At 44.2% G+C, this 126,276-nt stretch overlaps 2 protein-coding genes across 3 annotated transcripts; both read right to left on the bottom strand.

Moving 5' to 3' along the window:
* Positions 1–6,391: 6,391 nt before the first annotated feature.
* On the bottom strand, positions 6,392–80,599 carry LRRK1 (leucine rich repeat kinase 1; the record flags this gene model as incomplete). The annotated part of the gene is made up of 33 exons (XM_080351413.1): positions 6,392–6,569; positions 7,889–7,990; positions 8,485–9,320; positions 14,325–14,441; positions 15,803–15,920; positions 17,487–17,638; positions 18,470–18,664; positions 19,352–19,629; positions 20,293–20,490; positions 21,506–21,672; positions 23,117–23,366; positions 24,647–24,786; positions 26,016–26,179; positions 27,631–27,802; positions 30,832–31,108; positions 31,753–31,912; positions 32,164–32,284; positions 34,065–34,237; positions 36,260–36,424; positions 38,461–38,675; positions 39,538–39,650; positions 40,186–40,315; positions 43,621–43,697; positions 44,821–44,933; positions 48,651–48,788; positions 50,085–50,248; positions 50,502–50,629; positions 51,151–51,377; positions 58,138–58,286; positions 58,908–59,087; positions 61,440–61,611; positions 62,446–62,609; positions 80,533–80,599. The coding sequence occupies 33 exons, from the start codon at positions 80,597–80,599 to the stop codon at positions 6,392–6,394; spliced, it is 6,000 nt and encodes a 1,999-aa protein (XP_080207539.1).
* Positions 80,600–88,276: 7,677 nt separating this feature from the next.
* On the bottom strand, positions 88,277–120,400 carry ALDH1A3 (aldehyde dehydrogenase 1 family member A3; the record flags this gene model as incomplete). 2 transcript variants are annotated; one of them, XM_080351549.1, is made up of 13 exons in its annotated part: positions 88,277–88,349; positions 89,702–89,776; positions 90,973–91,130; positions 93,361–93,525; positions 98,832–99,016; positions 99,687–99,789; positions 102,815–102,928; positions 105,368–105,496; positions 108,185–108,246; positions 109,195–109,324; positions 111,636–111,776; positions 116,740–116,844; positions 120,305–120,400. In XM_080351549.1, the coding sequence occupies 13 exons, from the start codon at positions 120,398–120,400 to the stop codon at positions 88,277–88,279; spliced, it is 1,536 nt and encodes a 511-aa protein (XP_080207675.1). The 2 variants fall into 2 exon arrangements, with proteins under 2 accessions (XP_080207675.1, XP_080207676.1); XM_080351550.1 differs by lacking the exons at positions 105,368–105,496; positions 108,185–108,246; positions 109,195–109,324.
* Between the last annotated feature and the right edge of the window lie 5,876 nt (positions 120,401–126,276).

The following is a 126,276-nucleotide window of genomic DNA, read 5'->3' as shown; positions in this document are numbered from 1 at the left end:
GGCAGGAGGGCTGCTCTTTGGGTTTGTTTCTTTATGTTTTGTTTTTGCAAATGGCTGATGGTTTCAGTTTAAAGCCACGCTTCCCTGAGCACGGCCAGGGGACCCCGAGGGAGGGAGGAGAGTAAAGCACAACCCGCTGTCCCACTAGTCCTGCTAGAAATTATTGTCTTTTATATTTGGTCCATATATGGACGTAATATTTTAAGAATCCGTGGTGGGTTCTGTGTATTATCCTCACCCGCTGCCCTGTCTAGAGCCGGGACGACGTGATCCAGAAACACCGAAGCGCGAGGAGGGAGGGGACGGGAAACGCGAATTTTGCAGCAAAGCGACGGTTCGAACAATTAGAGCCCCCTGATGAGAACTCTGATGAATCTTCTGTGCCGAGTGTTGTCACCTGATGGCATCGCTTTCCTTCAGTCAGTTACCTGATGTTAATGGGAACAATTATTACATTTGATTACTAGTTTTGTTTTGGGATTACTTTTTTTTTTTCCGTATCTGATAGACCGTTAATTTATTTAATATCCATTGGTTTAGGTTCTTGACCTTTCCTTGAATATCTGTTAGTCATTTTAATATTTTATATATATATATATATATATGTGTGTGTGTAAATATATATATATAAGGAATGTATTGCATCTTCTCACTGATAAGGTAGTGTACATCATACTTGTAGTAAATGATCTCCAAAGATTACTTTCTAAAATATTTTTTCATGGATCTTTTCCCCCAAACTTCTTGGACATTTTTGGAATGACTTCAGTAAAGCTTAGGAATTTTTTTTGGTATCCTGAGAGGAACTGGGGCTGGGGAGGCCGAACACAAGGAACGTGTGATCCCTGCAAATTAACACCTAGCAAGGTAAGAGAAAACATACAAAATAAAGTGCCTTAAAGCCAGAAAGGGAACCCTCTACACCGAGACTTAGACAGTGGACGTTGTCATCGATGCAGATCATCTGTTGGGACCGACCTACCTGTAAATATCCCGCTCAGCAGAAACAAAAAAGAAGACAAACCAGCGAACAATCTATTTTTCTATCGTATCCTCCAGCACCATTTCGTCTCGTTGCTCTCAGCTCCTCTTCGCCTGCTCTTTGGGAAGCGGCAACAGGTGAAGGAACAGAGAACTAACCCGATGCTGAGGTTGTTGCCATGTTTGAAGGGATCTTATGGAGTAATTGCTATTCCAGTAGAAGAAATAACCATGTTTACACGTGTACGGAATATGAACTGCAACTAGCGTAGTTATAATGTTCATCGTTTTTTGGTGACAGTCCCAAGGATGTAGGTACTTGGATGGATTCAGTGCATGGAAAATCTTTTCTTTTCTTTTATTTTCTTTTTTTTTTTTTTTTAATTTTCTTTTATTTCTTTTTTTTTTTTTTTAAGACTTGCTTCTAAGATGCAATAAAGAAGTTTTTATTTGCAATGGGAGCTCCTGGTGTGGTCTGCGTCAGTCCGGCCCTTTCCCTCCAGCGCAGGCACAGCCGACAAAGGACAATTGGGGGGGGCAAGTCCAGGTAAAAGCTGCAGAAAAGATCTTGAAGAATATGAACCCTGAAAAACTGCACCATAAAATGGGGGGGGAAAGCCCTGTACTTATTCTATATTTATTAACAATGATTATTATATAGGATTTTTTTAGCCCACAACAGCCGGTAAAAGCAGAATCACCTGGAGCTGAGGCTGCGCTTGGCTCTTTGTTCATGAACATTCATCAGCCGCCGGAGTTAAATTGCACATGAAGCTTCAGGGAGAGGCACCAGGACGGGGGAAACTGCATTTATTGCCCCTGTTTTCTGCATTTCCCTCCCAGTGGCGCGTTTGCTCAGGGGTCAGCAACCGTAAAAGGGAGCAAAGGGCTGAGGAAAGTGCGGGTCTTTCGGTGACCGTTGTGCTCAGTGCAGCTACTTACAGGTTAAAGATTTATATGTCAGTTTGCAGAGTCACAGTCCATGGAAGGATTTCAAGTTTTGGTCCTTTAGGCTCAGTGGCGTTTTATTGCCCTGAAAAAACAAGGCTCCGCGCAGCTTCCCAGCCCGGGCTGGACGGCCCCTTCCAGCAACAGCAGCAACAAAGTCTCGCTGCCCCCAAAGCCGCTTAGGCTGAGGTCTTGTTCGTCTTAACTTTACATTGCAAATTATTAGCCCAAGTTGTTTCGCATGAATACTTGCTAAAAATACTCCGCTTGCACAAGCAAGCTCGTTTCAGGGGGTTTTTTGGAAAGAAAAGCTTTTGGCGGCACTAAAAACAGGGAGCAGTTGGTGCCTCGCTGGGGCAGATGCCTCCATGTCCCCCCACGTTCCTCCTCTGCTTTGGGACGAGCTGGTTCCTGGGCTGGTGGGATGTTGCTCACGTTAGGGCCGATTTTAAACAAACAGGTTTGTACCCTGGTCCGCACTCTCTCAACATGAGTTATTGCACTGACTGGAGCAAATTCAGGAGTTTCTGGTGCCAACTGGAGCTCCAAACCGTCTGGTCTGTGGGGCACCGGCAAGGCTTGGAGACTTACGCACCTCCCCAGCCAAGGCACATGGAGCTGCCGTGCAGCCGCATCCCGCGGGGTTTCCTTCCCCGACCCTTTTACGGGATTTCACCTGGTGGCTGCTGCCAGAAGCACTTTTATTCCTCACGTCCAAACCGCTGCCGGTGCTTTCCCAGGTGCAAAAAATGCGTCCGTCTCCTTTCCAAGCTCCAAAACCCATCTCCCAGCTCTGCTCCTGCCCAGGAATCTCTACCACCTTTTAAATCACGTTTATGAACAGAGTGAAAAAAATTGAATTAACATCAAAAAAATAACAGACCGAATACTGAGCTGGCTGTATTTACTTTCACACTTGAATTCAATAAAAAAACTTTAATTGACCTGAATCGGCTCCAACATTTTCACTGGGCTCGAGTGTCTCGGACATCGGGGTCCCCCCGTGGGGCTGGGAGGGTTTGCCTGGGTCCTGCTGCGCCTCTTGCCAACCGTTTTATGGAAGGAAGACAAAACCCCACCAAACACCTTTAGTGCTTTATTGACTTTCAACAAGAGGGCTCATGCAAAGGGCACAGTTTAAAGTAATTGGGCCATAAAACAAACTTCCAAAGCAAACGCACTGCGATACGGGGCCGATAAGGGTTGTTTGCTTTTGAAGCAGCCGCCTCCACCTGCCCACGGTAAACCAGAGCCCAGGCCACGGTGCCGCTAAAGCCCCCAACAGGCCCCAGGGTGAGCAAGGACAGACGGACAGCCTCAAATAGCAACAATATTTCCTGTCCTTTTAAAGTTGGCTTAAAGAAAATTAATTTCCTCTGTCCAGTCAGTAGCAGAATATAAAGCAGCCAGCACTGCCTCTTTCCCCATGTCCCTTAAGAAAACACATATCTCTCTCTCTATATATATATACACACATATATATATATATACACCTCACCTTATTTTTTCCTTACCCTGAAGCCAAGAGCCGTCATGTAGCAGGGGATGGAGGAGCATCCAGCTCATGTGTAAATAAATGCCCACTTACCCTCATACTCATCACTGGGGCACAAGAGGTGGGTTTTGTTCTGATGTATTAAATTATGATCTTTTTCTTCTGCGTGTTGAAAAGGGGGGAAAAAAAGTGAGGTATCCAGCTTTTGGAAAAATAAAGCTGAAAATGGCATTTTTAAGCCCCCAAAGCCACCAGAGGTGCAGCATAAGGCTCCCTGCCCACAGGAGGGGACAAGATAGGGGGTTTGGGCTCTGACCCAGATGGCTCAATTAATCCCGGTGGCAAGTAATTAATGGCCCCAGCACCCACCTCCATCCTGCTGCGGGTTTGGGAGGGTTAATCTCATCTCGGAGCATCCGCTTCCCTCCCAGCACCGAACCCTTTCCATGCGCTCCTGCTGCTCTGAGACAGGCTGGCGAAACCTGATGTTGACAAAATAAAACGAAGCTGTTTTCTGCAGGAATAACCCCCTTCCAGGCCCCTGCTCAGGCTTATTTTTAGAAGCCGAAATGAAACAGTGAGGACTGCGATAGGCGCAGCCATCCTGGGCCAAGCGCCATAACGGGGACCTGAAGCAGCAGCGCCTGGGGCTCAGGCAGAACAGGTGCTGCTGATGGGAGAACCAGCATTAAATTCTCACTTAAACTAATTGAACTGGTGGGTTCTTCGGGATTTTGGTTTTAGTTTCTTTCTATTTTTGGCCCTGGGGGACTGAATCCCGAGACATGTGCGGCTTACCTGTGCTGACGACGTCTGGGGTTTGCCAAAGGGAGGGATTTTGTCCTGATTCCAGAGTAGCGCCTTCAGGATCTCCGTTGCTTTTGGGAACCGACCCCCTGTTCCCAGGAGGCTTTGGGACACAATCCCCACCCCTGCAGCAGGGACCTCTCAGGCCACCACGCGGTGACATTTGCTTCTCCCCCATCCCTCTTCCCCAAACACCCCGAGGTGGCTGGCGAGGGTGAAAAGGAACGGCCGTGGCATTTCCAGAGAGCGTTTCCTCAGAGAAAACCTGCAGAGCTGGATGGGCAGACGAGCCGGTTTACAGCCCCTGTTGGGGCTTTGAGGATGGGTCACAAAAGAGAACATGCGTGTAAAAGGGGTCTGGCACCCTGAGAAGGTGACTGAGGTGGCTGGACCCCAGCTCAGCTGACGGGGTGTGCAGGTGGGTGACGGGGCAGGGAGATGAAATGCAGTTAATTGGCCCTGACATGGATGCAGCAATTTCACAGCTGAGCTCGAGTCAGAAGGTGAGCCCAGGAAAGCTGCTTGTAAACCCCGTTCCAGCTATGCTCATCACAAGGAGACACATTTTAAATCAGACGCCACAAACCCCAAACACCCTGGAGCTGACGCAGGTTATGGGCCACCCATAAAAAGTGCCACCCAGGCAGTGTCGTTGTGGGGAGGAAATATGTTTATTTTAAGATACATTCTATTTCTGCAGAAGGGTATTTTAGCAGCCTGCAACAGAAATGTGAACCAGAGGGGTAACCTGCCCGTTCGGCCTTGGCCAGCCTTGCCGATGCTCACACAAGCTTCTTGGGGAAAAAAAGGTCCAAAATGCAACCTGTTCAAACTGTACACCATTTACAGGGTGCTTCGCCAGGCTCACTTTTTACACTGCTGTACATGCTTGGGATAACTAAGTGCAATCGTATTCAGAGCCAATACATCATCCCAGGCTACTAATGAAGATAAAATAAAAGCTGTGGTGAGTGGAAGCTGCACAGATAACACAGGCAAATTAAGCTTATTGTGTTCCCGATACTACGGAGTGTATTTACCAAGAGGAGAGGAGCAAAGACAGCTCGTGAGCCTTCCTGGTCACAGGGCTCCTTTCTCTTACACCAGGACATATCTGTCAAACCCAGTAGTTTTGCTTTGTATCATCAGCTCCATTTACAATTGACTTTGCAAGAGCACAATTAAACAGCTCACTCTCTGCCCCAGACGGTGCAGGATCACTGGCAGGTTATTTTGGGCTCTCTCACAGTAACACCCTCCCGTGAAAGCTATAGGAACCAGAAACGCAGTGGCCAGCCAAAGCTTATTGCTGGTTCTCACACCTGGATGTCTCTACGCAGCAGTTACAACAGGGGCTACACCTGAAGTAGCCTCTAACAAGCTTGTAGGGCTGTGCAGAGCAGCCCCAGCAGATGCGTTTTGGGGGTGAATTACCCCCCAGTGACACCTGCCACCCGCCAGCAGACAGTGGGGACCGTCACCTGCTCAGGCATGAGCTGACCAGAGCTCTCCTGGCTAACAAGATGCACTACAGAAGCAGCAGCAGCAGCCAGAACATGCTGATGGTGAGGAAGAAATTTAAAATGGGGAAGAAGAAACTGGAAGTCACAGAATTGTAGAATATTTTGGGTTGGAGGGACCTTCCCAGCTCCCCCAGTGCCACCCCTGCCATGAGCAGGGACATCTTCTCCAGCTCAGGTTGCTCAGAGCCCCGTCCAGCCTGGCCTGGGGTGTCTCCAGGCATGGGGCATCCGCCACCTCTGGCCAACCTGGGTCTCACCACCTTCATTACAAAAATGTCTTCCTTTCCTCTTGTCTGAAATAGAGGCACGAGCAGAACTGCAGCCACCTGCACCTCCTGCTCTCAACTCCTGCAGGGGAGCGCGTGGCAGGGCAGGAGAGCAGCGGGGTGGCCCGGCTCCCCACCTCCTCCTGCAGCTCCCGAGCTCGTCCCTGCTCTGCTCACACCCATCTCTTCAGTACCCAAAAGGCTCCAGCCCCAGGAACCCGCAGGGCTCATTAGCAGCAAACCAGACACAGGTTCTGCCCACGCTCCCCTCATCCCTTCCCTCTCCAGGGCCACTGTCTCCAAGTCCAGCCATGCTCAGAACAAGACACATCCATCTTTTGGTCCAGCCGCAGTTCCCAGCACCACAAGCACTACCTTCTTTTGCGCATGCAGGTTTCAAGCCTTCCCAGCTCTTCATAGGCCTGGTAGAAAACATCAAAGTCTCTGGCGCTCCAGCCCCTCCAGACAGCCAGGCACCACTCTGTGTCTTCGTTCTGAAAGCAGCACACAACCGTGTCCTTCGCTATGAGAGCAGCATCCACCAGCGTCCTGGGGAAGGGAGAAAGAGCAGAGACGGGCATTACGGCGGAGAGCAGCTCTGCTAACGCCGCACGTCGCTGCTCACCCGGCGCACAGCGGCTCACAAGCTTTCCTTTCCAGCTACTGAAGCTCTTTTTATAAGCCGCAAATCCTCGAGGAAGGAGAACATAACAAAGAGAGGGATCAAAAATGATGTCACTGCAAAAGCAAGCGGCTCAGTGACATGTGAGACGATTTTTAAAGGGATTCAGGTGTATAAACATGCAGGTGGGGGCTTAACTCCGCCGTGACATTTTGAGGTTGCTGTTAAGCTCCCGATTTGCTAAATCCACAGACTCTTTTGCCTGCCGCTGACCAGCTGCTCTTTATCCTGCTGCTAAAACAGGGCAGGTGAAAGTCCATTGTGCCTGGACCAGCCAGGCAGCAAAGCAGGGCAAGTCCAAGGTGGTCACGTCGCCTTGCCTTAATGCCACACTTAATCTGGGTAAAGCAAAATTCAACCTAAGAGTACCCGTGTGCAATACAGAGAACACTGCACTCCCAGCTAAGTGATAAAGACACGCAGTTAGCAAGTAGAGGCCACGGCAGGAGCACTTTGATCTCCCGTTGCGTTTGCCCAGTGGTAATAAATGATCATTTATAATCCTTAGTGTTGCTTAACCTCCATTTGTTCTGACATAAATAGTACAATCCCAGACTGGTATTTAAGTGATCAGCAGCAACGCTCCCATCTCTCTAGCAGCTATTTATTCACTTGGACTCTGGTTCACTGTATGAAACATTTTAAATTAATGTATATAACTGCTCTCCCCTGTGCTCCAGGAGCCTTCCCCCGGCCCGTCGCTGCCGGGAGCACAAAGGTGTCATTTAGAGCCAGAACGTCAACCTGACGGACGTGAATGCAGCCACAGACAAGCACCGTGCTGCATAAATACAGCTCTTGTTCTGAACGCGGGGCCCGAGCCTGCCAAGCTCCATCGACCCTCTGCCAGGTGCCCTCAGAGCAGCGGGAAGCAGCACCAGGCAGAATCACACTGATGTTTATCACATTGTGCAGGACGGTTCTGTCTGTCTCGTTACAGGGGTCTCTCTGGCTTTTGGAGGCTGGACCGTGGTGGTGGTGCCTTCCCTTCACCATTTCTCATGCTACAAGAACATGCACGTGGCTTAATGCACAACCAGCAACATGTCTCCCCAAGCTGGGAGCTTCTCAGATGCTGCTGGATGCTGAGGGGAAGCTCCCCAGAGCCCCCAGACCCACCCTCTGCACCCCCGTCCCCTTGTGTCCCCCCAGACTGGTGTGACAGGCGCTGCCCAGTCAGCCTCACCCGTAGGGAGCCAGCTCCCTGGCCTTGAGCACCGCGATCACCCTGCCCCGCTGCGTGCCCGATTCCTTCTCCAGGCCGATCACGATGATGTCCCCTCCTCTCCTGGAAGAGAAACGAGGGAGATGTCACATGTACTCAGGTGCTACATGACCTTCTGCAGGGACGGGGGCACTGCCATGCCACCACGGGACATTCTACGTTCCCTGTGACAGGCAAAATCAGATTGCCAGTGGTTTCCACCAGCTCAAGAGGAGACAATGGGATTTGCCAGGGTTGTGTCTGAGCAAGGACGCTGCCCGTTGTTCTTTGTTCCCTCAGCAGCTTGGGAAACAGCTTCGAGTCTTCCCACCCACATTTCTCTTTCTGTCCTGCAAGACCTGAGATGTGGCCATTCTGCCCAACACTAGATATTGTTAAAAACGAGTAGAAAAATTGACATAGCCTTGTACTGGGAACAGAATTTCTTAATGACAACTTGACTTTCTGGGCAGGTGAATCATACTGAGTCATCCTGAATGCCAAGCTCCTGAGTGAGCCTGAGCTGATCTCGCAAGAGAGAGTTTTGACACAGTTGTTTTGATAAGTTACCCACTCACCTGGGGATCCATATGAGGTCTTTCACCGGAAGAATCTTGACAGCTTGGAGATGCTGCACATTGTCGCCTTCAGGCACAGCGTCGTGATCCACGGAAGGCTTCAGCTCATGAAATTTGTCAGACTCCTCAAAATCCGTGGAAAGCAGTGCGCTGGAAGAGCTCGTGGGCGAGCTGGGTAGGCTGGAGGGGCAGCGGGTTATCCTGTTAGGAGGCGAGGAGGAGCAGGAAGACACAGAGCAATAATCTGTGAGCGAGTCCTGGTGGTTTAGTATCTGGGTGCCGACCTCCGGGCTGTACATGATGCTCATGTCCGCCAGCGGGTTACTCTCCATCGCCTTGTGCTTTATAGGTGCCGTGGCCGGGATGGCGGCCGAAGGCGGCTGGATCGTAAACATGTCTCGGAGGGGGCTGCAGTCCCCGCAGAAGTAGCGGGCGCAGAGCTGGTAGGTGGTAACGTGATACATCACCAAGAAGTTGCTCTTATCGTCCAGACACCACACCACCTCCTCCCCGTGGCACCCGGAGTTGCAGGCGATGGATGTGATCACCGAGGGGGGGCTGAAGGGCTCCAGCCTCCTGCTGATCTCCATGCTGGCGCAGTCGATGATGAGGATGCCAGGGCCGTTGCTGTACCAGACCTCCGCGCCGCTGTTGGTGATCTCCATGGCCTTCACTGGGTAGGGGTTCTGCCGGGGATCGTCGTCAGAAATGTTGAATTTGGACCTGTTTGCCGTGTGGGAGCACAGGTAGGAGCAGCTGTCCCCTGGGATACCCTGGGACACCGAAAACACTGCTACAAGTCCATCTGACAAGCCAGCCAGCACCACATACGAGTTCTGCAAAATAAGACAGCAGATTTGCTATCCAGATTTTTTACTTCTCTGTAGTACAAGACCTTTCAATCCCAAAGGCTCTGGCTGCCTCTCACAATCCTGCAAATATGCGAGTAACTTACCCCAAATGGCTCAGTGATAACAGCAATATAAAAATAAGTCATTACAGAGAAGCTGCTGCAGGGCCATGCTCCTCTCACCCAGCATTACCTCTCTCTTCATTGGCAAAGGAGGACAGACGGACCTGGCAGCCTGCCCCAAAGGTTAACAAATTCAAGCTGGAGTACGTTCTGAGACAGCCATCGTGTTCCTAGGAATCCAGCTGTAGAAACACGGCTCATTTCCAAAAAGGAGTAAAAGCTATTGCTATCGGCATAGGTAGGGGAGGAGTGGAAGAAATGCAGTAAAAACTGAAAGAGAGGGAGACAATCCCTTTGCAAAACTAGAGCACAAAGTGATCACTCTGCATCTGAGATCTGCTGCTTTGACTGCACCGCTCCTCCCAGGGCCATTCTCTGGGTCTGGGGTCCCCGGCAGCTCAGAGATGTCCCAGCAAGGGCACAGAAGCAGCAGCAGTTCAGCAAAGCAGCTGCCAAGTGCCAAGAAGAATTCTGCAGGTAGTTAAAAGTCAACCCCAAATGCACAGATGTGTCGGCTGCAGCAGCCACAGCCAGACCGAGCTCTGGTGCTGCGCTCTGCGACACTGATGCGACGGACACGGTCACGTCCCATGGACGGGAGCTGGTGAGGCAACAGCTCGCTGGTTCTCCAGCCCCTCCAGCTCATCACAGCGATGCAAAATGCTGTTCAACAGACTGGGAAATGGATCTCTGGGGAACAAAACTCCCTGTGACCTTGGGTCCGTACCAGAAACTCCCTCATCTGTAAAGCAGATAAAACAATACCTACCTCAAAGGCCTTTCTATTTCCTCCCCATGGAGCAATAAATTCTAAAAAAAAAAGACCCTTTGCCCAGGGCATTTTTGCTGTTGTTACAGTCTGGCCGGACTAAAGCAAAGCAAAGTGAACAAAACCAGACAGCTGAGCCGACTCGGGATGCCAGCGACGCTGCCACCTCTGTGAGATGGGACGGGGGCTCAGCGTCACCCCTTGCTGCTCACAAATTAGGGAAAAGCCCGAGCCCTTCCAGGGATCTTGGTTGTGCCAGCCCTCAAAGCAGGTCCCAGGATGCATAGACCTGTAGAGGCTAAAATTAGCATCTTCAATTGTTCACAGGTCTCAAGGAGCAGATATCGCAGGGGTATTACTTTAATTGATAGCACTGTTAGCAAGGTTCATTAAGAGTCTTGGACAAAAAGACACTCTCTGTATACAAAGTATGAGTAAAACCATGAGTGTGCTGAGCCCGTATGACTAATCCAAATCATGGCAGAATTTTACTGTAATGGGAAAAACCAGGGAAGCAAGTGGAAAGTTGTGAAATGGGATTTGGACTTTGACTCAGTCCAGTCCCAATTCTCTAAGCACTTAATTAAAAGAAACCCAAATGGCCCGCAGCGTTCGGTGCCATGTCCCCGCTGCCATGTGGATCTGGTGCAGGGGCTCCTGGATCTGGATTTGCCAGGGAGTTGCATCAATAGGTTGGAACACGGCATAATGCTTTGCACAAGCTGGGCTTTGGGTTGCTTTTCCTTTGGAAAGGAGTACAGTTATTTAAAACAGAACAAAACGAAGCAGAACAGCCCACATTTCGCTGGTGAAAATGATCCAACTTTTGCAGTCCAAAGGACCCTGCAATGGTATTTCTTACTAAAAATGGAAAACCGTAAATTGAAATGGAAACATGTGAAATTAAGCATAATGTGGGTATGTTAACCTGAACTGCTCCTAGCATGACACAGGACACTACTAAAATCTTCAGAGGTCGCTATAATTTTGTCTCATTTAATTTGAAAATGCTGAATGATCCAAGCATAGTCTTCATACAAAGAATATTTTCATTTCTTTGATTAGTGTCAGCTACTGCAGAACAAAATCCAGATTCCCTTTGGGGTTCCACAGGCCAAATTTCCTTGGCACTGGGCAATCAGCACCATAACAGGTCAGAACTGTGTCCATGATCCCCACCCAGCTTTACTGGTAATACCAAATTCTAGCCTCTCTGGAACAGCACAACGGTGGAAGCAAATCTGGAAGTTATTTTATGCTTTGGGGCACTTATTACTCACCGCCTTGGCTATTGAGACCTGTTTCTGTCCAGCCACTGTTATCTCTCTGTTTAAGAAACAAGGAGTGGGAACTCAAACGTTGAGAAATGTCCTCAACCTGCCTGACTGAAACAAGGCAGTGACCCATTTCACACAAGCACAAGGCAAAAGCCACCCACCCCAGGTGCCACCGCCTCACCAGACGTTATTCAGTGCCACTGCAGTGAGGCAAAAGTCTCCGAAAATCAGGGTATTACAACGGTGACCAAAAGGCAGGCAGGGCAGTAGCCTCCAGAAACCTTAAGTAACTTTCTCAGAATTCATTTTTCAACATTTGGGCTCCACGAAGAGCCAACAAAAACACCAGAGCAACAGAACTGCATTTGAAGTGTCCGTCCTGCCAGAAGCCCCGCTGTGCCAGGGAGGAAGGGCTCGGAGCGGGGCCGCGAGGGCGTGCGATGTGCAGGGATGAGCTGGCTCCAGACGTCCCGTCCTCGCAGCTCAGGACAGCGCGAGGTTCGGCCGCCGGGAGCAGGTTAAAACAAAACAAATATAACTTAAAAATCCATCCCCCGACACCACAGCCTGGGTCACCTCCTCCTCTCTCCCCGCAGGGTCTGGCACCGCTGGCAGCGGCAGGCTGCAGCCTTTAAATGCAGCTTTTGTTTGCGCGGGTTCCAGGTTTCTGCGAGAGGCCAGAGGGCTCGCACCCATTCAGATTTCTGTCTCCCTCAGCTTATCTGTGTAAGAATGCTGCAAACCAATTCAGAAAGCATCTTGTTTTGCTCTTTTTAACTTGTTTGCTTATTTGTGTGTGGGTTTGTTTTTTTTTTCTTTTTCTCAAAGGAAATTTACTTAAAATTTTACTGTTTGCCAAAAACAATGACTGGTGACACAAAGCATGCAACAAAAAAGCTTAAATTGTACAAGACTTTTCCATGGCGGGTGAATTTTAGATTCTGGGCCCCTCTCCGCTGCTTCTAAATTTCCATGATGCTTCCTTTGGATGAGAAACTGAGTTTTGGAAACTATTTCTTTTGGATCAGTCTTCCCAAGGCAGTTGTAAAGAATTCCCCTTCCCAGCACCGTCCCTCGGCAGTTCTCTGACTGCGAGTTACCTCACATCTCATCAGCTAAAAGCTTTCTTCCCAGGGAAATGCGAGCAATTCTCTCCTCCACCGGACAATAACGACTGTGTGATAACTCTGATGCGCCGTACAGTGCGTTTGACAGTGTAAGCTTTCCACTTAGCTTTGTTGGAGGAGCTGGCTGTTTCGAAAAATGGTTTAGTTTCTTGCCAACCTGGTCTGCACATCCCTCCGGCTGCTGCTCTGGCTATTTCACTGCCAAACTCATTCATAGAAAGGAGAGAGGAAAAAGTTAAGCCCAATAAACTAAGGAGCGCGCCGAAGGGATGTGGATTTCTGGAAGGTTGGGTAGGGTCGGGGGAGGAAGGGAGGTGTCTAGACTCAATATTACTATTGTAGGGCCTGGCATTATTTATGACATTTTCTAGGCAAGCCACAAACTGAAAATAGAAACCAGGAGACATAAAGCCACTCGTAACCCCTGAGGAATGGCTTTGCAAGCTGTAGGACAGTGGAAAAGCTGAAAGTGAAAGACTCGTTCGACTGTCCTGGATAAAACCTCAGGCAGCATGAAAAAGAAATTTGCCCTACACATCAGAAATGAAACTGCACGGTGGAGAAATGCTGCAGGTCTGGGAGCCAAAGCAAGACAACGGATGCAGCCTCCCAGCGGGTGAAATTCATTCCTGTGCCAACTTTAGATCTCTGCCCTACTTTAGTCCTGCTTAGACCATGTTTGGAAGTGAAGCAGTGCACCTTACACTAACCATCTGCCTCGGATTCGGTTTGCAGCGATGCCGTGGTCCCAGCAAATGAGCCAGAAATGGACAATAAGGCAGAATGTGGCATCAAACAGCTCCCCTGTTGCTCTGAGAGCTGCTCCATATTGAGCTTTTAGACACATGTCAGTCTGCTGGCGTTTGCAAAACCGACACAGCTACCAATAATGTTGGAACATAATTATATGTTTTTACTTGAGGTGGCTGTAAGCAAACCGGAGGTAATTTAGTCCAAAAACAGTTTTTATACATCTCCCAATACTTGCCCGCAACAGGCAGTCATGTCAAGATTTCTCTTGCCAGGAATTGCATGTTAGCAATTCCAGACCTAGACCAATAGTATATGACTTTTGTTGTTACCCACTAGAGGCACTACTTGGACTGCCTGCATTATTTGAATGTTCTCATTCACAACGTTCTCACTTAATGGTTGGACTTGATGATCTTCAGGGTCTCTTCCAACCAAAATGATTCTATGATTCTAAATCCAAAGAGAAGTGTGGCTCAGCATAGATAATATTTAAAGCTGATTGTGCACACTGCATGCTCGCACACCAGGAAAAAAGTGGGTACCAGAGTTAGGATATGCCCGAGTCCTGTGTTAGTGGTTAACAAATCTCTGTTCTAATTATTGTTTCATGTCCCCTCTACTTTGCTTGATCAGCCTAAACCCCTGTCTTCCAGTGATGTGGAAACACAGCTGGAAAACTTCCGCGCAGAGGAATTCGATCCATTTTGACTATTTTCCCAGCAGGTTTGGAAGTGCCACTTTTGTTCCCCTGACTCAGGCTCTTGCCCACACCTCTGTCTCCTGGCAGAGGCACAAAAACCTGGAAACCTTCTCCTCCTGCTGCCAAAATGTTCCTGGGCATTGCAAAGTCCTTCAACACCAACTAGTGACAAGCTGCACAAACTTGGGCAGCAGGTGGCTCAGTCTCAGTAATGTCCCTTTTCCCTGAGGTTCCTCCTCACCTTTTTGACTACAGGCATCACCAGAAAGCAGCTCACAGTAGCTGGAGTGTCCAAACCCTTCTGCGGAGTCTTGAGAGGACACATGCCCTGCAACCCGTACACAGAAATCTTCTGGTCCTATGAAAGAACACATAAAATTCTGTAAGTTTTAATCATCTTCCACGCTTTTTCTATTTTCATACCTGAACACGATCAAATTGGGTCTAAAACCTGTTTTTATTTGTATTTTTCAATATCCAAACCCTGGATTTCTCTTTGTTTTCCCTGCAGAACATCTGCTTTGTCTGCGGGTACCGAGCAGGTTCTGCCTTCCCCAGAACGAGCTGTGGGCACTATCCAAAAGACACCAAAATCACCACTATAGGTGTTTTATCACCACATCTAAAAGCAGCATCTGACAATCCTGACTCTGTTTAAAAAGAAAAAAAAATTCTTCCAAAAAATCAAACAAACCTCAAGTGTGTCAGGACAATTGAAACATGTTTTATGTTATTTTGCATTAATTTGTCAATTCAAGAAAAGCCAGCATTACATTTTATGTGGAATTACACCTGCTCTACAACCCGTAAATCTACTGAACTGACATAGAACGCTCGGTTTGGAGAACAGCAACACACTTCATTTTGGCCAAGAAGATGGGATGTAAAATGCTTTAAGATTTCTGTATTGTAATTTTTCTGTATTTCTTGTTATGAAAAAATAAGAATATTTGAACTTTACCTCAATTTGGGAACAGAAGTAGTCAAAGTACCTTATTTTCCTACAGGGGAAAAAATATCTATACTCTCAGGTCCAGCATCCCCACTAGGGCAGAATGAAATAACCAACACAAATTATTTATTCAGCAAGTGTGGTCTTTCTTTTCCTCTCTGAAACACTGAAATTCAGGAATATTTCCATTGGTTTCAGATATTTTTTTGTTTGTTTTGTGTCAAATGATTGTGTCAGAACTGGCTGACGCTTAACACAGCCCTTTTGGATGAGCAGACAGGGCTCTGAGGGATAAATCACCCACGATCTCTCTTTATCGTTTTAGCTGCAGTTTTCCACAGTGAACACAAAACTTGGGCACCCATTTCCCACCAGCTTTCAAATCCCTCAGGCCTCTTGCAAAATCCCACCCTTAACCACATGGTTTCTTTCACTGCTTCCCTTTATCGCTTACAGATAAGGACATTTCCCAGATGAAATCCTGGGTACAGATATGCTAAAACCTGGAGAATTTTGCCTCGGAAAGTCGAGGTTCCCACGATCGTTTTGAAGGCCAGGACACAGCATTTTGATCCAGGTATCAGCCGAGTTACAGGCAGAAACAAAACACCCGGAGACGGCAGATACAAAGTCATGCTGCTCATCTGAGACGCCCATTGTCTCAAACACTCTTGGCTTAACTAATTTAAGATGCTCTTTCCATTCATTTGTGTCTTTCCTAACAAGGTCCCCCTTGAGCAGGACACTGAGGCTCAGGTGACACTCACCTCGGTCGCAGCCCAGAGGGCATTCTGAAATTTTAGTTGGCAGCACAGCTTCATTCCTGGGCAGCTCATCCTCTCCACTTCTATGACTCCTTTCTCTGGATTCACCACCGTGTAGTTTCTGAAAGGAGCAAATAACAATTCCCTATAGCCAACATTCAGCTACAAGATGGTACTCAGCACTTTTGGCCAAGCGTAACATGACTGTCCAGATCCGGATGATGCTATGAGGATCTAACCCCCTCCAAACAGTCATTGGAAAGGAAGAGAAAGACAGATGTGCCACGGCTCTTCCTCAGAGGACAGATATGCAACTGCTTCTGCAGAGATTTAAACTTTGCGTGGAAATGGATTAGGAGAACTTATGTGGTCTGTTACTACAATTCAGCTGTGAGACAAAGAGCTCCAGCTGAACAGCAGTAATTAATAGCTGGGAGGTCTGAGCCCATCTTGCCCATTAGGTTCTCAAGAGAACACGTGCTGGCTCTCCAAGTTCACTGCCGTGGTGTTATCTGGCTTCATTACTTATTGTAGTACATAAACAGAAGAGCACGATTCTTCCAAATAAGAGCGAAGATGTGTAGCCCCATAAAATAATTTATAATTATGACTAATTAATTTTTTTGTCACTAAAAGGATTTTGTTTGTTTGGGGTTAGGGGAAGTTTATTGGGTTTGGGTGTTTGAACAATAAGTGGATATTCATGATCACATCTGTGAGCCCCAGATGTTTCACCAACTGTGGTACAAGCAATTACGCAACCCGAAATCCGTCACATATAAGTAATTTGTTATTCAGCAGTCTCCAGCAAGTGGATTGTCCAGTCAGGAAGCAGATTCACTGAGATATATTGCTGTGAATATTTGGACAACATCCATGTATTCAAAATACATCTGTGAGTCCCATGTGTTTCACCAGTTTTAGCGGGAATAGTTACACTGTCTGCACTGAACGACTGACCAGGCACCACAAATAGCAAAGCAAATAGCTCATGAACAAATCATGTATCTTTCCCATTAGGTTAATGCTTGCAAATAAGGAACACATTAATATAAATTTCAGATCAGTTTGTGAATGCTTCCAAATAAGATCAGGGCTATAAAAGTCAGTAACATCCATAAAAATAAACCTAACTAGCCCTGGGTCACATGTGGCTGAGGAAAATACCATCATCTCAGTCACAATTTAATAACATTTAAAGCACATGCCTATTCAGTATAGCGCACATTTTACTGGCTGTACACACTTGGATGCACACACAGCTTCAGGCATGTGGTTAACTCCCAATGATTTCAATAGGATTTAAGCATGTGCTTAATTGCTTTGCTGAACAGAGGTGGAACTACAATCTCAATTAGGAAAGGTTTAGTGTTAAATGGCCTCATTAGGAAAGGCAGAACACGTCTGTTCTCATGTGCAAATGCTTCATCCTGTGTGTGTGAATCATTACACTGCCCTAATCTTCTCCTCATATTAACTGAAGCAGAGTTAAGCTCATTAAATATCCTTTATAAAGCAACCACTGTTCCCAATTAAAAGAGTTTGGGAAAACAGTGTTCACCGTCTCCTTGGCATTCACCCAAATTCACTTTCACCTTCTTTACCTCCCTCCCAGAGGCATAAGTGAAGATGCTGAAGGATTTTCACTTAAAATGAAAAAAGAAGTTACTAATATGAGCTGTCTCACCTTGTCTCTTCCTTCCCATCCCAGAACACCACGGTGTACTCCTGTCCTTGGGAGCAGAAGAAGGAAGACTGCTTCCCACAGGACAGCAGGTACATAAATGTTGCAAAGGTGGGGTCTTTCATCTGTCCTACTACAGAAATAGCCAGTGGACGCTGTGGGGAAAGAAGAAGAGAAAGACATATGCCGCACAAGACAGCTGGAGGTCCAGATGAAATAAAATAATCATAATAATCACCATTTCTTAAAGCTAGAGACCCAAGAAGTAGGTCGTCTTTAATAAACGCTTCAGCTGCTTTCTCCAATCCGCACCTAATTCTCCTTGTACATCCCTCCTCACTGGTTCTTGGCATCCTCTGTATCCCAGACACTGAAGCCAAACCTCTTCTGGACTTCCACGGTTTGGCCTGTGATTCTCTTACACATTTTATTGACTGATTTCTTCAGGTTTATGAATTTTAAAAGCTGATCCACTGCCATAACAGTGTCTAGCTGTTTTTGAGTCAAGCTGACCTTTGTTTGAAGGACATAAGCTCTGAAACACCAACTTGCAATTAATGAGAAAATGTAATGCCGCATAATCCTTTTCTTGTACTTTGAACCCTTTTTTCCCCCCTCATACTGCCTTATATAATCTCAGAGTGTTTGAAGACTTTGTAGTTACACTCACAGCATGATACTGAAGCTGTTTCTAGAAATTATGGGTAATGTCTTGCCCTGGTGAAGTCAATAGCCTAACTGCCATTGACATTGAGGGACCTTCATGTCACCACAGCTGTCTAAGGCCACCAATCTGCCATCATTTCATTCATAAAACTCTCATTTAAGTCAACAGAAGCTCTGGGCCAAATCAGCAGGAGGGGTAAACGGGTAACTGAGCTGTTCTGCTGTACTGAGAGCAAGCTCAGCTCTTCTGCATGAAGAGGGCTGCCAGATATCTGTAGCTACAAGACCAGAAAATGCTGCTCATAAGGGCTTTTTCATACCTTTTCTGGCTTAGTGTCCCAACACTCCATCATGAGTGCCTGCATGCGATACAGCTGCACCTCTTCTGGCTGCCCAAGGACAGGACGGATCCCTTTGGACAGTTTCTTCGCAATCTGGAGCTGGTGTTGTCCCAGCACGGGCCGTTGACCGGACAGCAGCTCATACAGGACCATCCCATACGAGAACATGTCAACCTAGAGCCAGCAATGGAGAGAGAAAAACAAGGGAAAACCTCCCTTGGTGGGTGGAGAGGAGAGCAAGGAAGGCCACGGTGGGAAAGCTGGTGCGTGTCACCATGCGTGTCAAGGGGAATTCAGCCCTTGTCAGGCCACACCTCAAATGCTGTGCTCAGTTTTGGTCCCTGCTATACAAAAACAATGTGGACAGGCTGGAGAGTGTCCAGAGAAGGGCCACAAAGACGATCCATGGGAAGCCACCATATGAGGAAAGGCTGAGAGAACAGGGCTGGTTCAGTCATGAGAAAAGCAGGTTTAAAGACCTCATCACCATGTTCCAGTTTTTAAAGGGTGGCTACAAAGAAGATGAGTCTCCCTTTCTACAAGGAGTCACGTGATAAAAAATGAGGGCTAATAGGTACAATTTACTCCTGGGAGATTCCTATTAGACACAAGAGATATTTGTCATGATGAGAACAACCATCCACTGGAATAATCTCCCCAAGGAAGCGGTGGATTCCCCAACACTGGACACATTTAAGATTCAGCTGGACAGGGTGCTAGGCCGGCTTGTCTAGACCATGCTCTTGCAGGTTGGACGAGATGATCTTTGTGGTCCCTTCCAACCTGCTATTCCATGGTTCTGTGAACCAGCCACCCACCACAGTCACCCAGGGGTTGTCCCCATGGATACACCACAGTTACCTTCTCATCGTAGACTATGCGAGGCCTGATCTCGGGAGCTTGGTAGCCTGGTGTGCCTTCTACGCCAAGCGCGCCTTCGTGGAACGACTGCCGGGAGATCCCGTAGTCGGAGAGTTTGATATTGATGTGCTCTTTGACATCCAGGGACCACACCAAAATATTGTCTGACTTCAGGTCACAGAAGATGATGTTCTTCTTATGCAGGTAGGCAAGGCCCGTTACAATCTGATACGCTATTTTGTGTGTCAGCATGTGCCCCAGCGGCACAAAGGAAGACCCTGGCACAAAGGAACAACCTCTCTTCAGTTCTTGTTATTGCAATAACCAATTTTTTCCACCTTTCTATTTTAAACTCCAGAGCAATAACAAACAATCTTTTAAAACATCACTCAGTCCCACGATCTGAAATGACACTGTTCGTATTACTATAAACCTCTGACAGTTCTATTAGAATATTTTTTTTAAAATCCTTTCACTTCTAGATCCCTATATCTTTTGGTGAAAATTAGTGTTTGACTGAAAGTTGACACAAAGCCAAGGTACCAAGAGGGTCAGATGGCCTCAACTTATTTTGGAATCAGTGTCATTCATTTGACACTGACAGAAATACAGATAATTATGAGAGAATTTATCGACTGCCAGACACTCATCTGCAAGGGGAAGAGCACAGCACTACTCATGAAGCACTGAAGTGAGATGCACTTATTAATTTGCAAAGAAATTTAATATCCAGATCTCCAAAGCAGTTTTGAAAATCCTGAGCATCAGTTTTTACTAGGTTCCCAAAGGCACAGTTGAAGAGCAGTTCCATCTCTCCCACTTCCCCTAGTCTGGAAAAAAATCCCCTTCAGTAAATCAAGCAATAATTTAAATGTTGTTGGCCATTTGTCACTATCACAACTCGGAGAGTGAGCTCTCCCATGCGGAGCCCTCGCATTTACCTTTGGAGTTTTCAGACAACACGGTGGTGAGGCTGCCCAGAGGAGCCAGCTCCAGGGCGAAGCAGAGCGGGTGGATGCTGATGCCAATGAGGGAGACGATGCAGGGGTGTTGCAGCGAGTGGAGCATGCTGGCCTCCTGGCGAAACTCCGAGAAGTTCTTCATGGCATCCATGGCTCTCAGGTGTTTCAGCATGGTATCTGCCAAGACACACAGACCCCTTTTCATGACCCACCTGAGAAATCTAGTTAGAAATTCTTTGGAAGGTGCTAACCACGGAGAATCACAGCAGCTTATGGAGACACGGCAACAACAGGGCTTTAAGTTGCATCCTTACGTGGATGCATGAGCCACTTACTGGCACTGGCTATAAGCAGGTTATATACATCTGCCTGAGGAAGCAAGTGCTCCTCTGGTCCTTCAATACCACCCTCAAGTTGTGTCTGGCACACATTGTTCTCATGTATCACCTGGATGATTTTGGAAAACCCACATTCTGCTTTTTAAAGCTGTGGGTGTGGATGTCATATTGCAGACCCTTTGGTGGAAGGAGCCTTCCTATCCTTTTTCAGCTGCTCTGCCAGAAGGAGGACCCTTCACAGTAATTGTCCTTCTGCCATGGGACACCACAGGCTGCTCAAGCAGGTCTGGTCTTTCCAAAGGTGATTTGTCACTGAGACAGCAGCTGGCCTCCTCCACAGCTCAGGGGTTCACTGCATCCTTCTCTGACAAAAATGAGGAAAATGAAACACTTTTCCCTTTCTTTTGTCCATGGATTGAGGCTCTGCTGGAAACCTGTGCAGGATGAGAACCTGTCCCTGCCTGCAGGAGCTGTCAGGCTGAGAAGGGTTTCCAATTTGCTGCTGGCACAGAGTAAAAGACTTATCGAAAGGCAGAGACCCACAAGTCCTCAGTGCAAACTCATGCAAATCCGCACTTCCCATTGCCAGATAGCTTGGGAAGAGGAGATGAAATCTTGTCTCCCACTTGAGTCAAGGGCTCTGCCTTGGCACCCTGTGTCAACAACCTACATCGGACTCTTCAAGATGCATCCTCCTCCTCCATGGAAACACATCAATTTTGCTAAATATATATATTTCAACACTGTATTTAAACAGGTGCTGCCAGCACTGCAGAGAGCGAAGGCTCTTGGGTCTTAGCTTGGGGTCGCAGGCTGCAAGAAATGATTCCCGACACCGATCCCAGGTACTATACCTGCAGCTGAAGTGGGAGAACCTTTGTATTTTTTAATCTGAAACCTCTTCACAGCCACCGGTTTTCCTTGGTATCGTGCCCGATATATAACGGTCCCACTTCCACCCTGGCCAAGAACATTGTTTTCATTTTCACTGCATTCCAGTTTGCTATTTTCCAGGAACAGTCTGCCAAAAAGAGATTGAAACTTTTATTTTAATTAAAAAGCCCCAAAGACACTGTAAATTGATGTCTTTAATGAGATTTCCATTTTCACAAATCCCTAACAGGTTCTTGTCTTATCTACCGACAGGACTGGATCACCTAAACTACCTTGGTTATCTTAACGTACTCTATGCTGGCTCATGTACAACAGATTTCTTGCAGAAAAAAAATAAATTGGGCAAACAAGCAAAAAGGCTTTTTACTGTGGAAATTTATCCCGCAAGAATGAAATAGGTCTGGAAAGCACATAAGCTTCTTTTCCAAGCAGATGACACAGGTACAGATATTCGTACCATTTATCCGTATTAATGATTTTTTTTTTTTTGCTTCATTTACCTCCTGTTCCTCATTTCTCCACCGAGGCAGGACAGGATGTTTATGAACAGCCCCACACTCTGAAACCTGATTATTCAAATCAGCTTACTGTTCCCAGGCTGCAATTCATCATCTCCTCACTCTTCCAGAGACTACTTTTACAGCTGTTCACACTTCAAACATCTCCACTCGCCTCGCACCAGTCAAATAAATCTCTAGGAGATAGCACTGCGGGGAGGAACGTTGTGACGAGCCGATGGGGTGTTTGTTTGCCCAGTAAAATGACCCAAAGGAAGGAACAGGGGCCAGTGGGAGCTCAGAAAGCTCTGACAGCAGCCGACAGGACACAGTTTGGTTTAGAGGTCTCACAACTCTGCATCAGGCACAGAAAGGTCTGAAAGGGCGTGAACCAAAAGAGACATTGGTCTCCTGTCCTGTCAGCTGTCAAGAGGTCTCCTGCTCTACACACTAAGTAATAAAGGGTATAAGACTGAATCCATCTGGGAATGCAGTTAAGCAGCTTAAAGATTTGGCAGTGCTGCTATGGGGAGGGAAGAGCCGTTTCAGCTGTTCAGGGCTGCCACACTACTACAACACGGTGAACAGCCCTCAGCCGAGCAGGAGCCTCAACTCCAAGTGAATTCTCCTGTGACATCTATATAAATTCACTCACCTATGGGCTCTTCAAAACTAAAGGTGATTTCAGTGCCAATCTTGTGATGCAGCAGCACTTCCTTTTGGTTTTGCCACATTTAAATCTTCTTTCTGGGATGCCAGAAAGACTCCAACTGCAGAAAGCTCTGGACAGAGTACTGTGCAATACAGGATAGTTGTGGCTTTTAAAAGGGACTTTAACATTGTACCACGGTGATCTCAAAGCAATGACTTGGGCCAGCACACAGCGATTGTCTAAGCAAGTGTGCTGACCACCAGGAGTGCAGTTTAGGATGAATTGTCAGAGTAGGGATTGGGAGAGGATGATTTTTTTCCTTGTGGTCAGTATGTTCCTCTAGCAGAGATGACTTAGGAAAAAATCCAACCGAATTACATAGATACAATGCAACTTAACCAAGGGCTATCAAATAACATTACCTGGCAGGAAAATCGGTCATGAAAAGCTCTGGGACCAGCTCTTGGAGAGAAACGGGGATGTCAGGGTGGTTAGGACACGTGATGTAGTCCAGCTCAATGGCAGTCAGCACACAGTCCTCCATGTTGAAGTACTGCACGTCCTCTGCCTTCTCACCACACTCATTCTCCTCTGGCTTGGAAGCTGCACAGATGTGGCAGGGCACGTACTGCTCCATCAGCAACGTGCCATCGCTCTCAGTGGCTGTGAGTGCTTCAAAGCAAGCAAGCGAAAGAAAACATAACACACATAAACTGCGAAGGAACATGCCCTGGTCTCTGAGCAACCTGAGCTGGGTGAACATGTCCCTGCTCATGGCAGGGGTTGGACTGGATGAGCTTTGAAGGTCCTTCCAACCCAAACTATTCTGTGATTCTAGCATATTCAAATGTCTGCAGTCACTACCTGGTCCACTAGCTGAAAATGGTCACAGTCATGAAAGCAGCAGTTTATTCCAGTGTACTGACTGGAATAAGAAAATATGTTTTTGCAAAGTATACAAAAATAGCAGGGACAGTACTGAGGAGACAGGACTGGTGACATAACAGGTACTCTGCTTTGGTCACAGGGAACATACAGCCTTGTGAGTAAAATATATTCAGGACCAGCAGAAATTAGAAGTATGTGAATAAAGCATTGGAGAGAACTTCTTACTTGCTGGGTATCTGTGTGAGCTGCGTATAGGGATCACCGCGTATGCTAAAGGGCATGACTGTGTAGTAGAATAGCAGCTACGAGGCTGCCCAGCAGCTCCAGTAATTAACATTATTTTAATCCAAAGACAAATAAAATTTTCTTTTATCTTCATAACAGCCAGGACACAAATATGTGAAGATGCACAGAGAGCCTCCAATTAAGAGATTTTGGCACTGTTTTCTACACCAGTGTGGGACTACAAAAAACACTTCAGATTTTGTTTTGGTTTTAAACAAAGTGTATTGGAGCTGCAAATAGCCCGCTGGGTAACAGCAGGATCTGTGCTGATCAGCGGAAAAACAACTGCAGGACTCAAGGAAGTTACCTTGGCACAGAGTCCTTGGTATCACATTCACTCATGCCTCCCACATCATAATTTTATAAATTATAGGGTGTTAGAAATGGTGGGCAAATGCTGATCCCAGCTGATGCCAAAGTGAGTTTTGCCATCAAGGGACAGTGCCAAGTAGTTTGGGCCAAATCCTGTCCCTGCTATGAGCACTGGAAGAATCTCTTGAACTCATGGGGAAGCAGGTCCTGTTTGAACTGCCATGTTTCACCTGCGCTTGCTGTGACTGACAGACTGAAAGACACAATGTCTAGACCAAGGTGTGCTGACAAAGAACCTTGATCTGTTTGCAAGTTACCAGCTTTTCTCAAACTTCACTGGCTTGAGACTGTCAGAGCCTGAGGGCTCTTCAATTAACACACAATATCGTGCACCTGGAGAGCTCTGTCAAAGAACCTTCTGTTAAAAAGACATAATACTGCACAGAAAATTACAGTAGTTCTCTTACCAGGAAACCACTGGTCTATCAAAGAGTTAACATGATCCGTGATGAATGCCATTGCTGAAAAGTCTCTGACTTCTGACTGGCAAATGATTTTAATTCCACCACTTTTTTTCTTTTTCCAGTTCACATCAGAAGACTCAACACTGTGAGAAAGCCAGAAGACAGCCGCATGAAGCTTTTGTGAAGTATCAGTGTCAAACAACTTACTTTCTCGCAGGAAACCTGAGTTACGTAATAAGACATAGTTCATAAGTAACCAAAATAAAAAGCAATCTAGTTTTGAGGCTGGTTTTCAATTCAGTCTGTTCTACAAATGACTTTCATAAGAGAGTTCTTGCACAGAAGTGCCAGTTGCTCACAACTGGTAAATGCTACAGAAGGTCAGACCCAAAGAAAACTCTGGCCTTGAAGGACAGGGAACAATGGAGAGTTTTGACAAAAATGCTCTGTCCAGATTGATGAAGGGTTAGGAGTTTTAAAAATCAGTAATAGAACTTCAGTGGCACAATAATAGTACTATTAATAATAATAAACAAATAACTTCTATAAAGTGCTTGTAAAACTTCATGAACATAACAATTTTTGTGCAATTCCCACCAAAAAACCCCATAAAATAGAAGCTTTAATACATAGAGCTGCGTTCTGTAACTCTCCAAAGTACATGAGGAGATACAATATGACCATCACCAGGGTCAAGAATTAAGGATTCCAGCCTGTGATTTGCGATGTCTGGGTCCATGGCTCTGCTCATCCACAGACTGTCTAAACGAACTCAGGAAAGTCACTGGTCTCCAACCACGCAACAGCACCAGTGGTTCCTCCCTGTCCTGCCAGGGACTGGTTTAAGTGGCCACCTGCTCTCTGCATTTGTGAAGGAACATGGACAGCTGGTTTTCTCCAGGCAGACACTCTGCCTTGGTCAGCTTAAACCAGTTGTCCATAGCCCCTGTTGCCCACAGTCTGAAGCACAGAAGCACCTCCATTGATCTAAGCTGCTGCCACGCAGTGGTGAAGTTTTAGGATTCAGTGGATAACTCAATGACGTAAGGAAACCTTTGCATGTGAACATGCATGATTTTGCCCTGGCAAAGAGTTCTGCTCTGAATATTGCTTTCTGGTTTCAGGTCTCTTTAAATCTGTGGCTGCAATAACACATAAGGTCGATATATTCAGAACTGCCAATCAATCAGTTATTCATCATGGTTGTCACCAGTTGTTACCAGATGAGTTATGAATATCAGAAGAGCCTCCTCTTCTACTGATGAGTGAGCATATAGCATGAGTCAGGCCCATTCATCTCCATTCATATGATGTGTTTCATACACTCTTATGAGTCCCCTGTCATGCACGCTGCATTACGAACACAAATTACCTAAGATAGCCTCCATCAAAGGTAACGAACAGACCTTCCTGCCAGTAAACAGTGTGAGTCCTTTTGACTCGGAACGTGCTGCAGCGGTTCCTTTGAGTGCCTGTGAAGCTGTAGATGGTGACCTTTTTGTTTCTTGTCTTTGTGTTCTTCTTGTTTTCAAAAAGCTGAAACAAGCAGAAAAGCATGAAAATCATTAAATCATTGAAATTTCTCATAAGAATGCTTTTTTAATTAAGCAATAAGGCAACTTGTTTTTTTGGACTTCACAGATGCTATCGCACCTCTTCCATTAAAGAGCAACTTGTTCTCATAAAAAAATTTGTGATGGAATGAAAATACACACACTAAAAGTTGGTTTTGTAGCAATGGAAATATTTTCCATGCCACCCAAAAAGGAACAATTTCATATCAGTGAACAAAACTAATCTTATAACTGTGCCATTTGTTATATGAATTCTGCATTTGCAAAAGTCTAAAGAAGCCTAAAGAAGAACTAAATGCTCTACTGAATGATTAACAGTGCCCTCAATGTAGAGAGTTAACTTCTCCACCTGTTTCAGTGGGAGGAAGATGGCTTTTCTCCAAGGCACTTCAAACCAGCACTTAAAGCAAAATGTATTTTTGTTTTAAAACCGAAGACTTCATCTGCAGAACTCCACTGTACTCACTGCCCTTACGTTTATTTGTCTGCAGACTGGTCTGGCGTCTGGGATTCTTTCCGTTCACCTCAGCAAGGACTGGAGGAGATCCCCAGGAAAGGTGCTCTGGGGTTATGTAGTGCCCATGAGGATGTAAGGAAGGGGTTGCCAAGACAGCCCATTAAAACAGGTAAAGTTATTACATGGTTCAAGAAACCTGGCACACAGAGGACCTTCCAAAAACAGGTATCATGTTTTCCATGTTTTGTACATCAGTGAGAGAACACAGTTTAAATGGACAGCTGTTAAGAAGATATCAGAGTACTACTAAAAATATTTTGCAGGTATTTATCACAGTTTCCACTAGGGCTATGTTTTCAGATATAAGCTGCTGCTGCAGCAAAAAAGCACGTCTGTAACAACATCAAAATTCACTTAGCTTTCAGAACCTTACAAGCACTACTTTAACGATATGCATACCACTTGCGCTAATAGGGTGCCTGCTTGCACTCATTATCCCATTAAGGCAATGGTTCTGTAATTTTCTTCTCATTTAAACCCATATAGCTTCAGAGAGCTGACTTTGGTGGAGCTATTCCAGATCTCCACTGGCAAACACAAGAGCAGAGTCTGGCCCAGTGCAACAGTCATGGACAAGAGCCGCAGGCAGAACTCCAATTACTTGTAATTGGAAGACGCTGGAGGTACTGAGACCTTCCAGGGGATTGTGTTATAAAGAGGCTGTGGAGAATGCAGGCTTTCTACCTCAGTGCCAATATGTTGTTCTAAATGACACCTACTGCGACAACAGAATCAGAATTTGATGGCAGAGTCTCATCTCTCCCTATTTACTCAAAAAATGTTACTGAAATCTGTGACCGAAGCAAGCTGAGTGTGAAAAGACACCTGCTTACACTTAGACTGAACAACAACCTTTGCTGTCTTCTTTTGCTTGCAGAGAGATAATAGTAACCTACCTGGAGGTCCATCTCTGCCAGGCTAATTAACATTCGGGCTATGAATCTTTGCCAAAAGCCAACCGGGACAAAACTCATCTTGAAGACCCTCTGGACTGTGTTTGTGGTGTGGTGGCAGAGCCCATGGATATCTAACGCTGGCTTGGTAGGAAGCAGATGAGGGAGGAGGTAGCTGAAACACATCAAATTCAACAGCTCAAATTTTAGCTACAGCTTGTAACAGTGAGTGCATTGTTAGCGGATAATAAGGCGATTCAGTCTCCAAAGAGATTTTTAATGGCACAGCCTACTGCATATAAAAAAGCTTTTAGACTAAAGGCACTGCAGCAATACATGGAGAAATTCATTTACACTATGGAAGCAAGCAGAGGCAAAACAGACATTACATAATTCAGCCAGGGCTATTGGACGGGGCTAAAGTTGATGTAATGAGCAGGACGTTTGTGTAATCACAAATTAAATGCATTAAAATATAAGAGTCTTTAGAACAGCTGTGATGTTGGGACTCATTTTTTGCTATCTTTACTGCTCTGCCCTGGTAGTAAGCAGAGAATTACAGCTGTGCTTCTACGTGGAACAGAAGATAAATGCAAAACCAACTTACAATAGCTCAGTTTCAGTAAGCCCAGAAGGTGGGGAGAGGTGGCAATGAGGCAATTGCGGGCTGCAGGGACTGGGATGCTCTGCCTGTTAGAACCAGAGCATCTTTTGGGATAGCATGACGGGGTTTCCAGCTGCTCTGTACCGCAGCTGACAGACTCCCTGCCACAGCCCTGACAAACTCCAAGGGCAAAAGCTCATTTGGCAAACTGATGCCAGCAGAGATCTCGCTTGCCATCTCAGACACCTCCTGCAATGAAGTTACTAGGTTCTTTGCCCAAGCATGGAGCAGACTCAGTGCTGTCCGAGTCTGACTGGTCAGAAGTAACATGGCCATGCTGGTGAAGAGGACCACAAAGTTTCAAATTATTTTCAGATTTCCCAGTAAACCCAGATTACTAATTTGTCCCGATCTTTAGTATTTGGAAAGCTAAAACCTTTTGGAAGACTACAACTGCTTTGAAAACTGTGAGCTTATGGCTTTCAATACCTGCCAATAAATCTCTTGATAGTGACATTCTTCTGTACCAAAACCAATCCAAGATGCCTATACGATAAAAAAATCTTATTTGCTTACATAAGCAGAAACACTGCTGTTTTATGAGCACTGAGCCTGAGAAAATGTGTCAGCATCTGGGGCTCATCACTGACGGGCATGATGACAGCAATGAGGCAAATGGCCAAGGGACTTGACCAAAGTAACAGTGGCAGGGACCAGACACACAGCTAGAACTAATGCTGGGTCCAAATCCAACGCTTTAAGCCTATCACGTTTTCTCTCTAGCAGCTGCAGTATTCTGTAAAACCTGAAATATCAGCTCAGAAAACCCAGCCATCGCTAGACAACAGCTCTCTCCATATGTCACAGTCCGTAACATCTGATGACATCTTAAATGATCAAATTATCTGTTCCATGAAACATCTTTGGAATCTAAAACTGACAAATTTTTTTTTCTTTGCTTGTAAATTAAAATAAGAATGGTCATACTACTTCAACAAGTGGAACAAAGTTAAATTACATGCACCTTAAGCAGAAAAGTGGAGTGCATCAAACTGAAAGGTCTTGCTCTATAAAGGCAGTGAACGCATCGTATGACAGCTAATAAATTTTCCTCAGCACATCCAAGAAAGGGTCTAGGAGTATAAGAAGGCCAGTGAGGCCCTTCTGCACCGCAACTATATAGTGGATTATAATACAGATGGCGATTCGATGTGAGGCCCTTCTGCACCGCAACTATATAGTGGATTATAATACAGATGGCGATTCGATGCTCTTGAACAACAGCCAATGCAAATTTTGAAAATACGTGAAACATGCCCCCATCCACCCTTTCAGAGCAGAAACTGGCAGCTGCTTTCTCTACTGACTGCACAGAAACCCTATCTGGCAATCTAGACAATAACAGCAGAAGCGCAGTAACAAATAACTGCTCTGTGTCTGGCTAGTACATTAAATTAATCCAACCTGCTGTAGCTACAGTCCATCAGTGGGAAGAATATTCTGCTAATGTGGCTTGGATCGCTCTAAAAAAGATTGGGCAGGCCATGAAAAAGTAGTTTCCTTGTTCCCGAGGCACAGACAATGCAATTGCCTTGGAGAAAAACGGCAGATAGCGACAAGGAGTCCAAAAGGCATTTTGGACTAAGCAGAAACATTGCTGCTTTATCTGTGTTAAGCCTGAGAAAATTTGTTGGCATCCGGGACTGGATAAGTGACAGGCATAATGACAGCACAGAGAATGCTGCACTTGTGCTGGCATTCAGAGCTCCCGAGAGGCTCAGGGCGATGCAGCCGCGCTGGCCTGGAAGGGCAAGGAAGCGAAATGCAAATGCCATGGCGAAAGTGCAATACAACTATGGTTTCACCGGTAAGGCAACAACGGGCTGTCGCCAAGCAGATGGGAGAGAGAAAAATAGCAGGGAACTCTGCCCAGAGGAAAAGAGATCAGGGAGCAGAGGGGAGGAGGACTCATTAACATTTAAAGAGAAGGAGGCTTCCTGGACCATTTCTAGAAAAACATCGATCAACACCTATTGATGCTAAAAATCATGAAACCCACATTGCTACTGAAGCCGCACTTTCCTGATTTCAGTAGAAATACAATACTGCTGCTTGCAGGGCTGACATAATTATTGATTACCCAAAGTTTTCTGCCATACTCAGGAGCGAGGATCTTTCACTGTGAACAGATGACTCTGGCCCACCTATATCTCAGGCCCAGCAGCAGGAACCTCACACCTTCTTTCAAGCGCAGCTGTGCCGGCTGAGCATGTCCAGCTTCCACCTGCTCCTGGCCACATCCCCGGCGGTGTCACTGTCCCTCCATGCCGGCGGCTGAGCCTGTCACCAGCCTCAGAGCAACAAAGACCTGCTTTGGAAAGTTTTCAACCTAGTTTGTTGGGACCAAAGGACGCTTGTGCCAGGAAATCCAGTCCAAATGGATGGGTGCCTGCCATTACACTGTTTAACGCACTCAAATATTTTCTCATAGCGAGATCCTTGTCAAGACAACTACTCATAGTGACAAAGCCTGGTAATATCCACCAATCAAAAGGTCGTTTTTCTCCAGCCTGGCTAAGCCTCCCTAATTATGAACATACCTGTTATTGGCCACAGGCAGTGCAATTTCAAACTTGGCCAAGAACTGGAAGTACTGCTCTTCGGTTTGCTGAGTAAAGCCCGTCCCAACCAGCAGCATCCTGAGATCCTCTGCTCTGATAACTCCATTCTTAGCTACAGACTTGGAGCTCTTGATGTTGAAAATCCTCTGTAGACACTCCGAGAGCCAGACGGGATCAAGGAAATAGAGGTTTCTCAGGCCATGGCTTGTGTCTGGGAAATGCAGTAGTGTACCCGTTTCTATGAGAAAATTAATCGCTGCACAAAATAAAGAATTGTAGATTAGCAATAGACCAGCAGCAGGAAACCACAGTGCAGATGAATCAGATTATGAGGCAGTCTGTGCGGTTTTATGCATTCCAGATATAGCCAGCGCGCAGCCAAGCCAAGAGAATAACATTTATCTGAGGAGAGCTGCTATCCGGCACTCCACTTGTAAAACCCACATCTCACCGCTTTACAGTCAGGGTTTCTGTCCCCATCACACCTCCCCTTTACCCTCCTCCTGCCATCCTCGCAGGGAAGGGCTCTCAGCTCCCGCAGAGCAAGGCCTCCATAAAGACCACAGGACTGGGGCCCTACAGAGAAGACAGCCTTGAAACTATGGCAACTCTCACTCTTCCCAGAGCAGAAATGAAATCAGAAAAAGCTTGTAAAAAAAAAAATGCAGTAGCCTCAGACCATCCTAGAAACTTCCCAGCCCTGTCCCCAAAGCTCCACTACTAATTTTATATCTCACCAGTTTCCAAAGTGAATTCTACACAGGTGAAGAGCACTCTGTAACTCGTTTTTTTGCACAGTAATTATCTGGTGGGCTTTTTTTTAACCCGCATTTTGTTATTCATAGAACATTTCAATCGGTCATACATACTGATTTCCAATAAATTACCGCTCTGACCTACCCGTCTGTAAGTCTTCGTAGTCTTTGATATCATTTCCAGGTGTTTGCTCAATCATCAGTTCTATTTGTCTGTCTGTTAAATACTGCACATCATCATTCTGACTTCTTCTACGCTGTTCTGCAAGGACGGCTTCTTGAAGACTAAGGTAACTTCTTGGTATCTGCAAGCCACACAAGAAAAACAGCAGGATCAGTATCAGAGTGGTCACTCTGCTGGAGATGAACTGGCTAAGTCATCTCCTCTTTACAGGGATCTTATAGTGCTGTGTTTTCCCAAAGCCAGATAGTATCTTATAGACTTCCCATGCCTCCTGCATCAACAACAGCTCCTTAAGTTCACTTTCCAACCCAAAACCAAGACCAAAAAAAGCCCCCCTTTAGTAAGGATCACCACTAAAACCAGAGTTCTCACCAATCTCCCCGCAAGTTTCTGTGAGCAAATTGAGCTGCCGATGTCCTTCATGTTGCAAGTGACATGAAAAATCAGCTGTCTGAGTCCATCGAGGCCTTCCAGAGTCTTACATGAGAGCTCACTGCAAAAGTCATGCAAAGGTGAGGATTATCAAACCTTATCAGCACACTGGCTTCCTTTCCAGGCTCACTTTCTCTTATCAGTGACTTTAAATTTCCTGTGTCAGATGAATGGGAGGAAGGCTGTCAGTGAGCATTTTTAGCTTCGGAGAAAAACGCAGAGAAGTCTGGAAAAGATATATTAGGCCAACCTCAGCTCTGCCTGCTTCATTCGCTGTGCCCTGCTCTTTTGTCCCCTGTGCACTGTGATCTTTGGGGACTTCCCTGGCAGACTGACCAAAGTCATCATCCTCTTTCCCTTTGGTGCCGCACATACCCTGGAAGGGACTGCCGAAAGGAGGAGAACACTGTGCTCTGGCAATCGCTGAACACGAGTCCAGTTCTCCCTGCCTCAGATCAAAGAGGCACGATGATGACTACCAGACACCTTTTCCCACCCTCATTCCAGCCCTTTCTCAGCTGGATCCTGTGATCTGGAAATTGATGCTTAGATCCTAAAGGCTGGCCTTCCTCATCTCTTTAAAAGCTGAAAACCTGCTCTCTCCAGCTCCTACTATTTTTGGTCTTTTTGTGGGCTGGATAAGAACAGTTCTCCTCCACTTTCCCCAACAAAGGGTCTTTCTAACTGATCCTACACATGTTCCTGTGGCAGACAGAAAATCCTTTTCTAAAGTAATATGTTTGATCTTAAACCTCAGCCATCAGTGGCACTGGGAAGCGTTTACTCACTGGGATGCCGGGGAATGTAGGAAATCACGCGTGACTCTGACTGGAAGGAAAAGCAAGGGGAAAGGAAGGAGAAGGGGAACATGGGGCAGGGTGAAAGCAAGTCCCCTTGCGAAAGATCATGTCAGGATGCTCTGTGGTGATAGGAAAAGAGGCTTGAGAAGACGAAAGCACAAAGCTTTCTCTTTCTCATGGTGAGTCTCTGCCTCACATAGGGTCCCTGGTACCCCTGCTAGCGGGAAGGAGCCAGCTGGGATGCCCAACGCAGCGCTTGTGTCTGCAGAAGAGAGCGTGGGAGGTCTGCTGATGACTTTGCCAGGCAGCAGATGCAAAGTGTTGGGGACATTGCAGGGCCCTTCTTTACTTGCCAGCTGCCACCTGCTCTTGCCCCAGGCGTTGGTGATGCCACACTGCCTGGTGGCAGGTTGCTGCATGCACGCTCCCCCCATGCTGTGCGCTCCCTTGGCTGACAAACGCTTCTTTCCCTGCCAAGGAAACCTCCTTTCCCCAACAGCATTCTGGTGTCAGACCCCGTGGCCTGACTGACACCGACTTCCCCAGCAGCACCACTTTTATCATCCCTGGAGCGCTCGAGGGCACAGGTTGGGGCTTCCAGGGTCTCGGGGGCTGGTCCCTCCCTCATCCTGCCACCACTGCCACGTGAGCTGCGTTCCCACGCAGCCTCCCCATAACAAACCCCACAGCACCCACCCTATAACAGGCATGCTTCGCAGCATTAATTAGTCAATCTGTACCTTCTCTCTGTGTGACTAATACACTGTATCTGATTGTAACGGTGAGAAACCTGAGTGGAGCAGTAACATTAAAACAGGCTGGCCAAGGTCACGACTTTGGAGCTCCCAGCTCTCAGATTCATGATCAGATCCCCGAGCAACACTGAATTTCTGATTATGCTACATTATCTCAGTCAAAAATAGACAAAATGCAATGCTGACACATCTTTAAATCAGTTCCGTTGCCAAGGAGATTATTACAAAAATGTTTAAAGTGACATAAAATAGAGTAACTGAGCTTCATAAAGGCACAAGTACTTACTGGAGGTGCTTGAATGTGATGTCTGGGAAGCCGGTTGCTCTGGATCCAGAGGGGGATCGACAGAGAGCCAAGACATACGCCCGCAGCGTTGCTATCCGCTCAACGCGGAACTTAGTTTCGATTAAATCAAGGTGTGTTCCTACCACTAACACCGCTGAGTTTGGAGCTTTGGCCTGTGAGAGAAAACACCGACAATGATCTCATCCAGATTATATCATGGTAAATTTGGAGGTGACACGTGAAAAAGGATAACATTTAAGAGGGAATAGTAACATAGATTAATAAAATTGAATTTATACATAAAATAGAGGCAACCTGTTGTGACATCCTGACAACAGTAGCAAGCCATCTGGGTATTACCGAAGTTCTCCTGCAGAATATGGCTTAATCATCTGCAGCTACTGCAGAGCAGGAAACTGTCAGTTTGGGTTTAATACATCAAGGCTTAACATAAGGGGACTTGCCATGTGGTATTAAGTTGCTACGAGTCCGCTCAGACAACAGAAAAGAATTTAGCTTAACCTATAGCTAGAAGATCTAACTTGTATATCCAGAAAAAGGCCAGTTACACTCCGGAATGGACACCTGGGAAAGTTACATAAACTTTTTCCCTGGAGGTATACGAAGAGGTGAGATAAACTGCTAGAAATGTCTGAATCTACTTAATCCTGAATCAGTGCAAAGGAATGGATTAGATGACCTCGTGGTTTCTTCCAGCCCTTCCATGATTCTATTACAGGACTGGAACATATCCGTATTTCAGGGAACACGCTGCCAAACACACTAGGATTGCAGAGACTTAAGCAGGGATCAGCCTGCGAATCCAAATAACTTTGACCACAGAAGAAAATTCAGATGCAGACATATATGTTCATTTGCAGTCAGTCCATTTCTCTCTTGCGATGCTCACTGAAATCTCAAACCTGAGTGACACCAAACTGGAACCCAGCGCAGACACAGGAGTGACAGCTGTACCAGCTCAGACCAAAGAGCCCACCTGGCCCAATATTCTGCTTGGAGACTAATAAAGAGTATAGGTACAGGGTAGCAGGTATTTTCTCCCAGTATCCAGCTCACCGACCTCCTGAGCATGAGACAGTATCTTTGAATCAATAGCGCTTGATGGATTTTATTTCCACCAGTCTGTTTTTTCAACTTCTGACACCCGCAGCACACTGTAGCTCCAATAAATGCCACAGGTTAGCAATCTGTTGTGTTTTGGATCCTTCCTATTGTTTGTTTCAAAGATACCATCTCATTATTTCATCTGATCTCTCCTGATTCTTCTATTGTAAAAGATCATGAACAAAGGCTCCCTTGTGGTTTTCTCCTTACCCCTGGCAAGTCTACGTGCAGCTCTCCTCATCTGCCTCTTTCCCAACATGAAGAGGCCTAATTGCTGTGCACTCAGAAACTTTTCCATACTTTTAACCATCATATTTGTCTTTCTCTGTATCTTTTCTGATGCTACTGCGTGCTTGCTGGGATGTATTAAGGACACAGGCACATCATACATTTTTGAAATATCATAATTATGCTTTTGGTTTTCTTACCTAGTTTGGGGTTTAACTGCTAACTATTAAGCTGATATTTTGGTAACATCAAGTTGTTTCCTTTTTGAGAGGCACTAGCTTAGAGCCTGTTTCTGTCTGTGTAATGTTAAGGTAGATATAAAATAATAAATATTTACCAAAACAATTATGAACATGGTATTATCGAAATCAACCAACTCCAATGAATTCTCTGCAGCTCTGACAGCTCTCCCAGCTGAGAGCTGCCTGAGAGGATACTCTTTAGCTTATTTGAATCTAAAGTGTTAAAAATATAACCTCCAGACTAATGTGCGTCTAAGCCACACAAGAAAGAAAATGCTTCAACCCCCCCTGGAGCACAGTGTGGTCAAACACTAATTCCAAAATAAGTATGTTCAGCCTTACTTAGCAAGGGTTTATAAATCAGCTTTTGTTACATTCTCTGATGTGTGTGAAGGAGAACAAAGCAAATGATAAATTTAAACCATTAAATATAGCAATACGCCTACAGTGTAACGGAAAATTAATTCCAAAAGCTATGCAAAATTCATAGCTTGAGGAGATTTTAAAAGCAGACCAAATAGAATCTGTAATATCATATATCTGTGTGCTGAGCTACAGTTTGATAAATGGGTACCCCAGGGTCCACCAGTGACTTCTTACCTCAATGTTCAGCAACCAGAACTGTAAGTTTGCCACAGCTTCTTCCCCCAGTGCCAAGTTCCAGACTACTATGTACAATGCTTTGTCTGTGAAGAAACACTGATTGACTGTAGACATGCTTGCTGGGCCTCCGATATCCCAGACATTGAACTCCACTGAATCAACCTACTTAGACAAAGAGAAGTGTTCAAATCAAACGGTTGCAGTAAATCACAGTGAGATAATAGCTGAAGTATAAACCTACGCCTGCATAATGTATGACACAAGAAGGGTTTCAATGTCCTAATTGTGCCTCCAGGAAAGAAAAAAATCAACAAGCAATTGTTAAGCATGGCTACCACTTCCCCACAGGAAATCAAGACTAATTACTTGCTGCTAAAACGATAGAGGTGCCCTTGATGCTGGTAAATCTCCAGTTAATGCTGTGGATTCTCCAGTACAAACAAGGGTCTCATTCTGAGCCCTGTATTTCACTGCATCTTGAATAGAAACTGTTTCATCCCCGTCTGCACCATGGTCGGCAGGACCGTTGAAGCTACTTATCTGCCGCTGCCATGGGGAACAGGAAACCCCCTGCTGAAATCACTTCCACTGAGCTCAGCCCTAACTAAGCCAAGCAGAATATAGATGCTCAGGAGATGGGAAACTTCTCAGGCCTTTCATAAACAGCTCCTGCACATTGCTCAGAGGCTTCTGATGTGTGTGTCACAGTAGAGATGGGCCAGAATTACAGCCACAGTCAGACTCAACAATTTTTGGGGGAACAAGTAAACGGATGCCTGTCTAGTTCTGACTCTCTTCCAAGCACCTCAGCATCCATTCCTCCCTGTGCCCCACCACAGCACTAAGAGGGGGAGCATGGATCTCTGCTTAAATGGCATCCAGGCTCCCAGTTGCAGTCAGGAGCACCTATATTCCTTGAGAGTCTGTGCCTTAATCACTTGGCCCTGCCTGTGACTGATGAGAAACCAAACTCTGCGCCAGCTCAGAGCATCATGTAACACCGCGTGGGCTCTGCTTACTGGGCCAGGCCAAGTACTGACTGGTCCCAGACGGCACGTTACCCTACGAGATTTCAGCAAGGAGCTAAATATTTCAGTTGGGCTCTGATCTCCCAGCATAGTTCCAGTCTGAAGTCTCCCAGAAACAGCTGGAAGAACTTCCATATTGTTTAAACCAAGCCCTAACCAGCAGCAGGCCTGCTTTGCTCATCCAAAAGTCCTTCAGCTGTGGGTGCTTGTATGGAGAGACAGAGACTCAGAGGTAGGGACAAAAGCCTGTTTAACATCTTGATCCCACTCCACATCTGCAATTCTGTCTAGGTTTTTATTTTATTCAATTGTGCTTCAACACATAACCCACAAATCCCTTTTTCCACCAAAGCTTTCTCTTTAAAGAGTCAGGCCATGCTTGCTCCTTTTCATTCTCTCTCTGGCCTGGCACTCTTTGCTGCAGAATAGCTGAACTCAGCAGGCTCCTCCATCCCTTCCAAACTAGCCTGGTGGTCAAAGCTCTTGTCTAGCAAGGGAGAGCCACGTGCTTGTGCACGCTCAGCTCTGACAAGACCTCAGGACCAACTCTTCATTCTCTAATCCCTGCGTTACTAGGCAGACAGTGGACAGGGCCACCCACAAATCCCTTGAATGCTTGAATGAATTCAGTGCTGTCCAAATGAGTTCAGTATGAGTTGACACACTCCCTGAATGAGCCATCTGAGATTTGGGTGTTTAAGGCATGACTTACACCCCTGGATCATAGCAGAGGTCAGGCATCCTACCTTCCACCCACCTTCCTCACCTAGGACAATTGTGATATCAAGGGAGTCCAGCTTTAGGTACTGATGTCCCTTTTTCTGGCACAAATTGAAAGGAAAATCTGCTGAAGAAAAGCTGATTTAAAACATTCTCTCAGAATCAGTGTCCAAAAACCATGTGAGCTGGGAGAGCCAGAATTTAGGCAGTCTACACATGGCTCTCTATTTAGGATACAAAGTTGAGTGCTCAGGAAACCAGAACTGTCCTCTAGAAACAACTGGAGATGAAACAGTGGAACTGTGATAGCTAAAGACATGTCACTTGCAAGGTCTGGCTCACAGGTAATGGAAAATGTTCTTTATAAAAGGGCAGGCGATTTCAACCCAAAAGGGACACTGTGAGGCCCAAACAACCCACTGGGGCTAAGAATCTACACTTGTTTTTCACCTTTGCCTTGTGTCCCACTGGCTTGGGGAGCTCCCATTTTGTCGTACGTATGGTGGCATCACTGTGCATCATCTGAGGGACCTTTCCTGTCTGTAGGATCTCAACCAGCGTTGACTTTCCCTGTCGTGGAGGACCGATGACGATCATCTTCATCAGCTTACACTTTTCTGCTTTACGGAGCTGCGCTCGTAAGTATGCCAGCACTGTTTTAGGGCCTGCGGGGTGGGAAGTGAACAGGTTTTATCTGTGGTTAGCAGTTACAAATGTACATATGTAGAGCACAACTGCACAAAACCTACTGCTGCAGACACATCAGCTGAATTAATATTTTCCCTGCAGTTTCACTGTGAGCTGAGAGAATCCAGAGAATAAATAAAGAAACCTCCAGTGGACAAACCTGAGACAGAGACCCCAGAAAAAGGTCACTGCTCCGAGCCTCTACAATGGAGCACTGTAAGAAGAAACAAATGCTGTGGCTCGTATGCTTCAGAAGCTCAAAGGAAACATAAAATACTAATTTAGTATTGGAAAATACTCAGTTTTTCCTTCTACTTTTATGTTTCCAGTTAAAATTAGATTTAGGCTTCAACAGTGTGCTGGAGAAGGAATAATTCCTAATAACTTTGTTCCCACAGGATTTTCTTATTAAAACATACACAAAAAAAGACAGTATTGTCCAAAAACTTTGCAGCTTACAATAAAGTCACTTCAATGTGACTGTAACTGCTGATCTTAAACACTTGAGTCTTTAGAAAGGCCGTCTACATACACTAAAATATACACATTCAGGAAGCAAGCCATGGAATTTACCTGGCATGCATACTGCAAATGAAATATTGCATTTATGAATCATCAATTTAACACAGGATCTATCTTAAATTGATCATATAACCAGAGCTTAGCATCGATCATCAAACTTGCAAATATGTGCAGGAGGTTTCCCTACACAATCCCAGTTAACCTCAACAAGGACTTGGGTGTACACTGTCTGTTCCTCCTGTTCAGGACCACTAAAAGGAAGTGATTTTTATTATATGTTCAGTTAATTTAATAAAGAACATAGAGGATCAGCCTTACCCTCTTTTCTGATCTCTGCAGGAACGTTACTGATATTTAGTTCCTCGATATCCAGCTGCCAGAGATTAGCCAGTTGTCCAAGTTCTGGAGGAAGCTCTCGGATACCAGGGTTACTGTACAAAAACAAATAAATCTACCAACAACCAGGCTTTGTGTCTAAGTAGCTGCTCTCACAGACTCTCAGATTACACTATTCTCTCCTTGCAAAAATCTTCCATTAACATTTTAATAAGACTACTCAGCACTTTAATAGTAATTTCCATCCTAAAAGTGATGTATAACCTCAATTTATCCTCTGAGGCAGACAAGTGTAATCATCTTTACTGGATAGTTGAAGAAATAAAGGCAAAAATGATGAGTTATTTGACTCTAATACTATAGAAGCTGACAGCAAAAAGCCAGAATGAACTAGAAGCACATTATCTTCCCAGGCCCTTGTTCAAAGCATTAGATCATCTTCCCTAATTCAAAAGGCCAGCTTCCTCCTTATCTAAAGCAAATGATGGGCACAGTTCTAACAAGGGGGTTACTATATCCAGCTTTTTGACTTCAAAAGCACTGGACATTTGGGGTGGGGCTCCACAGAAGACTGGTCACTAAAACAACATGGAAATAATATCATATAACTTTTCCAGGACACAGACTTACTTTCCTAAATAAAGCTCTGTTAAACCTTTCAGAAGGCAAACGGATTGCGGGATAGAGTCCAGCTGATTGTCGTTCAGATAAAGGACTTCCAGCGAATCACTCAGAAATGCTGGGAACTCCAAAAAAGGACCTGGAACAAGATAGGAAACGAATTGCACCTTTAAAACATAACAGGCACCAAGGCTTTGGACCAAGAGCCTTCACCTTAACTTTGCGGGCAGGACATGAGGTCATGTTTCTTGGCAAGAACCACCACAAAGCAACAGCAGAAAAGCAAACGACCTTCACCAGTGATCAAACACCAATGCTGACATCTCAATTTTTAAGATCATGGTGATGCACATGTTGGAAGGTGACAATCTCCAGGACCGCTGGAGTGCTGAGGGAAGAACTCCAGGCCTTCCAAGATGACTATACATCAGAGGACAAGTGGCACTGTATTTCTTGCTGTTGAACAGCTGGTAATTCCAGGCTAACAGCTGGCAATGAAAGGGCACACTGAGGGCACAAGTGGTTCCCAATATTTTTTGTTTCCCATGTTGCCTGAGGAAAGCCAGAACCGGCTCAGAATTTATGTTCAGGCCCCCACCACGTTGCATCCTGGAGCAATTTACAGTGAATCCATGTCAATAATGACAGAGAAGAAAAACCAAACTGTATCTGCCAGACTGCTCAGCTACGTTGCCTCTAAAGCACCGCTTGCATTTACCTCGCTGTTCTGTTTTAGACTGCAAGGTCTTGGGGCACTTCAGATTTCTTACACGTTTGAGCAGAAGCAAGTGGATTTTGGGAGCAACCCAAGCAATAACAGCAATAACTGCAAGGTTGAGTTGCTGCTGCTTGAAAGTCTTAAACAAAGGGAAATTCAGCTGGTTCCAAAGAGCATCATTTCGCTCCACAAATTACTCCTGGGATAGTGACATGAAAAGCTACCATGAATTGTGTTGCTGTCTTAAGAGTGTCAGATGTATCTACCAGGAAGCAACCTGAAGTCAAGGAAAATGAGGCCACACAGGGACAAGCATATTCTGAGTCTCTAATTAGGAAAGTACAACCAGCACCATCCGCTGCTTCCATGGTCAATAGAAGCAGCTCCCTGAGATGTGAGACAAACGCGTCCTCAAGGACAGGGCATTTGCACTTCCACCATGATCTTCTTCCCTTACAGAGATGACTTGAGGAACTGTAACTAGACTTAGCCAAAAAAAGAAAAAAAGAAGAGGAAATGGAAGAGGTTTTCTCAGGAGAATATTCCCCAGTTCTAATATTAAAAATTCCCCTGTTCTAATATTAACAGCATTTCAAGCCTGAGCTATGATCAGAAAAGGAGTGAGATAGAGTCTCACTGTCTGCAGGGTGTTTCACATACGTGACAGGACTGCCTGGTGTGAGCAGGGTGTCACAGTCCGCCTTTGAGTTTTCAAATAAAAAACCATCTTTGGGATTATTTTAGAACAGCAGGCTTATTCATGGACTCAATTCACTTCCTTTCTGGCTCATCACTGGACTTAAACTTTTCATTGTTACTCTTCAGTACACACCTCGGCACAGACAGATTTAGTCCCTCTTAGGCACGTAGGAGCAAACACCTAAAATACTCTCAATTCACCAAAGAGTTCCAGGCAGAAAGGAGTGTACTATACTGGAAGCAAGCTCAAAGTGTTTATGAATTGTAATTATTTATTCATGAGTTATTTATGATTTCTCTGGCTTGAGATAAATTTTTCTTTTAAAGAACGGTAGAAAAATTAAAACAAATCCCATCTAGAAAATATACTTTTGGATGAGTAGACGCCACCAACACCACGTGTGTGTGCAAGAAGTTATTCTGAGATTTCTCAATCAAGTATATTGAGCATCTATAAATTATTCTCTTTAAATAATCTAGACTTGAGCAAACAGCTTTGTTGGTGAAATCATGTGAAAACCTCCCCCCCACCTCACTAGAAGACTTCTGTGAGCATCTGACGTACTCCAGCTTCTGTTTTCTCTTCATGTTCTCTACATTCTTGGCCACATCCTCTAGTATCACCAAGCTATATTTGGCATAGGAACAGAGAGAAAAAGATGAGCTGGCTTTGCTCTGTCTCTGTGGCTATTCAACCACGGCACCAGCCAGGTGGGCTCCTCTGCACCCTCCTGCAACCTGAGGCAGCTGCAAGTTGCACTGGGGTGTTACGTGTCAAGGCTTTTCAAATGGTACTAATGCGGAGTCTACCCTCTCCTCTTTTACGCAGAGGGGTCATGGGGGGTTTGCAGCACGTAGAAATTTCCTCTAGGACAGCAACTCCCTTTTATAGATGCTTCTAGCTGCCTTTCTCCTGCCCTTCTCTCCCCATTGGGAAATGCTGCTGTAGCACGTCATGGAGAAGCTCTGAGAATATGTCAGACTCCACAGATTCACCAGACTCAGACTCCTTTTCCAATTATTCTGTGTTCAGGATCTCACCAACGTCACAGCATTTCTATTTCCATTTCCTACTTGCAAAATGAAGCAAACCAACCCTTTCTCCTCAGGGTGCACATGCAGGAATCACTGCGCAGCAGCCTCTTCTTCCACAGACAGAAAAATTAGGTGGGATTAAGCCTTGCCTGGAGGTCCAGGCAGAACCTCTGCCTCTTAGATGAGCAGATCAGAGGTTAGGACCTTCACTCCTAAACTACAGCTATGGTGTGTTTCCCAGTTTTATCTATTCACATTGACCTGAGATCGTGCGGAATTTTTTGGGGAACTGAGGAAAGCGTTTGCTGCAGGAGTCTCTCCCTCCCACGAGCAGCTGAGAGCTGCTCAGATGTGTGCCATGAAGGCGCCAGCTCTATTTGACTCCACGATTTGCAAAGACTGCTGTAGATCAAGCCATTCTTCAGGCAGCCGAGAATGATAAAGCTCTCCAAACGATTTAAAATACAACAAACAAACAAAAAGAAATGCAGATGAACCCCCTAGAGAGCAGGAAGCAGTGCAAATATCTTCAGATGTGCCTTGGTTCTCTCTGGGATTTCATGTGCACTAATACAGAACATTTCTGCCCTGCCCCAAACTGCAGGTGCAAATTGCAGAGACAGAGGAAAACACACAGTTTACAAATTCAGCAAGAGAAACAATCCTATGTGTAATAAGACTAATTATGGGCTATTTTCCCTTCAACATAACAGTTAGTACTCTGGCTAAAAAGAACTTCGTGAAAACAATAAAAGCTCAGTGAAAGAAATGAGTTTCATTCATTCTTCATCTTTCTGTATCAATGGTACCAACCGGCTGTGCCATTTCTTTAGAAACACTTTATCTAAATGCATTTTATCTTTAATTTAAATGCTGTTGCACTTAAAATTGCAGATTAATTTACACAGATTCCCTCCAGTCAAGCCCCACGGATTCCTGCTGCTACACAGCTCACCTGGCACTCTCAGCACTTGCACCGCTGTGCACCTTACCTGCCTCGGGGCCACCGCGCACCCTGTTCTTCATGGTGAAAAAGGGAATCCGCTTGGTTTTAAATCCCTCATCACTCCTGCAGGTAAAACAAAACGTGGAAAAAAGAGCTTGGATGGGGCATTTCAGAACAGTGCTGGAGCTGTGTCGTGGTGCAGGGTTTGGCCCCACTCAAGGTGGTGGGATCCACAGCAGAGCTTTTAGAGGTTCCTGTCTGCTCTCAAGGGATGGGATTGAAACCTGCTGTGTAATCACAGAGCTAGATTCCATCAATGCTTGTCCAGGCCCAATGGTTTTCTTCTGGCAAAGGAATAGAGCTCTGCAAGGCAGCGCTTTTGGCTCCCAGGGCAAGAGCACTTGACCCCCGGCTTTATGGGTGTCAAGGTTAAGTGGGCTGTCAAACAGCAAATTGAACAAGCTTCAAAAGAAGCTCTGGAGAACCAACCTGCGGCCATTCCCTGCTCTCACCAGAGCATCTCAGACAAGATGACCCAACAACACAACTCAAGAAATGCACTGAGACATTAAAAAAACCCCAGTAATTTGTATTTAGCAACTGACTCAGCAACTTGTAAGGACTCCAGAAAATTTGCTGGACAGGTAGCCAAATAGGAAAACAGGAGTATGACACAATTCTGTGCAGTTCTGAAGAAGATAAGGGACCTTTAACTCTCCACATTAAACAGCCCTATTGTAATTTTTAAATAGAAGAACATCACTCTTTTATTGGATGACCTTATTAACATCAGTCTTCTCTACAAACTTGCAGCTGGTTGCACTTCCATTTAAAAACCAAAGATGCTTCATTTTTTCCAAAACAATACTCCCACACTAACTACAAACTGCAGTCCAGTCAGATGGTTTATGGTTAAGATACACTCTCCACAAACTAGTATTTGTAGTGATGAACCACACACTGGGTTAAAGAAATTTGTACATGCTCTGAAATTAGACTGCCATTATCAGTAATCTACCCATTTAATAAATTATATAGTGTGCTAAATGCCCAAAGAATCAGTAAAGGATAATTCATCACTGTCACAGACACACAATATACTTAGGAACACAGTATGTGGATATCAATGCCTTCTATGCAGGTAATTAATTCACTACTGACACACTTTGTATTACACGAGGGATTGGGTTTGCTATTATATCTTCAACTTTTGTTTTCTCAGACAAAATTTGAAAGAAACACTTACTTCCCAAGTTGGTTTTTTGAAAGATCCAGTGATTTAAGTTGTTTGCAATTCCACTTATCTTGTGAAGGCAACGTAACTAACTGATTTCCCAGCAGCTTCAGGGACACCAAAGCCTACAAGAGGAATAGCCTAGAGTTAGAAGACAGTCCATCAAACACTCAGAAAGAGGGTTTTTAGCATGTCTATTAAATAACAGAAACATTAAGAAAGTACATGTTATTCATCAGAACATCCTGTCCGTGCTGCCTAGCATACAAACATTTACTTCTCGTCTCCAGCAAGAATATTTTCTGCACGAAGCAACAACCACTATTAGTTCTGGGAGATAATTAGTCTACTTGCTGACAGATTCAATTGGAAACAACTCATTTAAGAGGACATTTTACTTTCAGTGAGGAAACCTTTCCAAATGGAAAAGAACAGTATGATTTACCTACACAGTATGCCACGTACGGATGAGAAGTTTTTTTTTACATATATGTATATATATATAGATGCAAGCTTGTGTCAGATGCTTACACCTACTGTATATGCATAAGATCAACAGGCAAAATGTGACCTATTTCACAACAATTTGTAATTGTTGTGTTATTACATGTCTATTAAATTAGAAAGGATTTATATTAAATTTCCAAGACTCATACAAGTTCCCTATTTTTTTTTTCCTCAGACCAGTGACAGGAATTTTAAAAACAAGAAGTGCAGCTGATTGGTGCAGTTGACACTATATAGAGATAGGACTCAGATGCAAATACCATTAACAACATTAAATACACACGCTCTCCTTTAAATGTAACTGAAACATTAAAGAAAAAAATGGCAGTTCCTATTCAGATTTGTAAAGTTTATTCTCTTCCATCTGCCCTTAAAAATAATGTGGAGGCTCAAATGATCATTTTCATTTGATTGAAAATCCAATTTGTCACTGAAAAGCAGTTTCCTATGTAGAGTTTACAAGCAAGTTTATTCTGCAAGTCCCCTCCATGAAAACTCCATAAGCAGAACGTGAGCTGAATTACCTCGTGCCACGAGTACAGCGGCATTCATGAAATATACCCCATGGAAATCATATTTTTACCAGCAGAGACTTCAGCTTCAAGTGTGTTAAATGTTTTATGTGCTCCACATAATATAAAAAGTTTATGCCTCTTTTCATCAAGCAGGATTAACAACGTCCCAGGAAGCCAGTTTGTTGGCCTTCCTCCCTTTTTCTCGGACTGGAAAAATATGAAGTATCCACGAGACACAAGCGACTGACAACCAGCAGTTGCTGGAATGGCAATTATCACGCAAAATGCTCCCTCTAGTGATACGGGAGAAGCAGCACTGGGCCTTGGTGGGACTTAGGGAAGGCAAAATGTCAAACTCCAGATATACAGAGTGAACCACTCAAGGAAAACGCTGGAAAAGCCTGTGAACTAAAAAACCCTCCCTGCCACTCACGCCTTAGACAGCCAATGCTTTTATCATCATTAATCTTCCACTGGCTTGAACCTCCCACTGGAAGGAAGACCCCGTCCTGCCTCGGCGCCTGCTCTCGAGTTCTCTCCAAGTATCAGCAGGGGCCTGTTCCATGACAATGCTTCAGACTTCTACCCCGAAATATCCCTGAGCAGGGGGTGGGAGGAAAGGGAGGCTACACATTCCAGAATTAGCACTGACTTTGTTCTGTGTGGTCTAGCCGAGGTGCTTCATTTTCAGTCAACCATACCCATGTTACGTGTCCCCCACAAACGCTGACAAAGGCCACTCTCCAGGAGAGCTGAGAGCCTGGCAAGATCATACGCGACACTTCTGTGCCTGCTCCGTAGGGGGACAATTAGTGACTTTCAACTGGTTGTGGCTCTTCAGGACTGTAATTCTGGAGATCGCTAGTCCTTGTTTTGCAATTGCCTTTTCTGTCTCATATCTAATTTCTCCATATTTGCTGCCTTTCAGGAAGACAGCGGGTGCTTCCAGAAGTGAGACAGTGGCGGCACCAGACAACTTCCTTCAAACCTATGGCCGCAGCACACAAAAAGGGCTCCGGTGCTTTAGATTAGAAGAAACCACAGCATCCAGATTAGGCTGCCTGGGTCAGCTCATGATGTGGAAAAGCTGACCAGTCTTACCTGAATACTTCCACCTAGAGAAGGTCAGGTCTCCTCAAGAGAACCAAACTAGTCTAGAGTACTAAGACATAGCTTGGAGCATGAACAGTTGGTTCCTTTAGAAGGCAACAGACAGGAAAGGTGAGAAAACCTCTGCCTCCCTTGGCACCACATTCCTAGTTTCTATATCACACCAGTGACTGTGAGGTGGTCCTGGTCTTAAGACCCCTCCACAAACCAAGCAAAGGCCAGTGACAAACTATAGGACCCACCAGCCTAGGTCAGAGATGTTTTCAAGCCACAGTGCTCTCCCGCTTTCAGCTCTTCCCAGGGAGAAGACACTTCGCTGCTGCTCAGCGATTATGGACACAAAGACACTAATTCTCATTTCTTCTCCTTCCACTTCTACTCGTGGAGAGGGCTGGAGTGTGGCTGCAGCCACCAACCCTGACACAAACTCCACAACAAAGGAGCAGCCCAAGCCAGGCCTGATCTAGGCATGGGCTTTCACCTTCTAGTTGCTCACCACACTCTAGCCCTCAGGCAGCTGAAAATGCTTGCTATTTTTTTATTTTATGAAGGTAAGGCTGAAAAGATACAGATAAGAACTGGCATTATTTAAGGCAGCCAAAGCTCACTGACTTTGAAGACAGATCATCACCTATGCTGAGGTCTTCTCTGATGCTTTCACATCCCTTTGCAGCCTCTGAACAGCAGCACCCAATAAAACATGCCCCTGAAGCACCATCTGGTGTGTAATATCTGTCATGGTAGCTCCCACCCACTGGGCTTATTTTTAATGTGTTCAGGAAAAACAAAAAAGTTTTGGAGACAATAGTCCATAGGATTCATTTTGTTTCAGAAGAAATGCCAATTGAAAACAAATGGCTACGAGGAAGCAAAGTGAAATCTGCAGGGATTGTTAAAAACAACTGAGGGAGCAAACAACCCTCAGCAATCCTCTTCCAGGCAGGATGCAAGAGGCACCTTTGCAGCAGACCTGCAAGGTCCAAACTGGACGTGGATGTGAACCATCTCTTCAGCATCCTTCCCAGAGAGGCCAGCATGAAAATGGTGAAACTTCTGCACAAAGATTTACCTCTGTTTCTATCTCCATGACCTTGACTTTCACAATCTGGAAGGGAAGCTTGGAGGAAACCCCCAAGTTCTGCTTCATTTCATGTTGAAACCATCTGAAGCCACAAATTCTGAAGAATTTTGAAGTAAAATTGTGGATCTCTGACGTCCACTGGCAAGAATTATTTAATCTGCACAAGTTTAAAGATAAGAATGATGCCAACTAGCATTGTTTAGGGCATTCAAACACGCTATTTTCAGCACAGAAACCCTCATCCTTAATAACACAACACTGGTGTGCCAGATTAAGAAAAAACACAACTATTTGTGAGCATACTTGAGTACATCTATATTTCAATGGCTGGAGCTTGCAGCTACAATGCACTGGTTGTCTTCCAAACAGCATTCACAAAAATCTGAAAACCACAGACATCCAAAGAGCTCTCAGAAGACCTGTGTCAAAAACTAGACACCGTATCACACCGGGTGAAGGCAAAATGTAGTTACTCAGGGGGTTATGGGCTGCTCGGGGGCTCTGTGCAATTGCTGTGTTCACTGGCTCTAAGCAGGTCTCCTGCCTTAACCAGGCAGCCACTGCTGTGGCTTGGAGATCTGAGTAGGTACTAAGGGAAGTACTGTGAAGGAAGAAGAAATGACACTTACTTCAAGCTGGAATAGTCCTGGTGGAACTTCTTTTAGTGAGTTCTCAGAAAAATCCACTTCTTTGAGGTGATTTTTCCAGAAAATAGTTAATGCATCAGGTAGGAATTCCAGTTTGTTCCTAGATGCTTTGCAACATTTCTGGAGAACAAAAGAACAACAAAAAACCCCACACGGAGAGTAGTAATCATCTCTCTAAATAATGAGGTAGATCAGCTGTCACATGTTCAAACAATTAATACATTTATTCCAGGTGATCTCTTTATATATTTTGATCTAGATTAATTATTGTGCATGCTGAGGAAGATTTGCCAAGGAGACACACTTGATAGGCAAATTCTTTGGTGGGCAAAATGTATTTCAAAAGTTATTTTGAAAATCATCCCCATTTGCTTTTAAACCATTAAAACAAACACTTCACTAAACTACACTGTTCTGCTACCCTTGTTATAATGAGGAATAAAGCGACAGTGACAGGTGATATAAATGGCCTAGTTAGCCAGGGGGTTGGGCAAAGTTAACTTTGAATGAAGGCTGAGTGTTCTGTAAAATGATCCCAACAATACTTCTGCGCTCATATGAACTATCAAGAAAATTAATAGAATCATGGAATGGCTCCAGTTGGAAGGGACCTTAACGATCATCTAGGTCCAACCCTCTGCCATGGGCAGAGACACCTTTCACTAGACCAGGTTGCTCAAAGCTCTGTCCAACCCGGCCTTGAACGCTTCCAAGGATGAGGCATCCACAGCTTCTCCAGGACCTCACCACCCTTGTGGTGAAAAATGTCTTCCTAATATCTAATCCAAACCTACCCTCTTTCAGTTTAGAACTTTACCCCTCATCCTACCACTACACTTCCTGATAAAGAGCCCATCCCCATGTTTCCTGTAGGTCCCCTTTAGGTATTGGATGCTGCTATAAGGTCTCTCTGGAACCTTCTCTAGAGTGAAAAACCCCAATTCTCTCAGGCTGTCCTCATATAAGAGGTGCTCCAGCCCTCTGCTCACCCTTACAGCGCTCCTCCAGACCCACTCAAGCAGGTCCACATCCTTTTTATGCTGGTGGCCCCAGAGCTGGACGGAGCACTGCAGGTGGGGTCTCACCAGAGCAGAGCAGAGGGGCAGAATCACCTCCCTGACCTGCTGATCATGCTGCTTTTGATGCAGCCCAGGATGCAATGGGCTTTGATGGAATACCTTCATGAAACATATGTTTCTAGAAGTTTTCCACCAACGCCATCAACACAACAAGGCAGAATCTCAAAAAGACTTGATCTGAGACTCATAAACCAAACTAGGCAGCGGCACTTCTACAGAAACAGAACAGCCTTTTAACCTAAAACATCTGACAGCTTCCTAAGCATCACAGTAATTTTTTTTTCATTGTTTCAACAGCTTTTTCAGCCTTTGACTCTGTCAGAGCAGTTTGACTTACCAAGGGGCAGGCCCAGGGATCTGGAAACACTTTCAGCTGATTTCTGGAAACATTCAGTATGTTTAGGGACTTGAAGCAGTATAGAAAAACCGTTGGAAGTTCCACCAACCTGTTGTCAGAGACGTCAAACTCCTGCAGTTTCCTTAAGCCAATCCAATTAGTTGCTAGAAAACACAAAACATTGTGGACTTGGTGTAAGCATGACAGCAGTCTGATCCAGCAAGATGCTGAATACTTGCTAGATAAGGGCCAAAGGATTTCATGAGTGATAAAACAAATAATCTGGCCTTTTCAGGTACTTTGGACAAAGGATTGAGCGATACCAAGTGTCCGTAGATAATAACAATTTTAAGTCATTTGGGTTCTCCCTTACAAATCAGGCCCTGAAATGCAAGTGTAACACTGGACTGTACGTACTGTTTTCCTCGTCAAATAACTTCTCCATATAATTTTTAGCAGCAGAGAGTTTTTTAAGGTTTTTAAGATGTAGGAATCCAGAAGGGAGAGTAGAGAGCCTGTTGCTTGACACGTCAACCTCGAGTAACCTGTGGGTACAGAAAATACTCAGTCAGGCATGAATAAATGGCTAGCAAAGGCTCCTGTTGCCATAGACAACTATTTTACCAGGACAGCTTTAGGTCTGAATGAAATCAGCTGAAAAGTGCTATCACAAGGCAAAGCGAAAAACCCTATTTAGAAAATCAACCCTTCCCGGGAGCAGACAGAAGTGGTCTGGATGGACAGCAGTTCAGATAATCTATATGAGACAACAAATGTCAATCTGAGGTAGCTCAGGGCTTAGACTTAGAGGAGTGAGGCTCACCAGAACTGTAGCAAAGCAGAAGCAACATGAGACAATACACGAATAAAAGTCCCTACAACTGCCCTGAAAACTAACTTGGAAATACTGAGAATGCAAAAGAGCAAATCCTGCAGCAGAGAGAAAATAAATCAAGACACTCCTGCATGTGCTCTTCATTTACGCGGTTTTACACGAGCACAACTGACTCATTTGCACCTGCTCTCCGTATGGGTTCAGTTTGCCGTAGGCATCCAGTGCACACACCTTGTACATATGATTTCATCGGATGACTGTACGCTGGGTAATTCTGTCAGCTGATTGTCAGCCAGGCTGAGCTTCCTGAGGTTGATCAGGCCCCATGGAATCACGGATGGAAGGGACACCAGGCAGTTGGCAGAGAGATCAAGCTCAGTTATCTGACAGGAGATATCGATCAGCCAGTCCAGATCCACCCAGGGCAGTTTGAGGTTTGACCAGTTCACACACAGAGCCTGCATATGTCAAAGAAAGAAGAGAAAACTACGTTAGTAAAATCCCAATTGCTCTTGGCCTGTGTTACACCACTGGGAATCTGGCAGATCAGAGCACAGACCATAAACATTTTGCTCACTTTCCAATCTGCTTCTAGGAATAAAACTGACTCAGAAATTAAATCGCGTCTGGATATCAGCAGTCCCCATCATATAACTGCTCCATGATCTCACTCCAAGGACCACAAGCGAGCACAAGCAGGGGACTTGGACTTCCTTGCCCGGCCATCCACCAGCTCCATCGTGCCACATGACAGGCGAGTTGCCCTTGCCTGGAACCAGCATCTTCAGCCGAGAGCTGGACCGACTCACGGTTTGTTCATCCAACAACGTGCAGTGAGTTTCCCTGGATCACGGAAAACCATCTTAAATCCTGATTCTGCGGCCCAAACCCCATCTCTGTCTCTTGGACACGGCCAGCATCACTACTCGGATTTCCAAGGGACTCTGAACACCACCAGAGGCCGGGGGTACAGAGGAAGCCTTGTGAAACACTCGAGGATCATTGCTTGTGCATCTCTAGAGAGGACAGGGACAGGTCTGCTGAGTCTAGTAATGAATTCATATGAGGAGGCCTATTACTGGAATAATCATTACAATGTATGCCCAGGAACTGCTCTTCCATCTTAAATTTTCCAACCACAAGGAGCCAAAGCATTCCAGGGAGATTTTAGCTTTTGCAAAGGAATATCTGGGAAAGGCAAGGAAAGGCAAACACTGTCTGGTAAAGCATTTCTAAACAACAGAAATTCACTCAGTATAATTTAGGAAGATATTTTAGCATCTGAGAGACGTGATTTTGGCAGTTCCCTTCTTTCTAGATAATATTCTGCTGCTTTTTACAGTAAGACAGGGAAGTCACTCTATCCTCTTTTGGACAAAAAGCAGAATTTGTTGTGAAAGGCATAACTAGTTATTTCAGGCTTCAGCTTACACAGAAGAAAACATGAACACATAATGGTCATCAATGCAAATAAACAACCCAAACCTTAATTTTCAAGATCACTTCATTGCCAATGAGGTTCCAAGGAGATTTATGTTCCAAAATACAGATTTTTAAAATGTTAGTCCCAAAATGTTTTCATAAGCTCAGTGTTTTTGACATAACTCATCCCTAAGACAGCCTCAATTAAGTGACTGTTAATTCTCCACCAGGAGGCAGCAAGGACCCAACAGCAAATTTAATTTGCTTTCCAGTTCCCAGTATTTAGCACTTCTGATTTTGAATCCCAAATTTAAAATTTAAAGGAATATATTTTGAGAAGGGAGAAAAAGAAACGGGAAACAAAGGTCTATCTCAAATGCCTGTTTGAGACTCAGAAATCCAAGGAATGAAGATCACTCAGTTCAGATCTCTAGGAGAATAAAGAATAAGCAAGAACAGCTGCACTTTTTAGAAACTGAAAGTAGTTGTTCTTAGTGTAGACATATTCCTTTTCAACGTTCACTAGCGAAGCCTCAGGACATCCCTACAAATATGAATGGAAATATTATGCCCATTGTATCACCAGGGAAACCAAAGCAGGGAGCACAAGCTGTCTGTCTAAAGCTACATCCACCATCATGCCACAAGGCATCCATATAAAACACAGCAAGCCAGTAGCAACAAGAAATCAAATGAAGCAGAGTATCCACTGCTACTGCAAAATATACAGTACCTGATGGGAGTTACACTGCAAAGCTTTTACACTGTCACTAAAGATATTCTGCTTTACTGTTAGATTTTCTGTACATTTAACAGGTTCCTGCTTACAAACTCTTGTTTTAAATTCTGTATGTTGTTCTCCGTAATTTTCTCTTCACCTGTAACAGCTCAAGACTGAGCCTGTTTACATCACTGGACAACAAGCCGTTTTGATTTATGGTAATAAAGAGTACAAACACATAGGCTTTTTCTAAAACATCTTTTAGCATTTAATCTAAAGTGGGATGCTCCATAGCACCTCTCCTAAGATACGCATCTATGACCAGAGTATCTGACTCCTTGAACTATTCATATATTTTACCTAAACAAACAGAAGAAAGAAAATGGGGAATTATAGCAAAAAATCTGGGCAAATATTCCATGCAAAAGGCTATCAACAGGTCCTACAGTCATGGAGAGAATAACCACATAACAACACAGGGCTTTGAAATTCTGGCAGTGATGGGAACGAGGGCCTGGAGAGCTGCCTTGCTCGTTTGGTTTCCACCTCACAGGAAGAAGCAGGTGCTTGTGGTTCAGATCCTGAATTCAGACTCCCGAGCTCCAGATCCGCCGTGTGATAGCCGTCACTGTTTCAGGCTACATAGACTCTGTTTGCCAGTCTGTATAATGGGACAGCAACACTTCCCCTTCTTCCTGGGGAGCCGGGAGTAAAAATGCACTACAGACTCCAATTCCCTCTCTTCTCTTCCTGCTTAAACAAACTGCTCCCAACAAAGCTGCAAAAAAAACCAACAACAAACCCAAACAAAACAGAAAAAGAACTGATGGTGTTTATCCCCTCCCTCAGTTCCTGTTCTGTTTCAAGATGATGCTCAAACACCGGGCCCAGGCTCTTATTCCAGTACAAAAAGTACTTGAGTACACTGACCAACGCAGTAATATTAAGATCTACGGCTTGCTTTTAGTGGGTGCAAGCAGCACCTCTCTGCTCCTTCCCATTTCAGGCCAATACTCATCTCTATTTTGCATTTAGATTGCTGTGTATCATTTACTTCAAAAATGCAGAGCCATGGCCTCGGGGATTTAGTGTGATAGAAAGATACCTGCAGAATTCAGATAGCAATTTCTAAAACCAGATCGTGGAATCCAAAATCTGCTATGAATGATGGGCAGGAGTCCTCATCTGCTAAGCAGCTTTTTGAATCTCCTGGCACTCAATCCTCCTCCTCACCCAGAGCCTGGGACTGACAGTGTCTTTTATCATAGAATCATTAAAGTTGGAAAGGATCTTTAAGATCATTGAGTCCAACCATAAACCTCACACTGCCAAGTCCACCTCTAAACCATGACTCTAATTGCCACAACTAAATGTCTTTTAAATACCTCCAGGGATGAAGTCTTCTGCCCGACTGCTAAAACTGAAGGATCAACCAACCCCCTTGGTCTGACGTAGGGACAGTGGAGCAAATTCACCTTGGTGTTCATGACCTCTGTGGAGTTACCTTAGGGATTTACTTGACTCAACAATCTGCAGTGAAAACGTAATTAAGCAAAAGAAAACCTGACAGCAATGCCACGAAGAGAGGGGATTTCCTCCCCAACTCATCCTTAATCATCTCCACTATGTTCCCAGAAAAGCCCGTTTCTTTAATGCCAAAAGTCTGCGATGCTGAACCCGCAGAGCCCAGCGATCAGCTTGAGGGTGGTGAGCTCTATGCTCAGACGAGAGTGGGACGGTGTTCAGAGCCTGGCAGCTCCTGGGCACAGCCCGACTCCATGCAGCTTATTGCTCTTCAGAAGGGCACGGAAAACCTCTGCACACTGCTCTCTCCTGCCAAGGAAAGAATTTCTCAATACAAGTCCTGAAAACTAAATGGAAATCTTCTACTGCCGTGATGTCAGGAGATGCACTGAGGCAGGCAAGGGACTGGAAATTGTGCAGAAGCAAGAAACCCTGCTGTTCTTGGGTGAATGATGAACTACAAATACAAAACATATTGACTTAGATTTGAGTCCTTCTCGTAAGGTGATTAAAAAAGGCTGCTGTACATTCCTCCTAACTGACGTGACATGACCCAACAGAACCTTGCTCTTGCCGTAGACAGAATATTCTGAGGCCAATAATCTAATTCCTCCATCAATAATGCTGCTGTGAATCTTGAGTGGAAATGCTGCAGATTTCTTTACTGATGATGATGTAACTAAGATTTGCAAGGCAGTGGATAAAGAAATCAGAAGAGGATCACATACATATACATTTGCATGCTCATATATAAAACTATTGTCAAAACATTTCCTAGGGAAAATGCAGCAGATAGAGCTCTTTTCTGGTCTGTAATGGGAAAAAAAATACATATCTCACACTGCACATACTGGAAAGTAACATTTACCTCTGTGCTGACTACACCTATCGAAGTCTGAAATTTGTGCCCAGCCACTTTACTGGGGTTTTTTTCACATTTGTTACCTGTTCCTGTAAAAACGGAGCACTTCCTCTCTTTAGCAAGACAGTGGTTTGCTGTGGAGATGTATTTATGCCAGAGACAAACAAAAAAGGAAAAAGAGATTTTAGAAAAGTGAGATGTAACTCCTGTTGTCTCAGAAAGGGTAGCACAATGCACAGGGCGATCAATGCTGGAAGGTGTGGCAGCTATACCTGGCTCTCCAACCACATTTTGGCCACAGCTGGTAGCATTTCCTACTGGGAAATCAGTTCTGCAGTGTTTTCACACAGAGATACCACAGATGGGACAAACCCTTTTGAAGTTCTGGGCTCATTCTGAAATGATCGGTGCTTGATCTCTTCTGGCCAAGAGCAGAGACTTTCCAACATGCAGCTGGTTGCCATGCACATCACAGGCTCCACACAATCCTTTTTTTGCTTCCTTCCAGTGCAAAATGCATCGCAGCACTTACACAAGCAGGCTTAGATTCATGTACCTTACAAAACATGAGGAAAGCAGTCAGGCAGCTCGTCTGCAGCTGCTGTGAGATTGCATTTAAAATATTATCAGGATGTGTGACTATCACTTCTGAGGGACCTGAGCTCTGCAGACAAACTGGGACAAGTCTTCCTGAATTTGGCCCAGCCTGCCAAAATGAATTCAAAGGGAAAGCATTAAATAAGCAACCATGTTAAAAATAAACAGCAACTGGAAGAATCAAGGTCGAGATTTTGGGTCTGTTTTTTGGGATATTTTTTCCTTTTCTTTTAAACCAGACCCTTCTGGCAATGAGCTGATGTTTAAAGACTGCTCTCGTCTTCACTCAGGGTGTGACAACAACGCTGAGTCAGTTTTACAGCAGCGAAGTTAAATATTGCCAGCAAGTTCACATGGAAAACAGACCTCTTCCCTGTGATTCAAGCATTTATTCCGAGTTTATTCAAGCTGAATTATCCAGTTATTTGGATTTCTTTTCTTCCAAGAGGCATGTAGTTTTATCAGCTCTTATCCAGAAACATTTAAGATTTAGCTTCCTTTTGTATACCTGTCAATTAAACTAAGAATCTCACTGGGAGGGCTCTAACTCTGCTCATTGAACCTAACGAAGTTAAGCAGACATACATGGACTGTGGGCCCTGACATTCACAGTATCGTTGAGAATCCGGCGAGACAGGGTTTTGGCAGGAAAACAGAGAATGGAGAAGTTCGTAACACTACAAAAACCTCTCTGCTTCTTTTTACTTAACACGAAAGCAAAATCAACACCCTGCAATGTTACAAGCTGAGCAAACAGATACTCAACTGGCAATGGGATTCACACAGACACAGCCTTGACCAAAATGCTTCCCTCACAATTTTTCACTGCACAATTTCTATGACCTGATGAAAATGGTAACTATTGAAACCTTGGGGCTCTCATGCTCCTCTTCAACATTTGTTAATGTACATATTGAGGGGAAAAACAAAAATGTCTGATAACTAACTTGCTAGATAACAGTAGAAATAGTAGGAAATACTATGTGCTTCCCTATAAAGCAGTAACAGAGGGTGCTATGAGACATTTTTCAGTTCTGAATAAAAGAGACTTGGATAACAGAGATTAAGAGAATGAAGAATATAGCCTAGTTATGCAAAGATAAGGGATAATAATGAAATGTAATAATACTCTGCATGAAAACGATGCCATTCATCTGTGGATCTCAAAGCATCATCATCTTGTATTAAGCCTTCCAACAGCTGTGAGATGTGACGAGTTTAAATCTCTCTGTTTTACAGCAGAAGAAATAGAGATGCAAATGAACTACCAGAACTGTCCAAAGGCTGTCAGTGGCTAAGTAGTGAAGAGAGTTCTTGCCAACCTAAAAAAGGCTCCAATTTTTTTTTTGTTGGACTCTGTGTCCATCAAAAGCCACTTCTGTGGGACAAGTGCAGTTAAACTAACACAATCTGATCACACACAATACTCTTCATGGTGCTCCAGGGAGGCAGATCTGTCCTGAGCGAGTGACCGTAAGGTTGCCAGCCACCTTTAACTAACGAGGATCTGAAGCAGGGAAGATACTTAGAGCAGATAGAAGGTTGCTCTACTCATGCTCTATGTTAAAAAGCCACACGAGCCTCTTTGTACGTGCTCTATCTGAGCTATCAGAGGAAAGGGAAGAGAAGGGTTTACACACTCAGCTCCGTGCCATGCAAACCCTCCAGCACAGCCCAGAGCTTGTGGCGTTACCTTCAACCAGAACACGCTATGGAAACCTAAATGAAGCGATTATCCCAGGGTCACAGAGGAAGCCTGTGGTAGCGCTTATTTCTCTGGAAGACTTTGAGCACAAAGTCAATGTTTCCATTCCGCAGCGTACGCCTGTTTCTCACGCTGATGTTAAAATTGCCAAGTGGAAGCTGCTGCACGCAGCGTCTTGCACAATGATGCCTCATGTTTTACACCTTGCAATTCAGCGCTGGCACAAAAGCCACTTTCACAGCTTGTTCTCTAAATGGGTAGCAAACCACAAGGCTCTTAGTTGAGAAGAAGAATCATCAGCCACACAGTACGCAAAGACAAATATCAATTATTAACAGGATGCTCCTTTAAAATAAGGTCTCTTCAGACAGATAAATGGCTACTTACTGTTTTTGCTGGAGCACTACTTGGTAGCGGGCTCATCTCAATGAAATACTTCCTCAGAAGGTGTTTGCTGGATTCAGGACTGTCCATCAGGATGTAGGAACAAAAGAAAGCTCCATTTCGCAATAAAAACACAGCTACATCTTCATTCCCTTCAGAGAAAAGACAGATTGTCGGCTCTTTTCTCCTCATGTAAATGAAACAACAATGAGCTGAACAGAAATCCTGGGAAATAACCACTTCTGACGACCATGGGGGTGTGCAAAAAGGGAACCGAACTGTATAAAGGCTGTTTCCTCCAGTGGCAGGATATAGTTTGGTCAGAGTGAAACAGCAAAGACACTATGTAAAGGCACTGGCCCAGGGTCTTGCTTTTTCCTCTTTTTTCCCATCTTATTAAACTATACACACAGCTGTGCTTTGAAGTGTAAATTAATCAGCCTAAATCAAGCATGTGCGCCAGAGTGTTCATAACAATAATGCTTTTACTTGCAAGATTTCTATTTTTGAAGGGTCGTTTCCCTAGGACTTTGAAGAGGAAAGTTCAGCCTCTTGACATTTACAGTAATCTCACTTAGAAAGGCCCTGACTTAAATTTGGTGAAGTCACAAGATTCAGAGCCGATTTTATTTGGAAATAATTGTTCTGGAAATCCAGAACAATTCCAGGCAAGCCAGTCCACAGTGATACCTTCGCAGATGGGAATAACTCAACCCAATCTTTAAAAACCGTTGCAGAAAAAGGAAGCAGTTTCGAAGCATGCAAATACATACCTGCCTTTATAGCAGCATATAGGGGCAACCGTATAAGAACTGGAAACTCATTCTTCCTGACTGCGCAGCTCTCTGGGTCAGCGCTGTACGCACGAATCAGGAGTTTTACTATGTCCAGATGTCCCTGCTGGCAGGCTATGGCCAGCATCCAGTTCAGGAGTTGTTGATAAGTAGTGGGAGCTACTGAAAAGATATGGAATTGAATTGATGTCACCGGGCTGTGATGTGCAAGAGGCATCCACAAATAATGGGCAAGCAAAGGGCACAGGGTGAAGCCCCTGTGGACAAAGGAGCTGACTGCACTGTAAGAGTGTGTTATGGAAGAGCCCTAACATGCTCAGGCACAAACTTTTCAGCTTTAACTGTTCTTCATTACCTACCTAGTTCATGGGCAAACTTTTTTTGAGTGTCGCTGATCGAATCATGCATAAGCTGGCAACAGTGGGAGGTTTCAAAAATGCCTGCGAGGCTGCCAGCGGAAAAATGAACCATCTAAATCACAAGCAGAGGTGACAAGGGGTGACTGGGACCGTCTCTGCATCCACAGACTGATCCAACAGACTGTAGATCCAAACATCCAAAATAGGCCACTTCTTTAAGTTCATGAGGGGGAATACAAAGAATGGGGAAAACCAGTCAATTTTTCATGCTACTTGATGAATTAAACAAAAATAAATGTACCAGACAACATAAAAAAATTGTTTTAGTTTGTTTTCACTGCAAGCTAAAGTCTCCCACAAAATATTTCATTTCCCCTTGGAACTGTTTCATTTTGGGTGAAGTTTTACTATCAGATGCCATTTAAGGCTAAAAACTAAAATACCATGTTCTGGCTTCTGCATTAATTTGCTAATGTTTTAGTCACCCCCAAACTGGTATTTTTTTGCTGAATTAATGTTTTGCCTGTAGAACACTGCTTTCATCTAGGTCTGCATAATTCTGTGCATGTAACTAAGTGCCCATGACAGGATTATTTCCACAACCAGTAAGCAGCCCTCAAATTTTCCCTGACTCACAGCATCTCCTCCATTTACTTTACAAATTCACTTCCCCTTTGAAATACTTACAGAAATGTCCACAAGCCCATGTTTACCTGTCAACCTTTTTTTTTTTCCAGTTCCTCCATGTAGAAATTATGTCTCTCTTTGCATTTTTAACAACTTGACTAAAAACACTGACCCCCATGCTGCAAAAAACAGGCTCCACTTCGGCTGTAAGCCACAAGAAGTTCCCACAGAGTCAGAGAGAATCACTGCAGTGCATTAGCCAAATTGCAAATTCATGCAATTTATTCCTAAGCTCTGTGATTGGTTTCTGTGTAACTTCCAGGGAAATACATGGAAAATCCTGCATAAAAACTTCTGAAAGCTGCTGTTTGTACGAGCACCTGTCTTGAATTCCTGAAGAAGGAGTTTAAGGGAATTTGGTCAGTTCAAAACTGAGCTGTTTCCAGAAACTATTTAAGTCACTTTTCATTACTGAGAGTATTATATCAATATAATTTAATTTTTGCTGCTAGGTTACAAAGCCACCATTGTCAGCCTCCTTTCTGTCTGAAAGAAATATTACATTTAATTGCACCCCCCAAACCGGAACGTTTCTTTTGCTTAGTAGTGCTCTAACAGTTTAAGACCATCAAATAAGCAGGTTTCCCAACAGGTTATTCCCGTTCTCACTGAGGTCACTGGCAAGAATATATCTCCAGTGAGGAGTTAGGGCTGTATTCAGGTCAAATATTGCAAGGGCCCAGCTTAGCTGTTGTGGTTACTGTAGTGTCTGAGGTCAAGACAGTGATCCTCCCTGGCTGCTGTGCTGCACCACTGGACCCAGAGTCCATGGAAGGTCCTGGTGAGAAGAGTCACCATGCCCATGGTACATTAAGAGAGTGACAGGGGATCCAAACGCAGATCCTGGTCCTGACTCAGAGCGATGCTCTTTTTCAACCCCCCACAGCTGCCTTAAGAATTGTGTCTGGGTCTAAAAATATCTCTGTTCTGCTACAAAATATTTTTTTTTTTTTAAATAAAATGTAAATAAAATATAATTATAATTCTAAATAAGGAATTCCTCTGAAAGTCAAATCAAACTGCCAACAAGAGAGCACAGGGCTTGCTGCCAGCTGAGCACCCGAACTATTACTCGCCAGACAGTCCCGCTGCACTCTCACTCTCAGCACCGCTGTGTCTGCTGGATCAGCAGAGTGGGATGACGCTGTTTCCTGACAATCCCTTATTGTCTCTGTGGGGTCTGGGATATTACCCAGCTGTGAGGGCTGATGGGAATGAATTGTCCAAATGGCATCTTCCTCCACTTCCAATCTGCAAACATGGAATATTTTTATGCATGTGTTTTTCCCCCATGGGGAAAGTTTTCTTCAAGCACAGCGGAAGAGATCAGATCTCTCCAAGCACTTTCCCTTGACCAAGTCCATCTTCTTTCAAGGGATGTGAAAAAAATAAATGTCTGCTTGAAGCTATAGCAAACAGCTACCAAAAAGCTTGAGGAAAGGCACAGGCAATGCAACAGGCTTACCATGCAGGGAATCCAGCAGCTCTTTCACAATGTCCTTATGTCCAAAATATGCAGCCACCACAGCTGCATTGTCATCGTTAGGTTCTGTTGGTAACACCACTAAAGCTTCCTTCAGTAAATACCTCACCGCCTGCAGATCTCCATATGCTGCTGCAATACCTAAAAGCTGACACTGGTAAAGAAAACACGGCAAAATAAACTCTCTGTAAAGGGAGGAGGCAGAGAAAGAGAGCAATTATAGAGCTACATATTTTTATTTGTGCCCATGCAAATGCATACCCACCGTCACTGTGGTTATCTGAGAATGTCATAAACACTAGTAGACATTATGATCATTGCTGTTGATATATATATTATATTAATTTGCTGGGGTTTACTTTATAGTTTTTTGCATGGTTCTACCACAAAGGTGCCCAAGGCATGGAATGGTGAATGAAAACCGTTTTTCATGGATCAAATGGAAAATTATTTGTACAGCTCTGCTACAAGGTGCAGTATTTTCAGTTTGGAGAAGGCCAAAAGGCCTGGACTTGGCACATAGGTACTTTCCCAAAACACTAAGCTGGTGCAGAGGATATAGGTCCAAACACAAGAAGCAAAATCTTCCCAGGGGGCCATTAACCATCTTTGTACTGATGGGGGAAGTTTGGGTTTTTTGCTACATCTATAAAATGCTTCCTTTTCACAGGGAAAAAACCATATTTCCTTGTTTTAGTGACCACAGCACCAACAGCCCTGCTTGCACAGCCTCCTGCTCCTTACATACGCTGCTCCTGTGGTCTGTCTCTTCTTTCTGATCAGTGCTTTCAAGGGCAAATACTGTCCCTGCGCAAATGTTCCTGAAGTGCCCCACACAACCAGCCATGTCTGGGACCCTGCAGCACTGGCACAACATACATAACCGAATGGATTTTTTGCATGAGAAACATGACAAGACAAGACAGCAGCTTGGCATTTTGGTTTCTTTCCCAATAAAGTCTGAGAAAGAGTAGTAACCTAATCCCACCTTTTCCACTTGCAGTGCAGTCTCCTCACATGACAACTTTATCAACTCTTGGGCCTTACTGGTGTCTCCAGCTTTGTAAGCATCCTGGATGCTTTCTGTCACAGGTGTCTGAATTATGGAGACTTCGCCAACTGTGGACTGTTTGCCACCCATGTCCACAATTCCTGCAATAAAAACAGAAAAGAGAGGTCAGGAAGAATTGCTTGTCTATTACGCACACACAGTGGCAGCGTCAATGCATCCTGGCCACAAAAAAAGGGGGTGAATTATTTTCAGTGGAATATTTACTGCCCACAATTTACAAAAAGAAGAAAAAAACCTCAACACTCAGCCATCTGATACAAGAAAGTGATAACATGTTACAGTACTTTCCAACAGGGACATGAAACTAAAAGGGACGGCAAGTTCCCCAATTGCTCCCAGAGGTGGTTTCCAAAGGACGGTATGAAGCTCCCGCACGCACGGACACGGATGCTCCGCAGCCGCGCTCGACCTCCTGCGGTAGAACCAGGGACGGGAAGGGTTCACACAAGTTCAGCACCTTCAAGGTGTCTGCAGCACCTGCAAGGATGTTCTGGTGTAATCTGCCTTGCTCCAGTCGCACTTCACCTCCTGATGACAGCCTAATTAAACCCCCCCATTCTTCTCCAGAACTTTCAACCAGAGCTTAATCCACCTCAACAAATGTACAAGTAAAAAAAATAAAAAGAAGAATATTTTTATTCTGGAGAAAAAGAGTAAAAGGAGATTATGGAAGATGCCCAATGTCACCCTGATCAATCTTGGAGAGTCTCCTAGGCTAGACTTTTTTTTTTTAACGCTTTTAGGAGCCAGAAGAGGTTTTACATGTCAAAGATTAAAAGCTGCAAACCATTAGAGAAGATGCTTGTGGTGGGTGGTTAACGAACAGGCAGCCATGAAGTCTCACACCCCCTCAACTTCCCAACTACTGGGACAGGGAAAACTGCAGGAAAGCCACTGAATTAGGGTAAGATGTTCAGGTCCACTCCCGAACAACATGCAAGCCGGAGAAAAGAAGCACTTTTCACTTGAAAAGAGACTGTTTCATACTCACTTTTTCCTGCTAAAACATTATTAATTATTATTGCTTATGTGCAACAATTAAATAGAGTCCTTAAACCCACAGATTTTCACTTAGGTTAACAAGACTGTTGTTTTGTTTTGTTTTTCAAATAGACACATATGTCATGCAGGGCTTAGTCTAATGCAGCCTGGAAAAAAGAAATACATTTGGACCAATCTATAACTGTCAGTAAATATCTTTGAATAATGCAGCCTGAATCACCGATAGATTCTCACTAACAGTTCTCATCAATTATTGAAATGAAGCTCAAATCACTCAGACATCGGAGACGGCTCCAGAGATTCGTGCCATTAAAAATGTGCCCACATCAATAACCTTTCTCAGATGATGCTGAACACGAGAAGGACAAGCAGCAGAAATCAACACAGATGAATGTGGTGTTAAATTACAGCATAATAAATAGCACCTCAGAGTTCATGTTAATAGATGCTGTGCCTTCATAATTCTGTAGTTTTAGGGGGTACCTGGGAAAAGAAATTCATCCAGCATTTGGTTCAGTCTTTCAGAGCAGACTCCCCCACCTGCAAGGGATCTCTAAGAATATTGCACGTGATTTAATCTTTTTAATGGACACCAAGGTAGGAAATGCAAGCAATTCTTAAGCGAGTAACTTTAAAGGCTGATAGAAGAGAGAATTTTAAAGTAAAATAGTTCTCCAGTCTAAACAACTCAGACTGGACTCAGTAAAATCCAGCAGTATGGATTGCAGCAAACTCTGCAGTTACTGGAACATGCAGCCTCCCCTGTGATGAAATCCTGAACCTGGAGAGAAGCGCTGGAATTTCCCTAGGAGGAAAAAATGCCTCACATCAGAGACACAGAACAGCTGGAAAGCTGAGCAGGAAGCTCTGCAAATCGGGGCTGACAGAGCACAGCAACTTTAATCTGCTTACAAAAAAAATGCTGAAAGGAAAGACAAATTTTACTTCCTTCCAGCTTCAATCCCTATTTTGGGGACTATCACTCCAGACCCACATCTGCAGCCATTCCAAAGGTGGAGGCGCATCCTTTCTGTCAAAGAACTGAGTAGGGCCATATTTCTTTCTCTATAAATCATGGCCAGGGAAGGTGGAGGTACGAGTATCTCATGGTCAGAGACTCATTTGGGATCCGGAAGATCCTGGTGTCACCTCCTCATCTATTACAGATGTCTCCAGCACAAGGACACAATGTTGTTACTGAGAGAAGGAGGAACTCCACAAGCTAGACCCTAATCCCAAGACAGCTTCTATGTTTTACCAAATGACAACTTCATGAAACTACTTGGCTAATGTGTCATGCTTCCTCTTACAGTTTTGGGCCCCCTCAAAATTTCTTCAGTCCTTCACAGTGTCACGGATTAGTTACAACCACTGCTACCACTGCCACTGTTTGGAGAACGTGGGCTGGCCATCAACCATCGTGGTCTGCTCACGTACATTACGTGGAGACTTCGGGGCGCTCCAGGAACGGGAACGACATAAATGGTTGGCTTAATAAAGTTCACTTGCTCCCAGAGTTAGCCGGCAGTTTAATCAGTCTTTGGGATATTAATTTTAGTCCCTAAACTCAATTTTAGTCTTGTCTTAGGCAAATAAGAACTTTTATTTATCTAACCAAAACTGCCCGGCTTTGAACATTTGAACATCCATCAAGTAGAAATCAATAAAAGCTTCACTGAATGTAAGAAATCTGGGCAATTTTGCTGTTCAAAACCAATACATTTATGTTCAAATATTCTTGGCAGAAAGATAATGCTACTCAACATTCAAGTTTCTTTTGTAACTGTCATGAAAATTTCCTTCTATGATTGCATTCTGTAGAGTAAATTGACCACCTGCCTAATACCTGAGTTAAAAAGCTGCCGAGGGTCTTCGGCAAAAAAACATCTTGTAATTGAACCAATTACAAGCCCCTAAAGAGCAAAACTGGTGAGATACAGCATGATAAAACACCTTGTCCTGAGCCAACCGCTGTACTCACATGATTGTGTCAAAGTTAACTTGAGCTGTCAAAGGTTAAATGAGAGAAGGTGGGTCCATCCATTCCCAAAAAACACAGAACCATCCATTGCAAAGCAAAGTACCTCACCAGCCAAATTACCCAGTTCACAGACTTCCTGATGACTTAAGAAATGATACATTGACTTCTGAAATATAAATGGAAAAAAAGAAGTAGCATGTTTTATGAGCTTAATTTATACTCACCGGTAGGGAAAAAAAAAAAAAAAAGGAGGAAAATTACATTCTAGTGACTAAAGACTGTTTTATTTCTACAAGATGCATGACTGAACTATCATCAGTACTGGCGTTCATGTAGGCTGGGAATAAAGTTTTGCCAATACATGCATCAGCCATTTTTAGAAAAAATCTAGGCCAACATCCAAAGAAACTCTGCCTGTGATTTTAACCCTACAAACCTCATGCTCTTTGCTTGAGCTCTTTGTGGCTTTCAAAATAGGGTCCCCTCCCGCAATACTGAAGTTAAATAATACTAAACATCTATTTTTGGACTTGATCATGCAACATGCTGAGCATCTAAGCCTGGATGCTTTTAATTCTTAGATTGTACAGATTTAGGAACCGACTTCTGCACTTTGCACAATAGGGTCTACATTACTGTTTGACAGTGCAGCACAGCAGGTTATATTAATCCATCAGAACTCTTGGATATTCCTGTAATAAAAGGCTACTAGAAACTCCAGAAGCTCCTACACCACCTGTTCTGATTTCCTTTAGTTTCTGCTTTATTGCATAGAGATCTGGGACGGAGTTCCTGTGTTGGCACAGGCTCCTCTGAAACCACTGCCCCAAATCAGCACTCCTCTTCTGAGCTTAAAGCAGGAAAGCAGATAAGAATGACATTAAAAATGCATCCTTTATCTATTTCTCACACAACTTAACAGCCTGTATCAAAGCAACTAACTTCAGAAATATTTCCCACTCCTGATTTCAATGTTATGCTTTGGAAGTAGCCTCCAAGCGTGGCTTTAGTGTAACAGCCCTTTACAAAAGCTAAGGGCAAGACTAAGTTTCTCTTTAAAAATATTCCAATGAAAATAGCAGTAATCAATAACAAAAACAGTATTACTTTATTGCCATTAAAGGTTACAAGAATATAAATTTTCAAGTGCAACTGACTGCTATCCCAGCTCAGAGAAGCAAAAATAAGTCTTATGAATAATAAAGGTTATCATGAGAATTTCAGAGATATATACATAGTTACACCCTGCCTCAGGCCCTGTTATTATAGTAGGTGACAAAAAAAAAATTAAAAATTTCTAAACTGACAGTGTGGCATTATTAGGAAAAAGGTCAATGCTGTGAATCAACAAACAGCTGCATAACAAAAGAGCACAACTGTATAGATGGTTGTCATCTTCGCATCCCAAATCACCGCATCCCTGCCTCTGACACACAGCCTCACAGAGTTTGTCACTGCTACGTTAGTCCCTTTGATAAAGCAGGAGTTCTTCAGCAACTAACTGGGATATTTTTATTTAGCAGAGAAAGACATCAAAGAGATGCTTAATACAGGACAAAAGATAAAATAGGGCAGGAAGCTAACTCTGACTCCAAAACAGAATTATAATGATCATAAAACTTTAGAACTGCTACTGACCTTGTCATAATGTGTGCAGGTATTTCCAGAGACGGGAGCAAATCAAGGCGATGACTCTAACACAGCATCCCATTCACCGATGCCCAATTAAGCTGTTAATTCCTTGGACTGTTAACCACCCACCTCTGCTTCGGCACCAGCAGCTCTTGCAGCGGTCACTTTCAGCTTGCTAGCTGCTCCTTTGTCTGAATTAACTACTACACTTTAGCCTTGACAGCTATTTTCATCTCCATGTCCCATTAGGGCGAAATCCAAGCCTCTGGTTCAGAGAGGATCTGGGGATGGGGGTGGGCAGGGAGGCTGAGCTCAGACATTAATTCCTCAACAGCACCAGATGGCTACAGCTCTAACCTTTACCAGCTTAATCTTTTGCCATTTTGACTTTTGAGCGGTGCCACAGAGCAAACAAAAAAATGGGACAGAGATGAGGTTTAAAATGTGCTGAATATTGAAAGCCAACGCCTCCAAATGCTTAAAAACTCACAAGCGTCGCTGAATAATTTTCAATACTACGCTGCGGAAGCTTTGGCAGGCTGGTTTGCAAAATTAACCAAAAGCCATGTTATTTCTGAGTCTCTGTAAGAGATTCACATATCTTCTGTTGCTTTGAAACACTTTAGATTAATAAACTGAACAACAACCGATGGGAAGCCTCCAGTGATTTCAAAGGCTGATGGATCTGTCCTACACTGCGCTTACTGCTTGGATGGGTAAGAAAAAACTTTCAATCTGATAGAAATCTTTGAGATACGGAAAAATAATTCCCATCCCAATCCAGGAAGAAAAAACAAAACCCTAGGTTCTTCCATCAAAAAAAATTTAAATCAGCCCAAGTTGTTCAAAATGCTTCATGAAACAAAGATACGTTTTGTGTTCCTTCTCTAATTAGCTGACACTTCAAAACAGGGTTGCATTTGTTGTTTAAAAAATATTTCATTCATTTCATTCAGTTCTTAAAAGATACAGTCACAGACCAAGGCCTGTCCCCAGGAGGGAAGTTGTTTTCCCCTCCTGCCCACATAAGCTTGGTCCCCATGGCCTCTTAGCCTGGACCTGGCCCAGAACCACACCAAGGAGGGTCCTGCAGCAAGAACCCCAAGAGCTATTTCACTTTTTTCCCAGATTTAGGCAAAATACATACAGTTCAAGCAAGTTCACTATAAAATGTCCCCACCAGGGTTAAAAAAAAGGTGAGAACCACTTATAAAACCCCCTGTGAGAAGAAAAGGAGAGAATGTTCTGGTAAATCCAACCAAGAGATGATGGGATGGTTTATCTGGGAAATTCAGCATCCCCACTGGAGGGACCACGCCTGAACTGGGCCATGTCCCTCTGACCCTGATTAATATCTCTTCACTACGAGACATGCCAGCTTCTCCAGACACAGGGAAACCTCCACACACTTTTTCTGCCTATTTTTTGTGGTTCCATTCCACCCAAACATCCATTATTTCAGCTAATTAAAGGAGTGGCTCTGCACTAAGATCTGCCTGCCAAGGCGCTGGGAAAGATGATGTGTTGAGCACAAAAGAAACCGGCACCTACAACACAGTTCACAATTGATGCTCACAGCCCCAAAAGGAAACTTGTAACCCTACAAAAGACCAGATCTGAAACACAGAAGAATGCTTCAAAGAAAAAAAATCCAGTACTGAAGGGATCTTTTGCATTGTCACTGCATAATCTGGAATTATTTTTAAATTGTTTACATGCCAGTACCACGCATGCCAAGTGTTGATCTGCATTAAACATTTTCCAGCAAGCATACAGCATCTTGCAAAGGGCATGCTGACAATTTTAGGTACAGCAATGCAAAGTGACCAATTATCACCAGGGCCATTAGAAATGTTCTATTTAGAAACACTCTTAGCCTGCAAGGAAAAAAAGAATATTTGCTAATGCAAACCTAATAGGAAAATATTAAGTCCTGGATTGAAAAATGCTCTGGGCTCTTGCCTTTTTAAGGAGCTCCAGAACTGAATTACAAAAAACAGACGCCTCCAAAAGCTTTAGCTCTACACTTACACAATCATTTCTCCATCATCTAGGAAAATGGGCAGAGAGGGAACAGAAAAGCCTTAAATACTCAAATAAATACTCAAATAGTGAGACTTGCAGTCTTTAGAGGGCAGAATCACAGATGCCTGAATGGTTGTGTGAATCTGTCTGTCAGAGCCAACACTAAACTGGAGCTGAAAAGCTTTACCAGATCTGACTGGGCTTCTGCATTTGTGAGTGCACCTTCCAGATCCTCAGGACTCTGGAAATTACTTTCACTGTCCAAGTAAATTCAAATGAAACCGAGCTGGTTATTCCCATTTTGCTGATGTACAAAAGAGGCTACACAAAGCTATTACAAGGCAATGAGCTTAGAGAGAGCACGAAGAAACACACGCTGGAATATGAGCATCAGAGCAAACCCCTCATGTCAGTGTACAAATCCCACTGGAATGCACAAGGTCACTTTAGCATCACCACCGATACCTGCAGCCATCCATGGAAAAGGAACAGGGGCTACTGCATATGATGGTCCTGGATGTGCCAGCATGACAAACTGGGCTGTTGTCGATGACAGGGATGGTTTTACCCTCTACCCTGAGATCCTGAAGCCTACGCAGCTTCATGTGAACATGTTCATCCCTTTTGAACTGTAGGAGTGCTCAGAGCATCAGTGGCCACAACAGCTGTTTTTGTGAAGGCACCATCATCCCTGGTAGACACTGTCCTCATCTTTGGGCAGGGACGGAACGGGACAGGGCTGACCTCTGCCAAGAACAAGACAAAGGCCCCACAACCCCCCTACACTGTCCTCTTCAGGGTGCAAAGGATCAGCAAAGACCACAGAGAATAATGACAGTGCTAATTTCCATCCCCAAGGGAAAGAGAATGAAGGAACCAGAAAGCTCCTAATGGCCAGAGAGCCCATTGCCATATTTAAAATACAAATGACTCAGCGTTAAGTTAAAGTTTCTATTTTTGTTATTTGGCCTCAGTGATTCGGTTCCAATCCTACAGCTCGAATCATTCAGAAATATGGTTTTGCATGCAGGGCCAGCCACGCCACTCTCGCTTTCCAAATTTTAAATTGGAAGATATACATCGAGCGCACAGAAGTATGACTATGCTTTTGGATTTTCTTCGTGTTCATCCAGGCATGGCTGGAAAGAGAAGATTATTAAACGATGAAAGGTTTCTCTAGTGAGACCATTCCTGTCCAACTGAATCAAATATTATAGCCATGAAACCAAACCAAGACTGGATTTCATTTGAAACTTTGTAAAATAAAACGTCATGGCTAACTTTGGTTTCTTTTGAAACTTTTCCTTTTTCCTAATGTTCAAGGCTTTCATAAGAAGGGCAAAACTTCCATATATCACTGTTTCTTTTTTTCAAAGAAATAATTTGCTCAACATTCTTCTAAAAAAAGGCTATTAATTATTCACAATGGGGAAGCACCAGGTTATGACCAGCCCCCTCTTGCTACGTCCTCTTTAGGCACATATTTAAAGCTAGCTTAGAAGGAAGCAACTGCTTTTAGCCCCAGCTACGTCTGGAAGAGTTCAGGGAGAGACCTTCCATGTGCGTGCAAGGGGAGGACAGGCCCAAGGTCTCTGCCCAGGTCCATTCTGAGTCTTGAGTCCTCTACTGACTCCACCAAAGACACATCCAGTGATTCCACAGCTTGCCTGAGTTGACAAGAGCAACTCCTAGGTTTAAGTTTCCCTTTAATAACACATGTAAACACCTTCCTAAATGGAAAACCCATTTAGGACTCTCCAACCCAACTGGCTGGTCAAAAAGCAAAGCATGGAAGCAGCCAACATCTGTTTGTCCAGCCCCTGGAGCAAGCTGATGAAAGAGGCAGGATGAAGTTCAGAGCTGCTCCATCAGGTCCCTTTGGGCCACAGCAGAAAGCCCACATCTCCATCCCTCCATCACACAGCAGGGGCCCTGGGCATCTTCCGCCATCTGCATGGCAACCAGTGTCCCTCCTTCCTTCCCTACGGAGCACAGATGTCTCGTCCAGAACCCGTATGTATGAAGATTTCAGAATGGCTGGCCAGAGAGGAGGAAAAAAGGGAAAAAAAAATTAAAAAATAAAAGGGCAAAATACTTTGCATTACTCCAGTTTATCATGTTCAATGAAGATAAGAAGAATCTGTAAGAGGTGGAAAAGACAAGTCAAATAAAGGGACAGTCTAATACAAGACTACACATGAAAAGAGCTTGGCTTGTTGAGCCTGGAAAAGCAAAGGCTGGATGGGGATGGGAGTACTGTCTAGAAATACATCTGGAGGGACACACCAGGGAAGGCAAACAGCTATTTATGTACAGAGTATGAACACATTTTGGCTGCCAATTACAAGAAAGTTCAAAATGTTGGAGAAATGAGGCTTTGGAACAGTGTTCTAGAAAAAGCAGAAGCAACGGACACCCCAACTCACTTAAAACAGGCCTTCCATATGGTTTAGGAGTGTGAGACCAGGACACTGCCCCACACATTCCTTCCAGTCCTACAGCCTCTGTTCCCATTTTACACACATGTAAAAGTTAACCCAGCTACCAGGCACCAACAGCCATAACGCACGAGATGATAATGGCTTCACAGGTTACTTTGAGGGACATTCGTAGAAACAGAGAGTCTCTTTTATTGAACAAACTGATAGATCTAGGAAAAAGCAGACATTAACGGCAAGAAGCCTTTCAAGAGACGTGAGGGGAAAAACACCCCACGCAGCAAAATCCAAGCTTAGTACACATTAGACACAGTTCAGTGTGTTTCTTTAACTGTGTCTGGTAGTCTAATAAAATACCGTACTCTTTGCTATCCTCACTTCTCATTTATCATCAAGACAACAACTCTAGATTAGCTTAAGTAAAGGTGTTGCATGCAGAAGAAAAGAAAATGCAATCAAGGTATTGGATATGGTTAGCATCAAGAGACTTGAATGGGCAATTTGGCAACAGCAGAGCCAAGGGAAGTGCAGAGCTGGGAAGAGCATCAGAGGAAAGAGATGAATGAGATAGTCTGCAAAAGGAAAAAGCCCACAAAACAGTGGAGAATGTGAGGCTCCGCTCCAGCTTCTGCTGAACTCAATGTGAGCACTTCCACCAGCTTCCATGCAAGCAGAAGCAGATCCTCCGAGATGCCGGTTTCCAGGACAGAATATCTCAGTGGGAAGATTACCTCAACAGCTGTGTCTGGAGCAGGAGAGAAAACCTGATGAAAAGACCTCTGCTGTTGGCCAAGACGGTGCTGGTCCTGGATCAGGATGTGTAGTGATGTGCTGCCAAAGCTTTAATGGTGGCTACCCAAAAAAATTAAACCTTCCCTGACAAAACCTACAAGTGGCAGAAGTGCCTGAATTTGCAGAGAGGGGGAATGGGGAGGTAATTCCTTTTTGTCTTCCTGATATCTGGGAATATCAGCATTCATTTCAGTGGAGGGAGGACAAGCAATCTGTTGTGTTCTAATGAAGGTATATGCTGTGAACTCACTGAGCCCACAGCACTTTTAGAGGGTGCCTCCACAGTAGACAGAAAAATTAAGCAAGGCACATTTCATCCTCTTTTCACTGACCTCAATGAACTCTGATCCACTGCATCTGAGAACCTGATCCAACCCATGCAAATGACTTTGATGGCTTTTATTCCTGCCATCCTGTGAAAGGTCTGAGGTGCAAAACATCGGAGAATTGTGACCATGATTACAAGCCTGGTTGAGGAGCTAGACTATTTTTGTTACTCAAGTTACATCTGAGATCTGAAAAGGCATCTTGTCCATTAGTGTTCTGATAAAAAATAAATAAATAAATAAAAATTAAAAAAAAAGAGTTCCTGTTTGATGCAAAAATAAAAGCATTTTCAAAGGCTCTTTGATGTGCAAGACAGAAAGACATGCAGGCAGATTCTGGAGGAGGCCTGAGTTTCAGCAATTACCAGCACTCTTTGAATCTTACTCCCCAGACAGAATTTTTATGTGAAGCAGATAATCACACTGCGGAGTGTATCAGCTCTGAACCTTGTGGCTTTACTATTAAGTAGCAATAACCTCTAGTTAAAACACTCCTTAACCAAGATGGGAATAAAACAAATAACCCCCATAACAACTAACTGCAGGTAAAGCAATTCCAAAGACATACATGTTTTTAAAAGATTTTGTTTTGAGCTCTTCTTGGGTAGCCATGCCAGTTTTCCGAGCGATATTCTGATCATTAAAACAAGTGGTGATGTAATTTCCACAGCGACCACAAACATACCAAGAATATTTGAGCTAAATTTATCCAGTCTTCTTGTTTGAATCACTGCTTTGGTTCGTTATTTTTCCACGATTTTCAACTATGCACAGAAAAGGAGTTGTGGACAGCCCAGGACTGAGCTTTTCCCAGCAGTATACGAAATGCCAACCTTTATGCTTGGGAGGCACATATTGACTATTAGAAATGAAATTCAACTGTCCCTCCAGCTCCCAACCCCAGGGCCCTGCTCTTTTCACCCTTTGCCTTCCTCCCACCCTTCCTGCAGCAGACTGACCCTTTCCCTCACCCTCAGATGACACAACATGGGGCTTGTCTTTGCGACTGAGAACTTCCTGAAGCTCACCACAGATCTGCTGCCCCCCCAGAACGGAGAGGGAGAGCCAAAAAACTGAGGACTTGCACCAGATTTCCCACTGTTCCATGCAGCTCTGTGGCAGAGCCCAAGTCCTACCAGTCTGGAGCAACACATCCCACCTACACAAGTACCCATGTTGGGAGAGCTCAGGTGAAGGAAGACTGTCTAGTGCCTTCACCAGCAGGTCTGTATGTCTCTCCAAAAAACATATCATCTACAAAGACATCACTGCGTTTCTCCCTCTCTTCCAATGTGCACATGGTGGCCAATCATCACAGCAGCACAGAATCATTTTGGTTGGAAAAGACCTTTAAGGTCATCAAGTCCAACCGTTCGCCCACCCCTGGCACTACCCCATGTCCCTGAGAACCTCATCTCCGTCTGTTCAATCCTTCCAGGGATGGTGACTCCACCACTGCCCTGGGCAGCCTGTTCCAATGCCCGACAGCCCTTTGGGGAAGAAATTGTTCCCAAGACCCAACCTCAACCTCCCCTGGTGCAACTTGAGGTCATTTTCCCTTGTCTTATCACTTGTTACTTGGGAGAAGAGACCAACATCCTCCATGCTACAAGGGGTTGGGTATTTGCAAAACCTGCAGCATAACACCCAAGATTCTGCTACATCAATTTGCTATTATTCAATGAGAATCTTTTTAAACTGTCATATTTTAACACGGTCTGAATACGTCCTTGCTGACTCCATTTCAGATTCAGGATCAGACTCACTGAGTTTGCCTGCATGTAGCTGCACATGATTTAAGGGCAGCTCGTTATTCCTCAAAACACACTTTTTTTCTTTTTAAACCAGAAATTGCTGACCCGCAGAGCCCCCCTGACTGCAGGAGGGCTTTTTGAATGTTGAGGGCCTTCCCTAATTCTTTCAAACTTCTAAAGTCAGTCCTCCCTTTAAGTGAGAGCAAGGCACAAATTCAAAGCATGGACATACTCCTGTTGTGAAACTATCAGCACTTTACATAAAAGGGCTGCTGCTGTGGTGATATATAACGCAAATAAGCAATGGCTGACCCACTAATGAACACACAGACTTGGATTAAGGAAAGGAATTAAATATCAGCCTAATGATGTAAAATCTGAAATGGAACCTATTAAGGGACAGGCTTCACCTATACGGCAGACTGGGAGCTAAATGGTACAAAATCTATCCCACACACCCTCATCTGCAATGCAAACATTTCCCCCCAGTTAGCTGCCTTCTGCCAAGCAGAGCCCTGGCAGCCCCTGTATCGATCAGAGAAATGAAAAACAAACAAGCCACAGACTTAATGCTGTCAGGATCCCTGAAGATTTGATTCCGAGCCTGTTAAGCCAGCGTAGAGACTTTAATGGGTTTTGGATGAGGCCCCCATAGGCTTTGGAAAAGATTAAAAAAAATAAACTCATAGCACTTTCTCTAATGCAAGTATAAAATCTCCTACAACATCACTGACAAAACAATAAATCAATTACAGGCCTGGTAAAGACTGAGTTGGTGTGAGCACTATCAATTGCTTTTTCCCACTGAAACGGAGGACAACAATTCTGATTAATGACCACAGCATCAATCCACACCTGAGAGCTACCTTATAATTACACATTAGTAACATCGTTAAGGAGTCCCTGTGTACAGGTTATATGGGCCAAGAACTTTTGTTATTATCTTATAACCTTATCTTTGTTTTTCTCTAGGCTTCTTGACAGAGCTGTCACACATTACATTTTAATGTATTAACCTACCAATATGTTTAAAATGGAAGGTAGAAAAATAAAGCTGTATAGCAGCAGATAACGCCAGATATAGCACAGATAAAGAGCAATGTTTTATTACTGTCCGTAAATCAAACTGCCCCACAGGTTGGACTCTGCTCAATTAGCTTCCCAAGCTCTGCACCACACCGCTGGCACTCCCAGCAGCTCTGCCCTCCTTGTTCCAGAGTACGCTGGCTCCGATGGTATTATCAGGAAAAAAACTGGTCCTGCCACTACTAAGACATAAATGCTCCTTCATATTCCCTTAACTCTCGAGTGGCACAGCAAGCCAAATTACCACTTTACACATGCACTAGAACACATTTTCAAAGAGAAATGGTTCTTCCAGATGCCTCTGTTTCAAAATACACAGGACATTTCCTAAGGGTGTGTCTGAGGAATATTGCTTAGTATCCAGACTCTGAAAATCAGTTCAGAGTGTCTGAAATTAGGCACCTAACTTTAAATGCCCCAGCATACATTGTCCTTTTTGGAAATCCAGGCTCAGTTCAGTGCGATGGTTCAACACGCAGCTGTGCTACAGTCTGCCCAGGAGAGCCGGCTTAACCACATGTATTTCTCTGCAGACCAGCCTTCCGCGTTAGCTTTTGGCCCCATGTGAGATTGCACCACTTCTGTATGAAGTGTGTATTTAAATATGTTTAAAAATACAAGCCTATTACCGCTTTACTAGTGGTACTTCCTATTCCTGCCTTGCATTTTCTACTTCTCCTTCTGCAGGGCATTATGCGGTAAGACTAACTCACGGCAGACACCTGTTTTCTTTTTTGCCCCCTTTTTTTTTTCCTTGTAGGAATACTTTCAATTCACTGTTTGGACTCAAATTAACTCACAGCTTAACAAGCAGGAAGAAAAACAGAAAATCTTCAAGGCTCATTTAGTCTCAATTATACAGAAGTTCAAGCAACCAACACACTTTGCAGGTCTCTGGTGCTCTGTGCGCTCGGATCACCTCCCAGATGGCCTCCTTGTCACAGCAGGCTCAGGGTAACATTACTGCACGGTAACAGGTGGATGGAAAAAGCAGGACAGAGGGTGCAAGTACTTTTTCCCTGTTACACAGACGGGGCTAAGTCAACTCAGCTGTTGGCCCTGGTCCCGTGTGCACAGCTGATGTAAAGATTTTAAGGTTTAAATGGTGATTTCATGAGGAACAAAGTGATATCAGTGGTGCCGCCAATGCCGATTTTCCCCTCCTCCTTTATTCAGCAGGAAAGATTTATAAGCAAAGATATTCACACAACCAAATGCAAGTTCCTGCCCTTCACATTTAAGGCAACAAAATCAACTGGGCAGAACTATGAGGAAACAACAGCAAAGATCTTATCTGGAGGCCACATACACACACACTCCGGAGCAGGTGAACTCTGCCTGCTTTTACTGCTGGAAAGTCAGGCTCTTCCTGTAGACTTTTATTTTTTAAGTGGATTTCACACAGCCAGACTGACAGCCCAGTAAGGTTACCCAGTAAGTACAAAACAGAGAGAAATGCCAAAGTTTCCATCCCTCCATCCCATCACCTCCTCAAATCGCTGTCCTACAACAAAGGCCTTGGTCACATTTGCAGATGTCCCATCCTCAAGCAAACACTGGACGCACAAAGCAATGCCCCAGGAGAATAAGCCGTTTCATTTGCTATTAGCTAACCCCAAGCTGTCACCACACAGCCCATTGTGAAACTTTCCATATAAAATTACACTATCTCCTGAGCAGTCTCTCTTGTTAAAATGACTCTTTAACTCTTCCAGTTAAATGTTTTGAACTTGCGCTGGAGGCTTTTCTGCAGTTCAGGAAGCGGCGGTGCAGGCTGCAGCTTTCCCTCTGAGTCAGTATTGAGCTGGGCCACGGCCCCGGGAGGGTTGTGAAGGTCATTACCACCATGGGGAACCTCTTTCCGATCAAACACAAAGCCTTGCGAGCTGCAGGGCCACCGCAGCACTTCTGAAGCACAGCTTTAAGCCCCTGGTCCACTGCAAATGCCAACTTGGGTCATTATATTCTTATTACTTGTTTGCTGCCCCATTTTAATATTTAAATCCCTTTTCCAGGCACATTGCATGTGTCTATCTGCGTGTGCCTGGACAGTGGAAAGTCACCAGCTTACAACAGATTTGCCTAAAAAACAGTTGTGAAGGTTCACTTAGTTAATAACTGTAAAGCTACTATAAAATTTCAAACAACTATCTCTGGCATCATTGTCCTTAATTATGTAATGTTATATACATTACAACATAACACCCCTTTTCAATGCTCATTTCTAGATTTAGCAGGAGAGAAGAGACACCCTCTGGTGTGTTTGAAGGATAATCCAATTCCACCTCCAAGACACACACAAGTGGTATATGAACGCTCTGCGACTTTGAATAAAAATCTCAATAAGAGAGCAATAAGCTCCTTAACAGAAGTACCCTTACATTTCAGAAGACAATGCTTACTTCCTTACATCTTTGCTGAACTGCCTCCTAGGAACTCATATGAGAATTAAATCCTAGCTGTAAAATTTCATAAGATTCAAAGAAATCAAGCAGCCCATGGAAAGGAGATGAATCTCTATTCTCTTCTACACATCTATACAGTGATATCTTTGGGCTTCCACTGTATTTCCTATGAGATTAATATTATGTCACTTCTGTATTATGTAGAGCTTTTTAACTAAATCAAAAAAAACCCCAAACCCATGCTTCATGAGAGACTGCAGCCGCCCCCATATCTCTCCTTGCTTGCTTTTAATTAGGACAAGATAAACGCAATCTAGGAGAGGGGAAGCAGGGCTTGAGGAAGCAAGGGAGGTGCTGACTGCACCCGAAACGGAGCGTTACTCTGCACTCCAGTGACAAATTCTCTCTGTGGACCAGTGGGTGGTCACCAGCATCATGAAGCCAAGCCCAGCACCGTCCCTGGAGGGCAGATAAGGTCCAGTTCTGAAACACAGCTTGGCTGCTCAAAGGGTCACTGGGCATCCTGCTGGGATCCGGGCAAGATCTCTGCCGCAGCCAAGAGGAACAGCAGACACGAACAGTAAGGTGAGCCCTTCCATCACGTTACATTTGCTATCTAGAGTCACTGATGCTGCAAACCTAGTCTCCGCATGAAGACCTGGAAAAATGTACAGCTGTCAGGAAAAAGCCCTGAAAATCTTAAGATTTAAAGACTGCGAGCTTTGTGAGCACTAATGAGGTTGCCGGCATTAAAGAAATTATCTGTGATCTCACTCCACTTCCCAGTGGTTCCCGTTGAACGGAAGCAGGAGGCTACATCTACATTGTTAATAAATGCGTGTAAACAATAGGTTCAGATGTGGAGGCTGAATGAGTCACCGCGTTCCTGTGCTCAAGATGTGTAATAGGATTCAAATGCAGAACAAGGACCGGCTAACTTAGGGAGTGGACCAGCTAGCTAATGACACTTACTCTTGACAGGACTCAAACAATCCCAAAATAAAAATGAGTTTAAACATGTACAATATGCTTATAAAAAGCAAATCCACCAGGGCAGTACTGGATCTGAAGCTCTCCTAGGATGCCTTTGCCAGTCTTCCAACACTGCCTATCAAATAAAATAACCCAGGCATGTAAGTATAGAAGAGATATACCAGTGAGATTTGTATGCTTCCAGTTAACCAGTCTAACTGAATATATTTACATAAAGTTCTCAGAAGAAAAACTGAACTCACAATGTAGAAAACATACCTTTTTTATTTTTCTCTTCATTATTCACTCATAAACTAATTTATTTACTGCATCTTTAAACAATGATAAAAACTTGTCAAATCACTATTGCAGAACAAAAATTTAACAATTCTTAACACTTGCAAATCATTAGTGCAGATTAAAATTCTTCTCATGGTTTATAGCTTAGTATTCAAGTGGAGATAATTTCTTCCAGAGAGAAACTCAGAGGACAGAATGTAAGAATTCAAAGAATATTCAATAACCAAATGCTCCTCATTATTCTAGAAAAATACAAAGCCAATTAATAAAAGCAAAAACAAACAGAAAAATCAGTACTACAGAAAAAGCAGAATACGTACGGAGAAAGGAAAGAGTCCCCAGAGCTCCCTGTGATGCTGGTGAGAAATGTCTTCAAACAAGATAAGGCGGCCTCTGAATAAACTACCAGGTTTTGCTTCATAGTTGCTGATAAAATCCAAAATAAGGCTGCAAACACATTAGCTTCTACTGAAGCCTGCTTACTCACTACAAAGCGTCAAACACACCTTCATCCCACACTTAAAACGCAGATGCTGCCTCTTAATGAACTGCGTGTTGCAAGGGGGGAATACCGTTATACAATAACCAGAGAGCTATTTCTTGATGCAGAAACATAACTGGGGGTTGACTCAGAGAAATGTAGCAGCGCCTAGAAGCTGAGGGTTTCAGCGTTAAAATTCATCCAAAAATAATTCGGCTGTTCAGAAAAAAATTTAACAGGAAGCAACCTGAAGTATACATCCCTTCTAAAAGGGAAATTTCCACTTATGGATTTATTGCATTACATAAACACAGACCTCCTAATCCAGCCCAACAATAAATCACTGCAAGCCACTGAATCAAAGCTGACAGTAAAACTAGGGCAAGTTAATATCTGATCAGCCTGAGAAACGATGCTCTGATTGTAGCAGCTTTCATACCCTGAATACACACTGTATGAGTGGCTGGGAACACATTTGCATCCACATACTGAAACAGCACAGGTCTTGAAAAACATATTTAGGAACTAGTGAGATGTGATACATATATTGACTAATTCCGTGGGCTTTTGGAGAAAATTGGTCTTCAGAGAAATGCTATTCTTATCACCTGAGTAGTTCAACATCATTTTCCTTGGAAGCAAAATTACTTGTTCTATACTGTAGATTTTCAAAGATTAGGGCTCAAATCACTGAAAGTTCTTTAATATATTTAAATATCATTGAAACTCAGCAATAGCTGGCCACTGAGTTCTCTTAAAACCTTTTGCTCCCAATCTGAACAGGAAAGAAAATAAATCATCCTATTTACCATTTTGTGGATCCATGTTGCTCTCTCTGCAAACAGTGGATTCCTCAGTTCCCACACACCAGTACATTCTGGGTCACGGTTGTGAAGATCCAAAGGACAAACTTTCTGCAGCACTGAAAATTGAATAGCGTTGTCAAAGCTGAATGATCTCCGTCAAGCAAACACAGGAGCTGAGTGACTGCTGGTAAGCACCATCCTGAAGAAACATCTTTTACCCTGTTTAAAAATAAACAGTAAACCAAATTAATCATTCTAGTATAGAAACTGAAAGATGCTTATTGCTCTGCACTCTAACACAACTGTCAAATATTATTTTGCAGAAAGCCACTCACCATCCTATGCAAATATAAATACAATTATTTTCATAATATCTTTGTTAAGAGCATAACGTGAATTAGCAGAGAAGACTAATAATGTCTCCACTATAGAAAATATAATGTTCCCAGTTTTTCTCCACCAAAGCTGCTGAGTCTTTGGGGAGGGGTGGGGGGGTGGGGGGTGGGCAGGGGTCACAGCTGCAGTTTCAGGTTCTCCACAAGCCAATGTAAAGGCAGAGCATTGAAACCATGCAGTCCAGTTGGAAAAATCCTAAATGCAACCACAAAACCTTTCCCATCCACAAAGATGACTGTGACTCTTGCAAGACTCCACTGTGAGAAACTGAAAAATACTGACACGGTTACCGAGACAATCCTCTGTAGGAAAGAAAAGAGGGCTACAAGAAACACAGCAGCCCCTGTCCCCTTTCCCCAGCCCTTTTACAGAACTCTGCCACCCAAGAGGCATCAGGCTTCTTCAAACACATTCAGGGAGGCAAATCAGGCCCTTAGGAGCTCTTAAAGGTTGGCTTGTTCTGAGCTGCCTTGCGTAACAGCCAGCAGAAAACTGCACAGCTCAGTCTCCCAGGGCATTTCCAACTCCTTACCTCTTCAAAGCTGCGCACCTGTAATCTCTCTTTCAATGTATCTTCCACAGAGGTTAAAACTAGGGGTGAATTTGCAGCATGTGCCCAACCAGCACTCCTTCATTTTCTGCTTTCAGTTTCAGTCAGTGAATGCCTCTGAGATGTAACATGGTACGCCTCACCTTTGACTCTTTATTAATAAAGTTTTCTCATGTCTGGTGCACGATGCTGAAGTTGTGATTGCAGCCTCTAGTTCAGCAAAGCATGGAACCCACCTCCCACTTCTACCAGCAAGACCCAAGAATATCCCTAACTCTCCCCAAGCAGATTTCACTTCCTGAGTTGGGAATCAAAGGCCAAGGAGAGTATAAAAATATACTGATCCATCTCTACTCTCCAGCAAGCTTTGACCTCCTCCCTCATTATGTAGGGATTTAATCACCAACTGACAGTGTTAAAAATCACTGCATGCTACATCACTTGTTTCTAGGCAAATATTTGAGTTTTAGGTGCACTTACAGCAAAACTCAGTTTCTGATGACCCCTCATTTGCAGTGCCTGGTAGCAGGAACCAAAACTCACACCCCAAGCGTTGCGCACACCCCTGCACCCTGCAATCTGGGTGCTGGGTGCTGCCACAGACTGTGGTTTGGTTCTTCAGTGTTTTCAGGGGTGGGAAAAATAATTTGGGTGCCATATGGCAAATAATGACACAGACTGAGTGACCTGGGCCAGGGCACATGCAAGCATGTCCACACACACCCCACAGCCAGACACCTCCTTTGCCACAGGATGGCTCCAGATGGATGCAGATGCCTGAGCTGCCGAGCATCAATTCCTCCCTCATCTCCCGGGTCAGGCTCTGGCAGCTCTCGCATCCCAACGCAGCACCAGTCAGGGACATGGAAGAGGTTGAATTGGGCAGTTTTCACCCACACAAGGAGGGGAAGCCATGGGCTGCTGCAGGAGGCTGAGATGGAGAGGTGGTACCTAAGCCTAGATCTGTCCCATGAACCAGTGAACTGGGCCATGCTGGTGTAGGACCGAATTCTGCCCTGGAACATGCTGAGTTCCCACCAGAGTGAGCTTGGCTCCTGGACTGAGCCTCCCTTTGCCACACTGGCAGGCACGGGATCCCGCATCTCCACCACTTCGCAGGTACAGTACCCCAGGTAGAGGTGTTGGGGAGGCTCTCACGCCTCCCAAAAATCGTACAGGTTGTTAACTCTGAACATGGAGTGGATGTGATGCTTCAGCAGCTGCCTCCCCAGCACCCTCGCTATAAACGCACTGAGCAGCTACAGTAAGAATAAATACTTCCCCATGCATAGACCAAGAGATGAGCCCTTTTTAGCAGATGCCAGTTTCTGAAGCATTTCCTTGCTGTATGCCAGGGACACACCACCTGTGCTGCCATCGACTGTGCAAGAAACACTGCACGGGGGTCAGTGTGGACCACAGAGGCTTGAAAACCAACTCATTCCTGATTTTCAGGTTTCTACTCAGCTTATTCCCCAGGCTGAAACTTCCCTCATATATAGTGACAGGAAGAAAATTTTCAGGAAAAATAGTAGTGTGGTTTTGATAACCAGTTCCCTTTAACTGCAAGTAGGATAGTAAATGTTGTAGCCATGTACATTACTGCCACACAGCACCCATGTTAGCAGTATTTCCATACTTCAGGACTTTATGTATATACTAAAAACTGCCCCTACAGTGCTTCTACCTTAAGCAAGATACACTCAAATGTAACACATGCAAATATCACGCTTTAAGTTGATTTAGGGAGAGAGATCTGAAGAAACTCATTCAGAAGGAGGAGGCCAGGCAGAACACACCTGAATGCTCATTTACATCGTGTTTCACACATTCCCAGTTTCTGTCCCGAGACCTGCCGCTGACAACCCTCACACAGCATCCCGACCACATCCCCTCCGCTTCCCATCCGGACTCACCTCGTGCATCACACCTAAATGTAGCAAGGCATCCACAAACAGCACGGTTTGCCCCAGATCGCTTCTCGAGAAATCTGCCAAAACTTCAGTTCTTTGCTCAAACCACCTGCTGTTTCTGAGAAGCTCATCTGGGCCAGACTCTGTGATAGGTGTCACCACGGATCTAGAGAGGCCCACGACCCCGTGGGGATGGAAATAGCTGCGGGCTCACCCGCTTGACATGGCACAAGGGGGGTGAAGCCAAACCTGGACCCGACACGGGGACACACATCCTTCGTCCCTTGCGAGCTCCACACAGACAGCGGCAAACCAGCCCTTCTCCCCACACCACAGCTGCTGGCTGAGAAGAAATAAGCCATCACACCCCGACTCGGGGTGTCTCATAAGCCTTTGTAGTCACTTTTCGGGTGTTGCCTGCTTGTCAGCTCAGCCAGGGGCTGAGGCCGCGCTGGGCCCCCCGGGGCCGGGCGGGGAACCCGGAGGGAACCGCTGCCAGCCGAGCCCGCGGCCCCGCTTACATAAACCCGACCTTTCTTTAGGGCGAGTCTCTAGTGTTCCCCTGCTCGCCGGCCCGGGGAGGGCAGCGCCCGCCGCCGCCCGCTGCCCCGCAAAGTTCCTTCCGAACTTTCTTTTTAAACAAAAAAGCTTTTCCCTCTCCTCTCTCCACATGAAAAGCCCCGACGTGCCCCAGCAGCCACCACCCCGCCGCCTCCCCTCACGGCGGGGCAGGTGCCCGCGGGGCGGCCAGGCCGAAGCGGCAGCGAAGTCACGGTACCTCCGGCGTCCCGGGGCTGGCGGGGTCCCTGCATCCGCGCCGCCTCCTCCGCCTCCTCCGGCGCCAGCCGCCTGCCGCCCGCCCGCCTCGCTCTGCGGCGCGGGAGGCGGAGGGAGGGCGGGAGGAAGGAAAGGAGCGGGGCAGCCGCGCGGCGCCTCCTCCGCCAGCCGGGCCGCTCAGGGCCCGCCCGGCTCCGCGTCCGGCGGGGACGGCTGAGGGCGAGCTCGGCCCCTCGTCCTCATCCCCAGGGCAGAGCTGTCCCGCCACCAGGCCCTGGGCACAGCGCACTGCTGAGGAGGGCACATGGCAGCCCCGCCCTCACCCATCAGCAACTGGTGTGTCTGCCTGCTCCTACACTGGCTTTAGTGCTTCGGGTTTTCTTGAGGAAAAAAAGGCTGTGGGAGTGGCAGGGGCTGTAGTGGCTTTTCTCGTTGGCTTCACCCTCACAAGCACCTGCCATGTAGCTCCCCAGGTGAAGGCATCAACCTGGCTCTGACCTACATGGCACTGTGACCCATCTCCCCTTCTCCACAGGGGCCTGACCTTACCTGCAACAGTTGTTTCCAGATTTCTTTCTTTTAAAGTTGCTTCTACCTCAGATCATGGAGTGAGTTTGCTGCTGTTTGGAAAGGCAAAGCAAGGTTGCCGCCTTCCTTCTGCGGGTGTCAGCCATGCTGTGCTCTGGCTGGCGGATCACTGCTGCCTGCAGCTTTTCCCCATCACAAACCAGCCATGTCCAGGTACCAGGAACCTCTAACAAGCCTGGTGCTTGGTCTACTAAGAGAACATAATTTCTACACACCTTTTGTTATTCACGATGATTTAATGAATTATATACACTTTTTTTTTTTTTACTTTTCTTTCCCAGCCCCTACCAAGAAATGAATCTCCAAGGATTGCTTGACGAAGGAAGAAGCCAAATCCAATCACCAAATGGCTGCTGCAGCCTGAGATCTGCCAAGGGGGTTTCTTTGGTGTGACGCTGGAGACGTAGAAAGGATGGGTCTTCACTGGTGCTTTTACCTGTGTTCGAGTCCCCATTAATCTGCTTTTAGCTGCAGCCACAGTAGTGTTACCTGCTTTTGGCACCTTTTCCACCTGCTGTCTTTCACACCTCCCAGCTTGGCTCTTGCCCAGACCTTTTTACAGGTTGTTTTTTTTAGCGCAATTGCTTGAAAACCCAATAAAATAACCTTTTTCTCTTGTTTTAGTAGAGACTTCCTCTAGCAAGAATTTCGCCATGCATTCAAGCTATTTTTTTTTCTTCTTTTTCCCCCAAAAAATCTCATCCTGCTCTTCCTGGCTTATGTCTCTCACAGTAATTCCTTTCTATCTCCAGCCTTCCACCTTCTAAATTCTCAAACCTTATAAGTGACACTGATAGCAAGTAGAAAATTCAAGGAGTTTGGCTTGGCCTGTGTAAGGAGGTGACAGGCAACAGAGTGGATGGATTTATCTTTAGACACTAATTAGTGTAAATAAAAAAGTATTCAAGTTACTCCTCTGTTAAAATGAGTAAAGTCTATAGAAGTCTCCTGCTCCCCCACTTTCCTTTCTCAGCAATATCAATATGTGACATTTAGAAACCATGTCGCAAAGTTAAACATTTATTAGGAAAAAGAACTATTACAAAAAGATACCCATAGTCTAAATATATACATGAGGTTTAAACATAGTGTTTTCATGTACCTTTAGCTATAAAAATACATTAGATTAACTGTATCCTAATTTATAAATATAGTTCTTTATTTTTAAAAAAAGTAGTATAATATTTCATATGAAAGCCTTACTGTGCAACAGAAGAATATATACCCTCTACAGGGTTATTTTAAAGTTAGTGTCTAATGTTATATAACTTAGAAAATTCAGTGTGTAGAGTCAAACCCTGATTTATACAATATGAGATACATTGACCTTTTTAAAAACATGGTAAGGGAAAAAGAGTTGAAATATATATAATGCATATAAAGCCAGAATAGTAGGATTTGAAGAATTTCAGATTATTTCAGTTTCAACCACTGTTTATAAAAAATTAATACAGAGATACATCAAGATAGCCTGCTTTTTACTGTTTGCCTTTCTTCCCTACTGTCTGACTGCAGCCCTAGAAAACCATCGAGTAGGCAAAAGTAAAATGTTTGAGAAGATGTTTGCACTCTAAGTGTTGTACAAAAATATAAACTTATTTACAATGTTCCCGTTTGGCCTTTCATGGGGAAAGGAGGACACTACCTTCACTGGCTGGGGAGGTTTACCTGTCTCACACGCCCATGGGAGGACAGTTACACGCGACTGTTGGAGGTATGTCATTTAAGAAGTTAAGCTGTGTTGAAGTGCAATTTCAACATTCGCTAATAAGGACATTTAGGCTCATGCAAACTTTGACCTTACTTATCACCACTCACCTTCTTTTCCCCTCAAAAAAAAAAAAAGGTGGAGTCACGCAACAGAACTTGTTACTGACAGGGTGTGTCTCTGAGGAAAGGAAGGTACCAGTTAAATCCTTGTTGGCATTAGAGAATAGAGGTTGCATTTCTGCTTCAAGCACTGACATCCGGAAAACTCCAGACAGCAATCTTTACCAGTGCTCCATGGAAATGTCTTGATATGCCAGAAGGGACCTCTAGCAATTTGCTGTCAGAGGACAATCCCAGCAAGATCAGCTGAACTACCTAACACAGGGACACCATTAACTCCCACACACTTACAGCTCCTGTGAACACAGAGCTTCCCATACATTTGCCAGCGTTTCTCCAGCACAGAATCAGGAGTAGGAGGAGGGAAAGTAGCGGACACAAGAAATGAAGACAGCATATGGCTTGTAATTAAGCTCACAGTAATGTTTGGGCGTGCAAAGTTACTGCAGGAGATTCTAAGGCACAAATTTGATGTGACAGCTGTGGATGCTATTCAGGTAACATGAGGATAATTACTGTGAAGCTGCTGAGACATTTAAGTCCAGCTGTACCTTATTCCATGGCAACTTGTTTGTACACCCACATCTTCAGCACTTGGTGTGTGCTTGGGAGCACCTGCCTTTTCATACTGTACTTCCAGAAGATTATTTGAAGCTACATGCATACAGGTTGAAGAAGCAGTGAGAAGAGCTTGTAAGTTTGACTCTCATAATAACAGCTCTGGCTCAAAAAATGAAGACACATTCACACAGAGAAAGAGAGAGCAGGACAGCTGCTTGCAGCTCTTCTGCTTCCCCCTCCAGAACAGAAGGACCAGTGTGGGATGTTTTCTGTGGCCTATCTACCATACTACATGCTTAGCATTCAACTCTGTGTCATCACGTTAGGCACAGTTTATGCAAAAGCCTCTTGCAAAAAGTGCTGTAGTGAAGGTTTGAGATAAAATTGTGACTCATTCATAACCAGAAGCGTTAGCAAGTCAGTAAGTTGCATTTGCAGCACCTGTAATGTGTGCACACTAAAACATCAGGTTCAAAGGACACTTTAACATCCAGCTCTGTTGGGTGAAATACCGGCCCCAAAGGAATCCTCTAGGAAACTTCCATAAATCTAATTCAGGGCTAGAATCTCACCAATACGGAGAACACGTGTGTCTTTAGAGAGACAAAGATAGCTCTTACAAAGAGAATTTCTTTACAGATTCTTCCATGAAAGCTTGCCCTCCCTTCCCAAACACCAGCTGCAGTCTCCACACAAACTCCAACTTCAGCCAAGTTGTATCAGCCCTTCCACTCAAGCCCATTTCTGCCAAGTGAAACCCATCGGTCTCTGAAGAGGTGTTTAACAGTCCATGCTAATGGTACCAGAAGTCTCTCTAACATGCCATCAATATCCATGTCCTTCAGGGGCACAGTTTGAAAGCAGATGTCCTGCAACCACTGTGACCAGCCAGCATTTTAGTCACAGGTGGAAGACAGATGGACTTGTACAGTGCCAGTGTGTGCCACTCCAGGAGGGTCCGTTAAATCAGTTTTTGAAGAGCCAGTTGACAAAATGGAGTCCAGTAGATTCAGTGTTTCCATAGGAATGAAGTCAGGTGTTTCCATTTTCCTGCCTACCCCTCCCCTCCCCTTTGCTCTGAACACGTCCCCCATGTGTCACATTCAGTGTCAGCATTTTAGGCCTTCTGTTTTCATGAACTCTTCTGGGAAAGTTTAATGGTGACTGTTTTCACTTCAGTATATTCTGCCAAAGCATATTCACCACTGGAAAAGAAGAGAGAAGAGGGAAAGGGACAAACAGTTGTAGCATGTGAATGTGTACTTCCCTAAGATAAAGGATCTCTATACAACAGTATTTTAGCTGCTGTAGATGACATCAGGCCATTAAAAACAGACCTGAACTAGCTTACACCAGCTATCAATTTGGCCCACCACTTCAAATACTCACTAAGTACATGCGCATAAGTACACACAACTACACCCTGTTGTAAAAGAAACATGGAATGGTTTTGGTCACAGTAACCCACAAGATGATGCCTTGTGACTCTCTGACTAGTGAAAACTGAGAACCCCTTGAAGAAACATCAACATTAATGAGTGTCTAAGCACTGATAACTCTGTTTAACTTATTTTTCAAAGAAAGTAACCCTCTGTCTACAAGATACCATATAATCAAGTGGGCACAGTTGCTCTAGAAACACATAGTGATGACAGACCCCACCACTGTGTTATGTCTTGGTTGGTGGAAACTGGCTCCATTCCTATGCCTCATCCAAAGGATAAACCCCTTTAATTAGCCAGGCAGTCAGGCAGAGTGAACCATAAGGTCCCAATACATGTGTCCCGTTTGAGGATTCATTCGTTTACTGTGCTTAGCAAGTGAGGTATTTGAATGTCTCAGAGCAGCAGATGCACCAGAATAGCTACTAGAAATGGTTCCTGGAAATAAATCTGTCTTTTGAAAGAAAAGGTGCATTAAATTCCTCTGAAAGGTCTTCTAAATGGTGTAGTAAAACCCACCTCTCTCCTATACATGAAGAAAATTAAGGTTTAAGTCAATTTCTCAGCTCTACGTCTAAATTACAGAGCAATCTTGATATAAAAATTTCTGCATTAGTAACTAATGAGAGCTGGAATGTCTGGTAACCATGTGCAAAAGGTCAGGCTGGGGAAAAAGGACAGAGGGTCTTGCCATCACTTAGTAGGAAGCTTGGAACATGGGAGGTAGAATGATCTTGAAGACCATTCTTTGTTCTAGTTCCAACATCAGAAAGTCAGAGGTGGGAAGAGGTCCAACCAGCAGCAATGATACAGCAGTCAAGGGAGGCCCAGATACCACCATATAAAGGTGGAGGATGTTTGGAGTGGATAGCAGTGTCCTCAGTCAAGGTTCCATAATTCTCCCTTGATCTAAAAATCTACATTGGTGAGGAAAAATGCTTGCAAGTGGAATTGACTAGAGTTAAGATCTTATAAAACAGATTAAGGCACTCCTGAAGACACTCGCTTACGTTCTCACATCTGACAGTTTGAAAGCAAATTCAACAATATTTTCACAGAGTCACAATTGTTGCATTCACCAACTACGTATAAACAAGATATTGAGCAAAACTTACAGTTCTCTGCCATTGCCTGACATTTTAAAGCCACCAAAAGGAGCCTGTGCATAGAGGGCATTGTAACAGTTGATCCTACAATAAAAACATCAATTGTAAAAGGACAATTCAATACCAAGGAGAAGCAAGATGATGACAACAACAATACAAAAAAGACTGAAGTCTCTCAGTTTTCTCTTTCTACAGCTTATTGGCTTGAAAAACCAGATTTTAGCAATAAAATCTTATTTTGCTACAGAAACAGAAAACATTTGGCTGGTACTCATTCTGACCCACATCTCACTTCATAGTCTCTAGTGGCTAAGACATTCACGCTTGAGCTGCAATTTATGCCATAATCAGAGCTGTGCTTAAAATAAACAGTCCAGCCTATTCCCTAGCTTAACGAAGCACATTCTGAAGTGAACGCATTTACTCAGCAAGCTGTCTAAGCATCCACACGCAGGCCCCACCATCCACTTCCATCTATAGAAAAAAGTTGGGCTGCATTAGACAACTGTGTCGCAGTAAATCGAAAGCACTAGCCCCGTTTCTGTGACCACTAGGTAGGAAAAGCTAATGCAGATAATTCCTCAGCATCTCATTAAGATCAAATGACTGAAGAGAGTCTGGTACATGTTGGTGCTGAAGGACTGACCCTTCACATATGTACAGGACATGGATCCTTCAAAGCCCACATCCCATTTTTATCTAAAGATTACTCAGAGGCAGACTCTTCTGGCACCAGCTCTTGAAATCAGTCCTGTGTATGCATCCAAATCAGACACCAGATCACATTCCTATCTTTAGTAGGAAAAAAAAAAAAATCAGGATTCCATCTTTAAAATGTTTCTAGTATAAGACAAGGTATTAAAATTGTGTAAGCAAAAATAGCTACTGGTCTTTCCAACAGTGGTGTGATGCCATCTACTGTCCATACTGATGTGTGCATTTAAGATTCCATCTGATGCTACCTAGAGATCATAAGAATGACTTTTTTCTACATACAGGATTTTGTCTGGTGGAACTTACTACAGCTACTACATTTTCAGAGTTTTCCAGACGAAGGACTACATCGACTGAATGAACAAGCAGCCCATTTCCCACCAGACTGTCTGAGTCTCACCACCTTATTTTGAAGAATGGATGTTGCTTCTGAAGAGAATATCAAGAACTAAGCAGACTACTAATACATCTTACCTCCAGCACTTACACATGATTCCAAATCATACATCCCCCTCCCCTCCCAGGAAACAAAACCCCAGCCCATGCTCTGGTCCCACTCTGCTTACCAGACAGTTCCCGATTGCAAAGCAGAAGCCAGTGTTAATGCTCTGTCCAAATTCTTGGTGAACACTGCAGCTGTAAGTCCATACTCAGTACTGTTGGCTCTTTTTATGACCTCTTCTATACTCTTGAACTTCATAATTGGCTGAACTGGCCCAAAAATCTGCATGTATCAGTTAAACATTAGTACAAGAAAGCCTTTGCTAATCATGGTAATTTTGAAGTAATCAGAATCAGATGCTTTTTGGATACTTTATTTAAAATGTCACATCTTAACCTTCCAGATGTCACTGACAGAGTTAAACTGACTTCAAAGGAAGTACAGTAATGTGCTATAATATACGCTAAGATCCGACAGCTAACAGATCATCTGTACCAATCAAAATAAGCAGAGTTGGATCTGGACAAGTTTCAAATGATTCATCCTCACTCCATTTACCACTCTCCATTTGGACTCAACGAGTATACTCAAGAAGTAATTAATATATTTCAAGTATTGCAAGTTGTCTTCCTTGGTTTTCACTTCAATTGCATCATTGCACGCAGTTTATTTGTGTGCAGTACCTTTACCAGATGTATGTTTGACCACAAGCTTGGCTTCCCAGGTTGCCAGTGTAAGGTAGCAGGCATACACAATATTATACACCCCAATTTCTGGGAAGGGGTCTCTCATCAAGCACAGAATCAAAGGTGGGGGCCTTTTTCTGGCCTGGTCTTACAGTACAATAACCCCCCCTTGAAGGTGAGATACAGTCTCACTTGTGCCACCCTGATGGCCAGATGAAGCAGTTTGCCTGGCCTTGAGGCTCATTAAAGTGTTTCTAAATTTCTTCATTTTGGAAGATCCAGGTATTTAACTGGAGCTTTGATCCCAGGCAAAGGATGAATGTGCGTTTGCAACAAAACTGTAAATGAATGAAACAGGATAAGCTTCAGGAATCATGACTTGGGATTTGGAGTCAGTTCATTAAAAAAAGGCCTGTCATGGGATTTTCAGCTCTTATTCCCTCTATTTTTAGAGTGTAACTCATGCCCAGTCTGACTGATATCTTTCCCAGGTCCCTTAGAGATTCTGTGGCAGATCTGACACATCTCAATGTTTTGCCAGGAGTGAACAGTAAGAAGCCCCATAAAAAGTGTTAGATTAAACTGTAAGATACAGTGCCAGTTAGACTTTGGCAACTACTTATTTTCCATTGGGGAACATGACAAAAAGTAGATTAACTTGTATTTCAAAGGAATATCACAGTATCTAATCACATGCAGCTTGTTCAATTTTTCTGCATATGAATAATGAAAGCCAGGGTGTTAGATCTGTGCTTTGCTGGCTCTGACCATGTTTTCATATAGGAAAAAAAATGGTCAGCCTCAGGAGATTTCACCATGAGAACAGAATTTAGGATTATTTCAGAGGTTAAGGCTACTTGAAAAAAGTTCTTCAGCAGCAGCATAGCAGGGCTATTCCTTCCCTCCTCACCAGCTTCATGTCCCAGAGCTCTTGTCCCATCTTTCTGCAATAAAGCAAATCCTTTTCACAAAGTAGTGAAGGAAGAACACACATTATCCTCTGCTCTGCCACTTTGAATCAGCCTGTGCCATAGCTGAGCAATTTCAAGTCCACTCAGTAGGAGGTGCATAAGAGCCAATGGCTTGTACAACCATCTGTCCGTGTACAGTGGGAGAGCTTAAATCTGTCTTCGGAAAACTTTCAAACTTCAGGGCAAAAAATACATAGAATTGCACCAGCCTGCCACAGTTTCATTTATTTTTATTATATTTATAATTATATTTGTAAGTATATGTATTTTAAATAAAGGATTCAGACAGAAACCCTTCCATCACCACTCTTATTCAGAACCAGCATTTAGAGCAGTTGTATCTAGGTATGGTGTGTGCTTGTATTTTGCATTATATCAAGTTCTCCTGAAGTGAGACCCAAAAGCTTTAGGGTAGTATTATCTATTATGTTTTTATCTGAGTTTGTTATTTTCTAGTGAGTACACTCACAGGGCTACTTCCCTTTTGGAAAAACAAACAAAATGGGGGAAAGCAGCAAAGCACTAGAAAGGGCTGGCAAACAGACACCTATTAATTGCACAAAAATTGTTGCTAAAACATTTTGGCAGGTTTTTTTTGCCTATTCTGCTCTCCTCCCTTTCCTCTTACAATTCCCCTCTGCCATGCACATACACTTGAAATTGAAGCTCACCTTGCAGACACTTCATTAGTAGGATGGATTTCAGCATTAGGCAGTTACTAGGACACTTAAGTAAGTGAAATAAGTGAAATTTCTTTTCCTCTCTCAGGTTTTCCTTCTAACCATGACAATACATATTTCCTTTCCCATTTAGAGCAGTAAATGCACATAAAGGTTCAGGTGACTTGTACTGTACCTCTTCCTTGGCTATACGCATGTTGTCAGTGACTTCCGAAAACACAGTGGGTTTTATAAACAGGCCTCTGTCTTCAATGGCAAGACCCCCACACTCCAGCTTAGCCCCTTCTTTCTTCCCACTTTCTATCAGCTCCAGGATTTTATCAAACTGGTTTTGGTCAATCTGTCAGACACAAAAGGAAAAGAAACAGACAGCAGCAGCTTTATTATCACTGTTCCAGAGACTGGAGTCATGGTATGTGGCCCAGGGGTACATTTGCAGGGCACTGTCAAACCAGGTAATTTTACAATTTTACATCTCATTCTGTGATATGGCAGTCAGGCAATAGGTAGGGTGAAAGATGGGACATGGCCATAGCCCTGAGCCACTAAAACCAGAAGGTGGAGTTATGTGTGATAGTTTAATCTGATCTAATAGTTTGCTGCCACATGGAGGGAGTGTCCCCACTTCCCCATCCTTTGCATCCTGGGTATGCACCCCCATCACTCACTTCACTCCAGCTCTGGGACTTATTGACCCTCTCCATGCACTCATTTAGCTGAGAAGGGGCATTTTTGTTGGGCTCAGCAAGGGATCTAACCAGCAACAGAATCAGTGCAAGGGAGGGAGAATCAGGGTTTATGAAGTATTAAGTCAACTTTGCTGTAATGTGCAGCTTCAGGCACAGTGATCTGTCCCCAGCTGGAAGAACACAGCGAGCTGTGTCTCCATCTCCTTCCACAGATGTACAAACACTATATGAACAGCCTCAAAGATAAGCCCTATTAATGGCGTGATTTCAGAACAACTACTGCACTGATGCCATACTTTTAAAATCAGAATCACCTGTATGGGTCTTCGAGACTAGTACCATTCCAGTGTTTTTTGGTTCTCTGGACATGGAGCCATATCTTCCCTTATAACTACCAACCTTGTCTAACTCCTCCCCACGCATGCCATATATGTGATAGTGAGTATTATTGTGTTACTAGCCCTTAAATTAGGGGTTTCAGTAGAGGTGGGGAAATCCCCGTTCAGACACAGGTCACTGAAGTCACACAACCTTGCAGCCTTGCCCCAGGGCTTAGAGGAGATACCACATACTCCAGAAGCACAGTGGGTCATGTGCTGGGAAGAGGTGGAGCAGTGCATAGCACTTCTGGTCAGTACTGGTCCTTCTCTTGTGCTCCACATACAGCCAGGTACTGCAGGTACTGTCAGGTTTCACACAGTCAGATATGGCTATTTGCATGATGAAAGCAATGAAACGCCTCATCACATCACACTGCAGATGGTAAAAGACTTATGGAGATATTTTTTAAAAAAAGTAAAACTAACAAAACCCTTGACAAATTAGTTGAGGTGATTAAATACAAGACTCCATCCACTGGTTCAAGGTGTCCTGGCAGCCTGGGAGGTTATTCTGAGACCTAGGTATCTTCAGGTGCTTGTGCTGTTCAATACCCCTCCCAAGGCATCTGGTTTTATTTCAGCAGGGCCAGTTGCCAGTTGGGACTGTTTACATGGAGTGTTCCACACTCGACTCCTCCAGATTACAGACTATATCCTGTCCCTAGTTAATCCTGGCCACACGCAATCCAAGTTTTCATGCTTTTAGACAAATATCAAAGCTTCAGGAAGGTGTCCTTGGAGTACTTCTGGTACACAGAGAACAGCACATCTCCTGCCACACAGATGTGCATCTCATACACACTGTGGACAGCTTGTGCTAAGTGCTCATGTTCTCTCATCTGTTAAGATGCTACCCAAGAAAACGCTTGATACAAGCTACTGCATGAGGAAATGTGCACCCTCATATAGGACACAGAGTGTCACATAGTAAGTTTGGCAGGTGTCATATGTATTGTCTATTTGTCTTGTTGCTTAGTTGCCAAATGTAAATAATTTGAAAATATCTGCAAGTGCTTTCCATCCTGGCATGTCTGTGATCCAGACCAATCCAGTTCATCCACTTCACATCACAGAAAACAAAACAAGGATATTTATACAGCTGTAACTTGTTGCAGGGCAAACTATAGTTAGATGAAAAGACACTGGGGAAAGAAAACATTTGTAAAAATGACATGCAAGGGTGGAACTGTTTGTCATTGTAACATTGCAAGTTTTGTTTAAATTCTGTCTCCTACTCCAATATTATTTATGGTTTGAGCATTGATTTCTATTAAAAACACATGATCTGGTAAAGCAAATTCTACTGTTTGTCCACCTAACTCAAAAGAGAAGAAGGCTTCTAAGGATCGCTGCAATGCTGAAAATGTGAGACCCCCAAATCTCCATATCTTGCCTCATTTAAGTCAAGACTGCAAGGAGCAGTTTTTCCTTTCCCAAACCTAGCATTTGTAATCCTGTGGAATGACCCCTTAACTGTGTCCAACACACTGTTGAGACACATACTCTTCCTACTTACATATTGTACTTTCACATTTTAATCCTAAAGTACACAAACATCTACAGTCCAAGGAAAATATTCACCGTCTTAAAAATCAAGAAGTAGGTTTGTGGCTGAATAACTTCTGGCTAGCAAGCATCACGACACAGCCTTATTGCTTATTTTCTTCATGTAAGTCAGGCCTTATAGTCCCCAAATCCAGGTATCTGGGGTTCTATAGTGACAAAACTAGTCTAGTCTTGTTCTAAACTAATCTTTGTCCTAGTACACAAGGATCTTAGTCTCACTTAATGTAGTCTGTTCTTCACAGTTGTATAATGCACTGGTTAACCAGTTTGCCATCTGTGCAGATTTACTTTATTACTTCTTATGATACAGCTCACAGAAATCCAAAGTTTAAAAAATATGCCCTTGGTGTACATTGCAGTTTGGCACTCTACTCCAAGAGTTCTGATCACCCCTCAGGTTTCTTGTGGTGTCCTTTGAATTCCAGCCAGTCAACACATTCAGACACATGTGATTTTTGGAGAAGTCTCATCAGAAGCATGCCTCATTTCTGTTTGAATTTAATACTGTTTAAATTTGACCTAATTTTGATCAAAGCAGTGCAGTTTATATCAGCATAACCCAATAGTGCAGCTGACAGTCTTTTTCCCCACACTCATGCCATGAGCATCCATGCCAGTGCACAGTCCACATCAGGGGATTGACCTGAGTAAAACCTTTCTTCCTCCCTTCCAAAAAGCCTGGATTAGACCTAAGTAAGCCAGTTCTCCAGTCTAATTCATATGTGCCATGCAACATAGGAATAAGCAGCTGCAGACAGAACCACTGTTCCAGTACTAGCTTACATCAATTAGTTTACATCAAGTTCTCATGGAAGAGTTTTGCCTGTCACCCCATGCTGTCCTGCTCCAGGCTGTCTCTGCAGCTACTCAGAGCACTGTGCTCAGCCATGGTGCAGCTTGTTTCCATGGAGAGCTAGCTCTAAGTCAGGACTGCAGAAACTCTCCTCTTTTACACTTTCTGAACTCTCTATAAGTTGCAGGTCTTGTTGTCTGGCTACAAGCACTTGGAGCTGATGTAGGACCAAAAAGATCATGGGCTCCAACTCCTTCCACTGTTGGTTTCTAAGTCAGTGATCATCCCAGGATGGGGTCCATGCAGCAGCATGTGGCCGTTTTTGTAACGCTGTTGTGTATGTTCACCATGACCCACATAGAAGGAGAATGAAAGCAATGACCTGGATCTGAAGCAACTGAGGCCTGACAGAGATGAAGGATAAGAGGAAGAAAGATTACTTTTCAGGTTACTTCAGGAAAGAGGAAAAATTTGATCCGGAAGCTTTACATTTCAACCGTGACTTGTAGGCAGGTGTTAATTTTTGCTACATTTGTAGGCATTTTAAGCCGTTGTGACACTGCATCATTTCTTTCTTCTGCTTGCATTTCTGTGTGTTGCGTCTTACAGCACAGGCTCCAGAGAGCAAGCAACCATAGCTGCAGAGGAAGTTATTGTTCCTTTGCACTGGCAGCCACATGAAAGCTTTGGGATTAACAGTTTCCTTTCACTCTCTCAACACTTTCCTATCTTGGGCTTGACAGTTGCATGCAGAGAAGTGCAGGGGTGTGTGTGTCTGTGCTCTCTCTCCCAGCTACAAGTTTAACAGCTAAGCCAGAACAAGCAAAGAGGATCGATGGGCCATATTTAAAATCTGACCAGATGCTGCTGTTCCTTACTGTTACCCTTAATTATAGCTCTGTACGCAAAGAGTCTCCATTAAGCTACAACTGTGACGCCAGAGCACTGGGAATTGTTCTGACAGCCTGGCAAGAGCTGGGAGCATGGATGAACTGAAACAAGCAGCCTCGTCCTACATGTTCTGCTCACTGCAGGGTGTTTCACCCTTTAAAACCTCATGACTACACCTGTGATTTCAGGGGCTGTTCTCATGAAACCAGTGTTTCTTTGTCAGAGCAGCCAGGCAAAAATGGTCCTGGTGGGACTAACTATAAATGCAACTCACTTACTGCTACTGCTGGATAAAATTTAGGATCATGTTATATTAAAACAAACATACCTGAAAAGCTGACAGCCCTTTACAGAAGGTAAGAGCAGACCCTGAAACAATATGAGGGTCAGCTCATCTTTGCTGAAGCAAGTTCCAGCATGTAATTATTTTCCAAAGATTGCTGAGCAGTCTGAAATCGCTTTCTAGGCAAGTTACAGGGATAGATGCAGCTCCAGTATGAACAAGTGATGTACATAATCTTATTCCCCATGCATGAGGACATGCAATGAGGTTTTGCCATATATGAATCATATGTAAATGGGCCTAGATCCAGACAAGGAGAGACAGATGTCACCAGTCATCCCTTCCCTATATAACATCAAGAAAAAAAACGTCACAGTGCAGTACTAAGAACAGGAGGCCTAGGCTACAGATTTCTGGGATTTCCCCTTTATTTTTGGTAGCAAACAGTGGCCCTATTAGAAAATATGACCCAAGGATCATTTTCCTCCAGAGCTCTCCACCACAGCTCAGATGGCTTCAGAAGTCAAAAATAAGAGGAAAGCTCTGGAAGCATTGACAAGGCTGATCATGACAGCAGCTTGGCCTGGTTCTTCCTTCTAATTCAGCTGAAAGCTCTCCAAAGGATCAGGAAGGGGACAGAGGAGCAGAGGGAAAGTGGGGACTCAGGAGTCCCTGGGCTCTAACTACTTGTCATCACCAACACAGCCAAGTATCTGAATGGCTGTTGCTGCAGCTGCACTCCTCTGTGCGTTGCTATTGCTCCCTTCGATGTGCTTTGTATTACTGTACCAGGGAGGCAGCTCCTTCCATAAAGCTGGATAAGAAGTGAATTAAATACATTTGTGTTTAAAAAAATTACAACATAACATTTCAACAGTTGTGATTAATTGGTATTTGAAATAGAGAGAAAAATAAAGCCATAATACATTACTCACCCCTCGGCACTTCTGCTGGGACCATATTAGCAAGGATAATATTTACACAAGGACAATTAAACAAAAACACAGTGAAAAACCAAACAACTGTTCTCAAGCACACAGTTACCTGGGGCCCTTGTTCAGTTCTGGCATCAAAGGGATCTCCAACAAGTCGCTTCTTGGCAAACTCCACGCTGCGTTTGACAAACTCTGGATATATCTGCTCCTCCACAAACACTCGCGAGGCAGCCGTGCAGCACTGCCCTTGGTTGAAGAACACGCCTTGATGGGCACATTCCACTGCCAAATCCACTGCAACGCGGCCCAGGAGGGAAAAGCATTACCACATGGACAGTTTCAGCCTTACAGTGTTTCCAGACTTGTTTTTTCCTTTCTCTTTTGAAAGCCTTCTTAAAAAATATGCTGACAAGGGTCCACACCCATTGCAGGCACTCAACAAGGCCTCATACTGCACCCAAACCAGATCTCTTATAATTTCCACCACCCTTCCTGCCTTTTGTCTCAAGGTCTAGTTTGCTGTAGCCCCCGATACTTTCTTCTACAAAGACTCACTGAGGGCAGCAACCAGTTTTTCCTCACAGTGGGAATTTAGACATGGATTCCTAGATACTGTGCATTCGTTCCTGAAAACTAGTTTTAGCAGTGATTGTTTCAAAAGCAACATGCCCTTCTATGGGACAGCTGGGTCAGAGCAGGTCCTTGCAATGCTCACTGTTAGCAGATGGCACAAATTCCTCCAGCTTTCAACCTCCACCATGCTGTGCAGAAGAGTGGAAAGAATTTTCCCCAAGCCACATAAGATTATCCAGCCACTTTGGGTGGTCACAGGTTATACATATCTCCTAGTGCTACTCGCTAATGCAACAAAATCACAACAGGACATGCAAAATTAGTCCAGTAGAGACACACAGGAGCACCACATGGCGTTTTACAGCAAATAAACACAGCAGCCAATACTTACAGTCTGCATCCGCACACACAATACAGGGGTTTTTCCCTCCAAGCTCTAGTGTCACCCTTTTGAGGTTGCTTTTCGAAGCAGCTTCCTTGATCAGTTTTCCAACCTGTAGCATTGAGACACAAAGAGGACACAGGCTCTTTCCCTTGAAAGTCTTAACTCAGCATGTCAAGTGTGATGCTGAGAAGGATAGAAGAGCCTGCTGGGTGGCTGCAGCAGGTGGAAGTCAGGAATAGCACTCTGAAATGGTTTTAGTTTCCTACTGTTGTGATGTGTTGGGGCAAAACCAGCCCCAGAATTAGTGTTTGGTTTAGGCAGATCTGAAAAGATGGACTGTGTGAGAGAGCTACAGGAACTGCATCCTGATGTTATCTGTCACTCAGAGCTGGCTAGTGAGCAACACCAGCAATCAGCAAGGGCTCCTAGATTTATGAGCTTTACTTTAAAAAATTTGGAACTCAACTTCTTAGAGTAGACCTTGCCAAGACAATGATAAGAACTTCGTGTTCCTATCTGTTACCACTCACATACCAGAAAGCCATGCAGAGATTTTGACATTTAGGAGAAAACTACTTCTTTCTGATAGTTTAGGCTGAGCTGCTCCACACACAAGAGTAGCTGAGACATGTTCCTTCCAAGGCAAAACCTGAGGATGGCAACAGAAAAACTGTCTAGCTCTGCTATGGCACTTTCTGCCCAGGAACCTGCTCTGACCATCTGGTAAAATTTATCTGGCCACCATCTTCTGAACAGAAGGATTTACTCTGCTCCCAGAATTTGATCAAATAATGTCAATCTAAGGTTTTTCCTCCCACAGAAAAATTGTTTCATATCAACCATTTTCCCCAAATTTTGACTGACTGTGCTATCTTCTTTTTATACCAGTAACACCGAACCAGCCCTTTCTCTTTCCATTTAACAAATTGTATTCCTTACAGGAAGAGCATAGATGAAGCATCAAAATAATTTAGTAATGATAGAAACAGAGTTAAAACTATTTGGGAGCTTCAATTGTTAAGGCAGGTTATTTTTCTAAGTGTGACCTTATATTTGAATTTCCTCATTTTGTAACTGGTTTTCTTGTATTCTACCTTTGCACATGGCAATCTTAACTTCATTTCTGTCCAAAAATACTGTTGCCCTGGAGTGGAGCTGTGAGCAAGGAAAGCGTGGGGAAGCTGGCTGGCAGTTACAGGTCTGCATTTCTCACTGGTTGCCTTTGTAACTCAAGCAAGACTCCTGAACCTAGCAGTACAGATCATCTCTAATCACTAGACACAGCAGAAATAAGTGATGAATTATGCTGCAAGATACGTGTAGCTTTGCAAGAGGCATTACTACAAGTCAGCTGGACAAAGAAGAGTAAGTTAATAAACGAAGAGAAAGAAACAAATCTAGATGGGAGAATTCTCGTGGAGCCTAAGCTCAGTATTTTCAGGCTGGCACTGAGCCCAAGCTGGAGCTTAAAAACTAAGTCAAAATGTATTTTGAATTAGCTTTACTTCCTGGCTCAGAAACAGTAGCATTATGCTGCAAATACTGTGAAGATGCAACTGAACTCACAGATGGGTGGAGGGGGAAGAAAACACTTCTAAATTATACATGCATTAGCAAAGAATCTGTCTCCCTCGGTGTTTCCTGCACACCCATGGATTAAGAAGACAAGCAGTGTCTATAAGAGTTTTTTGCCTACGGGCTCCAGCAGCTGAGATTTTCCTTCTGCCCCTAATCCACTGGACACTCCTTTTTCATTAAAAGCCCAAACAGACCCATGTGGGCTGGATGAGTCTATAAACTATTGTTTTCACAAAGCCAGCATCTAATCTGGGCTAAAAGTTTCTGATCTAGGATTTGGAGAGAAGCATGTATCTGGGTAAATTCCTAGATTAGACCAACTATCAAGAGAGTAAAAGTTCATTGTGAACTTTTACTTTATTGCGTTTGTGTTTGTTTCAGTGATCCTCATACAGAAACAGAGGCTTAACACACCTTCTCCTATGGGATAAGCGGAGCAGTCAGTATGTACACAAAGCCACTAGATGGTACTGTTGTTAAATGCAGCAGCTTTTGAGTGTTTGCGTTACCTTTACCGACCAAAAATACCATTCAAGGTAATTCATCATCATCACACAATTAGATTACACTCTGCAATTATGAGGATGGACGTAAGAATGGACTAAATCCACAAATGCACAACACGAACAATGTTACTCAAAGAAGTGAAAGAGAAGAGACTATATTTGCCTCATCTGCACCCATTGGTGTCAGCATTTCCATTCTTTGGACACTGCCCCTCTTCAAGGGGTGCATATATATTTCAAGAAAAATCTACAGCAGTGAGTGGAAAGTCATTCACATTTCTAAGCAAGCTTTTGTCTGAGAATTTACAGCAGTGATTACTGGAGATAAATGCATTTGCATGCCACAGCCTTGCTTAATTCTGTGGACTAGGGCAAACCATGCACTTCTTGCCCTGATGTGGGTACAGAAGAAGATGGCTGTAGGTGTCTGAGAGTGCAGAGGCCTTGCTTCCAGCCCTCTCCTAAGCAAGGCAGCCATAGCTATTTACAGGAAAAAAAGTGAAGAGAAGGCGCTTTACTGTGTAGGTCTCGAATGTTAATCCCATCCACGTCAGCAGGGGAAGCCTCAGGCATGGGGCCATTTTTTTATTTAAGTCTTAGTTCCCGAGAAGTAACTAAAGCCAAGGAAGAATTGTTCAGGGCTCTGACTGACATGTTTTCCAGTTGCACACACTTGCAGGGCAGGACTGGCAGGCAAACTTGCCCAGAAGTTCCATGGGGTCAATGACAGGATGTTAAGTCATGGCCAGCCTCTCCTCTAGACTGTCTTGCCTCATGTTAGAGCATCTACTACTTATAGTTCTGATACAAATGTGGCAGTTTGGCAAAACCCAGTTTACAAAGACAAGGGTTTGTCACAAGCAGAAGGACCTGAATTAGACAAATCCCAAACACTTCTGAGAAATCCTGTCACATGGAATGTGATGGGAAATGGTGTTGGCAATACAGAAAGCATCAACATTTCATGGGTCCAGCCTTACATCGATGGCAGTTTTAGAAGAGAATGTAAAGAGGAACAACAGGTGTTTTTATGAGAAGTTCATCACCTACCTTTGTTGATCCAGTAAAGGCAATTTTATCAATGCTGTGATGGGTAGAAATAGCAGCTCCAGCTGTGGGGCCATAGCCTGGCACAATGTTCACCACACCTGGAGGGAAACCCACCTAAAACAGAGGTTAAATATAGCTCTGTAGAGAGAGATTTTGCATGTTCTGGAGCTGATCTGCACCCTGGAAAGCTGCAGTTCAGTTCTCAGGAAGCTCTATATTACTTGCAATTAAGAACTGTGACTTCCAGACGAGGAGCCCACACCAGATACCTTACTGTTTTCCAGACTTTCCAGTAACGTGGCTGCGTGCTACCAGCTGGAGTAGATGCCAATGAAAATAACAGCTATTCTTAGGAAATGCCAAGTTTCAATGAGTTCTTGGAGAAATCCCAGTTTCAAGTCAAAAGAGAGTGAGTCTTTTGGCCAAACTTGCCCCCCACCCCCCAGCTACTGCTGTGCAGCCAGAGTCGAGGGGTAACTGAATGAAGGTTTGTTTTGAACCAAAGTTGATATTTGTGGTACTTCAGGGGCCAGAGGGATTAAGGAGTCAGTAAAACCTCACTAGATGATTGAGCTGATAAACCAGGAATACGAGAGCAGATGGTAACAGACTTATACCAGTTTCCACCACATTTACAACCTACATTAACCAACTACGAATTTTGCCAAAAGAGACAAATGGTAAAACTTTAGGTGAAATTCTAGTGTGAGAAGTGCAGGACTTACTGGTCTGGTTTTCCTTCCTGAAAGAAGAGTCTCAAGGATTATGCTCTTCTAGGTTAACCCTCCCCTACTACTGATCGCACAAAGTTGTTTTCCCTGCAATTTCTAACAGTGGAACTGCAGGATATTAAACGTTCACCTCATTTCTTATGGCTTTTTAATATAAAGTCTCAATAAATGCAGTTGCTCATTCCTAATAGAGAAAAGATAGAAGTAATCGCTCATGCGCTACCTTGCAAAAAAATATATTAATAAGATATTTTCCCATTTTTACTTTTCATAAATTGGAAGGGCAGTCTCATTTCTTCTATGGATGTGACAATGATAACAGTGAGTTTAATAGAGTTTGCATCTTGGCTAATGAGTTTTCAAGAAAATACTGCACGGCAAACTGTGCAAGTAATGGTGTTTGGAGTTAGCAGCAAAGCCACAAGGAAACAAAAAAAATTGGTTCAGGTCATCCTTAGCCAAAAAGTTTTTTTCTGTTTTTCAGCAAAAAGGAAAGCCAAAATATTTTGGTTGACACAAAATTATTTCATTGAACCTAACACACAGCTTTGCTTGTGTGTTAACATCTTCTGTATCCTCTTAAAGCTTTTTAAAAAAGAAAAATCCACTTATTCTTCTGAAAAGCCACAAAGAATTTAGTTAATTTTGGGTGGAGAAAGGAACATCTTCAAATAAAGTTATTCTGCTCTAACTACGCTTCTGCCTTGAAGGACAACTGTGAGAAAAAAGCATCTTAGAATTTCAGCTCAAAAAGTTAATTTCACCAGAACTTAATGTGTTGGGGTTTTTTTTGTGGAAATGCTTTGTCTGTATTTGGGGAACTGTATGTCAGAGTGAGAAAAGCAGTTCTGCAACAGAGCTTAAAAGTCATGAAAAATGCACCCTGTGCTCACTCGCCTTGTGTAATCTTATTAAGTCAATTAACTGCAAGAGATATTTAACTGGTAGTATTTTTGTACTCTTTTCCTGATGGTGAAGCCATGAGTGTCAATTATTAGTGTATCGTTCTCTTTTCTCCCAGGTTAAGCCAAGAAGAGGCAAAATCATCATCGTCATTAGACTGAGCATAATAAACAGACTTTTCCAGCTGAGAGGCAAAAGTGTATCTACAGCCCTTTTAATTTTTCTCACAATTAGTCATATTTGTAGATATAGGAAGTACTGATGAGTCTTGGAGGGTGCTGTGCACCTCTCACCACCTTGGTATGATTCATACATCTGAAGGCACCTGAGATCCTACCTGACAAGCCCTAAACCAACATTTTGAAATTCCAACCTATGGTCTTCCCTTTATGTCAGTATCGAGTTGACTTTATAGGCCAGACATAGCTAAATTGTTCTATGAACTGCAGAAATTATGAAGAATTGTTTCCTGTGAAACTGTCTTGGTTGAATTACCTCACTTTAAAATGGTACAAACACAACACTGCTGTCTAATCACACTTTTTTGTCCCATTGTTTAATAAAACTGAGCTGTAGTCTTCCCCTCCTTCAAGAGAGCGGAAAAACAAAGGGGAGAGGAGAGGAATAAAGGAGAGAAGAGAAGAGAAGAGAAGAATAAAACCACCACTTTTTGTCTCTGCAGCTTTCTGAGAAAGAAGAAAAACTGACAGGTTTTGTGATTTTGCCACCTCCCAGCTAGCCACTGCCAGCCATGGAGGCCTTTGAAGGAAAAGACTGAAGACAAAGGTTGCTCTCACTTTTCTCTGTGGGGCTTTAACAGCTTTAAAACCTAAAAAAAACCCCATAGCCCATTTGAAATACACTCTTGCTTAAAACCTTAAAAGAACAGTACCTAGCCAGGACATTCGGATTTCCTTACCTCCTTGATCAGCGAGCCAATGTACAGTGACGTGAGAGGAGTTTGTTCAGCTGGCTTAATCACCAGAGTGTTTCCACAGCACAGCGCTGGTGCCATCTTCCAAACTAGCATTAGCAACGGGAAGTTCCACTGCAAGAACACGAGGCTGGTCAGATCAGCCCAGCACAGTCACCTGCTCATTTTTCCCACCCTCACAGAGCTCGGGGAGACAGAAGCAATTGGGAGGAATCCCCAAAGAGAAGCAGCTGCTTAAAATACTGTGTTTGGACTACGGAGTATAAATTCCTCAATTTCCCCCCGAGATCCCAAATGTTGCTGGCAGTCCTCGAGCTAATCCTCTATGTTGGACAAGCCTCTGCATGATGTGACCTCATTTTTTACAGGAGTTTGATCACACTTTGTAAAAGATTTTGGCTGTTCACAGAAATTATATTGCAGGCGGTGTCCTGGTGCATCGCTTTCATACCGTGCCTTTATGAGCAGGAATTACAGGGTGCAATGGCTCATTGAAAAAACTCATTTTTCTGTGTCAGGTATTGGGTGAGTAGTTAGTAGTTATATAATATCATTAAATTCCAGGTTTATAACCAGGAAACTGCAGTGGGTTATTCAGTCATGGAAATCCAGGGGAGGTCTTATACTCCCTTCAAATTGTAAATTGCTTCTTTCCAATTAGTTTTCTAATTTGGAATTAGGAACCAGTCCACATCAGTTTCCTCTGTGCTAATCTCCTTCATGGTCATGTGTATTTGTAGATCTTGGAGCCTAAGCAAGAAGTGGAAAATCTAGCTTACACTGAATCTCAGAAAGGTCATTTGGCAGCAGAAAGGATTTCTTCATTAAAAATAATTAATGCTGCTTCAGAGGTGATGGAAGCAGGCCAACAGTAAGGGGACTTCTTGTCAAGACTCAAGCCAAGGGCCTTCAGCTATCGACAAAGAAGCCAAATATGTTAGGAATCCACAAATTGACACTTTCCAATAAATTTGCAGCATGGCTTTTAAGAGATGAGTTCTGTCCTCACCCAGCAGCTCCGAGACAAAGCAGAATTTAGTCTAATGTGCTATTCTTCAACTTGTCTCCTCCTCTTTCCTAGACCTATTTCATTCCAGTGATCTTCTCCAATGGCCACGTCCATTTGTCTTTTTTTTCCTAAGCCTTCGTGAAGGTCTGACTTTGCAGCTTAAGCCATCCACACCTCCACTACTTTTCTACACTTTCAGAGCACAATGTAACTTCATTAGGAGCTTTACGATGCAGAATGGCTGGTGAGAGCAACAGTAAAGGACTCCAGGGCTGTCTCATGACACTACCTTGGGATAAAGCTCAGTCATGTGCTGCACTTTTCTAAGAACTTTCCTTGCTAAGAACGTTAGTTTAAATATAGTCAAGCCACAGGAAAAAGGGAGGATTGTTAATAGGTCTAGGAAAACATATGCAGAATAGTGACAGAATCTCTTTAAATCAAATAGGAAGATACAAACGCACGGACTGGTGTTAGAGATCAAACTGGAAAAAAAATTAAGGGGATTTGTTCTAAGTAAATGGAAGACAGATATGGTTTTGTTGATCCAAATCATCCTTTCTACAAACACAGTGTTGAACCTGAGCCAGATTTGGTTCTGTACTTTCTATCATATCTATTCCTGATATGGGGTCAACCTGAAATATTAGAAGTCCCACTATGATCCCTTATAGTGGCACTCCAAAGCATCCTGCATGAAGGCTTTTAAACAGATAGTTTCCAAAAGCATTGCTGGGTGCCAAAGATGGCTGAAGTGTGACGAGGAGATAACTTTTATTTGTTGATCAATGTGATTAACCTGATGTTTTGATCTTAAATCACAAATTCTAGATGCTCACATTGCTTGTTCAGCCAGAAAAGCTGTGCAGAAAACATCAAGCCAAAAGTCTTAATACTAGTACCAACTGTCTCCTCTTTGCCCCACCCTGACATTGCTAAATCACTGGATATATAAACTCAGCCCTGCTGAAGGAAAAAGCAAAATCTCCCCAGATATCTTTGGGAACTGTTCCAGACCTGGTATTCCAAGGGTCCAGCAAACCAAATATCCCACATGCATTTCTTTCAGTCTCTCCTATAACATTATCCCAAAGGTCAAAAATCTTCCTTAGACTCTTACTGATGCAAGTATCCAAACAGAGAATCTTGGCACACCACCATTTGCCTCATGGCCTGTAGGATACTATGTTCAAAGCATTTTACAACCAGAGAGGAACAAACTATGTCCCCCATGCAGCTGTAAAGTCTTCCTGGCTGTCTGTTTAAACAGAGCAAGCAACACACACTAAAACTGGAGGTATTCCAAGGACTAGCCACACTGTCCTCTCAGCAGAGAATGAGACATCAAGGAAAAGAAAACTCTATTCAAGTAAGATTTAATCACAGAAAGCTCAGAGAACAGCTGGGGGTAATTAATAATGGATGTGATTTAAAACTCAAAACTATGCATCAGCACTAGGCAGCAAAAAGCTAGCACACGTAATGACAAGATGGTTGTCCCAGCAGTGCAAGAGTCTGAGAGCTCTGACTGGTCTCTGGTGACTGGTGTCAGCCTTCGAGGGGAACAGAGCATCTGACTGGAGACCCACCCTTCCCTTGCAGAGGACTTTGTGTTGCCAAGAGGAATTGGCATGAGGGTAAAACAAGAAACTACATGAGGCCACTGAGATGGGAGTTCCCTGCAGAACAGCTGTACTTAACTAGGAAGCAAATGGCTGCAGTATAAGATGGGGAGTGCACAAGGACTTCTGCCAGTTCTAGGGGAGATGCAGGGCACCACCACTGTCACTTACTGGAGTTATAGCTCCACAGACGCCCATTGGTTCGTGCCTGGTGAAACAGACAAAATTTTCATCTGCAAGACAAAGAAATAAAAGACAAAACAGTCAAAATCCTTGCTTCTGCAGAGGGACAAAACAGGCTGGTTTTGAAAATACACCATATTGCTCATCGTGCCACATGGATATCCATTGTCTTAACTTGGCCTCCCCAAAACCATGTTTGAATTTATACAGCTGAGCCAAAGTGTTCTCTCTGTCCCTGACCCAATGGTGCAGTGTGACTGCTCTGGCTCTGCACCCCAGGAAATATTTCACAAAACCTCTTTCAAGTGAGAGAAAACTTGACAGAGTCCTTCCAGGAGTTCAGTGCTTCAGTTCCTGAGGAGTCAACATTTCAGGTCTTCTCATTAATAAAAGTTAAGAAAAAGCACTACATGGTCTCTCTAAACCTTATATTTAATAAAAATTAAGAAAAACTACTACACAATCTCTCTAAACATCTGTGAACCAGCACTGCCAGGGATGCAGGAAGGTCAGTGAGGTGGGAGGTACAGGTGGATTCCACATCAACCCTCTGCCACATTCATGTGGCATCGAGGACAGCATGAGTTCTGCTGCCTTCATACAGTCCTCTCTAGAAACCTCTGACCTCATATTCTCCAGGCTCTTAATCCATTTCAGTGATACCTGATAAATAAACTCCCCTGTTAACATGTGGGGTTTTTTCTTTAAGAATTAGTCTGAATTTAAAACCAAAGTGGTTTCGCTGTCAAAAAAGCAACAAAATAGCCCATCCATTATTTTCCAGAGCTCTATCCAGGCATTGACATTGTTCTCCCATTAGTTTAAATTTTGAAACACCTCTACTTAAAATGCATCCTGAGATAGAAATGAAATACAGGCTGGTTTTGCCTGTTTTCAGAAGCCAATCTTTCCATACATCTCCCTCCCAGCAGGCTCTTCTCTCACCCCCTCAAGCCTCATCCTGTCTCAGCTCTGAAACTGGGTCTGAAGGAACTTACCCACTGGGATAGTTCTGCCCTGAATTTTATCAGCCCATCCAGCATAATATCGGAGTGTTTTTATACAACCTTCCAGGTCAATGAAATAAGCCTGCAGAAAAGGTTTTCCCGTGTCCATTGTTTCCAGCGTCTGAAAAAACAAATTGCATGCACTGTCAGGCAAGTCAACATTTTTTCTTTAAAAAAAGCTTTTAGAGAAACTCCTTCTCAACTTTATTTTGCCTTTTGCTGCAGACATGGGGTTTCGTTCCCTCCCCTTATATTTAAGGAATGAGCTTGTTAATACAAATAAGGTAGAAAGGAGACTAGACAAAGTAACCCTGATGCTTGTGCAAGTTGCTATGGTCAGTGGTTGCAATGAAAATGCATCTTCTGAAGCCCCCAGAAGGTGGCTGTGGGTGGGATACAGGGCTGTGCTCTGGGGCACCACTCAGAAATGATGGGAGTGTCATGACTTCACCATGACTGACCCTCCAATGCAGACGTTCTGGATTCCAGATGGTGTCACTGAAATCAGTCAGACCCACTTTCCTTTTATTTGGAAATCTATTTTTTTTTCTGCTCAACCCTAAAACAAACCTCTGAAAAGCCTCTTTTGTCCACAGGATGCTAAAAGCCACATTTTTCACAGAGTTCTGCTAAAGTAACCTTTGGGCTCAGATCTGTGCTGAGACTAAGACAAGGAAGAAGTTGATTTACTAAAGCTGTGCTGATGCTGAGCAGCTCTAAATAAAGTCCAGTCTCAGCCAGTGTCCTTCTCACTGTTCTGGACATTAGTTCAGTGAATGCTTTGTGCTGTATTCAGGTCATTAAATGGGATATCAGCGCAAATGGCCAGCACATCCATAAAGGAAGCACTATCCCTTGGTAGATTGAAACATCTTTGTTTACATATGAAGTCATACCCAGTCATCTTCCACAGACATTAGGGTCCAAACAGCACTCAAACAGACATTCCCCTTGGAATGACTAGGATTGTTATCCACTCTGAATGCCTGCTAAAATGACTGATTTTTATAAGTCACTACTTAGCATGCAGCCAAGGTGGCTATGGTTGGTTTTCTGCAGTGAAAACCATGCCAAACAAACGCTCCCAGATCTGAAGGACACCAGAAAGCTTGAAACAAGTGTCCTGGTTTACATAAAAAGAAAGGTCCTCTGGAGTCACATGAAAAAAGTGAGCAGAAAATGAACAGGGACTATTTGCAAACACACATATATTTAATTGCTTTTTAATTTCTGGCCAGAACTGCCTTCAGACACAGATTTTTAGTTTTTCCCCTCCTGACACTGGAGGATGTCATGTGGTTAAGAGACACAGTGTTGGGGAAAGAGACCCTGCTCAAAATACTTCTTCAAATACAGTCTCCTAAGCACATCCCATGTACTTTAAGTCCTACTGACCTCAGTGGGACATCAGCTCAGGAACTTGCACATCTAACAGCACTGAATGTCATAAATGCCATTGCACTGAAGACAAGCAGAGTCAAAATGCAGTATTGTACCAGTGAGTGCTCAGGTCTGAGACCTTAGGTATGAACAGACAACAGCTGTAAGCTAAGAGATGCTAGGATCTGTGGGTGCAATTTGGGAAGATGTCCAAGGCCCATAGAGTCCAAAGACTTCTACCAACTGCAGCACATTTTGGCTTGGGTCCTACACCCCTTGTGTTGCACCAGGACTCCTTCAGGACAGGATAGGGAATCATTAGCAATAGTGCTTCAGCGCGGAAGTCCAAGTTAACACAGCTTCATGGCTATAAAGAGATTTTTCTGAGCCAGTACATTCAGTAGGGAAAGAAACAGTTCTCACTTACACACATCTTAAACTTTGGATGACATCCAGCAAGAGAAAGATTCTTTTTCCAGCCCCCATTTTAAAGGAAGCAATTTGCAAATAAGTTATCTTGTAATAAAGAAAGGGTGGTTTTGTTTTGGTTTTTTTTGTTTGTTTGTTTTGTTTCTACTGTTGTTTGCTCTGAGTTTCTTTGTTGGTTGTTTTTTGGGGTTTTACTTGTTTTGGGGTTTTGTTGTTTGGGATTTGTTTCTTTTTATTTTTTGTTGTTGTTTTATTTTGTGGTGTTTGCTTTGTTTTTAAGGTAAGACCTGCAAGTCAGCTATGAACACTGAAGACTGTTAAACTAAGAAATAATATGTTTATTGCTCTGAAAATTTAAGTATTAATATTTGCAATCAATTCAATAACCAGCTAAAGTTTTGGAGAAGTCATCTACTATGTAGCAGAACTAACAGCCTCCTTCTAAGACCTCTAAAATAATCCCGCAGAAAGAGGAAGATGAGCCCTGACTCCTGCATGGACTCTTCTGCCCTTCATGAAGGGAAAGAAAAACATTAGGTAGATATGGATGCAGCAAAATCAGAGGGATGGAGCTGAGTTATCAGCCAACTGCTGCTGGCTTTCCCACCAATCACAGTACTTACTGCCAGGATGACTCTGTCTCGCTCAAGAAGATCAGCCAGCTTGTGCAGGAGTCGCCCTCTGCTTAGGGCATCCATCTGTCTCCATGGAGACCCTCTCTGGAACGCTGCCTTCGCTGCTTCCACTGCATTATCCACATCAGGCTAGAGCAGCCACACACATAAGGAAAAACCTTAAGTTACAAGGAATGAGCTGGACAATGGCACAGAGACCCTACTGCTGCTTCCTAGATGACGCTGTGGTGGCTCAAACCAAGTTGTCTGACAAAGCCACTTCCATTTTACTCCTGGACTTGGACTCAAGCCTGCAATACATTTCAGGTTTGGCCTGGGCTCATCAACAACCTTGAGGTCAAAGTACCAAAAGGGTCTTTCAAGGGTAATTTTATATATCTGCCTTGTTCATAAAATAATCCAGAATCATGTTCCTGCTGATACAGGGTGTAAGTAACACCAAGGGAGATGGAGAAACAAGATCCCAATTCTGTTCCCTAAGTGTGACAGGCCATTGGCCTGCATGAATCAGCCTCTTCTAAACAAGTGTGGGAAGGGAAGTTCCCCATGAGAGAGATTGTGATTTTATCCAGGGGAACAATCAGAGCTCAGAGCCCACCATTCAGTACCACTAGAACCCTTGCCAGGAACAGTTAACACAGTAAAAAAGCTCCCTTAGATCCTAGATCACCCTTCCAGAACATTTCTACCAGATGGGAAGTGTTTTGTTATTTAGTGCTATGACAAAGGCATTTCACCTACACAGACTCTCCTGTCATCTCCCAACTGCTTTACTGTGCTCTGGACCAAATCTAACTCAGTTTGCCCAAGTTATTACTCAGGTGGGCAGCAAATTCCCTCTCTTCCCACACCACCACCCCTAGAGAAGCTTCGTGCATTTGCTCAGGCCACAGCATGCCCTGGACTCCTCCCTACATACATTAAAAACGTGAAGCCAAGGGCAACCTCCTGACCCAATGAAGTCAATGGGAATGCTGCCATCAACATCTATGAGGCCAAGATTGTACCCCAAGCATACATAAAGCATGCTTCACCCTGGCTTTGGACAGAATCCTGCTCTATGTAATGTCTGGCACAGCCCGTGCCTCACTTCAGCTGATGGAGAACTTGTACCTCACCGCAATGTGTGGCTCAAAGGGGTGGGAAAGGAGGGAGGGTTGCAGGCCTTGATTATTCCTTGTAGCACTTCACCAGTTGCTCTCATTTATGTCTTATCTCAAGCCTCCTCGGGATACAATTATGAAGTAAGCCTCTGCACTGATCCAACGAGGTCCAGCCATTCTCCCCCCATGAGGACATGTGTGGTGCTCAATCAAGAAAAATGTTACAGAAAGACATGTTGCCTTCTTAGAGCAAAAATTAATGGAGAAAATAGGAAGTCACCACCCACTGAAATGGCATCTTACACTAAATTTGGCTCCTTTTCCTTAAAAGAAGATTACACAGCTTTAAAACAGTCTGACCTATACTGCCAGGAAAAGAACCGTTTGGAAGGGCACTGATGGGGAAACCACTGGGGGAAACTTGTGCTGTTATGAGGGGTTAAGAATGGCTCTGGTCAAGCAAGGGTGCTGGCGAGGCAGAGGTTCCCAGGAACAGGTATGAAATGCCCAAGGACTTTCAGTGCATGCCCAGTTCTTCCCCATCCTCTAAACTTGGGACCACCTGAGCCTTGCTGCAGCTCCTGCAAATACTAGGTGTCTTCATTCTTGACTCAGACACGCTGGGTACACACAGCGGCTTGGACACTACGGTCACCATCACACAAGCAGACTTTCCCAAAACACCCTGAGGGGCAGCACTACCAAGTGAGATCTTCTGAGCCTGCACAGCATCAATAGGCCTGTAAGACCAGCAAAAACAAGGAAATTCTTCAGGAAGGGTGAAATGCCATTCTTAACCCATCCTGTTATGACTAGGCATTAGGGGAGTCTAAATGGCGTGTTCATTGCAGGCGTGTTGCAATAGGTAGGCACAATGCGTGACAAAGACTCGTAACTGTCAAGGTGCCAGGGACACACTGTGGTATACAAAACCGCAAGTAGAAGGAGGTTCATGCATCCTGCTGCTCAGTTCTGATCTGTATAGATTTATTGAGTATTACATAAAAAACTCTGCTAAGAGAATATCAAGATTGCAAAGTCAAGCATTGCAGCATTGGGAAATGTCTGCAAACCTTCATACCCACCCTGGATGTTTGCGTTATGATACAACCCCCAGTTACACAACCGCATACCATTTTCCCCTGAACAAACTTACACCGTTCTTTGTTTTCAGCTACCTCCTCCACCTTCCTCCTCTACCTCCAGTCCTGCTCATCACAGCTCCACTTCTATCCTGCCCCTTTTTCCTCTCTCCTGCCAACTGCAGAGCACAGAGGACACCATCACCCCACTGGCTCTGTGAGTAGGAAAGACACCTGAAAACAAACAGACAAAAGCCTTGCTCTGCTTTATTCTCAGTGTGCATAACTGCTCTGTTTTGGCCTGCAAGGAGACATGCCAGGGATGGAGCATACCCAGCATTCACAACAACTACAAGCAGCATCTTAGCAGCCCATAGTATCCAATGAAGTCTAATGAAGTAAGTTATCCCTTTTCTGTTATCAACCTGGCAGACACTTGTACACCAGGCCAAAAGCCTCCAAGAATCCAGTGGAAGCATTTGCTGGTTTATTTTCAGTGCTTCTATTTCCACACAAGACTTTTCTTTATCTGTTACTCACTGTAAACAGAACATAAATACCTATATACAATTAATTGATTCAACATGCAACTTATCCACACTGTGATCTATCCCCCAATGACCTCACCAAGGGCAATTCTATCTTAAGTTCTGTAACTAAAGAACAAACAGCAAAACCTTTGCTCCTAGCCTCATAAAGCTTTGTCCAGCACCATACTACACTGTCATTGCTGAGATATCAGCTGCTAAATTCCCACCCCTCATGTGCAGGCTAAGCAAAACATGTTCTGCACAGCCAGAGAGGGGCAGGTTTCTGTTCAGGGCTCAGGAAGTGGAGTCCTGGTACCAGCCTGCTGCAAAGGCAGAGCCAGCCCTGGCATGGCACAGCTGAAGGCAGAGACAGGACCAGGAACAACAACCCCTGTGGTGACACTGACCAGCACAGCCAAGACACTGGAAAGCACCACTAAACACAATTGATCACTTTCTGTAGTACCTCCAACAGACTGGAGTTACAGACCTAGGAGGGGATGCTCAAGGAGGGCAAAGGAAGTGTCAGGGGACTTAGTTTGCTCAGAGGACAGTGGGACATGGCCAAGCGTCACCAGCAACAAAACAGCTAGTTTGGGATGCTTCTCATCTCTGATTCTGCCTTCTAACTATTTAGAGGAAAAAACAGAACAAAACCCACTTAGAGTAAAAAAAAAAAAAATTTATTTTCTTTTTTTAAATCTGTGTGATGTAAAGGGGTGGAAGAAGAGGCTTTTGGCACCCAAGGTGCAGCTACCTTATATTCTTGCCTGCAGTTATTCTGTGCACCGAGGTAGCAGGCACCTATGCTGAGTAGCCACGGGCAGAGGGCTCCACTGACTGGCCCCAAGAAAAGTTTTACAGGGACTCTCCCACAAACTGGAATCTGAAAGCAGCTCTTGAATTCAGGTAGGGACGAGTCTCAAGGAGGCAAGCTGCAAAACTGGCCTTTTAGTTCTACATAACAATTTTCTTTAACCAAGTCATGAAGAAGCAGGCTTGACATACTCATGTAATGCTCTGTAACTGCTTGAGGAGGCACTTAGCTCAGGCAACAATGGCAACGTCATGGTTTCTGCCTAGCAAAGTGCAGTTGCTTCAATTAACTTTCAACTCTACAGTTTACATGCCACTGCAATTAAACAGTTGTGTCCTATCCAGGTAGTATAAAGGAATTACACATAATATTTGGTTCTGCCTCAATTTGTAGTTGCTCCATGGATGCACAGATCCCCTGTGGCAATAAGTCTCCCAAGGGCTGCTTTAGTGACATCCAAAATGAACAGCTACCTTACTTACGCACCATCTGCATGCAAGCTGGTGACTTGCATTGCAAATCAAGTTTTCTCCCATCTCCAGAAAAGTCAGGTTCTATACATAGTTCTAACACCAGAAAACACATTGTCCCTGCTCAACTAGTACCACTCCTACTAGGGAAGGATCCACAAACCAGCTACCTGGTTGGAAACTATTCACTGAGCCTCACAAGTGCTGGACTAGCTTAGACAAGAGAAAGTTACCACAATACAGGCAGAAATGTCCACGCTGCCCACAGCAATGAGCAGCCAAAGCCCTGGTACAGCAGAGAAGCTGTGAATCACCATCCCGTGACATACTGCAAAAAGCCAGCTCTTTACCATAGATCAGGCCAGATGGCCCGTATGTCATGAGCTGTTTTGGACAAAAAGTGTCACATATGACTGTTCCTCACCTCAGACTGTTAACAAACCCAAGCAGTTATGTCCCAGGGTACTCTGCGGTGCCCAGGGCCAGGGACTACTGAAGTTATTAAGAGATACTGGTTTGGTTTTGACTGAGAGTTGCCACATTTGTGCGGGACACCAGAACCCACAACAGCAGTTGAAAAAGCAGCACTACGGCAGATCTCTAGCAGAAAGCAGGCAGTGTTTACAGGACCAAGCTCTGCGTCTCCTGAGCACTCAGATTATTTGTTGATTGTGTTTAAAAAAGGGCAAGTTGCAGTTCAATGTCCCCAGCACGCTGCCATGCAGCTGGAGTATAAATCACAACCAATATGAGGCCTCAGTTCTGTCAGGGATGTTCATGTACCATTATTCCTATTTCCTCAGATCAGCTGCTTCTTTCCACCCTGTAACGCAAGAACAATGCTGAGTCTCATTTCTCTGACAGTGTTCAGCAGCAGCTCCTACCAGGGAAAGTGACTCTGAGCTGGACAGGACTAATCCCACCTACCCTGTGTAATTCTAAAATGGCACATCTAGAGTCCCAGACATCCAGCTCGCAGTTTGGCCAGATGGACACTATTGTTAGAATACAGCTTTTCCTCTGTGTGCTTCCCTGCAAAAGCAAGTCCCTTAGAAACTCCCTTTTGCACTGCCTTTCCAACAACACTTACCTTGTCTCCTTCCTCAATGTCACAAATTTTCTCTAGCGTTGAAGGGTTGTAGGTGGGGAACTTCTTTCCACTTGTAGACTCATGCCATTCATTGTTAATAAATATCTGAATAGAGAGCAAGGGGAGAGGGACAGGGAGGAGAAAAAAAAAAAAAGTGATGCAGACAACACAAAAAACCCACAAGTACTACTCAAAGGGCCTGGGACTCTTCAGTGTTCACTGATGACAAAGGCAAGTATGTTTGTGACATATTTGCGATACAGACAGCATTTATCCAAACTGGAACCTGAGCCAGAGAACAGGCAAAAGTCTTCATGCACCCAGTTAGTTCTGAGCAAGAGAAGGACAGAGGATGGGGCCCACACAGTATAACACCATAGTTCGGCAACAAGAAACAGTTTTTGAGATACATCTCCATGGGATCAGCAAGCAGACACCATGAGAAACTTGTATGGTTCAGGCAAAAGTAGCCCCTTGTTACATGCTACAAGCAAAATGTCAGCATACAATATTACTTGGTTGCTTGTACCCTGCCCTGGGCTAGTTTCACAACTTGTCCCCCCACAAGCACTGAAGGGTAAGTACTGGCTCAGTTCTACCCCACCATCCCTCGTCACAGGCTAGATCAAGCCTCCCACGTCACTTGGAGTAATTTGTGACAAGATTTAAGTGTTTCAAAATATTGCATTTCCAGAGCAAGAACAAACAGTCCCAGTGTTGTGTAACTGAAAAATGCATTAAATACTAGAGTGTTGTTACTCACTGTAAACAGAACATGAATACCTATATACAATTAATTGATTCAACATGCAACTTATCCACACTGTGATCTAACTTGGCAGTGTTATATTTTATAAATACACTTTAAATAAGATTAGATGAAGTAATCTTTAGTAGCCTGTTAGCGGCTGTAAGCTAGTACTTTTACTTGGAAGTCGTCCATATTTGCAATCTTGTTTATGAGTCTCTACACACCAGCAGGAGATTAATGTTGCATCCCTTGCATTTGGAATTCCCACTGCTTTGGGTCATAGTTTTCTTTCCTTGGGGAGCTTTTTTCCTGAAAGGAGTTTCTCCTGACTATTTCTGCAAAAAGCATCCGAGATGTAACTGGTATAGAAGCTACACTTTTGGATCTACCTTTTTCAGACAGGCTGAAGCGGGACGGGGCAGAGGGGGGGAGGGGGAAAGAAGAGTTTTGCCCAAAAGGCTGCCAAGTGAAGTCACAAGAAAAGATACAATGTTAGAAATATTAACTAACTTGACACTAATGCTCCCAAACTACCTCTGTTATCTGAGTACTGTATTTTAAATATATATTAATAAAATAACACATTTTAACTTCAGTTTTCCTTTTTTCCACTAAGAAAAGAAGTCACATTATATATGCGGGAGATATGACAGGAGTTGTAAAATTGCAGCATCAAACTAAAGATTGGGGAAGGATACCCTTTTTCCTTTGCATTCAACTTTAATTTTATGTGAAAGGGTTAGGAAAGCAATGTTCCTCTATGAAGTAGTAAAACATAAGAGTGACAGCATCAGGCTGTTTTAAATGTAACATATATGCTGATATCATTCTGGGAATCACAGCACATAGCCCAAGTCTTCGGTGCCAGGAGTTGAAATCAAACAGAACAGCATATTGGTGGTTCATTCTTCACACCCAGGATTTGAGACACGGGACTGTGGACAGATCACTTCCATCACACGTCCATGACAAGCATTAAGCTGCTCTATAAGTAAGACCTTTGTTGAAAATTTTTTCCTCTCCCCTAGGCCCGTAACTGGTAGAACCAAAAAATAGAAATCTCCGCTAAGGAGAGGAAAGTGTGCCGTCAGCTGTAAACATCTGGTGAAACTCAGAGCTTGCAGAAAACCCCTCGCGGTTTTATGAAAACTGACTGCTGCTCATTATTTCCTCAGATGCACCAGGAGCATCAGATCGAATGTCAAATTCACACTTTTAATTAACATTGATTTCCATTGTTAAGAGACTACCTTGGTACATGTAGTGCACAGAGTCTCTGGCAAAACTCTGGAGAACAAAAAATACACATTTTAAAACATACATGACTGCAGGATCAGATCCCAAAGGAGTATTTAAAAAAGCATTCACAACAATAAAAATAACAATAAAACCAGAATGTTTGGATGTTTAGGGAAAACTCTAATGGCCAGGTCCATTTTGGACACAGGAAAGAGCTGTTTGTGCAGCATTATGCTGTCTGCAATCAGCAGCTGCAAATCCAATTTGCTGCTAAATAACAAGTTTATCTTACAAATAAAAAGCAGATAAATTTAGGATGTTAACCTTAATCTAGTCCAGTGATCGCTACTAATTGTTAACCCGTTTCAGTACTTCAGATCAACACCTCAGTGTACAAGCTATTGCTGTTTACTCCTTCTTACTGCAAGAGACAGAACTTCAAGTTCTGCTTTTTTTTTTTTTTAATACTTAATACAGAAATGTAACAGTAATTAATATGTTCATTCAGGCCCTCCAGCTCTTTTAGCCCAGCCACATAGTTAGTCAAGGCTACCCAGCAGTGTAACCAGCCAGGGTATTTTCCCCACTGCACAAGACAGCAGGTCAGGCTGTTGCAGAACAAACAGTGACCTGGCTATAGCAGAGCTACGGCTGCGCTAGGGAGCGGGGATTTCTGCACCAGCGCCAGCCTCAGCCCCGAAATACAGAGTTATCGAGCTCTGGAGCCTTAGGTTACATCTGAGAGGCTGGGGGGAATAGTTTAAAGAGAAGCTTGATGGAGGAAGGGAGGAAGGGTGCAGGTTCGTGTGTGCCTGGTGCCTGGCTCCTTGTCCCACAGGGCGGTTGTGGAGCAGCCCCAACGGGATGGCGAGTGACCAACAAGACATGTACGAACACCACTCCTCTTCAGGAGCTGTGGGGTGGCCCCCACCCCATCACTGATCCCTTCCTCAAGGCCCATTCCTGCAGGACACCAGCCATCCCTCACATTCCCTGCGCCCTCCAGGACACAAACCCAGCCCCTGACACTGAACACCCCTCCCAGAGCTCCACACTAGGCCAGGGGTGGCCGAACACAACGCAGGCAAGTGGCTTCCTCACAGACAAAGCCCTTCTGCCTGGGCTCACCCCATCCAAACCTGATTTCACTGAGCACTAACATAGCACGGGTTCGTGAGCACTAGGTGGGAAGATGGCGGCAGGGCGAGCGGGAGGGGACAGGCCAGCGTGGCACCACTGCCTGACACAGTCAGGGAGAGGGGCCCATGGGCACCCTCACAAGTTTGTGTTTTGTTTTGTTTTTTAAAAATAAAAAAACTACAAAGATAGTTTCATGGGCTTTAAGGACTGAGGTGACTGCAGCTCCCCTAGAAATGTCACAGTCATCTGCTTGCACCAGTCACTCAATCACATTTACACCCTACAAGCCTACCATCTATGGCAGCAAGAATTAAAAAAAAAGTGAAGGAGAAAATTTTCTATTAAAAAAAGTAACACCTCACCACTAGCCTGGCTCCATCAAGCATCACCAACACTGCAGCAAAGCCCGCTGCCCACCACCCGTCGCCAGCTCACCTTGGTGTACTTCACCTCCAGGCTCCGCAGGGGTCGCGGCAACGGCACTTTCCTGTCAGGCTGCCCGTTCTCCACCGCCCCGTTGACGGCGGCCATGGCCGCGCCGTCGAGCCCCCGCCGCCTTCTAGCCGCTGACAGCCCGCGGGGCCGCCTTAAGAGCGGCGCGCGCCGGCCGCCGCCGCCCGCCTCCATTGGCCACCGCCACGCCCCGCCCCTCCCCTCGCTCCCCGCCCCGCCCCGCCGCGGCCCTCAGGTAACGGGCGGCGACGCCCCGCCGAGGCATCGCGGCCGCTCGCGGGGCGGGGGGCGCCCGCGGGCTGTGCCGGCACCCGCGGCTCCCTCAGCGAGCCCCTCGGGGCTCCGCTCAGGGCTCCCCTCGTCGCTTCCCTCAGTCCTCTCCCTGGGGCTCCCCTCAGTGCTCTCCTTGGGGCTCCCCTCGTCGTTTCCCTCAGTGCTCTCCTTGGGGCTCCCCTCGTCGTTTCCCTCAGTGCTCTCCTTGGGGCTCCCCTCAGTATTTCCCTCAGTGCTCCCCTTGGGGCTCCCCTCAGTATTTCCCTCAGTGCTCCCCTTGGGGCTTCCCTCAGTTCTCCTCCACTCAGGGCTCCCCTCAGAGGTGGCCATTAGGTTTCAGCCTCTCTCCCAAAGAGGTCAGAGAAGGAGGGGGCCCTGTCGCACTGAGCAGAGCAGCCACCCTGGACAAAAAGTGTCACATCTGACTGTTCCTCACCTCAGACTGTTAACAAATCCAAGCAGTTATGTCCCAAGCTACTCTACAGTGCACCAGGGCCAGGGACGACTGAAGTTATTGAGAGATACTTGTTTGGTTTTGACTGAGAGTTGCCACATTTGTGCAGGAGGCCAGAACACACGGTACCAGTTAGAAAAGCAGCACTGTGGTGGATCTCTAGGCAGTGGCACCAGGGTGGACATGGGAGGGTGTGCACTCTGCTGCCCGCTGCGTCCCATCAGTCACAAGAGGACATTTTCGGGGGTTTCCACAGGAATACCCTCACCCTCCCCAGGCATGGCGTGGGGAACTGGACTGTCTGGTGGGCTCACCCCTCTATTGTCACGTTACACCCTCTACCTCCAGCTACAAGGGTGTTTCTCTGCTGTTCTGGTGCCACAACTTCCTCACCCAACTGCTGCACCCCGTCCTTCACCTGGTGCCCCTGCAAAGCTTCTCGGGGCTGACCAAGAAAAGAGGGGAAGAGGGTTACATCAAATGTCTGATGTGTGGCTCGCAGCAACTCCTCCACACCTGCGTGCATACATGAGTCCGGGGCCAGTCTGACCACCCCAGTTTGACTATCCCAGTGAAAGGACTTCAGCCTACTGAGGCAGGACCAGGCCCTTCAGCCGAAACTTCTGCAGCCATGAGTAACCGATATACTTGTGCCCCACACCGTCAGCCTCCAGCACACTGTTCATAGTAGCATACTCTGAACACTGAGAAAGATGCTGTCTTTCAAGAAGTCCTCAAGGATATGGAACATGTCTGAAGTGACAGATCTAGGCTCTGTGCCTGGACAAGTTCATTATGTATTGCTTAACTTCATTCTGAATAAAATATGTGTAAGTCTTTGCAGGCTGGGGGCCAGGACACTAGGAGACCCTTACACCCACACACACATGGAAGATAATACAACATATTTTCCATATAACAAGTGGCAAGATGCCAGAAGTTATCTTAAAAAAAATGTTCCGCAGAATTTGTAATCCCCAGCAATAGTCAGCACTTTGCTATTAAAATACTTAAAAATATGTGCTTCCAAAGGCAGATAGTCTGTGATATCATAGCGGCATAAGATTTAGTGCTGATTCAGAAGGGAAAGTACCACTGATGAATCAAACCCCGCTTCCTGCAGCTTGCGGGGTGTTCTTGAAGGTCCTGGGCCCAGGTGAAAACCTCTCTGGTGGTGCTTGGTTTGGGAAAGATTTGTTTCTCCCACACAATCTCACTATCTTTACCAGAGAAATCACTGAATCAATTTCTGTTGAACTGTCAGTACTAAAGGACTCATGCCACTTAGCAGTAGAAAGATGACATTTTCTCTTCAGATGGGAAGGAGCTTCCATTATAAATAATTTGTGGGAATATCCTTGTATGCAATGACAGAATCAAAAGAGCATTCTCAGAAAGTAAAGGGATACATTACAAAGGTAGAAATGGTTATTTCTAAGCTGTCCATTTTTAACTGTCCAGTTGCTATTTCTCACAAAAGCTACAAAAGCATCAAAGCTAGAAGAATCTCTTAACCAAGTCCCGACATATTCCTAGTCCCAATGAAGAGGAGTTTGGTTCCAAGCTATCCTTAGATGTCATCAAGAAAACTATGCAGTGACTGGTAGGATTCAGCAAGTCAAAGTCAGACATGGAAGACATTTCTGTCTATTTTCTCTGGAAAAGACAGGCCCACTGATTCATCTTAGGGTTAGTGGAATCTTTTGGCAACAGAATTCTTTTGGGTCTTTGATAATTTGCCATATCTGTTTTTACCATAATGTATCAAAACACTACAGACAATAGTAGTTTGAATATCAGGCAGCAAGAAAGAAATTGTTACAGAAATGACAGGATACTGATAGAACGTGTCCATTTCTGTCTGTACTTTACCCACAGAAACACTCAGCTGAAGTGGGAAGTACTCTTGTAATTAGAGGACAAAATATCTGTATGAGGAGAAAGATGAGTAAGTTCCAAGACAAGCTATGTCTATAGAGTCATTCCAGTGGGTTGTCTCATGTGGAATGACTTTGTCTTCTATCTCTCATGAGGAAGATTTTTTACAAGACATTCCTGAGAAAATTATTTTAGGCATTGTTGCTTCTTCAAGTTAATGTTGGGGCACTGTGAGATATATCTAGGGGAAAAGTACCACATGCAGGGTTTGGGGATGTGTAAGACTTTTAAAAAAGACTGTTCGAAGTGAATGAATTGTGAGTCAGTGACACATGAATGAGCTGAAATAATAAACTTTAACCAATACACCTAGCTGTGTGCAATATTTCCCTTAGTAACATCACAAGAAGAGTAACAAAACATTCCAACGTCAAAGAGTTTTGTGGACACTGACTGGTCCCTGGTTGGGCAAACTCAGTCCTACCACAAAGCGGGAGGACTCCACCAGCCTCAGATGTGTCTTTTGTCACCAGTTCTTGTATCAGATCAGCAGAGGTGGGAACGCTCGCGCCTCCAGACTGCTGAATGGGGAGCTCAGCAGGACATGCCCTAAAAACAAGAGCAAGTTCCCAATCAGAACAAGTGAGAGATGTTTTATATTCATTCCCATGCTCCGGGAGGGCCATTGCACCATTCAGACAGAAGCACTGAAAAACTGGGTTTTACCTAAGTTTGTAACTGTTGCTAATGTGTCAGAAACAGAGGCGAGAGGAAAAGCAACTGTTAATGAAAGGTCACATTACTATTGAGTCACCCTGTGACGTTCTACTCTTGCAGCAGTGTTTGCAGAGATGTCTGCAAGATGTATCCGCAACCTGCTGCACCGACTGCGGTAGCTGTGAATTCCCTGGTGCTGCATTTCTCTGCACTACCGTATCTCACAGAAGGTTTCCAGACGGTGTGTACACCAGCTCTTCTCTGCCAGCCAGCAAAAGACTGCCTCTCCTCTGTTGGGACAGACATGTACACTCTTTAAATTTGCCACCATGAATTAGATCTGACCAGGCTTTTCTGTGTCCATCTGTCTGTCTGTGCCAAGAGCAGCTACAGGACACGTTCATCCTGTGATGTAGCAGTCTCTCTATCTGCTAAGGGTTTCTGCAGAAATTGATTTCTCAGACTTACCCACCTCATTTAACCATAATGAAGGGACAATTGCTGGTGGTAACTCCTCCTCCAAATACACTCTGCTTCTCTACACATCTTATGTCCTGGCTCCACACTGGGAGTGCAGGGCATTGTATCCAGAGGATCAGCGAAGACATCTCCAGATACCTGAGAGAATGGTTTCTAGACATCTTTGGCGTCCTGCCCCAAGGATGAAGACAGATTTGGCAGAGGGTCAGATATTCGCCTACAAGGCTGTGGTTTGTCCAGTCAGCAGTGGCAGAGCCATTAAGGGCTGCTGTGCCAGTTGATGAGTTGATATTTCAATGATATTTTGCATCTAGACCTCAGTCTGTGCATCAAGCTGCCCAGAAGTCCTGTAGCTGTGTAGAGTGGTTAATGTGGCAGAGAGCCAAAGCTGATTCTGCTGATTTTACACATACCCCGAAGCACATACACACACAAACATAAATATGTGTGTGAAACAATATACTAGAAAAGGCTGCTGAGGCTGTACAATCCAGTATTCAACAGCTACGAGCGATCAGAATTTTCCTGGTTTTGTGCATCCTGATGAGTTGTGAGTTACCCATGCCCTTGTCCTATGGGCATCCCCCTCACTCCGCATTGGCAATGGTCACTGCTCCTGAGAGAGCAGCTCCTCTCATGATTTATTCTCCTCTTGTTTAATGTGCAGCAACGGGGCTTTTTACTGCCTGTTATTCAAACTGTGCTTTGAGTACAAAATTATTCATTTCCGTACAGTTTTTTCCATGGTGCTCATGACAGCAGTGTCTGGGTGTTTCACATGCAGCATTTCCTTTTCCAGTAATTTTGAGAGGATGCTGACCCTGTATTATCAGTGAGGAAAGAAGGCAGGCAGCGATGGATTTTAAAAAGTATCTTAATAATTTTAGATTCCCAATGTGAGTCACCTACTTTAGATGATGAGCATTTGGAGGTCAGCTCCCACTGAGCTACAGCAGAAATTGCACAACAAGCTGGATCTGAAAATTTCCCACCTAAACACCCAGATAAGGTAGAACACACAGCTGACTGGGCATTGCTTCTCATTGACTTTAATCTGGAAATTTCTTGTTTTTCTGTGCCAGATTTTGTAAACTTACTATTCCTGTAACAGTTTTCTGTGTGTCACTTTCTAGGGTTTGAGTTCTTTTTTCTAAGCATACTTAAAAATCATAACCTTCATCACTCTTGATCAAATTCACCACGATATGGGTTAGCAGCAGAATGGGTTTTTTTGAACTATGAGACGATTGGCATTTTGCAGGCTCCCTGGTAGCAGTAATGGATGGTTTAATTTACATGGGCTGGCCAGTTGAAGGGAGCAAGACAGTGCTTTGCCAGTGGGTCTGGTTTTGATTCATTTTTCCAAGTATTTTGTAAAATCCCAAGATCCATTCCAGACCTCAGAAACAAATGGGGTCTAGTGAGCTCCCTTAACCTGATCCCTTCTTACCTGGCTGGCTTCTTTACTGCAGGCACAGAGAATACAAACATGGAGAAACAGTCCTTCAGATACAGTAAGAAGCTGTTTAGTAAAAAAGGCACCTATTTGCTTATTTAACTGCCTAAACAATTACATAGCTATCAAATGGTAATTATTGCAGCTTAAAAGTTTGTCTTCTACACAGGTTTTTGCTGAGTTCGTTGAAGCCAAACATGATCAGCTGCCATATAAAACAAGTAGAAGAAATGGTGATAACTGAGCCGCTGCCTTCAGCTGTGAAAGACATTGCAAATGACACGAAAATAATGAAAAAGTCTGCCATTTTAAACCAAGACAAGTTCTGTGCTGTTTATTGAAGTACTCACATGCAATTTCAAAAGGAGTGGAATACACAGAGATGCCCTTTAAAAAAAAAAATCAGGCTGTCCTGATGATCCTTTGGAAATTACATGTGTTATGTGGTTTTTTTTAAAGTTAATCCAACCTTACTTGGGCTGTGCTGAATGATGCAAGTGGAGAAGGGCTGTAGGCATTGGATAAATCTTGGAGTTGGAAGCAGTCTTACCGCATGAACTCTCCCAGTATTTCTATCGTCGTTCTCATGCTGTGTAAGTTAGAGCTTCTGTTTTAATACACCTGGAGCTGAAGAAGCATTTATTTTTTCCATTCCTTTCTACCTCCACAAAATCTATCAGTAAAGATGAGCAGAGA

Source organism: Nesoenas mayeri, assembly GCF_963082525.1.
Source record: "Nesoenas mayeri genome assembly, chromosome: 11".
NCBI classification, from domain to species: Eukaryota; Metazoa; Chordata; class Aves; order Columbiformes; family Columbidae; genus Nesoenas; species Nesoenas mayeri.
The sequence above is the reverse complement of the archived record's forward strand: the minus strand, read 5'-3'. Positions and strand labels throughout refer to the sequence as shown.